At 36.7% G+C, this 142,541-nt stretch overlaps 1 protein-coding gene and 1 long non-coding RNA gene across 6 annotated transcripts in view; one reads left to right on the top strand and one right to left on the bottom strand.

Annotated features, from left to right (window-relative positions):
- The window catches only part of LOC118257401 (uncharacterized), a 20,224-nt gene extending 5,938 nt beyond the window's left edge, over positions 1–14,286 (bottom strand). The window contains exons 1-2 of one of the 2 annotated variants that reach the window (XR_007707851.1): positions 14,164–14,286; positions 6,992–7,115 (exon numbers count right to left, since the gene is read on the bottom strand). This is a non-coding gene — a long non-coding RNA (uncharacterized LOC118257401). Of the gene's footprint in view, positions 1–6,991; positions 7,116–9,462; positions 9,566–14,163 lie in introns of those variants that run through there. The other variant, XR_004781548.2, reaches the window with a different exon arrangement.
- Positions 14,287–26,415: 12,129 nt separating this feature from the next.
- Positions 26,416–117,160, top strand: LOC118257413 (cadherin-7). 4 transcript variants are annotated; one of them, XM_050709351.1, is made up of 12 exons: positions 26,416–26,524; positions 37,030–37,413; positions 69,485–69,779; positions 77,108–77,227; positions 80,822–80,989; positions 82,632–82,819; positions 93,986–94,239; positions 98,790–98,926; positions 104,501–104,622; positions 106,237–106,354; positions 108,366–108,617; positions 116,138–117,160. In XM_050709351.1, the coding sequence occupies exons 2-12, from the start codon at positions 37,204–37,206 to the stop codon at positions 116,629–116,631; spliced, it is 2,358 nt and encodes a 785-aa protein (XP_050565308.1). In that variant the 5' UTR covers positions 26,416–26,524; positions 37,030–37,203; the 3' UTR covers positions 116,632–117,160. The 4 variants fall into 4 exon arrangements, with proteins under 4 accessions (XP_050565308.1, XP_035421269.1, XP_035421270.1 ...); XM_035565376.2 differs by lacking the exon at positions 26,416–26,524 and adding an exon at positions 27,274–27,862; XM_035565377.2 differs by lacking the exon at positions 26,416–26,524 and adding an exon at positions 27,310–27,862 and having other exon boundaries at positions 37,034–37,413.
- The last annotated feature ends 25,381 nt before the right edge of the window (positions 117,161–142,541 follow it).

Raw genomic sequence — 142,541 nt, 5'->3', positions numbered from 1 at the left:
AAATAATCTTTCTCTACTTCTGCGAAAATGATGATCAATTTTGATCTTAACGATTTTTTTTAATTATTTTTTTAAATGAAGTAAATGAAACAGTGCAAAAAATGTTACTAATATATAAATGTGATGTATATAGTTGCATGAGGGGGTATGCGTTTTACATATTTCAGGAGCTGGATTTTTCCTGCAGACATGCACTCCACTTCTTGATGATACTGAGTAAATTCCTGAGACCATGCATGCAGAAAAGGAGAAAAAGAGTGAGGAAGAAATGACACCAAAATGTAGACCTGCAGCAACTCATGTTAGAGGACTTCCAGAGAAAGTACTGAAGTAGCTTTTGCAGAGACATTTTATTAATAGTTCTCTCTTTTGTTGTGTGAATACAGAATACATGATACTGAAGCCCTGGTTTTGGCTGAGGCGCATAGCTAGTGTTACAGTAGACATATAATATAATGAACATATTCTGTAGACATCTACTTTATAACAAGAACAGAACTGCATCCTTTGCATGTAGGTCTTGCAGGTCAAGAAATCAGGAGATCAAAAATAAATAAATGAATAAATAATATATTGGCCAGAATGTCTTTGCTTCCTGAAAAGATTTATATATCTTTATTTCACATTTGCACCTTCGCATGTGACAATGAGGTCCAGGAAGAGAGTTCTGTTTCCTTGAGATCTTAATAACAGAGAAATTGGTTAAAGGAAAGCAAAATAAAGTTCAATATAAAAGTCCTCTGATCTACAGGGATCAAAATCTTTTCTCTGTCTCTATTTCCTGTCTTTTGTGTGCAAGTGTTTCATTTTCTATTCCAAATGAGTGAAGGCAGGAATTTTGAGAAAAACAACTTCTATTTATTACTTTAATTTGGAACCAATTTTTGTAAGGTACTGGTGAAAAAAAAGGGAAGATATAAAAGTCCATAAAAAGTTATAGACTCTCAGATTTCCTAGTGAAAGAAAATGAGTCTCTTTTTTATACCCGTTATTCCTTTAGATTGAGTAATGCATCCGACCTAGCCTGTGCTTCCTTGTTTCCATCCTTGTTGACGAGACACATGAACAGCATTTATTTTCTGGCTGCCCTCTTCTTCTCTCCTCTCCGTCTCTTCTCAAGTACTTGGATGCATATTTCATCTTCATGCATCTCCTTGCATGATGAAGCATCTGCTGGTGGTGCTGAAGCTACTGGCAGTGCCTGTGTTTGCCCCAGAGCACATTACAGATGGTAGTGTCATTGCAGATAATGATAGCCTAATATACTCGTGGTAGCAACAGGGGACAGCTTTTATTCAGTTTTCAGTGGCAGATCCACTGCAGAATGGGGCGAAGAGGGGAAAACTCAAAATAAGCAGACCTGGCAATTTAGGTAATGGCCACTGGGTGGGGCAAAAGTGCACATCATTAAAAAAAAAAATAACGCACCTGATGATTTGTCAGAAACAACATAACAGGGGAATCAGAAGCACGACTCTTTAGGGTGGCCAGGAGATTCTCAAATATGTGAAAATTCATTTTCTACATATGAAATAATTCTTCATTACTTTTATTACTTCCACAACAATTACAACAGATTACATCCCACATTGGAGTATTTCAAGGCACTTTGTCTCTCAGGATATGAATGTGAGTAAATCACACCCTATAATCTTCCATCATTCTCGGTGCTTTTTCCAGAGGGGATTTATACTTACACATAAAATAAGCACTTAAAAGCCAACTGAAAAATGGTTAAGGACCTTTCCTCCAGAGACTGTAAGCATCTAAAGTACATGATTTTGCATTTGTGCAGCATAGTCTACAAAGAAAAGCCTGACCAGACCATTATATTAAGTAGAAATTTAACTTTATCACTATTTTTATTGAATTATTTTTATTTTAACAGATTACATCTGTCCTATTTCTCAATGTAATAGCTTGAGATCCTAAAAGAAAATGTATGTTTTTAATGATTAACATGATTTTAGTGCAATTCAGCATTTTGTCATCTTAAAGTTAGCAAAAACAGTAAGAGCATGGGCTTCAGGTTATCCCTCATCCATGTTCAGCCAATGTATCAGAAACATAGGAGTGAAGATAGTAGCTGAGCAAAAAATCTCCCTGTGCATGACCTTAATTTCTTGTAGATCATCTTACCCATACTCAGATCTGAAGTCTGTTTTCAGCACTAATATGACTATTCTGCATGAGGTTCTTGAAAAGACTTATTTCCAAAGAAGTACTTTTCTTTTGGTGTTTTTCAGTGTGAAGGAGAATTATTAGCCTGAATTCAGCAAGTCCTTAAGAAAGAAGCCATGGTGAAGAAGGGAAGAGGTAATTTTGACATTTTAATAATATCTCCCAGACTCATCCCTGAAGTGTTATCAGAAAATAAATAAATAAAAGAATCCCCACTGTGTTTCTAATGTAATTTCTGTTTTCTAAATTAGTCAACGGAGTTAATCCACATGCAGTTGTCCAAGCAGTGAATTAGAGTATTGTCCTTTCTCTTCAGAGAAGTTCTTAAAAATACACACACACACACATACACACACGCACACACATAAATATTTTTTCCTCATTATCTACTTCCTGGCTACACCCACCTCTAAGTCTAAGTCTCCATATTTATGAACTCTGTAACTATTTTCACATATATAATAAGGTCAGTGAACAGGACAGCCTATACAATACAGTAACATTTTCTAGAGGGAGAAAACACCTCTGTATCTTATTTTCAGCAAAAATACTAATGCAAGGTGATAAAAGCCATTATATTTCCTCAGCCATTTAACTCCATGGCACCATTTTTTCAAAACTAGTTCTTTTTTTAACAGACATCTTGATTAGATCTACTTCCTATGACTAAAGTAACCATCTGCCAACATTGCCAGTCCTTCTGCTCCTAGAGAGGACTATTTCATCTAACTCTTTTTAGAGGAACTGACCACCTGGACATATTTTCTACTTGCCGTGTTTGGCCTACAAAATGAGGGGCTGATTTCAGTCTGTTTCCTGCTAGTGAGGCATAACAATCAGCAAAAATCATTAGAACAGATGTTGCTATCTGTTAGTGACTTTAAAAGAGGAGACGCTGGAGAGCTGAACTACTTTGCAGAAGTTTCCAGATGTCAAATGGTCTAATGCACATCACTTTTCTTAATGGTCCTAGCCTGTGGATAAATGAAATTCATTTTTCACTGTTTCCAGCTTTGCATTTTTCAAAATATTAAGAACTAAAATAAAGAAAAGCAAACACAGTCACAGATAACAGTGAACTTATCCACAGAGCTTTGACTGCAAGGAGTATTTCAAAAGGAGTGCCTTTTAATTGTCCTGCTGTGACAGTAATAAAAAAAGAAATTGGAAAAAAAATAATATCAATAATATACGTAGTTTTACAAGAAGGGGAATGACTCAAATATAGAGACACTACCCTAGGCTCTCCAAGAAAGTGTATAATAAAGTATATTATTATATTATGTATGTGATATTGGATATAGAACTCACAACTTCTGTCCTGTAATGACAAGATCATCTTCCCACTCCAACAAATTCAGTCTTGCACTGCAAAGCTAAGCTAATAGTGCTTCTTAATAAATGCCATTACTGATAATACTTATTACTTAAAAGATTACACACTGTTGTAGCACAACTGCCAGTCAAACTGTATCTACTTATACCAGGGCTGAATCTGCTTTGTAAAGCATTATAAACTCTGAAGTACTTCATACATGTAGGTAACTATGATCCTATGAATGAAGATACTGAAACATAAGTTTGGGACGTTGGGTAACTTTCTCTTCTATCACTTGTACACTAAAAAGCTGTCTTTCAAATTTATTCAGTTTTGGGGCCCAGTGTTGGCTTGAGCATACTATAACTAGGTTTTCCAAGATATCTTCTTCCAAACATTAGTAGTCTGTAGGTTGCTCATCTTCAAAAAAATTAGTCATGATCCCAGTCTAAAATAGCTAAGACCTTCCCTACCTACACAGTGAGTGCAGTGAAGATTTCCATTTAGATTTATATCTCCTAACTTACCACCCTTGGCTTAGACCATTGAAAAACTCTGCTTTGTAGCTCCTTTTTCATAATTGTGTTGGGAATTAAATGTTGCAATACATTCAACCTGGATTTGATATTCAATAAACTATTGTCAATAGCAACTTGAAATATTCATTTAAGGCCCAAAGTAAATTTAATAAAAATTGCATATGAGTTAATTAACATAAAACAGCCAAATGCAAAATGAATTAAATAAACTAAAATAAAGTTCATGTTTTAATCAGCAAAGCCTTGTTGCTTACCAGCTCCTTCAGGCTTAATGTTCAGCTTAGTTTCTGGATCACACTCTTTCAAATTGCTCCACAGAGACATAAATCTGACTGTAGCTACTGCATACTCTTGTGAGAGTGAGTACGTGTATATTTCTGAGTGGGAATGTAAAATATAGTGTGCTAGTATATTGCATATGAATTAATCTTTTCTGTAGTAGGAAAAAATACATTGTAATATTTTTCTCTTACAGAACACTGTCAAAAGTCTTCAATTTTCTTTTGTTTGGGGTGGCACCACTGAAATTCAAGATTGGTAGACTCAATGAGTCTGTATAAAAACAGAATAAGGTCATTGACTTCACTGGAGTTTTTCAGAATAGATGTCAACAGGTTTGAAATCCAGAATAGTCCAAAATTTCCTCCATTGGAGTACCTTCACTGCTATATTTTTATTTTCTGAGACTAAACAAACATTCTTTTCATAATCTCTTAATTCATCATTTCACGACACACAAATTTGAAAATTATGTCCAAATTTATATCTAAAACCAGTCAACTAGATAAATTATCCAGATTATGCCACATGCATTAACCTGCTCTGACTGATCTGCTGTGCTTCATCATGCATTCCTCTGATGACCTTGATCACAATGAGTAAAAATGCAACTTGAGATGTCTATTTTTTTCCTTCAGTTTCTTGCTCAAGTTAAGAAAAAAATTGACCACCACATGCTCAGTGCAACACAGAGGCCATCCTGAAGCTTCAGTAGAGAAACACAATATAGTTAGGAATGTTGTTGATTGACAAGATAGAGAAACTAAGTGATCAGTACATTAGCTGGCCACTTCTTGGATCTAAAGTGAGTAGGCTGAACTCCCAGCAGATGTCCACTGCACCCCCATTACTCTGCCCTGGCTGTTGTGTCCCTGTCTGGGAAGACAGAGAGAGAAATGTTTTCCAACACTATTTGCAGCACAGGGTCCATCTATGGTCCATGTATCAGACAGGTATTTTTGGTGGTGGTGGCTGGCTCTTTTTTTTTTTTTTTTTGGGGGGGGGGAGGGTATACTCAAAGGTATGCCTGAGCATTCCAGACAAATGCAGGGGAAAAAAAAATCTGCTAAGGACTGATGATGTAAATTGTCTGAGTTTTCCTTTCTACTTTTCCCTATCTGTACAATCATAATGGTACTAGCCTGTACCACAAAGATTGTGAAATTTAATAGAAGGGTTAGGAAGAGCTTTTTGAGCCTCAGGTGGAAAGTTTCACACAAGCGCAAAGTGTCTTTTTATTTTCTGAAGGTTATAAAAGAATCTGCAGCTCAGAACAACCTTGTGAAAAGCAATTCTCAGAGGCAAAATAGGTCACATGATTCTATCTAAGCGAAGCAGGTAGCTGCTGTTGTGGAAGTTGTGTAATTCATGAACAACTAATTGAATTCTAGAAACTTTTATGTGGCAGCAATCACTGAATGAAAAAACGCTAATATTCAAAACGAGTATCTGTTTTTGTTTGTTTTGTTGTCTGTTTCTAAGCAGTACAGATTTCAAGCATTTTGATTGGTGATTGCTGTTAAAGAAGGTCCCGCCTGTTAAGTGCATACTATATTTTGCAAGAAACATTTGTGAAGAAAAGTCCAGTAATTCTTTCACTATTTATTTGACTTAAAGAGTCACTACATGGAAATTTCTGGAGTTAATCACATATTGAATGGAAAATATTTTTAAGACAACCTATCTGACAGCTGGAAAACAAGAAACCCTCATGTACATGTTTTATTTTAAGCTAAGTTACTAAAATACAAGCTTTTGATAACTCACATTTAAAATTGGAAATGCTTTCTCAGGAACCAACAACTCTGCATTAACATCCCACCGTTAGACCCACCCTGTAAATCAGGATATGGAGGAAAGCACTCAGGCTTCTTTAGATATGATTTCCACTACTTTTTCTTTGAAGAAACTTTCCAAAAGAAAGAGGCCTAATGGACTCCCAAACCAGTTTAAAGACATCACAAGTCACAAGAACATCACAAACTGTGAAAATAACTGTTGAAATGAAACTATGAAATAAGTATTGGCAAGGGCTTTCCTTGTGTTGTACCCAAGGCTGTAATTTCACTTGTTCCAATGGAATCTTCTTTGGAGACACAGAGGCAAATAATACTCTTCCTAAGATAATATTTCTTGGAAAATTTTTGTTGCCTGACCACTGATATTTCCCATAAGCAAGGATGATCCTGATTAAGACATCCAAGAAAGTATGGTAAGAGATTTATATCTGTTTCAAAGCAGATCACATGAACTGAAACAGAGTAAGGATATCAGCCCTAGAGCTATAACTTCTGCAGTCTCTCCATCAGGTTCAGGTACAGCACATGCTGTTGCAAAAAAGAGTCACAGTGAGATTGTCAGTAAAATGCCCCCAAATCAAATCAAAACTAGAGGTCAAAACGAAAGTGGAGGAAAAAATCAGTTCCTGAGCAATCTCCAAAGAACTGCAAGGCCAGGTTAAGTGCAGTTTATGCAATTCTTTCTAAAGAGGCGATTCAATACATTTATAGAGCTGCAATCCTGATGCTCAGGCTCAAGCAAATGAAAGCTGAGTGGAGAATACATTTTCTTCATATCAATCTTAGCTGTTGTGCCACATACAACTAACCCTGTAGATGGCTTGCATTACAAGTTCTATCAGTCATTGGATCTTTCAGTTGCTGTGTTTCCTTACCTGGGATCTGTGCCCAGCAGCATATTTTGTGTTCTGATTGTTCATCAGTTGTAAGGAGAACCGTTCAGAGTGAAGCAGAGAATCTCTCCAGACAAGGAAGAGAGGCTTATGTGCCAAAATATAACTAAAAATAAAACATTCAATATCTAAGTTAATATGCCTTACAATTAAAAATAGCATAGTTTTTAAGAACTTGCTTATTTGTAGAGTTGTTTCTACATACAACTTACATACAATTCAAAACATTTTGAGAAACTACATATACAGACTACAGAATCCACTTTACTGTATAAAATGTATTTCAATTTAATCTTTTAACACTCATATTAATAGAGCTTGTGTTAATTCATCATTTACAGTCATTCTAAATAGTAAGGTTTTATTGATTTGACTTATAATGTCCCAGCAGATCAGTTTCATGCACTTTTTCCTCAAAACCAAGCAAATTGACTTGAAAAGTGAATTTACATTTTAGTTTCTGATCATGTCTCAGAACTACTGCTCAATATTAGATGAACCAAAAAACAAATTGAATTTGTCATATTCTTGCAGTTCTTGTTTTCAGAGCATATTTACTTTTTAGGATTTGATAGTAACATCCATCAATATATCTCCCAGATACACAGAATTGACTTTGAGAACTAAAGGTAGAATGATCAAAGTGTGAAGAATTGACACCTTCACAACACTGACAATCTTACAGTATTGGGATTCTTGTTGTCAGCTTGCTCATCTGAGCATGGATGGCTTTGCTAGGGACAGAGGTTTAAGTTTAGCAAATCAACCTAGCTTACCACATACTTAAAATTAGTTTCCATAATGATCATCACTGACTTTGATTTCATGTGCATGCTGTAAATTTTACTTTTTTTTCCCCATTCGATAAGGCTGTGAGGTATAGCATCTTGCTGATTTACACTGATTATTTCTTAATTACCATAGAAATTTATATATAATAAATAACGAAACATACCCTCATATTTTTTTTCTCTCTCTCTGTTTTTCTTCTTGTAAAAACAGATTTCTGTTGACTATTTGTATTCTGCTTTAAGATATTCTTTTTATTTCCAAAATTCATTGCTTTGAATTTTTACTCATGATTTCTTCATTTCACATTACAGGAAAATAGATGAGTGAATTGAATTGCTTTTTATAGATTTCAGAGTCTAATGACTACAATTTTCAAAAGTATAGAGGGCATTTGATATCCAGTTCAGTTCCTTCATGTCTCTAGGAAAGTAGTAACCTCACCAGACACCAGTTTTGTAGGCCGATTCTTCTTTTCATTTGAGAAGAAATGTTCTTTTAAAATGCATTTTCTTTTGAAAGGTCTTGTAGGAAGCAGTGGTGGAATGACCTTTGCCATAATCTCAGTAATTAGAGATCAGGCCTGGGACAAAGTGACCCTATGTATTCATGATACTTCTGAAGAAGAAATTTAGTTTGTGTGCTATTTGGGAACTTTTCTGTGTTAACATTGTTGTATTTACTGAATGTAAAATATCTTATACTAGAAAAAGTTCTGTTTAGGTTCTTCAAGATGATTTTTCTACTGGCAGAAAATAAGCACTGAATTAAAAAACAAAAACAAAAACAAAACAAAAAAAAACTTCCTCTGATTCATGCAAAGAAATCTTAATCTCTGTCCACATAAAAGGATGCTAATAAATATCTCTTCTAAAGTCTAAACTATGGCTTATTCCTGTCTGGTTTTGATAAGTTTCTCCTGCTACCTTATGATGTACTCTCCACTTAAGTTCTGTACCAAAGGATAAGAACTGCTTTTAGGAAACAAACAAACAAACAAACAAAAAAGTCTGTTTGGAAGTCTGTTTGGAACAAATAATTGGTCTAACTGTCTAACTGGACCAAGTAATTTTGGGTGTAAATCTATAGCAGAGTTCTTCTGAAGAAATTGTGTGAGTGTTCTTAGTGTTTCTGATTGTAAGTTGAGATAACCTGTATATACCCCAGGTATCCTACAAACACAAAAACTTTATCAAAAGTATCATGTTACATCAGAGTATCTGATACATTAAATAACATTATATACCTCATTATACCACTGTAGCTATTTGTGAGAACTGTCTATGAAAGTGGAATTTATCTATTTAAATCTCTGAGTTTAAACAATATTCAAATACATTTTAATGTTCTAAGCAAGGGCGTAACATAGACTGGAGGTTTCCAAGTCAGGTAGGTAGTTAAAACACCTTTATAACTGTCTCCTAATGGAAAAGCATCACAGTTATACTTGAAGCCTAGCCAAACTGAGAACAGTGTTTATTCTGAACTGGAAGTATCAAAAGTAGTGTAAAATTGCACTTCAAATATTTTATGAAGTATGTGTTATCAGTATGGCTTAGTCTCAAATTATCCCACAGGTTGTGTTCCCTCCCCACCCCCTTATTTATTCTTAACTTAAATAGCATCCAAAGAAGTACCAGAAAATGTATGGAGGGAGAACATACTGCATTAAAATGAAGATATTAATGAAAGCCTCTGGTCTGGAAGGGAGCTTGTTCTTCTTCTTCATGATATGGTACCTAGTGGCATTTCTTCAGGCTTAAGTAGCCTGAAAGAGTCAGGGAATATTACTTTATGGAACACTTTATCTTGGAGAGACATCTGTATCCTGAATCTTCACTTTATGGCTAATACAATTTTCCTTGTCTTCAGTGAGAGTTTTATCTAAATAAATAGTGAAGGACCTATAGATATATATATACACACATAGATGCATCGACATACATATATAAATATGGAATAGGCAAATTTCAAAATAGGATAAATGAAAAAGAATAAGAAGAATAACAGTAAAAAATGAGTGTCAGGTTTTAGAAATGGTGAAAGTACCGTTTTAACTGCCAAGTACATTTAAATTTAAACGTAAAGTGTTTCTATTTCAAAAAGAAAGCTGATGACATTAAATTCTGTGTTATAAGGAATTTTTAGCATTGATTTTTCTTGTCTGTTACTTTTTCTAAGTTAAAATTGTTAAGGGTGATTCATATAGGAAAATTAGTGTTAATATATGCTCTTTGGAACAAGTACTTCATGTTTATAAAGTGCTTTGAGGAAGCACTGTACATAGGAGGAGATATATTGCACAACTCCTCTGGTTATTTCCCATTCACACATTATAACATTATATAATTTCTAACTGCTCAGTAATTGATACAGCATTCCTTTCTGGACAAAAGCTGAGTGAAAGAGCTCATCATTGGGTTGGTTCTAGTAAGGTAAAAAGGTGACACAACATATACTTAGACATGTTCCTGCAAAGTTATTACTAGTTCTGTGACTGCATTATTCAATTATTATGTAGGATTTGCAGTACTCATTCAGATCTGTATTGGGCTCATGTGGCAAGGTTTTGTTAGAGGGGAGGCTGCAGAGGTGGCTTCTGTGAGAAGGTTCCAGAAACTGCCCCAAGTTAGTTATGAGACAGTCCCAGCTAGCTCCAAAAGGGATCCACCACTGTCCAGAGGCAAACCAATTAGTGACACAGGTTGTGCCTTTGTTACAGAAGATTTGAGAAAGGAAAAAACTGCTGTGCAGCTAGGAAAGAGGAGTGAGAAAATGATAAGAGAACCAGCTCTGCGGTGAGTGCAGAAGGAGGGCAGGAGGTGCTCCAGGCACCAGAGCAGAAGTTCCCCTGCGGCCTGTGGAGAGGCCCCTGGTGGAGCAGGCTGTCCCCCTGCAGCCCATGGGTCCCACATGGAGCAGATCTCCATGCTGCAGCCCGTGGAGGAGCCCCCAGTGGAGCAGGTGGATGTGGCCTGGAGGAGGCTGCGGCCCATGGAGAGGAGCCCACGCAGGTTTGGGGGCAGCTGCTGCCCATGGGAGACCTGTGCTGGAGCAGTCCTCCCCTGAAGAACTGCACCCCTTGGTATGGGCCTGTAGCTTCATGAAGAGCTGCAGTTTGTGGGAAACCTGTTATTTTAAAACCTGTCCTGATCATTTCAGGAAGGATGGCATCCTATGGGAGAGACCCCACGTTGGAGCTGGGGAAGGTCGTTAACATGAAGGAATGGCGTAGAAGAAGTGTTATGGACTGACCGAAGTCCCCATTCCCCTGCACCACTCAAGGGAAGGGTGTCGAAGAGGGTGGATGGGATGATGTGAGGAGAAGGGGGAGGGGAGGAGGAAAGGGAGGATGGGGAAGGCATTTTCAGTTTTCTTTTAGTTTGTCATTGCTCTAATCTTCTAATGATAGACAATAAATGATATTAATCTCCCTGCTCTGAGTCTATTTTGCCTGTGATGGTAAGTGGTTCTTCAAGTCTTGAGCCCTTTTTCATTGTGTTTTCTCCCGTAGTTGCTTTAAGGTGGGGGAGTGAGAGGGCAGTGCTGGTGGAGTTTAGCTAGACAACAATGTGAAATCAGCACAAGATCCATAGTCTATCCTGAGCAGAGCCCCCTCTCTGAGAGAGTGTTTGGGATCGGATTCTTTAAAGACCTGGAGCCCTTTCCCCGGTCACTCCATATCATATAGTCTGCCCTGAGTTTTGAAATTTTTTTGGTTGCAAGCAATGATTCATTGGAACCCCAAGCACAAAATATTTCAATACGTTTCAATATACAAATATCTAATTCTTGCTATTTCCTTTGGGAAGAAAAAAAAAAGTTTTTGGCTGTACACAGACTGAACCAGTGGGCTACCATAGCTCTCATAATTATAATCATCGCGAGGGATACTCAAGGAATAATGGTGTGCACAAACTCCAACTCTTATCTGATTTTCATTCCCTAAAAGCATCTTTACCTCCATCATATCATTTTCAGTCAACTAAATTGGATCCATGTTCTGATTTTATTTCTCTGAGGTATTATTGTACTGCCTGGAGATGAAAGTGCAGTGTAAATTTCTGTATATGCTAATCCTCTCATTTATAATCTTTTCCTTATTCTGGGTTTAAAACTAAGTCAAGATCAAAAACCTTCATAATCGTTCAGTTCGTGTTTGGTTCAGATTATTTTGTTGATAAATCTTACTGTCCAGAGAGTAAAAGGATACTGCACAAGTGGGAAAGAGTGAAGCTCCTTTACCGTGAAAACATGACTGGAATTTATACTAAAGCCTGAATTACATTTTTAATTTATTGGCGTTTCAGTCCATATTCATTGTACCTCCTATGAGCCTCTATTCGATTTAAACAAGAGAAGAGAGTAGATGGCTTTTTGCAATAGAAGACTTTTTACTTTGTAGAGAAGTAAGTTGCTCACCATAGGCTCCTAATTTCAATAGGAAAAGAATAACTGCAGTTGGTAGCCTCAAGGGTCTGACAGAGTAAGACTTGTGAACTAAACTGAGATAATGAGTTCTCACAGGGCTATGCTGTATAGTCACCATAGTGTTATGAGTATCACCTGTCCTATCAGCATGGCCATATGCAAATGGATGCCAGAGGTTCTCGTTACTGGGTAATCATAACTGAAGGGAGATCTATGAACGTCCATGAATGGATAGAATGAGCACAGTTTGACCTGAAGGGTTCCCGTGGATCCATTGCGGACTAAATATCTGAACTGCTGTCCAGTCTTCTTGAAGGTCCTTGATTGCCCTGAGATTGCCAGCCAACTAAATGTAGGCATGTAATATAAGCACTAAATTAACCAGGTGATCAACCTGTGTGCTAACTACAGACAACAAAAACCATGGCCTCTATAGAGAATGAAGCCACTTCAGAGCTGAATACTCCCTTTCAGTTTCCATCAGCTTGTTTCAGGTAGAAGAAGAAAGACCATGTGGATCTTTTCGTTTCTTTATAAATTCTTTCCTCCAGGTAAATACTCAAGAACAACTATAACACACTGTATCCTTCAGACTAACTAGCACATCTCTGTGGTATACGCAGTCCTAGTGTAATACAAAAAAGGAAAGATTTGAAATTGTTTTTGTTTTTCCTTTGATTTGTAAGGATAGTAGAGAATAATGAGTGTGGTTTGGTGCAGATAAGGCTAGCTCTGGCACTGCTGTGGAAAGAAACTCACTTCTAGGTTGTGAGCAGGAATACATTCTTACTCCGTTTTCTGTCTCCTACTTAGTTTTTAATCCATAACATGACTGTGCATCATCCCCTCTCATCACTTAATATCCTCAAAAGAAGGAATTTTTCAAGACTCTTGAAATTCTAAATCAGTTATGTTGTCTGCTTCTTTATGTATTTTGTTAATTATCCCAAGTAGTAATAGCCCTTTAATAATGTAAAACTCTCTGTAATAATAAGCTTAGTAGTTTTTTTTTTCCTTTTCATGTTGTAGTCATCAGAGATTCTTATGAACCCTGAGTGAGTGATACCAATTAAAACCATAGACATTCAGAAGATCAGACTTAGTTACGTAGTGGTCTTTCCTGTTCGTATCAGTACTGAAATTGCCTGGAATATAATACATGTGATATGGATAACGCATCGACTAAAATATGTCATAACAATAGCCATCCATTAATTCCCTGTAACAGTGAGGGTTTCTTTTCTCTAGTAGCTTCTCTGCTTAAATTATAAGGGTTAGAGTATTTGGGTTTCAGCCTATGGTCTGCTGAGGCCTAATTATGTAAGACCAGATATCACCAAATAATTTAGATATCATCAAATAATATTGTACACCTGAATATTAATATTTGAACCATCAAAATGAACTGATGTTATTATTATTTATTTCAATATGATTTTCTACCCAGAAGGGGGTGGCACAAGCTTTTGCACACTCAATTGTGGCATGTTTTTTTGTTTGCTAGTAGAATCCCAGATGAGAACTTGTTTCCTTCAAAGCATTAATCAAGTCCCTTTCTGTTCCCTCGTGCCTATCTTATTAAAGTGCATATCACCTTGGAGTGACAACTGGCAAATACCCGTACCCTTCCTGCCTGTCTCCTCAGCAGTATTTGACACTGTCAGTCATACATTGCTGTTTACATGCTGTACAAATCTGGCAAGTGTAGACAGAAGCATGCAAGTGACTGATCTTTTCTGTCAGATTAATCCCAGAAGTCCCCATTTCTATCTCCAGAACTTACCATTGAAGAACTTAGTAAGATTCAATTCCTTCCTCTTTCTCATTCAACATCTATACTTGCGGAAATTAGGACTGCAAAGGCTTGGAAAAAGACCAACAAGAAGAACATATAACCCACCAATAGAATGAGATTAAAAAAAAAGATAATATACCAGCAGATGTGCCCAAAGACTCTTTATGTTGAGGTTCCCCAGGTTATGTGGTTTCTGAAGGAAATTTACAGTGAAGATTTCCTTATTGCTTACTCTTGCTCTCTGATCCCCGTTATTTGTTCCACCCAATTGTGCTGATACAGACTTCTGCTTAAAAGTTGATCCTGGAATGTTGTGGTTTAGCCCGGCTGGCAGCCAAACACCACACAGCCGTTTGCTCACCCTCCCCCCTCCCTCTCCGGGATGGGGGAGAGAAACGGGAAAGTGAAGTCTGTGAGTTGAGATAAAAACAGTTTATTAAGACAGGGAAAATAATAACAATAATAATAATAATAATAATAATAGTATTAATAGTAATAATGTGTACGAAATAAGTGATGCACAATGCAATTGCTCACCACCCGTTGACCGATGCCCAGCCTATCCCCGAGCAGCTGGCCCCCCCTCCACCCCGGCTAGCCACCCCTATATATTGTTCAGCATGACATCAGATGGTATGGAATACCCCTTTGGCCAGTTTGGGTCAGCTGTCCTGGGTCTGTCCCCTCCCAGCTCCTGCTGCATCCCTAGCCTGCTCGCTAGCAGGACAGAGCGAGAAGCTGAAAAGTCCTTGGCTTGGTGTAAGCACTGCTCTACAACAATTAAAACATCAGCATGTTATCAGCGCTCTTCTCATTCTAATCCAAAACATAGCACCCTGCCAGCTACTAGGAGGAAGATTAACTCTGTCCTACCTGAAACCAGGACAGATATCCACCCCTTATTCCATACCATTTATGTCATGCTCAGGTTACACTCTTTCCAATACCTTCTAATTAATCACCATTTTCATCTATGATATGTAGCAACCATGGTAGTGATGACATACAGTGTTATATGATAATTAACATACTACAATTCAACTCATGGGCTATTCTCACCCAGTATTAGGTCCCCTTGAGGTACACACCGAACCTCCCCATTCTTTTGCATTACCCACCAAGTGCATCGAGGTCCCTGGGCAAAAGCAATCCCATGAATGGGCTTGCCTTTTCCTGAGGCAGGAGTAGCCCAGACTGTCTTACCCAGCATGTTTCTTATGTGCACTACAGGAACTTTATCCCCTTCTACAGTGCGTAACAGGTTTGATTGGGCAGGTCCAGCTCGGTTGGCAGATCCTCTAGTATTGACTAACCAGGTGGCCTTTGCCAAATGTGTTTCCCAATTTTTGAATGTCCCAGCACCCATCGCTTTCAGTGTAGTCTTTAACATTCCATTGTATCGTTCAACTTTCCCGGAGGCTGGTGCATGATAGGGGATGTGGTACACCCACTCAATACCATGTTCTTTGGCCCAAGTGTCTATAAGGTTGTTTCGGAAATGAGTCCCATTGTCTGGCTCAATTCTTTCTGGGGTGCCATGTCGCCATAGGACTTGCTTTTCAAGGCCCAGGATAGTGTTCCGGGCGGTGGCATGGGGCACAGGATATGTTTCCAGCCATCCGGTGGTTGCTTCCACCATTGTAAGTACGTGGCGTTTGCCGTTGCGGGTTTGGGGGAGTGTGATGTAATCAATCTGCCAGGCCTCTCCATATTTGTATTTCAGCCATCGTCCTCCATACCAAAGAGGCTTTGACCGTTTGGCTTGCTTAATTGCAGCACATGTTTCACAATCATGAATAACCTGTGCTATAGTGTCCATGGTCAGGTCCACCCCTCGGTCATGAGCCCATCTGTATGTTGCATCTCTACCTTGATGGCCTGAGGTGTCATGGGCCCATCGGGCTATAAATAATTCACCTTTATGTTGCCAGTCCAGGTCCACCTGAGCCACTTCAATCTTAGCAGCCTTATCCACCTGCTGGTTGTTTTGATGTTCTTCAGTAGCTCGATTCTTGGGCACATGAGCATCTACATGGCGTACCTTTACAACCAGGTTCTCTACCCGGGCAGCAATATCTTGCCACAATGCAGCAGCCCAGATGGGTTTGCCCCGGCGTTCCCAGTTGTTCTGCTTCCATTGCTGTAACCACCCCCACACGGCATTTGCTACCATCCATGAATCAGTGTAGAGATAGAGAACTGGCCACTTTTCTCGTTCAGCAATATCTAAGGCCAGCTGAATGGCTTTCACTTCTGCAAACTGACTCGATTCACCTTCTCCCTCAGCAGCTTCTGCAACTCGTCGTGTAGGACTCCATACGGCAGCTTTCCATCTCCGATGCTTTCCCACAATACGACAGGACCCATCAGTGAACAGGGCGTATTTCTTCTCATTTTCTGGTAGCTTGTTGTACAGTGGGGCTTCTTCAGCACGGACCACCTCCTCCTCTGATGATATCCCAAAGTACTTGCCTTCTGGCCAGTCCATAATCACTTCCAGGATTCCTGGGCGACTGGGGTTTCCTATTCGAGCCCGCTGAGTAATCAGTGCAACCCACTTGCTCCATGTAGCATCAGTTGCATGATGTGTAGAGGGGACCCTTCCTTTGAACATCCAACCCAGTACCGGCAGTCGGGGTGCCAGGAGGAGCTGCGCTTCAGTACCGACCACTTCCAAAGCAGATCGAACTCCCTCATATGCTGCCAATATCTCCTTTTCGGTTGGAGTATAGCGGGCCTCAGATCCTCTGTATCCCCGACGCCAAAACCCCAGGGGTCGACCTCGAGTTTCCCCAGGTTCTTTCTGCCAGAGGCTCCAGGTGAGACCATTCTCCCCGGCTGCAGTGTAGAGCACATTCTTTACATCTGGTCCTGTTCGGACTGGCCAGGTTCAGACAGCCAGGCTGTCTGAAACCAGGACATGGAAGAAGAAAACAAATGGGAAAGATCACTTTTTTTCATTGTCTATTTCAATTTGAATCATCGAGCAATGTGTTTTACAATGTAGCCTCACACACGTGATGTCAGCCCAGCTGACAGGATATGGTGAGCAGTAGCACAGGAGTAGGAAGGAGAGAGGAATGTTTCAGCTGTCTTTGTTTCCAGCGTCACCAATTCCACAATTCCACACTTCACATAGCTGAAAACCATCCCTTATTTAATAGGCATTGGCCACTGTTTATTTTGTCTTGTATATTATCTTACAAATAGAAGTGAGTTTTCAGATGCAGCTCTTCAAAATTCATACACATATTATTTCCTGTGCCTTAGAGAAAACAAAGGTTTAACAAGTTCTATGACGAAAATTTCATGATACAAACTTTGTATTTACTTACTGTTTTTAACCAGGAAAATAACTGAACTTTTATCTTGAAGATATAGATTTATTTTAGTCTTTTATTTTAAAACTCTTATTTCAATATACAGCTTTTATTTTTTTTTTCCTAATATCTGTGTAACAAGCAATTGGATGAAATAATAAAGAGAGATTGAGATATACCTCAAATTTTTATCTGTTATTCAATGAGTTAAAACCTGTTTTGTTTTGTTTTGTTTTGTTTTCTGGTTAAGTCAAGTAGCAGAGACTCTAGCATACCACTTGGCACTTTCTTTTCTACAACTCAACATTTTTGAGTCAACAGGAGGGTTTTTACATATGTTTTCCCCCAGCTTCCATTTCTATGCCTGTTAACTGTGCACATATAAAGATCTTTTTCCTTTCTTCTTCAGCATATTAAACTACCTCATGAATGAGTGTACTTCAAAGGTCATGTGTTAGACCCAGACATTCCATCTGAATGCACACCCAGAGTAATTGCTAATTTCCCCGATCTTAAATCCATGGTGTTATGAATTAACATAAACTTTTTTTTTTTTTTTTTTGGCAGGGGAGGGGTTCAGTCTGGTGGAATTACCCATATACACATAGAGATTTTGCTTTCCTGTCAGAGGAATCAAATAATGAATCCTTTTGAAGTGGTAAGTGCTTGGTGCTATGGCTTAATGCAGTACTGTATTGTTTTGTTTGACCTCAGCCTCAGAGAGCTGTTGGTCTGATCCTTCGCACAGTAGAAAATACTGTGATCTGATATCTGGGACTGAACCAAGTAATTACAGGAGGTTGGCTGTGCTAGGGAAAGGGGAGGGTTATGCCTTCATCTTTCCCTGCTAATGCCTGTTGTATGCTCTTATCTCATTTGGTAGGTTAGAAAGAATTTAAAGAGAGGTAAATACCAAATCTTCATCATTTTTATTTTTTTTTCTTCTCCCCTGACCCCTTAGGTTAACAGCTGTGTGGCAGTTTCCAGCTACTGAAATGGATGATAAGATGGTAGGAAATGATGATTATTCTTCTCTAGAAACTGACAGCAGGAATAGTTTAGAGAACTTGTAGGCAATGGTTCTAACAATATTATAGTGGGGGAGAAACTGATCTGTAATCACACTTACATCAATAATATTCCGTCAAGGGTTAAAACAGCAAGTTGTTCCCCAGCCTGAACTGTCAGTGTTACTGTTTTAAATGTTTGCCAATTAAATAATTAGGTGTAACTTAATAAATGTTTGAACATCATTTTCTCTCCCCTTCTCTCAGTCCAACTGTCTTGTAGTTTATGTCACTATGGCCTACTTTTCAGCAGGAGCATGTCTTAATATTGAGTGTATCAAATCTAATCCTACGGTTTATTGTGGGCAACCCCAGTTGGTCCTGTTCTAAGGCTTTCCCTCCCTTTCTGGTGAAAAGCACTTGTACCGTGGCCCTGCTGGTGGCCTGAATCACCTCAATTTGTTCTAGCAATCAGAGGCAGCTGCTCCATGTGAAAGGAGTGTGGACCACTGAACAGAGCAGTAAGACTGACCTCAGGCTGAATGCAAAAGGCTGAGCTCTTTCTGCGAGGCCAGTCGAGCATGTGCAAACAGATTTGCTGAAGTACAAAATGGTCCAGTGATTTAAAGTAAGTTTTCTTCTCTCTTTATCTCTTTTCCCTTTCAGAAATGAAACAGGATAGAGGATAGCCTGGGTACAATCTTAGCAACATCTGTTGCCTTTCACTAGGGTCTTGGCCAAGGACAATATCTATTCAAAGAGGTACTGACATTTTATTGAAAGAGAAAAAAGCCTTAAATAGAGAAGCATTTGGACATGTTTCCCAACACACACAGTTGGGTCTTTTTATGGGTCAGAATGCTTTTGGTGAAACACTTTTTTTCCTCTCTTCTCTCTCCCTTTTCTGGTGAAAGTGTCAGAAAACAAATCTTCAGAAAATTATAGAGCTCAGTGGGCTTTCAATGCTGAAGAACAGTTAAATTTTCCCTTGTTTGCTTTCATTCTCTGAACTAAAGAACATTTGACAATTGAAATCTTAACCATGCTTAATAAGAAGAGTGAAGGAATTTATGCTTAAGATTGTTTCACATCTGTTACTTTCTAATTTCTTTTATCTTTTAAAACAGCTACTAATAGAGCTGGAGCAACTGCAGCACTTTGATGTTATTTGTTATGTTTGTTTTCCTGTATACTCTTCTCTCTTCCCCATCACCTCACTCTCCCCAAAAACTAATTTTATCCAGCACTTAGGAAGAGGCAGTTACCTGTTTCTGTCTCCTTTTTTTTCCTCACATAGCTTTTCACAGGCAATTTTGCTCTGTCCAACCATGACATGCCTTCATAAAAATGACAGATGAAGCAGCTGAGTAGCTGGTGGGTGTATTATCCTCCGGAAGGCATCTGCTGCTGAAAAGGTACCTATTCTTTTGTTGGCCTTGGGACTGAGAATGTATATTGCATCTCATACATGAAGCCATTCTTATCAGCTTTCCACTATTTTGAAGGTAATCACAGTAAATTAAATAAAAGCTATTCAAAAGAAGTCAAGTAGAGTTATTCAATTACATAGTTTAGCAACAAAGCTTTGTGTAAGTACAAAATTTTAGACAAAGAAGATAGTGCTTAAGACGAAATTCTGCAGTACCTCCAGTTTTACTGAATTTTGTTTGGGTTGTCTGGCCATGGTCATTAAGTAACATGAATATGTATGGATGAACACTAACTCCATGACATGAGATGACTTAAAGTGGCTTGCGTAAATGTGTATTGTCTGGATGTGTGTAGTAAATTATTAATATTTATGTGTATAGTGGTAGTTCCCACTAGGAGATCAGGGTGCTTGTGTTCTGTCTGTCCTGTGATTTGTAGAAATATATGTCCTAAAAAAGTCTTGTCTTGGAAAGTTCACAACAGAAATATGACACAAACTTTAGTGACTAAAAGAAGAACAAAAGCAGTGCTTCTGTTGAAAAACCAAGGCATGTAGGACTGGTAACACTAAGGTCAATGTTGCTGAATGATCAGACACAGCATCCTAGTGACCAGCATCTAATGTTTCTAAAGGCCAGACTGTAGAGGAAATACACTGAAAGCGTGAAGGGCATTGAATTGTTCTTAATTCTGGTGCCAGGGCACTACACCATTAACCTCCTAAATGTGGGAAGAAGCACGTTCCAGAGGACTGTTATGTTCTTTCAACTGCCCTCAGCCTTTTTCTTTCTCCTTACAACTACAGGCACAAGAAGTAAGAGGAGGAGATAGGAACCGATAAGCCTCGATTTTGATTCTTGCAACACAATCATGTATATACTGTCTTGGGACATGCATCTTCAGAGCAATGAGAAGAGATTTCCAACACATTCATTAGGACTTGAGCAAAGTGCTGTGCTCCATACCCTGAGTTAATTTTCAAACTGACAAGGACTTAGATCTTTCATAAAACATATTCTTTTCTTATCAAATCAAGTGGGTTTTTTGTTTGTTTTTTCCCCCCACTGGTTTTAATGAACACAGAATCCATCCCAAGAACAGGTAGAACTTAGATAGGATTAAGAGATTTGTAATGCTTTTAACATTTTTAACATAAAAGTAATGTTTCAGTTGACATTCCTAAGGGGGGTGGGGGATTGGAAGCTGAATTTATTAACTTGGTGGAAAATTGATATATATAATGATGTCTCCTTTGGCCCTCACAACAAATAATTGTTAGAGTGAGCAGTTCAATATGATGGAGATAGTCACATTTTTTTCTATAGTTCACTTAGAAAATATTTCTATCTGCTTCCCATACAACTGCTTACGTGTCAATTTAGAATTCTCTCCCCATAAATATTCAGGTATAGGAGTTCAGCATTTAGCTTAACATTCAGACATGAAAAGTTTGATTGCCTGAAGGTGAAAAAGTAGAGTCACCAGCAAGCTCCTTGCTTATACTGTTTCTAGTGCTTATAATGCTTAGACTGTACATTTTGTAAATGTTAGTGTTGTTGCATTTTATTTTTATATTTTGAAGGAGAGAGAGAGCTTGTCCAATTATTAATGTGGTCAGGGGAAAAATATACAAATAAAATCTATTTACTTAGCTAATGTGTTCACACAGGGAAGGTTATGAGATCTTGAATATCAGCCATGATGCAATAATTTACATAGTTTTAGCTAATTATTCAGAAAATCTTTCTAGAACTGCAGCTGTAATCTCTGATTTTGTTTATGAAAATATTTGAGTTTGTATTGACAAGCTACACTGGAACACAAAAATCTGGTATAGGCTTAGAGGTCAATGAAGGAGTTATTCACATTAGTTTCATATAGAAGATGCAGAATACAGGCTGTAACTTGAAGTGATACATCTTGCTGTGTATGAGCATTTACTGTTGTTTTTTCTTTTTTCTTTTTTTTTTATATATATAAATAGGATTTTTTCACATGTAACTTAGCTGCAGATTTTCAGAAGGCTGTTACACAGTAGTAGCCCCCTGAAGCATGCAAAAATCCCTGAAGTCAATTGGACTTCCTATGCATAACTTTTCATAGGATCAGACAAATGCTCTCAGTCTGCAGCGCAATTCCTCTGAAAAATTGACCTTAGTTTTGCCACAGTGTGAATGCCCTGAAGAACTGAGCTTAATACCCAGCAGAAACTTATCTAACCTAATTTTTTTCTGCATACATCAGAAAAGAGAGAAGTGTTGATTATAAAAATGGTGATGCCTCTCCTCCACCAGCAGGATCTTGCTGGTATGAAGCATTAATCTGAGACCCAAGTGTTTGTGGATGTATTAGTTTGCAATTTGAGCTATTATGTTCAACAGTATTGTAGAGATGGTCATAAATGTCACTATGTGAGAGGTCTGTTGGAGAGCTACCTTTTGACATACTCAGTATTACTGTGATGTGAGTGACACATCATGAGGTCCAAGGATACACAAGTAGTTAGCACTTTGTTTACACTTCTCAGGAACTAGGTTTTCTTCTGTTGCTTCTATCCTGATTGTGCCTTTCCTAGCATTGTTATTTGAATGATCTCATCAAATGAAAGAGAAAAAATGTCTGCTTTGAAGCATTCTTCCTCTCTTTTAATTTTCTTATCACAATATCTTATTTCCTATCCCTTAGTCCTAGCTCCTATTTTATAAATTCTAACGTTTTAAAAACTATTTTCATGTTTTTATTCTCAGTATCTTTCTTTGCCTGATGATTCTTTTTTTCCTTATTGGTAATCCATGCTTCTTGCAGAGCGCTTAGAGCACAACACTGCCAGCTTTGTCCTGCCATATTCTATCTCAACGCTGGGCAGCTTGGTACATCCACTTGTAATGTGATGAATAGTATCTGGAGCCTGGCCACACATCCTACATTCTAGTCTTAGAGCTTTTTAAGACATCTATCCTTGCTTGTACAAATTGCTCATTCCTGTGTGGCCATAATGAAATTCTTCATTTCTCTTTTCAGTCTTCTGACAGCCTGCTTAACATTTGCCACAACCTTCTTGCGAGATTTTTGAAATTCTTGGTGTTTTTTTTTTTTTTCAGTTGATTTCTGCTTGTGCTATTCTTACTACTATGTGAATGATAAGTTACTCTAATTGGTAGAATCTTTTTCTTTTAATTTTGGACCCTTCTTAGGATTAAACAACCCAGTTTTCTATCTACACATTCTTAAAATTACACTTCCTGACAATATGAACTCCATTTTTCTCTGCATTCACATTTATTACCTTAGGCAATAATAACTTTTTATTACTTTTACAGTTACATTTCCTTATATTAATCAGATTTATTTCTGAAGAAGAATAACATTCTTGAGAATATATCACCACATGTGCCAGCATATGTGGGCCCACCATGTCATCAAAAGATTGTGGAAACTCAAGAGAAGATATAGAGAAATGAGAAAAGGACAGGTAGTGCCATGATGCTAATGCTGAATTGATAAAGTACCAATTCCAAAGTGGAATGGGTGGTTGTGGAGGCTTAATAATTGGACCAATTGAATCACCTTTACTTTTATTTTCTACAATTTAGTTCGTATTATTATCTCAGTTGGGTTGCCAAGTCTTTAAAGGGTATTCTGCATAAAGTCTTCTATAAAGCAGGTTGCTGAACTTTTGGGGACCATTAAGTATGTCCCCGTAGTTACTGTGGCTTGATGGGAGGTTCCTGGAATATGGGAAACTCCTGGAACCTAGGCAACAATGTAATTGACTAAAAAACTCAGTTTAAGTATGGAATTAAGTCATAACAGGGTGGACAAAGAAAGGCTGAGACATTCCTGTGTTGAGTATCTTGTTAAAGGCAATAAGTGTCTTAAATTACAATAGGATTTTTGTTTTTCCTTCTGCAATTTACAGAAATTAGAATAAAAGAAGACTAAAAATCAGACAAGCAATACTTCGTTTTAGATCTGAATCTGAACTAATGTAACCACAGAAATGGACAGTGATATGAGAGGTGAGAAATATACATCAGAATTATAGCCACCTGTAAATAATATATCTGGACAGCAGAAGCCCTAATCTAAAAGTCATTTATAATTGCATTAGTACTCATACAGCCATGTGCTAATGTTGATTAGTAATGTTTTCCTTTAAAAATGATCTCAAACTGCAAGCTCTCTTATTTGCCTCATGAAAACCTAATATCTGTATAAGATTTCAGGATTTCAGGAAACGTAATGAAAAGTTAGTGTTTGCCTCTAGGCATATCAAAGGAACTCTGCAAGCTATTGCTGAGTGCATGATAGAAGTTATTTCTGCTTACATAGTCAATGATTTACCAGCATCCAGGTAGCAGTTACCAGATGTTGTTTGTTTGTTTGTTTGTTTCTGAATGCACACTTTGTAAAGATAGAAATATTAATATTGAGAGACTCTCAGTGGATCAGGGAACTGAAGAGAACTGTAAAAGTTTTCTGTTTTCTGCCTTAGGTCAAAATGCTCTCTAAGCAGTGGCCACCAAAGCCCTCACTGTGTAAGAAGTATTTGAGAGTGTGTGAGAGCATGTTTTCTGGTCCTAGATCTGCCTATGGTTCTGCTGTGTAGTATGGGATCACAACTCATATTGTTCATTGGCATACATGACACTTTGAGAAGTCAAAGGAAAGGTGCCAGAACCAACAGGCTCTTTGGTGCCTGCAGCTGTCCTTACAGGGCCTAAGATTCAGGTCTAATGTTTGTTTTGACAAACGGTAGACTGTCCCATGGAAGTGGTACATACGTACCTCTCAGGATGAGTAAATACACTACAAACCACATTAGAAAGAAATACAACAGCATTGCAAGTATGGATTACAGCCAAAATCTTCCAGTCAATGTACTGGAATGGACTGACTCACTGGCAAAAACACACCAAGAAGACAGTCAAGAACAAATTGTATTAAAAAAAATATACATTTGCTTGTGTTACTAAAAATGGTGGATTGCCAAAACTGACTAAGAATAATTGCTTCTTTATATTTTCTTCTGCCAGGGCAATGAAATTAAATTGGTCTGCTTAGTCATACTTTTTGCTTGGAGTCACTGGGCTGGTTTGCTCCTGTGAAAGTCAAAGGGTACAATACATTTTATTTTGATGTGACTGTGTGAGCAGTCGGAAAAAAAATAATCAGACAAAAATATCTATCCTATTTTCAACACAGTAAAAATAAGTTCAAACGTTTTCACAGACATACAGTTTAATTAAAGGTTTTGCTTGAGAGAATATAGATTTTTGGAGCATAAACCACATCCTTGAGAGTGGTCTGTTAAGTTAGTAGGAATGTCATGAAATATGCTGTAAAAGTCTACACATGAAAGCTTTTTAACTGGGTGATATTTGGCTGTGCCAATTCTTGATTAGGAATATCAGGATCAGAATCAAAATTAAGGAGAAATAATCCTTCTATTCTAAAGATTTAAAATGATGGTAAAATTATTTAGTCCATATTTTGATTCTGAGGAGCAAAGAAAGTGCTTGAAGGTGGTAAGAACAATTTATAAAGATCACTACCCTCTGTAGATTCTTCTTCCATTTTATCCCATTCCCAAACAATAAAATATTCTTAAATAAATAAATAAACCTTCATTTTTCATCATTGAATTTACAGCTTTTGAATTAAGTATGAAAAAATAATTTTCCCAAGTACTAGTTTCATTACAGAATGAGTTTGAAAGAAGATAAAGCAAAGGTGTTTGTGATATTTTGTGAGCGAAAAGACAAATTGTCCTTGAACTTTGCCCTTTAAGGATCAGTGCAAAGAGTCTTATTTCAATTAATTTGTGAAAGATGCATTAGGGATTGGGGAAAGGAGGACAAAGGAAAGAAGAATCCTTAATTGCAATCTTAAGCAATTGCATGCAATCATGTTTCAGGATTTTCTTGCCTGAATACATCCTGTTGCATTGTAACCACACACTCAGATGCTGCTGAACATCCAGAACAAAGATTGCTTCTAGTTGCCCTCTTTAAACCACTTCTCCTGTCCTCAAATGCCATGTTACTGAATTGCCGCTCTCTGGTTAGAAGGGTGACACATCAGAAATTACATATCTGAAAATGAAGCTACAAGACAAGAAACACATAGAGATTACCTATTACATTTATAAAAAATATGTATACTTGTTTGCACTCTTGAATTCAAAGGCTACAACCACATCCAGAAACTAAAATTATATTAAAAAAAAAAAAAAGGAAAAAAGAAAAATCCTCTGTGATATAAATCAATTATTTTATTTTTTAAGAAGTGACTTTGTCTTCACATTACTTCATTATTGTTGACACCACATTTTACTGTATATATATGAGGAATTAAAATTAATTACAAACACAGATTATTAGTTTGTTCATAGTAGGTTGAGAACGCTTTCCTCATAAAGCAATAAATCAAAAGACATTGGCCAAGGCTCATTTCTTGCTATTGCCCTTGGTTTGATCCATTGTTCTAAAAACAGTAAGTGTTAAAAATATTTTTGTCCGTGGAAAATGTCAGTTCAGCAGCTCCGCCAGCACTTGGAACCTCTGCCTTTTTTTTTTTTTTTTTTTTTTTGTTTAACGGGAGGCGTCCTGAGTCCCGGGTGATCGTATTTCATTGGCGGACCTGGTGGACGCTGCAGACCCAAAAGGCTTCAGCGGTGCTGAAACGAGGCAGAAAGTTTGTGCTGCCGCTTTCCCAGCCGAACCAAGTCCAAACAAAGCAGGTATTCACTGCCCAGAGCGGCTTCCCCGGGCAGCTCTGGGGATGTGGGGCTGTGCGTGGCTGCTGCCAGGCTCCATCCCCAGCGTGACACTGCGCCTCCTCCTCGTCCTCCTCCTCCTACCGGTGCGCAGAGCTCCAGCACGGGCACACCGCCCCTGGCACAGGCGCCTCTCTCACCGTTTATTCTACGAGAGCACCTGGTTTATTTATTCCAGCTATTTACACACACTTTATTTTATTGTTATTATTATTCCCCCTGCCCCCTTTTAAACAGAGCCGGGGAGAGAGGAGGGACAGCGGCACTGGGGAGGCTGAGGGCAGCAGGGGTGAGGGGGTTGCAGTCGCTTGGTTGGTGACAGCTCCGTGCCCAGCGGCCCCGCGATCCCCGGCTCCCCCAGCGCCTCCCAGGCCAATTTGGGGGTAGGGGGCTGCAGGCTGGAAACAGGGCAGGCTGGAGGGGCTGGAAGGGCAGAATTATAAAGGAGGGACCCCGGACACTTCGCGTTAGTTTTGCGACTTTGCCTTAACGCCTCGGGTGCTGAGTTGATCACGGCTCCTAGGACAAGCTTGTGTATGACGGGGGGAGAGGGCGGGAAGCGGGGGGAGGGAAGGAGGGGAGCAGGGAGTATTAAAAAAATATCTTAAACTCTTTCCTTCAGCTCCGTGTTTTCAAATGCAAATGGAGAGATAGATTGGCTCGCGCCCCACCCCCTAGCCCTGCTCCTGATTTTTATCCAGAGGACTCCATCTGTATATCCTGTCGAGGAGGAGGAGGAGAGGCAGGGGGCGCGGGGCCGGCAGGCTGCTTGCTCTCCGGGTCCCTGCTCAATAGGCACCGCTGGAGGTACAAAAAGTCGCCCTGCCTCCTCCGCGCCCGCGGACCGAGCTGGCAGCCGGCACCGGCCACTGAGCGGTGACATCCCCTGCCCAGAGCAGCATCCCCACCTCCTTCGTCTCCTTCCCTCCCTCCCCCCTCCTTCCATCCCTCCCTCCCTCCTCTTTCCCCTCTTCCTCCTCCTCCCGCAGCCAGGATCCGCACCCAGTCGGAGCTGGGCTTGGCACCGGCGCCCACTTCTCCCTCCGTGCGCCCAGCTGCTGGCCGCGCCGCGCCGCGCCGCGCCGCGGAGGAAGAGGAGGAGGAAGAGGAGGAGGAGGAGGAGCGGGGCAGCAACGGCGCTCCTGCCTCCGCGGGTGCGGGCGAGTGCGCGGGCGGGCGCGCAGCCCCGATGCCAGGCGGGCTCCCGGCCGCCGCCTGGGAGCATCCCGCCAGCACTTCTCCGCCGAGGCACCGCCGGCCCTTGGGATTAAAATACTGCGCTGGGCAGCCGAGGGACGGCAGGTGAGTGAGTGCCGGCTGCAACTGCCCCCGCCGCTTTCCCATGCGGGTAGGCGGAGATGGGAGCAGCTGCGGGCAGGGGGCTGAGCGCGGCTCCTCTCCCCCGGCCCCGCACCGCTCCTGCTCGGCAGCGGCCGCGGAAGCAGCGGCAACTTTCCTCCGTGTCTCGCCGCCGTGGTCTCCTCTCCACCGTGCCGGGGGGCGGCGGGGAACGGAAGAGAAGGGAAGGGGCGGCCCGGGGCAGCGCGGCTGGCAGCGGCCGCCCAAGCGCCGGCTGTGGCCGGGGAGCGGTGAGAAGTGAGAGAGAGAGCACGGATGCTCTACGCTTGTGTGCACCTACCGCATCAAGGAAAAAAAAAAAAAGAAAAAAAAAAAAAAAAGAAAAGAGAGAGAACAATAGCAACCCTCTGACTCTTCGGAGAAGTCTCGCAGACAAGGGGGAGATGGAGTGGGGGAAGGGAGGGCTACAGACTTGTGCAAAATGTAGGCAGCAGCAAGTCCCGACTGCCTCGGTCCTTTCTGCCAAAGCAAAGCGGTCGTCTTGCTGGCTCTCTGAGTCCAGCTTTGATGCTACGGAGCAATACTGCGGAGGCCGGGAAATTTCCCGAGAGTTATTTCCCAGAGCTTTCGTCCTTTTATGTCAAAGATGTTCTGGAGTTTGCAAATGTGAAAATGATGGGAGCTTATTTCTTTGATTAGCATTCAGCTGGTAAGGCAGGCTCTGCAGTGCTTGGCTGTTTGATACTGACCCTTCCCCCCGCCCCATTCCCTCATTTATCCACATATCCACACACAGACAGGTCCTGCTTTCCTCTAATAGACTGTGTGCACTGGTAGTAAGTATTTTGTGATCTGGATCCAACTTCTAGTCGGTAAACAGAGGGAAATATTCCTTTTTGATATAGGATTTAGCCTTCATACCCCATGCTTTCCAAAGGTGAAGTAGTTCAGGTGAGCCAGGATTCTGCAAACAACGATAGCTTTCCCAGCAAACCGGAGGATTTAGGGAGGGTGGGGAGACTGAGACTAGTGAGGCACTCTGATTCTGGGAACTGAAATGCTGATACTTTAATCTTTTTCCCATTGCAAGATAAAAAAGTCTCATGTTCTGATAGATAACTTCTCAAGTCAAAGCAGAGACTTGAAAGGGCAGTGTATACTTCATAGTATCTCTAACAAGACAAAGTGCCTTGCCATTTTCTCAGCTAAAACATAGGTGATTGTAAAGCTTTGCAGAAAATAAATTGCTTTCCAGGACAAATAAGTAAATAAATAGATAAAGGAGCCAAACTCTTGTATGTCAGTTTCTGTAACAGTCTCTCTTTGACAGTGATGTGTGACTTTACTTTTCTACCTTTATCATATCTACTAATTGCTCCTCTGTTACATGTTGTGAAGTTTGTAGGGGATTGTTACTGGTAAAAGGTAGATGTTATTCTGTTTCTGGAAAAGATAGGTCTATGTAATCTCAGGTGAAGAGCTATTCAGATGAGCAAGTTAAATTAACAGCATGCAAGTTGTATAAATAAATGAAGTTTGCTTAGAATTTTGCTTTTGAATGTACAACAGGTCAGAAGATAAAGATTAGTTGGGAAATGGTGCTGGTTTGCTCTTAGCAATATCCTAACCGTTTTAAAAATGCAAAAGTGAAGTGAGAATATATAGAAATAATAAGCATGCCTCATCTGAAACTAGTTCAGTGTGACTGTGGTGTTATCATCTTTGGGGGGGGGGGGGAATAATAATAAAAGGCACCAAAGAAGTCCAAACCAACTCTCTAGGGACCAAATGTGACATCCTGTTTAAATTCCTTTTACACACTTTTCTAGCTCTCACAGCCTGCAAATACCAGGGGATCTAATCTAGACATGCTTCTTTTTGGGGGACATGAAGAAAGCCTAAGTAAGATTAAAAAATAATTACAATAAAATCTACAGTACGCAGAGCAGAGCAAAGAAGCTGGAAGCTGACTCTGGCAACTTTTTATGTTATGTGGAATATTCTGGGTTTGAGAATTTAATAGATTAAGAACTGCCTGGAAAATTAACTAAGTATCCAAGTTAATAATCTGAGCTACCACTGCATTTTAGAAATGTGAGTGAACGTGAAGAAAAAAACAGTCATTGGTAATGTAGAGTATTTTCTTGAAACAAACAGACAAAAAAGTCATTAAAGACTGGAGCTTTAATCAGAGGGCATTTCACCCTTATAATGGAAGACTTTATTGTAATTAAAGGCTGCTGTAGGTCATTAGAAATGTGTTTGTTAATAATGTACCACATGACAGCTTCAGAGCTCTTTTAAGTCTACTTTTATTGATATAATTGCAAAGCACTCCTGATTATTTGCTGTTGATTTAATAGCAAGGAAATCTTACCATAGAAATCTTACCATAGTATAGTTTGGGTTGGAAGGGACCTTAAAGATCGTCTAGTTCCAACTCCGCTGCCATGGGCAGGGACACCTTCCATTAGACCTCACATATAAAGAGGTAATTGTAAATCATTTGTTTAACTGCGGATTACCCATGAACTATCTGATGAGCAGAATGGATCTTTCTCATGGATCCTCAGTGTGTTCTGTCCATGTTTTTCTGTGTTTCTTCAGCTGTCAGATGCTTGGCTCAAGAAAATCATTATTAATGCAAAACCTTGGTTGCTTTACTCTAAATTAAAGTCCTACTTTGCTGTAAACCTGGCTAAGCCTTTTCTCAAAGGTACTCAACACACAAACTGACTCCAATGTGCAATGAAATTAGAAGGTATTTCCAACTAAAAATGCTTTGCATATGAATATACTACTTAGAAGGCAGTTTTAGTGGCAGATTGACTAGTAACTTTTTTTTTTCTTTTTCTTTTTTTTTTTTTTTGGCTATTGACTTAATATCTGATCTGCTCAGTGATTCTTCAATGAATGCTTTTTCTGAGCCATCCAATTTTTTTTTTTAATTTTTTTTTCCATGTATGCTTTCATGCTACTACTGGGTATTGTTTTCTTGGAGGAATAAAAATCATTGAATTCTAGCTGAGGAAGGGTGCGTAAAATATATGACGGTTACTTCAGTCCTGCCTGTCAAACTTTAACTCTAGTTTAACTCTAAGCAGTAATGCAGGAGTGCCTCCTCTGGGAATTCAGTGGTTCTGCAAGCAAATGCCACGAAGTCATTTCTTCCCTTAGGTATTATGTGAAATTCCTCAATTTATATGAGGCTGCAGAAATTGAGCTTGTGGAATTTTAAATATTTGACTTGATTCGTCTCGCACATACAAATACTGCTAGCGTTTCTTTTCAATAACTGATCAAATTAGCATTTTCCTTTCCAGCAACTCTAGATCTATAAAATGTACCATAGCAAGGTGAAAAACCAACAAAGCACTTTCATATGGAGAAAATTATATACAATTTCTTTCTTTTGTCAATTTTTCTAGGGGGAGGGAAAAAAATAAAGTAAAATATGAGCTCTCCAGACACATAAAGTCTTATGATCAACTGCAGAATATTGTGAAACACCAAAGACAGTTGCTTGGTTTTCTTTCTGCATTTTGTGAAGCCATATCATTTATTGAAGTGTGCCTAGTGTTTTTCTGTTGTGTCGTCAAGTCCTTTCACCTGAGTCAGAGGGTATTGGAGCCAGCTTAGTGTAACAGTGCCATATGTTTGGAGCAGTGATAGTTTCTTGCTTGATAACCAGATGCAGACTGCAGGATGTGCACTCCATTTACAGATCTCCCATGTGAATATTTAGGCCAGTTAGCTGCAGGAGGTTGTGGTCTGTAGATGTAATGTCATCTGGCACAGGGAGTTAACAGGTTTGATCGTACTGCCTTGACTCACAGACCTTCATTTCATGGAAGGGTCCCCACCTCACTTGCTCTAAGGCACCCTCCTTTTTACTTTATTTATTTATTTATTTCAATGAAAAAATGTTGCAACCAGACGTTGCAATCTGCACCATAATTAGACATGTTCTCTTCTCTAATTCTTTTGTCTCAAGGATCACAGAGTTACTGTGCCTGCAAAAAGAGTCCCTGTGATATTTAGGATGTGTGACATTGTTGTGAGCCTACAGCTCCTCGAAGGGGAATATTCTCTTCTACAGAAAGTGATACCTTTTCCAATGAGCATTGTAAAACTGAATGTCAAAACATAAATATTTCAGCAAGATTAGTTCAGCTGTCAGGGGGCTCACCTGCTGATTCTACTGTGCTTATGGGATCCTGGTTCAAGATCCAGTGGCAATAGTCACCCTCAGAATTATCTCAACACAGAGGGTCTTGTTTTATTGAAAGGCTAAATTGTGTATGGGGAAGGGGTGAGAGGGGAAGAAGGAGAGGTGGGTAGGGGAGTGAGACGGGGACTGGGCAGGAAGGATAACTGTGTGCTATTGATCAAGCTAAAATAAAATTTACTCACAGGTATTTTCAGGGCTGCAATTCCGGAGACAGTGAGATCTGAGTTTAAACAGTAAATTTTTGCTATAGTATCAAAAATTGAAGCAATCTTAGGAGAGAAGAATAAGGGGTGGGGGAGGCAATAGGAATGAAAAGCTCTTCAGTTAAACCTTAAATGGATGCTCTGAACTGACATTGAGTTTTCAAAACAGAGAAATGTAATCAAGTCAGGTGGAGTCTAGTAATGGAAAAGGTATTGGATTTCCACCTCTTCTTCCTGAAGTATTTTATATGTTGCAAAGTCTTTAGGACAATATATGCTGATGGACAAAATTCTATGTTAGGCTGACAAGGTTGATAGGGAAATAATATGATTCATATATTAAGCTGGCACTGTGATACCAGCAGCAATGTGTGAGTGGAAATCTGTAGAAATTTGGGCTTTGGCTGCAAAGGTTAGGTGGCACCAAAAAGACATTAAGGGCTTTTGCCAAAGGCCCCACAAGACTGGGGAAAATTCAGATGTGGGGAAGGAGGGCTTTCATGAGGACTTCTAGGGGACCGAAGACATGTTTTGTCCATATCTAGTGGGGCTCAGGGGTACATGAGTATAGCCAGGACTACTCTTGATGTGTTGTTTTAGAAATTATGGAGTGAAGCAAAATATTCAGAGAGATTTTTAGTGGGTGTAAATTACCCTTAATTGCTTGCAGTGAAAGGAACTATTCCTTAAAGCTGAGGATCTTATTCATGATCTGAATGTTTTCATCAAATCAAGATTGCCCCTTGGAGACAGTGCATAATGGTGTCTTTTTGACACTAGCAGATTGTTTTGGTGAAGTAGAGTAGTAACATTTTTTCAGATTAGCAGTGTTCATGAGAACATTTCTGCTACTAGGCTATGGCTTAAATATAGCCCAACTTCTCTACAGCAGATGGGAGAAAATGTAAATGTTATGGTATATATTGAATAAGGAGGTTATTATTTTTTGAGATGTGTATTCTTCATTCTGATGTTTTATAGATGAACCAAGTATTTAAGAACATAACATGAGAGAGTTGATATTCAGTGTGTGTATATATATGTATATATATATATATACATGAATTTTTGGGGGGGAGGATGGGATTTCTTGCAGTTGTTCACTTAGACAGCACGTTACTGGTATGGTAAGACACACTACAAGCACAGTCCAAATCACGTAACATACTCTTTGAATTACACACTGGTTGTTTGGGTTTATATTTTTTTTATATTTGTGAATTTTGGTACTATATGTAAAGTAAATAAGGAATACAAGCTTAGATGTAGAAGGTAGAGCCTCTTGCTTAAAATACATGAGCAGTCAAATTCATTTTATTTTTAAAACCTAAATTACTTTTCATGAAGAAAAAGCTTGAGGAGACATTATTGCACCCGAGACCCTCTTTGAGGAGGGAAGTAGCATTTCATGGATTTAGAAACATTATATGAAGATGTACTAATGTCCTAGGGTAATTAAAGACATTAATTACAAATACAAATATTTCTCTGTTCTGCATAGTCTGTTTGTACAGAACGGGTTACCATTTCATAAAAGAGAATGCTTAAACGCAAAACAGTGCAGGTCAATTTTGCCTTCATTTTGCATTCAAGCACATAAATGCAGATGATAGAGAAGGCACCTAAATCAGAGCGTTTCATTCCATCTATTGCTGTCATTGTTCGTCATATCTGTAGCTGCAAGCACTCTCAGAACATTAAGTTTATGCCTTGATGAGGGGAAAAAAAGCAACCTTTTAGTTTACTTTTCAGTTTTCCGAATGCTGTGATGTTGCTTGTGTTTTACATATCAACTTCATACCTAGGCATTTCACAGAGCAGATGATGTTGAAGTGCTAGTTGCGCTTGGACAGAAACATAATATATATATATATTTTACACATAACCATAAAAATTTCATATAAATATGTATGTCTATATCAGAACAAAAGATACAATTTAATACAATTTAATAAGTAATTATTCCCAAAACAGAAAAGATTTTAATCACCAGACCCTTTTACTTCTGCTTTGGGAGGTATCACACTCAAAAAGCAATGTGCTGAAAGAACTATAAATAAAAACCTTAAAAAAAAAGGGGGGGGGGGGTGGGACAGGAAGGGAAGGGGAGGTATTCTAAGAGGAATAGGAAGATTTATCCTGAACGGGAGGAAGGGATGGAAGAGTGTTTCAGAGCAAACTGGTGCCACACAGCTGAACAAAAATAATTGGAATTCTGGAGACTGTGTGGTGAAAAGATTTGAGAATGAGTAAACGACAATATTTTTTTTTTCCAGGGGGTGTGAGTATTCTGTTTTTCATCAGATTGTGCTGTCTAGCATATGGACTGTTTTTCAGTTGGTATTTTGGGTGCGTTTTTCAGTTCTGTGCTGTGGTGTGTGGCTGGGGACCATGGCGCTCCATATGGTGGCTTTCATACTTCCCTGCAGGTGTAAAAGAAAGGATATAAGAGAACACTGTTCGAGATAAAGGTTAGAGCAATTCTAGGTTTGAAATGTCTGTTCAGAGCAAGAACAAGACATTTGAAACTGCTTAGTGGAAAGACTCTAACATATTGTAAATGTTTTACTGACATTTCTTAAGAAAATCCATTTCATATTTTTATCTCTGTTAAGTAACAATCTGCTGCTTCTTTGAAATAAACTGACAGTTTATCAATATCAGATGTATTTAACCTAATGTAACTTAGATACAGAGAGGGAAACTAAAGGGTGTGCAAACAGCCTCTAATACAGACAATATTTATCACGCTTGAAAGGAGTGGTAGGAAGTGAATGTGCCACTTGGGAAGCCCAACTACTCTCCTTAACACCTGTGGTAGCCCTTTTGGTTATTACAATATCACCTGGTCATGATTTACCCAATGGCCCACATCAAAACCTAGCTGGTTGGGATTAATCATTTTAAATTACGCTCTGCTAGTGACGATGACACCTGCATGTTAATCCTGCTGAAAAAAAAAAAAAAAGTAATAATAATAATAATAAAATGTTGGTGCAGGTTGGAGGGATATGTTTTGTAACTGTGCATCACATTTTGAAAATTAGGATGTTTAGGTAAGACAACACCTATTCCCATTGTTTTGCATGTAGGGAGACACTAAATTTTCACATATGGAAGCTTTCAAATAGCTGCTGCTTAGCATACATGCTCAGTGGGTTTGTGGTTTATCCCACCATTCTCTAAGCAAAGCCTTTCTGGTGCAGGGCAGTACCACAGAAGGGATTACTATAAAAAGGCTTTAAATATTGTCTATAATCAGAAGAGCTTTTTATTTGTTTCATGTTTGTGCCCTCTAGGTACCTTTGGCAGCATGGTACATAGTTCTGTAGCTAAAAGAGCCTGACATAGTGAAAACAGATATCAGAGATCACATTCCAATCACTTTTAATAGTAGTGGGTAGGAATATAAGAGTTTATCTAGAGCATTTAATGCATACGTGATTTAATGTCTACTGCATAATGTGATTTAATACAATGTATAAAGGATGCAATCTTCTTTCTTCCATGGCTTCCTAAGTAGCAACAGCTCACTCTAATTGAAAGCCTTGTTATCCGTTTTAATTTCATCCTCATTTTCACCTTGTATTTTGCACTTCTTAAATACTTCTTGTCTGCCGTATTGCTCACTCAGACAAGGAGGATACCTATTTCAGAGAGAGCATTGCTTACTTGGGCTTAATGGAGATGATTCCCTTGAAATACAAAGCTGCATTTGGTTTTGGCTAACAGATCTTGTACTTGTATAATCATTACATTATGTATATGTTTTTATTTGGCCAGAGAAGGTTTGTAACTGTAAGAGGCACTTAAAAAAAAAAGACTGATTTAAATGCTGTTCAAGGTTTTTGTTGTTTTTGTAAATGATTCTTTTTTCTTAGCAAGTTCCATCAATTACTAAATGATCAAGGTTTTGAAAAGGAAACAGACAAGATGCACAGAAAGATAAAACTTCTGTGTGTATCTGCTGAAAAATCATTCATCATTAAAGTAAGGTTCCATTGAAAACACAAAATCAAATTATTTTCTGATCTTGCTGAACATACATGTGTATAAGTAAGTACATAAGCTAGTCTAACATGCTTCTTATCATGCCTGACATTTGCTTTAGAAACGTAGAAAAAATGAGTGGGGACACTCAGAGGGCTTTTTAGCCGGTCAGATTCAGATAAGAACAAATCATAACATCTGGTCTACTGTGACTAAGAATCAATCAAATTGTTCTGATTCATCTTATACTCTGTTATTTTACTCTTCAGTTATATGGAAAAGAGAAGGTAACATATGTCCTTTCCATTAATATAGCTTCCCGCCTGTAACTGTTTTATAATTATGTCATGGTAATGTCAAGTAAAACTGACTATAGCAGGCAGAGGAGGAAAAATCAAAAGTAATAACTGTAAAATGAATACACTTGTTTTGCTTATTTTAAAGAGAAAAGAATTCAGCCTCTGTACTGGAGAAACGGGTGTATTAAGAGAACAGTCACAAGAAAACTTTATAAATATAAATACGTATCGATCAGTAGTAGCAAAATCCAAGGAATAAAGTCTAAACTCACAGACTAATTAGTAAACTCAATGGTGTTGATGATTAGAAAAATCATAAACAAACATTTCTGCATTATGCAAATGTTGCAAAGAATTTGCATTAGTTAAAAAAAAATAAAAACAAATAAAGTTCCGACAACAGTTCTTGTCTTTTTTTTTTTTTTTTTTTTTTTTTTTTTTTCGCAGACAGGTACCTGTTATGCCATTTCTTTGGTGAAGGCTACTCAGCAGTGGTGACCTCTCCCAATCGACCACTCCACAAGTTATTATCTCTGGACTCCCAGCTGGCACCCTGCTGGAAGCTAGAGCTGCAGAGACGACTGGAATTGTGCCTGCTCTCATCAAAAGGAGAAAAAAAAGATGAAGTTGGGCAAAGTGGAGTTCTGCCATTTGTTGCAGATAATAGCTCTTTTCCTGTGTCTTTCTGGGATGAATCAAGCAGAGCCCTCAAGGTCCAGGTCAAAGCCCTACTTTCAATCAGGGAGGACAAGAACCAAACGCAGCTGGGTGTGGAATCAATTCTTTGTGCTGGAAGAATACATGGGCACAGACCCACTCTATGTAGGAAAGGTAGGGGATTTAACCAAACTTTGGAAAGTACAGATGCCTGCTTTTTGATGTGTTTATCTGGTGTAACCTGAAAATTGCAACTCTGTCAGTGTGTCTGAAATAAACCAGGACGGAACAAAGTTATGCAGTTTGAAAAAGAAAAACCTTTAGCACTTCAGAACAGCAATGCATCGCGTTTCTGATTGCTCTCACAATTTTCTTTAAGAGCTTAATCTATTGTCTATGCTTATTTACGGGAGTACAATGATGAAAGTGTTTTACCATTACTGATACAAAGACAATATTTTATTACTAGTAGTTGTGTTTTGTTACATGGGAATACAGAAGTATAATAATGCATATTCTTTCCTAAGAACAAAAAACTAGTCCCAGAAAACAGCATTTCTATATTATACTGTTTGCTCCCTAAAGACTGGCACTATTGTGGTCAAGAGAGAAAGATTCAGGCATCTAGGGGTGTGACAAGTGGAAAGGAGGGCACATCTGCATTGCTGCTATGCTTTGATGTTGCTTGGCTGGCAGAGCGGTACCTTGGGGGCCTCACTGCCCTCTGAGCACAGCACAGCCTTGTGGCTTTACCCACCCTCTGATGGGCACCAGGCCAGCACAGAACAAGCCCTTGCATCAGGGCATCCCAAATGGCTCGTTGTCAGCGCCCGTAGCTGCACGTGGAGCACACTGAGCACAGCTGTGAATCTGTGCCTTAGTTATGTGCTGCGTTGTGCTGGTGAGTAATACACTTCAGCAATTATCAAGCAAAAAAAAAAAAAAGACAACACCCAGCCTTCTTGTACTTCTATGTAACATTTATGTGTAATCATCTTATTGAAAGAAAAACTCATTTCTCTATGTAATATGAGAATCAATAAATACAGTTTCTCGTTAAAATATAGCAAATGCATAGAAAAAAAGGGAGTGACATTATGGCAAAATGGCATAAATGGCATGCTTACAGAAAAAAAAAAAAGAGAGAAATAATCTGAAATCCACCACTTCAAATATACGAGTGCAGGGAATTTCGGCTTACTTGATTTGCCCTACTGAGACAAAAACCTTAATGTTTGCATTAACGCAGCTAAGTACTTAGAATTTAATCATGCCATCAAATAATCAAGATGAATGGCGATCTGCTGTTGTGACTAAAGCTATGGTTGTGTTTATGTGTTTTTCTGAACTGGGGCTAGTACTATGCACAACTGAGCACTAAAGAAAGAAGAACTAGAATAAACATATATATATTTCATTGCAAGCATCATGAAAGTTTTTGTTAAGTTGGAGGTTATGTAGCAGTTTCAACTTGGAAACTACTTGGCTTTGTAAGTTTTTGTTTGTTTGTTTGTTTTTGGGGGGCTAGAGGGGAGTGAAGAGGAAAGGGAGCTCCAAAACATTCTCAGTTTGGAGCCTCTCCTGGGCTTCTGGAAAATAGTATATTTGGCATTCTTACCTGGTGATATAAAAGGGTGGGTGGCTTACAATTTAGAATTTCTCTCTTGGAAAAGAAATGTCTTTAAATACTTGGCAGAAGTCTGGTTTTGATCTGTAGCAATGGTGGTAACACTGGAGTACATGACATGATTATTTTTAACTTCAAAGTCTGCTCTTTCCAGTCCTTTACAGGAGTCCTAGCATTCATACATATATTCTGAAAAGCAACCCCACCACCACTTTTTTTTTTTCCTAGTAACAGTCTGTGCCCAGCCTGCTTTTGTGTCAGCAGTATGAATTGTTGGCTCAAGAATTCACATTTGTACCAGCAATTCATTTTGTAGGAAAAGCAGACATAAATTTGCACTTGCAAAAGGAAGCACATTTTCCTGGAAACAGAGCCCTTGCTGAGCATCTTATAAGATAAGATGTGCCCAGTTCCTAACCTTCACTCTGGAGAGGCTTTTTACTGTGTGGTTCCTGAGGTGCAATCATGACCGAAGCTGCATTCCCATGCAGGGGAGAAAGGAGGTGAAGAAGTGATTTTCTTTCTGTGTGTTAACATATTATGTGTAGTACTACTCTGAAGTGAGCAGCAGCCACCTTCCTCCCCCTTCCTCTCCCACCCCCCCCCCCCCCCCCAAAAAAAAAAAATATTGCTGTGCCTGTTTCAAAGCCTCTGTAGGCAGGTAGGGACTGAGGAGATTGAGATTTGGATAGAAGGGTGTTTTTTTTTCCTTCCCCTTGGTGAGGAAAGTGAAGAGCTGGCATAACTCACTTCTCTCATCAAGTGAAGTGGAAACAGCAACCAGACTCTGCCTCATATTCTGCAGAGCATTCTGCTCCTGGGGAGGTCAGTCCTGTGCTACCTGAACAGAAGTTCAGGATGCTTTGCAGGGTGCCAGTCTGACTGTGGACACCCAGGAGGGAGGAACCTGCCTTCAGATTTTAAGGGCTGTGAGAGAAAAATGCTTCAGAAACACGCAGGCAAATGGAGCTGTACTAGGGAATATTTTCTCTCTGCCACTATCCAATTTTAAAAAGCCCTAAGCAGCTCTGTTTGGATGAGGCAGTATTTGGAGAATGTTAGGGTTACATGGCAAATTAGTTAAAAGTCATGAAATACCAATGTTAATTCCATGTTTGGCATTAATTCTGTCCTCCTGGGTGCGTGCAATTTGACATTTTAATTATATGATCATGCAAGGTAAAATCCAATTCCTTGGAAATTACATAATAGGATTCCTATTCACTTCATTAAGATGAGCCTTTCAGTTAAAATATTTTTTCAATGTTTTCATATTCAGATTTCAGATCCATACCTTAAGTGTATTGAATCCGTAAAATGCCATTTATTTTCGGTGGTGTTTTTCTGTTTGTTTGTTTTTAAATGTATTTATTTTCTTGAGGCAGCAGGGTCCTGTTTCTCCCATCACTCTGGAGAAACCTCTGGAGAAGCACCGATAGTTTTACACTAATAGGAATCAGAGGTGATTGAAGTTTGTTGCTGTTACTGGTTGTTTTTGTTTTTTTGTTTGCTTTTATATGTAGGTCTTTCCTCTTTGTGGTATGAATTTTAATCATCTTGGATTCAATCCTGAGTAATTCTGAGTGCCTCTTGGGAGGTGCTTAACATATAGCCAGATTGTGGACTGAACCATATACAATTTCTTTCTGTCCATCAGCACAGCATGTTTTTTTTTCACTAAAAGAGTTGAAGCAATTAACTATTTAGCCCATTTACCCATCCAGATAGGCCCCATTATCTTCCAGACATTCTATGTAGGAATTGAAGCAGTTAACTATGATACTAATTTAGCTGGAAGCATAGGTGGTTTCTGTTTTCCAGAAACTATTTACTATTGCTCTGTAAAATGCCTTACTCTGTATTTTCCGTAAAAATGAATTTAATTGATTCTACTTGGGCATAAAAATAATAATATAGAACAGTTTAAAATGATTCGATATATAAATACCTAAAATTAGAAAATATATGATATAATACTGAATATTTGAAAATCTGTTTACAGTCACGTAGTTAAAGTCTGTATAGGTATGCACAGGCAAAAAAAAAAAAGATGCAGTTGAAGTCTAATTTTATGTCTGATATACTTTTGTTGTTGTTTTCCCATGATTTTTGTTACATAATTATGCAAACATCCTGTGTGTGTGTGTGTGTGCTTTTTGTTTGTTTGTAGGATTTGTGTTTGTTTTCTTTCTTTTTTTTTTTTTTTCATGCATGTGTATGATTTTTTTTTGTTTGTTTCTGGTTTTCTTGTATTTAGTTTCACCAGTGTTTGCCTACAAGAATGCTGGCCTCCTCAAAAACATTGGAATGACACAAAGTCAAAGACAGTAATTCTTTTATTTGTCTTTTATAAGTAAACAAACAAAAAACAACAAACGAATCAAAAGCAGCCCACAAATAAACTTGAAGTGAAACAAAGCTGTGAACTCCATGTGAGTGAGTGTGAAAATTGGTGGTTGACTTTATTATTTTCTTTTGAACCCAGACCAAAGCTCCTTTTCCAATGGCTCTAGATTTAGGCATAGTTAGAGACAGAGACAGTTTCAAGCACACAAACACAATGGCTACTGAGTTAAACTTTTAAATTATTATTATTTTTATTTTTATTTATTTTTATTTGTATTTTTATTTTTATTTTCTTGAAACCTTTCTAAGATGTGAAGGGCTGAAAACAAAGGGGAACAAAGAAAATCAGTGATATATCAAGCAGAATTTGCAGTTATGCACTGAGGCAGGGTGGAGAAAGGGCTTTTTAAGCAGCAAAATAACCAGAAATGTATATTATTTGTTGGTATAGACTGTAGAATGCTTCTTCCAGGCTCATCAGTTTGGAAGGAGGAAGGCTGTTTTTTTGTTTGTTTGTTTTTTGGTGTGAAAGAATTCACATTTGATACTTACCTATTGCAATATATTTACCCTATAACAAGTCATACAGACACAGTGAGAAATGCAGCTCTTTTCCTAACTCATAGCCTGCCATTTTCAAATGTGCCTGTTAACTTTTGGACTGTGTTGGATAATAAGTGTTCTTGCTAAAATACTTTAAAAATACTTTAAATCAGTAAGTACTGTGAAAGCATTGGCCACACTCTGTCAAACTCATAACAATGTACCGAATACCAGTCACTGAGAAACAGAGGGAACTTCATCTGTGAATGAGAAAGCTGAGAACCTCTGAATAGAAATAAGCCCAGTAGCTTTTCATCTCTCTAGAAACCCACTACAACAACTTTACTGTCACTTTGGGAAATGGAAAGGAGAAGGAGGGAAGTTATAAGCACTAAATTTAGGCAAAAGGGGCTAGGCTGCCACATTTATAGATAAGGGAGCAGGAGGCAGGTTGGGTGTGATTCTTTTTCCTCTTGTTTTCTGTGGAGGTAACCCATGGAGACCCGAGCCCAGTCTCAGCCTTGGGCTTTTGCCTCTCCAAATAGCCTGCATAAGATAAATGTTCAAGTCTACTCTGAAAAACTGCAAGTGAGCACCCAGCTGAGAGAAGCTACAGCTCTGCACAGAAATAATTTATATATTTTTTTGCCCAAGTACTTTTAAGAGGAAAAAAAAAAGTTCCTTATCTTTGTTTCTATACACTATGTGGAAAACAAAGATAGCATAATGAATCAGAGAAACTTCCTTCCTCATTGTTACATATACTTTTCTTCCTTTTCTATTTGCTCTCTTCATTTTAACATAATCTTTGAATCACTGTTTTATATACTCACAAAAGTTAACTTCTGAAACTGAAAATGTAAATCTGCTCTGTTTCTGATATTTATCCATTGCAGGGACTCTTTGTTCTGTGCTGTGAAAATTGATAACAGTTGACCTTTTAAGTAAAATCGGACACGCCTCTCTTGTCAATATTATTATACCACAAGTGCTGCAAATGAAACAAATGAATAAACAAAATATTCAAGTACTGCATATCTGCTTTGCAGAAGGAATAGGTCTTGGCAAAGGGGTGCCCCAGCCATACAGAAGAGGTATGAATTTACCAGCTCAAGTTGTTATTTATAAGTTGCTAGCAGCGCAGGTTTTTCATCACTGGGGAGTCACTATGGGCTTTGTGTTATCCCATGCTTTATTTTATTTGGATTACCCCAAATAACAGAGTTAACAGAAAATCTGAATGTTTCCTACTTAGCATGCAGGGCTAAAGTATCTCTGGGGAGAACAGTGAGATTAAGGCACACAGGAAGAATTATCTGAAGGGATAACCCAAAATCTACTGCTTTTTTCTTGGTTTATTTCATTAGCCTGCACAGCTATAGTGTAATTTCCTCTATCCCTCTTTATAGGAAGTCATTGTCTTACTCACATAGCTGAATGGATACAGAAATGGGTTTTATGCAGGGGATTTAAAGTGATGACAATTTCACATGCTCAAGCTCTAAAAGACAATTTATATGTAATTTCATTATTAAAAGTGATAACAGAGTTGGGAGACTTATGGTTGGATACTGAACCAGGACATGAAGCTTTATGATCTTTTAGTATAATATAGAATATAGATCCTTAACATGTGGCATTACAGAAGAGGAAGGTTAGTGAAGGTGATGACAACATTTGTAAATTAAGTAGCCCTCGTCACAGTTTTTTATTCACTGGCACAGCTATGCTATTTGTATAATCCTGTAATACCAGCTCTGTATTTCAGTAGACTAATAGGCTCTACCTGCAGTGCTCTGCTCTAAATTTCTTCAGGACGTTATTTAAAACTATATTTTATGGACCTCTCTGACAAATCAGAAAAGCAAGAGTAAAAGCTAATTTTGATACCATATGTAGATGTAAGTCTCCTGTATGCTTGGCTGGTTATCAGGAAATGCTTTATTTTCATGAGAGCTTGAGGAGATTTACAGTTTTGATGTGAGTGAAGGTCTTGTTGCCTCAGCTGGCTTTTTTTTTTTCTTTTATCTTCTAACATTTATTCTAACATTTGTATATATTTATATGCTAAAGTTGTTTTCTGTCCTCTAGCCCTTGTTATTGGCTCTTACTTGTTATCCAGTTTTACTTCTGTCCTCTAGTCTTACTGATGATGTTGGAAATGCAGGGCTGTAAGACTGAGGCTACCAAGAAGTGTCAGTATTCACATTATTATGTGAATTCCATTATTGCTAAGGAAGTCCAGTCAGGAATCAAATCCCCACTATGAGCTAGGTGCAGTGCAGGCAAAGACAACCCTCTGCTCTGAGACAGAGGTCTTGTAAAACAAGAGGCAGTAACAGATTAAGAAGTAAGAATACAATCCAGTGAAATATGGAGACATCAATCAACATCCCGAAAATAGCTTGAGAACAATAACTCACTCACATCCTTTTCCAGTAAGATAGAATATTGCTTATTCTAAACATGAGAATCAAAACTACATTTTAAACAACATGAATAGATAACAGAGTGTCTTTTCCTGCCTTTATGTTCTAACCTTTATAGGTGACAATTTGGGTGAAATTCCTAAGGGCAGATCTATTTGATATCTATGTTAGTACGAGGCTACATGTCTAAAAATCTTGTTTCAGGACAGTGAAGATAAGGGAAATTTTTCCATTGCTTTCAAAAGTTCAAACTGCATATGCTTCAAAGTTTTACATCTTGTAACCTGCTATCACTCTATATTTTCCATGTTGTCTTTTTCCTTATACCTGTACTGTTCAGCACAAGTGTCTGTCTACAGGTCCACTGGGTGTTCATTCCATGTATTTAGTATTTTTCACCTCACAGTCTAATAGTCCAGCACTATTGCTGCTCTGTCACATTTTTTTTTTTCTGCCAAATTTCTTCTTTGTTCCATTGCATCTATGTTGTTGTTGTTTTTCAATCTCACACTGCACAACTTAAGTTCCTTTTGTGTGTGTGTGTGTTTTGTTTTTTTTAGTACTCAATAAAATTATACCATGTATGTATGTCAGATTTTGATGTTAACTTTTACCAGTTAAGGTGAGTATCTGGGACAATATACTTAGAGATCCTGAAAAGTCAGGGGATGGTGCTTTTGTGTCCAGTACGTCATCTTTAACATAAATATAATGGTAATAAATGCTGGAAAATCTATGCATTATAGATCTTTGTCACAACATCATGAATTTCCCTGGAAGAAGTGGATGAACTGTGTGTTGAGCTTGGAATGGCTGAAAGAAGAAAGCTGTGAATACACTAGGTCATCCACTTCTGTCAGACTACCTGTTAGCTACCTTATACTACCAACATATATCCTCTTATATATATATATATATCTTCTCAGTGCTTTTTATGCTAGAAGAGACAGTTTTGTCACATAAATTAGAGACAAGTTACTCTTAGAAAAATCAGTGTAAGTTATGCTGCTAGGTGAATCCTAACTCTGCTCAAATTATATGTCCAAATTATATGATTACCAGCACACACTGTGAGCAGAAGTTTGAGGAGGTCCTAATGCTTACTGTCGTAGAGCTTTAAGGCTCTAAGAATGAATATCTTTTATTTATTTATTTTTTTTTTTAAAGGGGGGTTGTGTGTTTACATGGTATAAAAATAAAAAAAAATAAAAAAGTAATGTCAACACCTAATTATAGACCATATGGCCTTCCCAAAACCCAGGAATAAGTGAATATATCAACACATGTTATCTCAGCTCCAAAGCCTTAACTAACTTTGTTCCAGGATCATTATGGTAGAATTTTGTCAGTCCAAGAGAGAGACTATATTTCTCTTTTGGTATTTTAAATATTGACTTAAATAGATTTCACTTTCAGAGCATTCTAATATTTTTTGACTGATATGTATTAAATGCAGTGCAGCATAACATTTATTTTTGTTTCATTCAGTATTTCAGGAGAAAAAGATAGTTGAAGAGAAAAGGAACACCTTTACAAATTCTTGGTACAAGAGGAAGTCATGTTTGAGTTCAGGAAAATCAGTGGTTTATATCCCTCAAGATACTACAAATGCAATCTTTGCTACATATTATGTTTGGTGGATAGTTCATTATAGTGTTGCATTTGGATTACCAGCAATTGAAAATCTACTTAAACTTTCTCAAACTTAAAAGATAAGATTTTATTTTAATAGCTTATTACTGTATTTTTAATATTTTACAGTGAAAGAAAATTACATTTGAAAGAAAAAATCATACAGATAAATTAACAATGATATTTTTCCTGAATATTTCATTTTGAACAAAAATATACTACATAAATATGTTGTTGCTAAGTTATATTCTGAGAGAGCTGGGAGGATATTATAGAAGTAAGCTCACATTTCATTTTACCCAAGACTTTGATAAATGTAAGAGAAATTAAACCAATGAAATTATTTATTATTTAAAAAAATATATATTTGAATACTGTTGGAAATATAGAAATTAACCATTTCACCCGCATCCTAATTATAATACTGAAATCCAAATTTAAATATTTTCATGGTATTAACTGCATTTTCTTAATCATTACATTCAATACATTCAACTTTATAATTTCAATGGTATAGAAAATATTTATCTTGTTTATTAATGTGTTCTATTTGCATAAAAAGAAAACAACAACAACAACAACAAAAGAAAAACACAAGTTATACTACTGTGTGTTTCTCCTATTTATTACTGAGAGAAACTCAGTTTGGTTAAGTAAAAGAGAACAGGGATATATCTGCATTAGCATTTTTACTTGGATCAGCTGTGCATTTCTGAAGTTAACGTCTGTTGTTTCCATTTACTATACTCCAGTTTGTATTGTGGAGTAGGATTTGAGTGGGCAACTAGATTCCAGCTAGTCAAGACTAAATTAGAAAAGTGAGATCCATAAATGCACGTATTGAACTCCTAATGGGATCAGACTGGTCTCTTTGCAAAGGAAAAGACTCCTTTCCAAAGGAAAACCCCAGAACACATAGTGTGGACACTGGTCCCTAAGCACCAACTGTTTCTCCCTGAGTATCCCAACCCATTGTATTTTAGTACTTGCTGATATAGATCTAGCCAATGAAGGAGCTCTGTTAATGACAGAAGAGCCATCATAAAAAGGTGTTGATCATCAAAATCAGTAAATATGCTCATAAAATTATACTATATATATTTAGGATTCATTATTGCAAATGTTTGTGACTCGGCTTTAAAATTGCTACCATTAATAGTGCTTTTCATATAGTACAGTATTTGCTGGTGTTACATGCCTGTGCTGTTGCAAAAGGAATTCTGTCCTTTACAATGGTTTAAAACACACAGTACTGTAGTAGCACTATACAAATCACAAATAATATAAAAAAGAATAAACATTATTTTATCTTTCAGATAAATAGAAATGCCAAGACAAATATAGCTCTTTTGCACATGAAAATATGAGAAAATACAAAATATGCCTTACTGTCTCAGGCTATGTTTTTCAGAATGCTCCCCTGGGACAAGGTAGTTCTAAACAACTGAGAAAAAGGGAATTTTATTTTATTCTTTTTTCTTTTTCTTTTTTTTTTTTTTTTTATTGTATGGCTTATTAAGTTGTGTATTTCATGGAATAAGTGAAGATTTAAACCAGAATCTTGAGAAGAACACTTTTATTAACCCTAGGAAGTCATCTGAGAATATTATTTTTGGAATAAAACTATTTGTCCATTTTTAATTGATTTTTTAACTGATATTTTGTCACTGTTTATTAAAAGAAGAATATTGAGGATTGATTGACAAGAGGTAGCAACATATTTCACATTTTTGACAATGAAATAATTACCTTCCTTTTGTACAGTCACATAGTGTTCTTTGAGCTCTGAAGGTCTGCTTTACGGTGTTTCATATGGGTGAATAAGATATATGTTGCAAACAGCTAAAAGTAGTCCAACATAATGTTCTACCTACATCACAAGGGATTCTTTGGCCCTTTCTAAGTAGAAAGAAATAAACCTAATGGTATTTTCCAGGTAGTACAAGAAGATTTTCCTGCATGAATTCCATGAACTGTTGCCATAGTCATACTGTCCCATTTACTCTTCTTATTTCAGTAAATCACGAGAAATTGCATTCAGGACCAGAGAGACATGAAATTTTGTTGCTGTGGAGTGCATGTGAGAAAAATTAAGCCCATAATGTTATTTTCCATTTGAAATGTTTCCAAAATACACAAAAACCTGGTACTTGGATACATGTGTAAGGATGATAAGCTGCTTAAAGGTTTCATACCGAGGTATCAAATTGTAACAATCTTGACTAGGCAATCAAACAATTCACTTTTTTTTTTTTTTCTCACAAGGTAGACACGTGCTGCATTAGGAAAGGTTTAGCTTGTTATTCCATAACAATTGAAAGTTTTCAGACACAGCTGTGAAAAGCAGATGGTCATTTCTTAAGTTTCTATAATCAGGGTATAATAACAATACTATAAATTAGCCGAATACCTAACTCATCTTTCTTACACAATTTACATATATCATATGGATAGAGTAAGCATTTGGGAAAGTGCTTTGCATATTTTTATGTTTAAAAACAAACAACAACAAACCTTTTATTGCTGAATGTTACATCATATGGTATGGAATATCCCTTTGGTCAGTTTAGGTCAGCTGCCCTGGTGATGTCCCCTCCCCATCTCTTGCCCACCCCCAGCCTGCTGGCTCTTGGGGGGTTGCAGAGAGTCCTGATGCAGTGCCAGTATTGCACAGCAATAGACAAAGCACTGATGTGATACTAGTGCTGTTCTGGCTACAAGTGCAGAGCACAGCACATTATGGGCTGCTGCAGGGAAAGTTTACTCCATCCCAACCAGACCCAGCACAGCAGCCCAGGATGCAGGCTTTCTGGGCAGCAAGTGCACACTGCTGCCTCATGATGAGCCTTTCATCTGCCAGAACCTCCAAGTCCTTCTCCACAGGGCTGCTCTCAATGAGTTCTTCCCCTGGTCTGTAATCCTGTCTGGGATTGCCCCAATCCAGCTACAAAACGTTGCACTTGGACTTGTTGAAGTTCATGCAGTTCACATGGGCCCACTTCTCCAGCCTGTCCAGGTCCCTTTGGATGGCGTCTCTTCCTTCTTTGGTATCAAACGCCCCACTCATCTTGGTGTCATCTTCAAATTTGTTGAGGGTGCATTCAATCCCATCATCTATGTTATTGATGAAGATATTGAAAAACACTGGTCCCAAGACAGACCCCTGAGTGACAACGCTCATCACCAGTCTCCACCTGAACATAGAACCATTGACCATTCTCTCTGGGTGTGGCCATCAAGCCAATTCCTCATCCACCATGTGGTCAACCCATCAAATCCATCTTTCCAATTTAGAGATTATGATGTCATGTGGGACTGTGTCAAAGGCCTTACAGAAGTCCAAGTAGATGACATCTGTAGGTCTTCCCTAGTTGACTAATGCAGTTACTCCGTCATGGAAGGCTACCAGATGGGTCAGGCACGATTTACCCGTGGTGAAGCCATGCTGGATGTCTTGGATCACATCCTTGTCCTGCATGTGCCCTAACATTGCCTCCAGGAGGATTCATTCCATGATCTTGGCAGGCACAGAGGTGAGGCTCACCAGTCTGTAGTTCCCCAGGTCTTCCTTTCTACCCTTTTTAAAAATGGGAGTGATGTTTCCTTTTTTCCAGTCACCAGGGACTTTGCCTGACTGCCATGATTTTTCAAATATGATGGAGAGTGGCTTGGTGACTACATCAGCCAATTCCCTCACAACCTTGGGATGCCTGTCATCAGGTCCCTTAGACTTGTAGTTGTTAAGTTGCATCAGGAGGTCCTGAACTTGCTCCTTGCTTACAGTGAATAGGACTCTGCTCCCCCAGCCCCCACCTAGAGGTTTGGGGAGATGACAGATGTGTGAAGCCTGATCACCAGTGAAGACCAAGGCAAAGAAGTTTTTAAGTACCTCTGTCTTTTCCTCATCTGTCGTTACCTGTTTTCTGTCTTCATTTGTCAGAGGCGGTATGCTCTCCTTAGTCTTTATTTTGCAGTCAATGTACCTACCAGTAGAACCCCTTCGTGTTATTCTTTGCATCCCTTGCCAAGTTTAGTTCTTTCAATGCCTTGGCTTTCCTGATCCCATCCCTGCACATCTAGACAACATTTCTGTACTCTTCCCAGGGCACATGGCCCTATTTCCACCATCTGTGCATTTCCTTCTTTTGCCTAAATTTGACCAGCAGGTACTTGTTCAACCATGCTGGTTTCCTACCTTCCCTTCTTGATTTATTACACATGGGAATAGAGAGCTCTTGCGCTCCAAGGAAAATATCCTTAAAGAGTTGCCAGTTTTTATCAGATCCTTTATCCCCAAGGACCATGTCCCATGGGATCTCATATACTAATTCTTTGAACAGCTGGAAGTTGGCTCTTCTGAAGTTCATTGTCCTGCCTTTGCTCTTAACCAGGCCCATATCCCTCAAGATCACAAACTCAACCAGAGCGTGGTCACTGCAACATAGGCTTCCTCCAATCTTAATCTCTTTAATGAGCTCTTCTGCATTGCCGAGTACCATGTCCCATGCCATACTCAGCAACAGAAGCTGGGAAAGGGGAAGGAGAAGGGGGGGTTCTTGTTATGAACAGGTCTGTTGTCCTGAAGAACTGCTATACGTATCGAGGCATCCTGCTTCCCAGGATGTGGCCGAACATTGAACATTGCTCATTGATAGGGAGCAGAGAATAATTTTGCTGTTTTGTTTATTTATTTATTTATTTGTAACTGATAATGTTAGCTGTCTTAAGTATTGTTTGTTCAGATGGGGAAAAAAGGGGAGCTAGCTATAGATCCAGATACATTCTGGTCTGAGAATTATGCAGATAACTAGGTCAGCTAAATAGAAGGCTAAAAGGGACAAAAAGGTAAGGAAAGCTCATTTGTAATGGAAGGAGAAAGATGCTATGTACGACAAGGTAATCTGTGATACTTGGCAGCAGCAAAAACAAATACAATCAAGATAAGAAATAACGGAAAGGTGATTTTATGTTTCTTTTCTAGTAACAGGGAAGCAGAGGATATAAAAGGAAAAATGTAAATATTTCTTATAAAACATTTCTGCAGTAAGCCAGAGAACTCAGCATTTGACCTGAAGAAGCCTTAAACATGAGTAACATCATGCCAAACAACATAGGACAAGACAGAAAAGCCTTCTATCAGTATGATTTCCAGGAATAGCTGAGTCAAGCAAGATAGAGTGTGGATTAATGAAGGAGAGGCAGATCTCGAGAAGTTCAAGCAAGACTAAGCTATTAGCAGATGTGAAGAAGGATGCAAGTATGTGTAGCCATCAGGGCAGCATCTGGTCCTTGTCCAACCTGTTTCCAAATTAAAAGCTAAAAATGAAAGGGATTAATATTGTGGTTCACCACTAAGGAAAGCTGCCTGCACATTATGAAGTAAACTTCTTGTTGGAGTCAAGAGGATGAAATAATGATACCCCTGTGTTTTCAAGGGCTTTCAGTTTCTCAGTAGATACCTTTCCTTCTAGGCTGATATTTTAACATTCATGATTTCATGTCACTGTATTTCCTTCAACCTGTTTGCAGGCTACACAAGAACATTTCCTTCAGACTAATTTTAATGTCTTGTCAAGATTAGATTTTGTTTCATGTTACGTAAGCCATAGTGCCACACTCAGAACTTTTGTTTTATCCGTTAATTTATAAGTGCAAGGAGGGTAGAAGATGAAAGTCCATTCTGCTGGATTGATGGCAAAATCATCTTTTTCAGACAGTTTTTGCAAATTTTACTTCTAGAAGCACAAAGTGAAATCAATGAATGCTTTTCATAAGGGATGGTGCAGACTGAGAGCCCAGGTGCTTTGTCTTGCTTCCAAAATTACTGCCAAGCAGGCAATGAGACTGTGAGGAAGACAGAACGATAAGAGGTGCATCCTGATGACAGATCCTTCTGAGACCTTTAAAGATATAAGGGTCTATCTGCAGACTACACTAAAAATATAAGATATTTACCTTTGAATCAGGAATAATTTTACCTTCTGTGTATTAGACACAGGAGCTCACCGTCCACCTCTGACTATTTCATGCTTTCTTTTTTTACAGTCCTTAGGCTGCAAAGAACAATTTGGAATACAGTTTGGACTGTAGCAGGGAGAGCTAAGAGGTTGTGGATCAGATTCAATTCACCAGAAAATTACTTTGTAAGGTAATCAACAAGATACAGGAGAAACATGCTGCAGCTTAACTATCAAGGTCAGAAGAGTTAAGTTTATTATAGTGAAGAAATTTGTCAGCAATATTACAGAGTTTTCTGGAGTCCAGCATTCTTGCATATGTAAATAACCTTTTCTACCAGAACTCTGACAGAACTGATACAAACTCAGAAGTGCCATCATAGAGAGTACTGGGATGAAACCAGAACTTTTTCCCTGATAACTAATTTGATTTGTTGGAAATAAAAATACTGTAATTATGAATGGCATGACACTTTCTTATTATTTTCTTGGTATCAAAGTGCACCTTTGGTTTTGTTGGTGGCAACAGAAATAACGCAATGAAATAAGCTTATTTATTTATTTATTTATTTTAACTCTAAAGCATTAAGATTCTATTTAATAGTGTTTAGTAGAGGACAGCTTTATTTTCTGTGTGATGAACTGAAAGGCAAAGAGTTTTTCATACTTCTAAAGTTGTTTGTACCATTATCCTTCCTGAAGTTTTGCTGTAATTTTAAATACTTTAAAAAAAAAAAAAAACTTTTTTTTTTTTTAATTATTATTATTTTTACTTCAAATGAAGGTTTGAATACCTTCATGGTGGAGTGTGAGACTGTCAGAAGCAGCAGCATGGAAAATGCAGCTCAGAAACATGAATCTCCACACCTTGGGTGTCTTCACTAAGTACAATACAACAGTCAAATATGTGTCTGATTGTTTGCAGAGTAGCAGAAAATTTGCTCTTAAAAGTGACTGGATAAAATTGTACTTAGTTTCTCAGTAGATGACTTCCATGTGTGAGTCACACCTGCCCATTCTGGAGATAATTTTTCCTACTTATTATTGCTATTAGTCCTGCTGAGCTAACACAGCTGAGAGACAGCAAACTGCATTCTATTATTTCTTGAGTGCCATCCATGGACTTGTTTGTTATGTTCTACTAAGTTACACCTGCACAATCCCATTGTAAGCTAAGGGACCATATATTTTCACAATGAGAACAGAGTCTCAAGATAGCAGGGGTTTTACTTATGTAACCAGAGGCATAATTCATCTTGTGGAATGAGAGTTTGTCTTTACAAGACTCTACCAAGGTTGCAACACAGGAAGCCGATGTATGACTTACCCACTTAGTCTATTTGCAATGTGAATTGCAGAAAGGCATTGCTGTTTTTGTACTACCACTTTTCAGCAAGTAGAACATTAAAAGAAAGCCTGTTTACTGTCTTAATGCCATTTTATGATAAAATTGGTTTACTTTGTTAATTCGGTTTGTTCTTTGCCTCTTAACATTTAACTCACTAGATTCAATATTGAACAACCATTCTCCTTCCACTCCTATCACTATTACCACAATTTTTGATTATATATGAACAGAACATGGCTCTCTTACTCAACTGGCATGCTTTCTCCTCGAGAAAAAATAGAGCAATAAATAGAGCATTCTAGTTCCTATTATACAGTCATTGTTTTTGTCTTCTAGTCTTCCACCTGTTCTAAAAGTAGCTGCAGAGCAAACAAGGATATTCCATATCCAGTGCTGTCATAAGCACTGACCACCAATGTTTGATCACTTTTGTAGACAACACACTTTAAAGTTTATCATGTATCCTTATTTGAAAACAAAAAAATCTTTTTGCTTCCTCTCATTTTATTTATAAAATATGAATAGAGATTAATGGAGAAACAAAATAGGAAGAAGCAATAAAAACATATATAGGAAAAAACAAAGAAACAAAAGAGCTCATCAGGCAACTAGCCAACCACAAACTCCCAGAAGACTATGGGATCTGTGGAACCATTAAGAGGACAAACAGTTTGCCAGTTAGCAATGTGAGGAATAGAGTAAGGCTGAGGAAACACAATTGCATTTGAAAATGTATATAAATTAGAGAAAGGAGAGGAATATAAATTCCAGCTGTGAACTACAAGTTCACAGATCAAGCAGACGTTTGTTTACTTTAGAATGCTTCATTTTAAGTATATTTGAAGCTTATATGTCCTTGATCTTCATCAGTTCAGCTGATCTCCTTGTGATTTTTTTTTTTGTACGTGTGGAAACTTTTATTTATTTGTGTTATTTTCAAAAGCTAGATCTCCTTCATTCATAAATAACTTCTCACTAAACTGCTTTTGTATTTAACCTACAGTCTGCACATCTTTGAAGGGAAAAAGTATGCAAAACCCCACCATAAATAAGAGATTTTTTTTTCATGTGCAGAAAGTTATTATTTGGAAAATGATTATTGAATTAAAAAAATAATATTTTCTTTCTGAAAGTTATTAAATTTTATCAGTATCTATTAATGTACAAAGCTCAAAATTTTATGAATAAGGTTATAATTTTTTTTCCTTAAAAATATAGGAGCAGCTCCTCAATGATTGGAAATTGCTCTCTCCTTGCAGACCACAAAGCTGTGTTGATTTACACCAAGTGAAGCACCTCACAGAACTTCCCTGAGGGGGGTTATTTGGCACAGCTTGTTAAACTGAGCATTTCTTTTAATGGCCTACACAGGAGGTGTAAGACAAAAGTTGAAAATGCTTTGAGTATGAAGTTCTGAACATTACAATTGGTGACAGAAGGCCAATCAATGAGACAATAATCCTATAAAAATACAGAAAGATCAGATTGCTTGTAGAATTAGAATAGCTTTAATATGGATGTATGCAAAGGGATAGCAAAAGAGTTGGAAAGTTTCCATCTGCTTTGTATACAAAGTGATTAGATTGTGATCACTTAGTCCAAGAGGATAGAAATGATGCACAATTCTGCCAGGATAAGACATGCAAATTGGATCAATTAAGCTTTGAGAGTGCTCAGACAATCTGGTAGAGAAGTTTACATGCTGTGTCAAGTGAAACTTAGCAAAGATCAGTCTTGAATGCTGGGGGCAAGCGTTACAGTGATTTAAACTCTAATCTCCAAAGGTAATCCACTGTTTTAAGATTTCTTTATAAAAGAAAATGATCAGATAGCTTAATAAAAGACCCCTTAGGATGTTCTTGATGGTATATATATACAAGAAGTACGACAGAAAAATTAGTAACAGTCAGCTAATGTTAACAATTTAAGATAGATGAGAATAGATTCAGATGGCTGATCTTGTTTGCAGTTAATGGAATATATAATACTAACATCTTATATACCTTCATGATACCTTACAACCCCATGCAATGCAACAGGGTTGGGGCAGAGTGGCTGGAAAGCTCTGCAGAGGAAAAGGAACCGGAGTTGCTGATTGATGCTCACCTGAACATGAGCCTGCAGTTTGCCCAGGTGGCCAAGAAGGCCAACAGCATCCTGGCTTGTATAAGGAATACTGTAGCCAGCAGGACCAGGGAGGTGATTGTACCCCTTTACTCAGCTCTGGTGAGGCCTCATCTCAAGTTCTGTGTTCAGTTCTGGGCCCTTAACTTCAGGAAAGGCATCGAGGCCCTGGAACATGTCCAGAGAAGGGCTACGAAGCTGGTGAAGGGCCTGGAACACAAGTCCTATGAGGAGCAGCTGAGGGAACTGGGGTTGTTTAGTCTGGAGAAGACGAGGCTCAGGGGAGACCTTATTGCTCTCTACAACTACCTGAAAGCAAGTGGTGGGGAGCTGGGAGTCAGCCTCTTCTCACAGGTAACTAGTGACAGGACTGGAGGGAATGGCCTGAAGTTGCAGCAGGGGAGTTTAGGTTGGAAATAGGAGACATTTCTTCTCAGAAACAGTAGTCAGGCATTGGAACGGGTTGCCTAGGGAGGTGGTGCCATCACCCTCCCTGGGGGTGTTTAAGGAAAGGTTGGACTTGATGCTTACAGACATGGTGTAGTGGGTGACAATGGTAGTAAGATGATGATTGTACCAGATGATCTTGGAGGTCTTTTCCAACCTTAATGATTCTATAATGACCACAGTGCTTCAGAAGCAGGGAGTGTTCTTGTAAGAAAATCATTGCCTGTTCCATTTTCATTGAACCAGACTATACTCAGAATGGAAACAAAGTTGAAATGGTCATTAGACAGAGGTGTTCTAATTTTATCAGGGACTAGTTAAGAATTTGAATTATGTACCCTATGCAAAATCTTGTATACTGCTAAAAGAACATATAGTATTAGATAATCAGAGGGGTCTTTATGTAAATGAGAAACTCTCAATATATGTGAAGTACTGGAGCCTTCATAAATGTTTTTTTGAAGGAATACTTTGAAGATTTTCAGTAGAATCCAGATGGTTTTCAGAATTAGAAACAGGTCTGCAACATTTGAATTTTAATGTAGATTCAACAGGTACACATGACCAACATAAAATAATATCTGCCTCATAATCATCATTTGTTCATCAATGGCAAATACACTGATTGTGTTGCCAGCATTTAATGGTAGTGACTAAGAAACATAGCAAGAATGTCTTATGGTGAAAACACAAAGAACACATTAAAAAATCCTGGGTTGGCTTTTTTTTTTTTTTTTTTTTTTTTCTGAAAAACGAGTGAAATTCAGTTTTAATCCATAACTACCTTCTCTCATAATTTTAAATGTCAAAATATGATTTAAGGAATCAAGGTGTAATGACTGCATAAGAATTTGCTGAGATTGTCTTTATTAAGCACTCCTCATACTCACCAAAATAGAAAAAGGCATCAGGAGATCATTGTCCTTTTTGTACAGCTGTTAAAATCCCTCTAAGCTGGAAGGCTTTATATACAATTAACCTAGCATTGTTCGTGTTAAGGCAGTTCATTATGATTTTGAAATACCAATGCATTATCCTCCCCCTCAAATGTTTTTTTTTTAAAACAGCATAAAATACAGGCATTAAAAGCATTTTTTTTCCCCAGCCCTTAATCCTATGGAGTGAAAATGTCCATCAAAATATGAATTACTATCTTGAGATCAGCCCTGGTAGACCTGTAAATTTTAATAGTTAAAAAAAAAAAAAATAAGAAGAAATCAAACCTTTTAAAGTATTTATTCACAAGGGATCAACTTAAATGATCAGAACAATTTAAAACAGACTTTCAAACATCCATATTTATTGTGCATATCCTACTTCTTGTTCTGAATACTGAACAACTACATTGTGAACTTAGGTAATGGAATCACTTAAGCTTTCAATGGTGCTTCTTACAATTAGTCAATGTGATGCACATTGCCGTTTATTAAAGCACCCTTTCTTTGCTCAGGGATTAAGGCTCAGGTTCAGAACGGTGCTTATGCGTATGCTCAGCACAAGATTCCATAAGTGTTAAGCAAGTCCTGAAATGTTTGAGGATGACACAAATGAGGATGCTTTTTTAACCCAGAGAATTATAAAATACAGATTTACTTTGATGTAACATAGTGTTAAATTTCCTTACTCTTCTGAGTAAACTTTGAACAACAAGCTGTTAATTAACTAGTCAACATGGATGGATGGATGGATACGGATATTACACACAAACACTTTGGGGTAAAAATGAATGTGATAAACCACCTTAAGTGAAATATATAAGTGTAAGGAAAAGATAAAAATTAAAGGAACTAGTCCTATAAGCTTCTGAGAAAATAATAACTTATTTGTTATTCAGTGTTTCACCTTAAAAAGTCTGAACTTCATTGTTATTAATCAGTCATAACAGTTAATAGAAAGCACTACAGAAATGTTACAGAACTTAATCAAGCCAGATTGAAAAGAGATTCTAAATGAAATGCAAACACACTGCTAACAGTAATGTGTTTTGAGATAATAAGTTAACCAAGGGGTTCTTCTGCTCTTTTTAAGTGAACTTCTAGTTTTAAGTCACTACACGAGGGTCTAGAGGAAGGTATCTAAAACTGTGTTTTGTTTGGCCATTCATTGCTTTCTCATATTATACTTTCATACTAACAATGAAATTATAATGCTTTACTATATATTTTCATTGCTATCCTTTTCAAATAAAATAGTTTACACATATTAAAATATTATAGTACAATTTATATTCAAAATTGTCTGTTCTTGCTTTATTTCCTTGACCCACTGTCAGCTCTGAGCAGATATTACTGTTTCCCCTGCATACCTCTCCAGGGACTATAGTTATGTGTGATATGAGCATTATGTCAAATTCTTAATCTCGCATTTTAAATCTGGGAGTGGTCCCATTGATCTCAATGGGAATACTCATGGGATTAGGTTGCAGCTAATGCTTTGAGAAATATCTGGGTGGTGTGAAATATTTTATAACATATAATCAACATAATTATATGAAGAATTGTTCTATATCATTTGAAATTGACTATAAGTCTGTCAGGAAAGAGAGCACTAAGGATTGCATTTGTCCAAACTTATAAAATTTTATGACTGTTTTCACAAAAGTCAATATTAATTTAATATTTACAAAGCAAAATACAATAAAAATGCCAATGTTTTGACATGTATATTATCATTTCTGTAAGAAAATAAAAAATATAATCTAGATGTCAACCAACATATTAATTCTGCTTTGTTTTAATAGTTTCATAAATTTTATTTAGTAAGTCCTTAACTGTTTGCAGAGAATTAAAGGTTAGTGTGTCTGTAGATGTTGTTAATTATTTTTTTTATGATTTTTTTTTTTTTTGTAATTAAAATGATCAGATTGTGCTGTCTGCCATAGTCCAGTACTCTATAAGCTTCTATAGTCACAATTTTTCACAGTTTACAGTTAAACATTTTACAGTTGTCTTCTAGACTGTTAGAAGTTAGGGTTTCAGCACTTCCTATTAGCACACAAGGTAAGATTACAAGTGGAGTTTTAGTAGCATTAACTTTCAAGAGCAAATGAAATTTCAGGAGTGGATACAACATAAAAATAAACATACACACACACACAAAGAAAAAGGAAATGGAAAAGGAAATGGAAAAGGAAAAGGAACATAAAAGAAAAAGAAAAAAAAAAAGAAAACAAATAAAAGAAAAAGGAAAAAAGACAAAGAAAAAACCTCTACACCCTCCAGGAATCTGTTTCCTAGTACTTGGTACTAATGTTCTTTGGAATCAGGCTCCTATGAGAAAATCATTATCAACCAAGCAGTGCTGCAAGCCATTTTGGATAGTTGAAGCAGAAAAAGGATAATCACACTAAACTATAGATCAGTAGTTTGATAAAGAAGACACTGTATGAAGGTATAATTTCTACTCGAAAATGAAGTCATTCAGTATAAGTACATACCTATCTCATAAAATACTTTAATGCCAAATGAGTTTTTGTTTGTAAATTTGGTATTATTGATATGAATAGTTCAACAAAAAAGTGTGTGATTATTTTCCCACTCAGTGCTATTACAGCTAATTGTTTAGATTACAGAGTTAGAGATGAAAAAAAAAATCTTTAATATGCTCTCATCTTCTTTGGTTGAAATGCCAGACCTGAATTATGGATAAGTAGAAAAAGTGATAGGGGAGAAAAAACTTGATATTCTTTTTTTATTTCTGTTTCCAAGAACTGGAAAAAACAGAAGTATTAATTTTGCATTATGTCAGGTGCATAGATTCTGCAATCAACATCGTTTTCCCTCCTGACTCCCCTTCTTTCGTGTACTACAAGGTAAAGTGCATTTATGCATTTTCTGGACTTTCAAAAACAAATAAATAAATAAAATCCAAAACTTTAATATCATAAATAATTAATAAAAATATTAATATGTTAATATATAATGCTATAAGAACTGAAAAAAACATGCATATATACATGTATAAATATTTATCTTTCATTTAAGGAAATTATGTATATTAGAAATAGTTCCTTAAGTATATTAAATTTACGTCCGTAGGGATTGTTAGATACATAGTGGGGAAGTAATCTGAGAAGAATAGTAAGTGAAGTTTCTTGAAAACTGTTTCTGTAAGATGCTACACGTGCATAAACCTTTTCAAGTCTATGGACATCTGCAAGCCCAGAGATATTCTTCTATGGGGTGTGCTAGGGCCTTTGGTATGTTGCATTTTATTTGCCATGTTGCATTTTTTAAACCTGTTCACTTTCATAAATGCTACATGTTGGGAATGCAGGAAGAGAGCATCCTTTATTATACTGCTGAAATAAAGAGCAGTGACTTTAGGAGAATTTTCTCTTATAGCTTCAGTGATTCTTGGCAACAAAATAAATCAAATCGCTGCTCTATACTAAAACAATGCATTTCCTGGTCCAGTAAGTATTTGTATCATGAAAATACTAGTGGTATGTATAAAAGAGAACTTAGTCTCTCTCTTCTAATTATAAATAGATGCAGAGACCCCTATACAGCTAATAAGAACAATTACTCAGGAATTCATAAATAGAATTTCACTCCAGTGGTATTTTCATGTGATTTAATCAAAAAATAAATCTATTTAGATTGAAGCAGAAATAGTTTTTGTTTTGTAATTCAGAGAGCAAATCCACTACTCTATGGCTTGGTTTGTCAGTGATACAATTTCATTGAAAAACTCAGAATAAGAACTCCAAGGAATAAATACTGGTGTACTGAGAGTGTTTTGAAAAAAATGTGATATGCATATTATTTACATAGGAAAAAATTTGGAACACTGAAAAAACTTGAAGTGTGTATGTGGGGGAAAATCAGGCCTGTTTTCCACTCCAACCATGTTATGTTGCATGCAGGCTCTTGGTGGTGCTACAATACAGTATTGTTGGCCCTCTCCCCCTAGTAGATATTATGCAATTAGTACATGGTGATGCAGAGTATACAGATGGCTTTTACCTCCCAAAGCTGCCAAACTGTCCTTTAAGAGTGTGAATGACAAATAGTTTTGGAGAGTGACATGCCATGATGATGGCCCATTAAAACTCTTCAAGAATACTCAGCCAGATACATATGCCCACTCAGCTCCATCTACAGCAGCTGCTTCTGAGTTCCTCCTGTAGCTGCACTATCTTAATGGGCTGGCTGCACGAGTCCCTGTTGCCACAGGGCGTTTCATTCTCTTATTAAAACTGGGGGGGGAGAGGCACAGATTTATGTGTACATCATCTGCAGAAGTAGGAAAAGAAGACACAGTAAGGAAATACATGTATATGAGTGCGTGCATATGTATGTATATATGCATACACACACATACACAGGCATTGTGTTTCTATATGTACATGATCGCTATCGGCCTATATAAAGAATTGTTATACATGTATACACAAATAGAAAACACTATAGAAATAACTGAGTATTATTAAAATAAAAAAGTCAAAAATGTGATATGGTTGCTCTTATCACATCCAGTTTTCTGTATTTCTTATTAATTATTCAGCTCACTAGCCTTTAGATGACAGTTTCTTTTATTCCTAGGGGATCCTTTCATCTGAACTTTGTCATTCACTTAGAAGCCTTGGGGGCTTAATGAGATACTAATTGGAATGTTATGAAGTATAAGTCTTAGACTTTTGGTACTTCTATTTTGAATTTTGTTTGAATAATAATCATCAAGGAGTTAAAAAGTTTCATTGTTCTCTTTTCTGCTTCACCCTCCTTTTTAAAAAAGTTGGCAAAATCAAACATTCACTTTGCTTCCTGTCATTGAGTTGTTAAGGTTATTATCCTCTTGGAGCATTGATCAGTCACTAGAGAGTGTAACGGCTATATACTTTTTTCTGAACTCTTCCACAGACATATCTGAACTTTTGACTGGGGAACCAGCATGGGGGAAGAAGGAGACAGTGAAGCCTAACTGCTTATTCCAAATTTGATGATGGGAGACATGTCTGAGGAAATTAATAAAATTCTTATTATTTTAATTTCTTAGGCATAGAAGCATGCATTCTGTAGCAGCAAGAAACGGTTCAGAATGTAAATTAATAGGGCAAATAATTATTTTTTCAAGAATGATACCTAGTTCATTTAGAACAGGCTGATACTTAAGCTACCCTCCCTGCCCCTCAGCCAGTTTTCTTTATTTGCTCCCCTGATTCCAGAATTTTAATTCCGTTGACAATTTAAATCTCACCCTCTATTTTCTTTTTACTTCAGAGTAAAAAAAAAAAAAAAAAAAAAAAAAAAGACACCTGATCAGATTTAGGTTATCAGCCTTTTTTTTTTTTTTTTTTTTTTTTAATCATTTTTGCATTACACACAACATGAAAAGACGTTGAAAGATGTTGGTAGCACTATACAACATTACTGTGACTGCCTAACACCATTCAGTCACTGACAAAAACAGCTCAATTACTATTTTTTGATTTTGTTTCATTAGTACTTTTTTTTCAAATTTTTTTCATAATGTTTCCTCTTATTTCAACTTGTTGTTTTTCCTTTTCTCTGTGTCCTTTTGTCCTCCTCTTCACGTTCCATCTCCTCTACCCCATCACATCCCTTTGAGGTCTTTCATCAGTCTGTTTCCCATTCAGCTTCTCTGCTTGTCCCTCAGAACTAGCTATGTTCTCATACGTGTTTTTGTTGTTGTTGTTTGCTTGTTTGTTTTTAATCTCTAGTTCCTCTCTCCTCTCTTTAACCTATTTATATATTTATTCATTTATTTTATTTATTATCATGCATCTACATGAATACTTTGACTTTAGATAGAGCGTTATTCTTACTGGCTATATATACACTGTTGAATATGAAGACCTCTAAGCCCAAGATACACAAACAACATATAATTTGCCTGCAGGAGGTCTATTAAAGACAAGCTGTGGGGTGACACAGCTGGTACTCCCAAAGGGATGTTCTCTGATTTTACCTCGAAGGTGAAATGCACTCGTGATATGTAACCTCTCATTATGCATGTGACTTTGGGATGTTCTCGGATAGATATATTAGTTTGTGGTCATTTGTAGGACAGCAGTGTTACCAGATGCAATATAACAGAGGATTTGGAGACTGCCTGAGTTCAGACAGACTATAAGGATGATGCTGGGAATGAAGAGATCTCAGGAATGTCTTGGACCTCAGTCATTACAGCAGCTCTTAGGTCTTCTGTCAGCTCTGGGCGCTGTAGGTGCAATTTTCAGGGGTTTAGTTCAGAACAGAGTAGAAATTTTGTCTAGGTTGACTGGGTTTTGAACAAGGCTGTCACAAGCTCCTTGTATTAGATAAATATAATGTGGTTATGCTGTGATCTGCAGCATGGGACCCCGCTGCATTCCCATGTGTCTTTGCTCTTTCCTGACAAGGAGAAAGTCCAGAGGCAACAAAACAGTACATGAAATTGCTAGTATTTCAAAGTGGCAAATTTTGCCACTGTGGCACTGTTGTCTGTACTGGTTCCCTATCATATTGATAACATTCCTGAGATGAGGAAACAGGCAGCATAAGTATGTACTCTCAAATTTCTTCTATTCAATCTCCCTTTTATTAAAAATACTAGGGATTTGGGGTATAACCATTTATGTTTACTTGATCTCTTGTCCTTGATAATCATCTGTTATGCTGGAAGCACAGAACTTAGAACAGAGTATTCCATTCTGAGACCAAGCTTGTACTATAGTTTTATATAAGTTAATAAAACCAAAAGCAAACAAAAGCCCTCCATTTTTATTTTATTTTATTTTATTTTATTTTATTTTATTTTATTTATTTTATTTTATCATTTCCTCAATGTTTCTTGGAGGAAGGAAGGAAGGAAGGAAGGAAGGAAGGAAGGAAGGAAGGAAGGGAGGGAAAAACTCATCACCTGCTGAATAATGTTTTCACTGCCTAGGTATGAAATGAATCATGTGAATCACAAGGCTTTGCTGACATCAACAAAATGTTGAAAAATCTGTTTCTGTCCCACATTACTTTTGTAATGAGACCAAAAAAAAAGAAATTCAAAAAGATGTCTCAAGCTGTTGATAATGAAATACAGTTACAGTTTACAAAAGTGAGACTTTCATAGCTTTCTCTGAAAACAGAAACAATATCAATAACTAATGTTTGTAAGGCTCTTACGCATGGTGATATGTGCACAAACTGGATTTAAATGCTGACTCCGTTGCCTATGCTCCACTTTAAATATTAGTTATTGACATAAAATTGTTCCAAATCATCAGTACTGAACCCTTAGTTATCCTGAGTTAATAAATATAACATCATTTATAAAAAAATACTGAAAATACAAATGTCTATTAATTTATGAGTTATCACAATTCAAAACACTTATTGACAGTCATAATCTGAGTGGAAAAGGCATTTTAAAACCTCAGAACAGAAGTTTTAAGATCTTTGCTGTTGTGATGAGAACAATTTAAAAGAAACAATCAAGTTAAGTCTTTGCTTGTAATAGCCTACTTTCCTTCATTTAGCAATTACATGTTTAATATGTATACAGCTGACAAGCTCCCTTGCTATATCTTCCCTAAAAGCAGTTGGGGCATACTGTATCTGAAGACAAGAGTGCTTTTCTCCCACAGTCAATTCTGTGGAGTTTTGTGCTAGAAAGTTTTGGTTATAAAATAGACAAGAAGATTACTCATAGCTTGGTGTTCTTTCTTTTTTTCTTTTTTTTTTTTTTCCCTTCCTTGTTCCTCCGTGCTTTTAGAGACAAGGCAGAAATAAAACTACCGTTTAGCCACTTCCACATCACCAAGAAGTACAGATGTCTGCACAATCATGAGTCATATTTTTATTTCTTTCCTCCCTTTCTAGCTGCTTGCACATCAAGAAAGGAAAGAGTGCAAGCAGGCAGGCTCTCCTTCTTGAGAAAACTTCAGTTGTTTTGCAAATAAATGACTTTTTCTTCTGGCATCAGGGAGATATGGAGCTGGGTTTCACTGAAGTATCTCGTTTGCTATGTCTGTCCCTTTGCCATCATTACTGTGTGATCCTGCTGCTGCTGCAAACCTCCTCATGTTCTCTCTCTGCTTTTCTTCTTCATCCAGATTCAGCCCTGAATCTGTAGAGTCTGCAGTGAAACATCATCCATGCTACCACAGTGAGGAACTTCTATAAAGTGAGATCTTTGAAGGAGAAAAAAGGAGAAGAGCATATGAATGTTGTATCTACTTTAAGGGAGCCTGAACAGAAAATCAGAGCAATAGAAAACCTCTAATTCAGAACTCAGACAGATCAGTGGTGGCCAGATAAATTGTTTTTAATGCATTGCAGTACCTCTGCTTACTGATAAAAATAAATGTCCTTCTCTACTGAAAACACTGCATTAGCATACTTTAATGGCAAGTGATGCAAACTACAGATCTGCACCTACAAATGCATTAAACCCAAAAAGCTATTGAGTATTCAGGATCTTGAAGGAAACATAATATTTAGGTTTGAGTATTCCCTAGAATATTCATGATTCTAAGAGTCCAAATAAGCATAAATCTTTGGGTGAGACAGTATACTAAGCATTTACTGCTGCAGAATGAGAAATGTATGTGAAGACAAAATTTTATTCATCACGGGAGTTAGGGTAGACATGCCTTTGCTACTGAGTCAAACTGACTGCTCTCTTCTATCACGCATATCTAAACAAGCATTTTCTAAATCTGAGGGGAGATTTAGAGCTTGGTTTAGAAGATTTAAGTGCTCTCTTTTTAGTTTGATTTCATAGACAGTAGAAGATACTCAGTAAGTTCTCTTCTAAAATAAATAAATAAATAAATAAGCTCGCTTCTAATAAGCACTCACACTCTCTGCCTCCACAAAGCTTGTGTAGCTTTCCTTATTATATCTGTTTGCTCTCTGTTAACCTTTGCAGAACTTCAGAAGTTGTTCTCCTGTCTAAAAAGCATCCTCTCTTTCTGCAAAAGCTTGCTGCTTTCTTTCTCTGTTTTCTGTGCAGTTTATTGCAGAGAACACCCAACACCAAAACACCTAACATCTTCATGTTGTATGTATGTGGAATCTACCAAGGAAGCAATAGGATGTGGACCATGATGGATATTTCATGGAGGTGGCAATGGGTGGAATGAATTGGAAGCATGAAAACAATCTATAGCATTCCCCTTTCAGAATGCAGCAGCAGGAGAAATGAAGATGCCTTACACCATGGCTTAGATTTCCATCTTTTCAAAAGAGCTGTACAAGGACGAGAAATTATTTTATTTGAAATATATTTTTTTTTGCAAACTGCTTCTGAAAGAAAATCTTTCTGTGATATTCCAAAATGAGATCAGATGAAATTTACCCAGTGAATCTTTAAATCTTCCATGTCTCTTGAAACAAGAATTTGAAGTTGAGTTTGTCTTGCTCCTCTGATATTAATGTCATTGTGTTCAGCTGAGCTGCAGTTCTGACTGCTATATGGATCTCTCTGTAGAAAGTATCAGGAGCAACAGACAATCTAGTAGATGGCACAGATATATTTCTGAAGCCTACAGATTTTTCTGGAATCTTCCTGTAAAGTACAACTGTTCTGTGGACTAATAGTATTTTGGACAAATACCGTCAAATCAATTACAGGAAAAAATAACAATATGTACTTAATCAGAGATCTCATACTTAAGTGTGCTTCTTCATTAACAAATAAATAAATAAATAAAAGGAAATAATGCATTTTCTAAAGACAACTTTATAAGGAAAATATCAATTCTCACTTCATAGACTCTTAATATAAATAGCTGGACAAATAGAGGTGATCTCAAAACTGCACCAAACATATATCTGGATTCTGTAAGAATAGCTTATTTTTGTATTGTTTTCTTGTGTTGTAGTTTAAGTGACCTCACACTGACTCTAAAATACACACAGAAATGTTGAGACAAATCTTTGAGAGTGTTTTACATAGAATTGATTATACCATAGTACAAGAAATGAACTAATTCTTTATCTACATCACCTTCCCTGGGGTTAAGTAGGTAGAGAATGGTGCTTTAGTAACTTGAACACGGGCCAGTGTTATTTTATAAAGGCTAAGTAGAAAAAAAAAAAAATAGAAAATAACAAAAGATTCAAAGAAGTTTTATTACTCAGAACTTCAACCTTGGAGTAAAAAAGGCCATTGCTAATCACTTTACTAATCCGTTTGCAGTTTTCTACCAAGGCATAGTTCCAAAAAGTAGCTTCTGTTCAGTATTTCACTCCAGGGCACCAATCACTGTAGTGCAATCCATGTGGAGATTTATGGACCTCAGAGTGGAACACCTTGAAAACAATGTGTTAATCAGAAATCTACTGTGTGAGCAAATGGGAAATGCTGAAGCTACAGATTTCCTTTTTTCTCTGGGATGTGAAAGCCTTAGTCAGTGCATCTTTGAGGATTTACACTTCTGTTCTCTCCCCTGAAGGTATCTTTTCTTTTGAAACACTGCTAGAAAGTTACTTAGGATTGGTCTTGATATAAATCCAATGTGAAAAGGAGGTTGTGCAGCCCTGCAGTGTGAGACCCAGGCGTGAGTGTTACAGTATGACGGACTGACAGGTGAGGCTTCATTACTATGAGGTAGAGCGAAGTTGTTCTCGGCAATTTCAGGTGTGGACTCAGTTCCCTTACCTGCCTGAAGAGATCTACTTTCACAGCTCTAACCTTCAGACAACTGCTCTACCTGATAAACAGCACTTCCTTAAGTATGCCACAGAAAGTGGAGTAATTCTTACAGAGATAATGGGAGCATTAAAGCCACCACAGGAAGACCAGTTCTCTACTAGAACATGATATATGGAAAAAACTGAATTTCTTCAGGCAGAAAAATGCATTGAATCTTTGTACCCCATAGTTTCAGTTCTTAGCTAATGTGATGCTCAATATTTCAGTCTATACTGCAGTAATCTGGGTATGTAGGGGAAACTACACAAAGCCTCTGCAGCACACAAGAGAACCCAGAAAATGTGCCTTAGGAAAACAAACAAGCAAACAAACAAAAGCCACACAACCAAACAAACGAATAACAAATCAACAACAACAAACAACAAGCCAAAGAGATTCTTACTTGCATACACCACCGTTCCTTTTTAAGAAGGATGAGTATTCCTTCCTGTCAAGTTTGAAAAAACAGCAAGAGCCACAGCTACCAGATTTGTGAGGAGAACAGCTGTATAGTTTAGTGAGTGAACTCATTATGGCTGAGGAATAGGCAGTTCTGTGGATATTCAAAGAGACTTGGTGTGAAATACATTTTCCCTTGATCTGCTCACAGTGTCAGCATTGACTACACCTTAGTGTGCTAAGAAGCAGGACTTTAAAGGATTGGGAAGCTCCACCAAAGAAATCTCAGAATTGTTTAGGTATCTCAGGAGTTAGGAAGCAGTCGAATGACTGCTATATTTTGAAAGCTATATTTTGAAATAATGTACCTAATCTTCTTTAGATACCCCACTTTTGTTTTTTGATCCACTCTGAAGCTCAGATTTCATTCTTGTCTTAAAAGAGAGAGGAAGTGCACTGTAATTGCATGAGATACCCTGACTGTGTAAGACAGTGTAAATGAACTAATGTGTAAGAAATAGGCAGGTTTTTACCCATCTGAAAAATTCAAAACTGATCACCAGTTCTTCCCTGCTGAAATAGAAGAAGGTTTTGCAGCTGTACGAAGTTGTGCCTGAGACAGCAATTTACTGCAAGTGCATTCTGGAAGTAATTACTATATCAAAGATAATCCCAACAGAGGAGGGAAAAAAAAGACCTTCTCAGTGGAGGACATTGTAATGATGATGACAGTAGAGTTACCTCCAAAACCAGTGTGATATGGAGTTAAGAGCAGTTACAAAGTAGACAAGAGAGAAAGAATCTTATCATCTTTAATATTCTCCTCAGCTATTTAAAAATATTGAACAGTTATTGTGTGTGTGTTACTTTGACATGACATCTAGATCAATTATATTGTTGATACAAGTTTGAAAAGTATATCAGAGGTGTTTGAGCCTGCATTCTGTAACAGGAACATGGGACTCAGTAGACATAAAAGAGCTACAAAAACTATGGAACCTTGTTCCATGACTTAAAAGAGCCTTCATGATGAGGAAGAAAGCTCCTTTCTGTAAAGATGTCTTGCAGTTTCAATGGGAGATACATTTTGACCCAGGGAAACTACACTTGTCATTTGATATTCAGTCAGCGTTAGGACATTTCTTCGTCTTTCTCAAACTTTGTATTATTCTGAAGTAAGATGACAGAAAGCAAGATATGGAAGTGAAGCTACAGGTCCATTGCATAGTATTGAGAAACCTATTGGCCAGTTCATTCTATTCATTTGATATATTTTAGTGAACTACACAGTAAACAGTGTGGAAAACAGTATGTGGTTTCCCATACATGCATAGGAGTAAACAAACACTGACATTTAGTTTATAATAACATTTATTTGAAGTCACACCCTTCAGTAGAACAATAAGCAGAAACCAAAAGTCAGTTACATTTAGGGGGGAGTAAAGTAATGGTTATAATAATAATGTGTGTGTGTGCGTGGCTATGTAAAACTTCAGAAGGAGAAGACTATAAGTCGATATAAAATGTATTTGAAAATGAGATGTTTGCAGAAAGGAATGAAATTGTCTTGCTCAGAAGAGTAAGCTGACAGATTCTAATACTCCCTCATGTGCTGTGCCTGATAAACATTCAGCTTATCTTTCCAAGAACAATAAAATTTCATGTACTACTGCTCGACATAAGAATTATTTTTACATATCTCCATGCCACTGACTCTCTTGTAAGTTAATCTCATCTCTCATCAATTTTTCACCAGCTTCACTCTGATGTTGATAAAGGAGATGGTTCCATCAAATACATCTTGTCAGGCGAAGGGGCAAGTTCCATTTTCATTATTGATGAGAACACAGGGGATATTCATGCTACAAAGAGGCTGGATCGAGAAGAGCAGGCCTACTACACACTCCGAGCACAAGCACTAGATAGGCTGACTAATAAACCGGTGGAACCAGAATCTGAGTTCGTCATTAAGATTCAGGACATCAATGACAATGAGCCAAAATTTCTGGATGGTCCTTACACTGCTGGAGTTCCTGAGATGTCTCCTGTGGGTAAGTGCAAAATACACTGTCGATGTTGTGGGAAATTTTTTCCTATTGCCTTTTTTAAAATTTCATTATTTTTTACTGTATCACAGTAAGTTACTTAATTATCTATGAGCCACCTGCAACAGTTATATATTTCAAGGCTGAACTGAAAAAAGCATACTAGATTAAGTATTTACCCCTCGATAATGTTGTGAAACTCAAATTGCTATTCAGGGACTCAGATAAGCATTTTATGACGTATTTCTCATTCCAGTGCCCAGAGGCTTTGTCTTGTAATTCTCATTAACAATAATAAGTTTCACACCTATGCTATGGTACTCAGAAGTGATAATATATCATTTTGTTCAGATAAAGTCTGTTCTTAACAAATTCTTCACATTCCTGTTAATGCATAACATTTTTGGTAAGTGCTGCATATATTGGTAACAGTTTATTGTGTATCTTTTCTAATACTCAAATCCAGCTCTCTGGAAAATATATGCAAGTAGCAGATATTGGGGTACAGCTGGGGGTAGTTGGTAAAATTCCAGTGGAATCAGAGAAGAATAGCTGTTAGAGGCTTCAGACCCTCTCTTAGAAAAGGAGTGAAGCTTCTGTTCCTGAGTTTGAATTATAAAAGAATTTCAACATCAAATACACCATCTCTTCATTTTAAAGAGAACAAATGTTTATCTGTTGTCAGGTGCTTGTGTTCCTTCAAAACCTGTCTGATTCAAGCCAGATAAGAATTTTGCCCAGAGACATTTTGTTGAATTTTAGTTTATCTTGAAGTTCTAAATACAAGCATGACATTAAAAAGCATAAGAACTTCATCTATGTCAGTGGAAATACATGTATGGGAATTCTTACCTCTGGTTAAGAAAGTTTTATGGTGATCGAAAGTAGGAATGTCTTTGTTTGACTGATTTTAGACCATAGCAAAATTTGACACTCCTAGGTAAGCTGCCAATATAGAATTTGCTGTAGTGTTCTCAAGACATTTTTTATATTTTTATTTTTATTTTTATTTTTATTTTTGGACACTGAACAATGCCTCTAAATTAGAGCTAGAGAGAGAAGAAAGAAAGAAAGAAAGAAAGGAAGGAAGGAAGGAAGGAAGGAAGAGAGTATTCCCTGCCTGTTTGCCCTTCAGCAATCATCAGTCAACACTGCTTTTACATTTGAATCTCAATTTAGGAGCCAATAGAATATTAGTAAAACAATGCTAATGAGTTTTCTATTTATTTATTTTACTAACCAGTGAGCTATCTCTTATTTGATACTTGGCACTTATTCATTATCACTCAAACACTATGTGAATAACTGAAGAAGCAGTAGCATCCTTGGAAAGAAGGATGGACACCATAGCTTTTGAGCAGCATTAGGGTGGATATGATATCGTGATACATTGCCGAGAACTTTTTCCTACTGAACTTGGCAAAAATAATCAGATAATATAAGACTATAAAACCTATATTTAGCACTGTAAAAACATGCTCTGTAAATATATATATATATATATATATATATATATCAATTGATGTTTTGTTTTAGGATTTGTTATCTGTAGAATGCTACAATAATTAGATTTTTACACCTTTGTCCTTCTCCTTTAAGAATAGTATCTCTTAATTTCCCTCTTGGATGAGTTACCACTTTCCTGTCCTGCACTGATATATTGACATATGAACAACTCCTGTAAATATCTGAGGTTTGCCTATACACACAGATCCTTGCCCCAACCTCCCACAGATGTTCCATTTGTTCCAAAAACACATTGGGAATCAACTCTTGGGAAGTGCACGTTAAACAGTGGGTGATATAAGGACTATTTTTCAAAATGAGATGGTTTTGCATATTTTGATGAATCTTTACCACATGAATGTTTGAAAGAAATTCTATCCTGTATGGACAGCAGCACCAAATATATGTTCAACTTCGGTAGAATATTGTACAAAGTTATCATTAACTGTACCTTGTGCAGTCTCTAAGATCTATGTTGAGGCAGGGCAGTTTCATCTTCATGAACTTCCTGAAACTGTACATTTAAAATATCTTCACTGTTTGTATCACACATCTACTGAATACTGAAATATTACTAAATTAAGGATTACCATGAAGTGCTTATGTGACACTTGTCTTCCATAGTTACATAGATCCATAGTTTATTCACATAACACAACTTTTAATTAACCACTCAGAGCATTTGTGAAATATTCAAGAGAAACAAAGTATATTTTTCTTCTATTTTGCATAAAATTATATCAATGACAATGATTTTTAATTGGATATTTAACAAAATGAAAGAGATCACAGGATTATAAACCTGAATTAACTATAAAGCTAGAACTATCACCTTTAACCTTAAGGATGGTTACGCAAGTGTAATGATTCTGTATTATATTTGGCAAATATTTTAGGGCATTATCTAAGGCTAATTGAAGTCAATCTTTTCTGTTATTTGAAATGACTTCGGGTGAGGTTCAAATTATATTTGGGTCTGGTCCAATTATACTGATTAAGTTGAATAAGGTAAATATCTTGATGGCTTATAAATCTATTCATAGCAAACCCTCAAAGATATGGCTTATCTGAAAATCATATATATTTAAGTATTCATTTTACTTAAAAACATCTGGCAGTTTTATATTTCAAACAAAAAATTGTAAATCATACTTAAAAGAGTATTAAAAGAGCATTACTGCGATGTGTGATGTTGTACACAAAAATAGCTGATGTGAGACAAACCCATTTGGCTTATAACCAAGAGAATTGGCAATAAAAAATCCAATGAACAACACAGTTTTGGCTTTGTTTCATTTTCTAGACTCTCCACACATATGAACAGCCTTACTTATTACCTAATACAAGTAATGCCTTCCTTTCTTGTTACATTTATTATTTCTGATTGAGGTGGATGGAGACACTTCATATTTATCAAAAAAAGAAAAAAAAAAAAAAAAAAAAGGCACTTCATCTGACCTTGATGCTGGGCTGAGACCAGTCTTGGGATTTTTCTCTGAGTGAAGGCAGACTAAAGAGGAAGGGATGAGTGTAGAACCTGCTTCCAGCTACTGTGCCTCCTGCTTTATGCTCCTGGAGGGGAAAGGCTGTCAAGGCATTATGGCAGCAGATCTAGCCCAAAGGCAGAAGCACAGAAATACCAGAAGCTGTGGAGCAAAACCAGTCTAGGTAATTGCATGTAGGGATTAAGCAGGTACTATGGATACCTTGGTAGTAATGGTGTTTAGTATTTCTGGTAGAAGCTGCTATCCCTTAGAAATGTGAAGCCATCATAGAATCGTTTTGCATATTACACATCATTAATTTATAATAGTCCATGTCTTTAGTAACTGTCTGCCTAGATTTAATTTTTTAATGTGGCTAAAATTCTATTTTAAGGATTTGCGTAGTTTCAAAAATCTGCATTTGTTAAATTCATCTCATTTTGGAAACCAATTTTCCCTTAAGTGATTTCACCAGTGTTAAAAACTGAAGTAACACACATTTCTCATACAAATCTATTTTAAAACTTTGATCAAGTACTACGCACTGTAATAACAATTAAAAAAAAAAAAACACTCTGTGGAGAGGTTCCTAAAACAATAAACCTAGAGATTTAAAAATGATCCCTGTGAAGTATCTCCATCCCAAAATAACATCAACAACTTGCTCAACCAGCTCAGCTCACCTTTATTTGACCCTATCTCAGAAAAGTCTGATCTCTGCAACATCCGACACATCTGTGAATCTTGACCGGTAAATTAAAGTACAAATATAATTCTAAATTCTGGATCCCTTCAACAAGAGAACCTCTTTCCTTCTTTTTGGCCTAATATCAGAACTTAAATATGTCAAGTTCTTGGATGACTGTTATATTGTGATATCTACTAGTATCTGTTAAAGGTTAGGTTAAAAATGACAGCTTAACCATTCTGGATAAATAAAACAAGCAAACAAATACCATCAACAATAACAGCAACAAAACAGAAGTCTGTGCCATCCACCCAGAAGCCAGCGTGTTATTAACTATATCATCAATAACAAAATGTGTGGAACGTCTCCATATAGCAGCACAGACTTTCCCTCAATATTTGCTGCAATTGCTTAAAAATTTTATGAAGTGGCTTTATGTCAAATTCATTTAGATGAACTGACATCCTAGCTTTGCTACAAAGCCCTAGACAATTGTATAGAAAGATAATTATAGATAAATCCATATTCAAGAGGAAAATACATGATTTTTCAGTAAATGTCTGTTGTCTTTTCAGCCTGTATCAGATATACAAACTAGAAGAAATATTTTTGTTGAAGTTGAAGTCGTGAAGCTACAGGCTATAACTGCATGTTAATGGGTTTGAGGTAGGGTTAGTGTCCTGTTTCTACCTCAGTCTAGGGCTCTGAACAATGCTGCGGTAAAGATTTACAGCACCAACCAGTTCATTAAATGAAAAGAAGGTGTAGTTCTGTTTGTAGACTGTCCCATGTTACCTTTGATTCCAACATTACTTGGACACTTACATGATAATTGCCTCTGTTGTGAGGTCAGGGAAAGTGTTCAGGAAGGAAGACAATTTCAGTAAAGGAACACATCTCTGTGTTGCAATGTGGATCCTTTTAAGGAATCCTTATTCTTCAAGAGAAATTTTCCTCTGGGAAAATATCTCTGGAAATCTCTACTGATCTTTCTGTGTATTATGTTTCCTTGCAACAGATCTCCTACAAGTAGGTCTATTCACATCGTTAAAACACCTTATGTTAGACTGCATATATTTTTTAAAAAAAATTATATTGCGCAAAAATCTCCCTCTGGACATAGAATTTCTGGAAATTTTTTGAGTGCAAATCTCAAAGAAATAATGATAATAGTAGCTGTTTTAAAATATCTTTCTCTCCCATGAGCTTTGAGGAAAAAAAATAAATATGATAAGCACAAAGGGACTAGGAAAGTATCATCATTTTCTAGTTGTTGATTACAGTCAAGTAGGATGAGTGCAGAAATATTTGGTGTTAGAATTTCTGCCTAATTTTGTTTGTTTGCTAGTTTGTTTGGTTTTGTTTCTAGTAGATATATGTGTTTGAATGGGAAAATCTTCAGTTTAGGAGGAAGCCAATTAGATTCAGATACTGGCTTTATTTATCTCACAAAATGTAGAAGTCTTGCTTGCCACATCAGTAGATTTTTTACAGCAAACAAGTCCTTCTAAGCTTTCAGGATTTCCAAAATTTCTGTGATGAAATTGCAGAGCTTGTAATTTCTTTGATCTTTTATTGGTCTGGAGTCCTTGAAAGCAGCAAGAACAAGGAGCAAAGGCACAGCTCCTTGAGGTTTATAAGAACTTTTACCAGTATTTGCAGACATTGTACGCTTCACTGTCAGGGCTTAGAGACTGTGTAAATGTGGTAAGCCTGGCTCTCACAAAAAACACAGGATGTCAAATAGTGATTAGGATACCCTTGTACTCAAAAGCTTAAGAGACTCTGGAAAATTTAAAATAGGTCTCCATATGGGTAACATTATAGAGTAATCTGTAAAATCAGTTTGACATACTGAATCAAAGCTCTTAGTGGTGAACAGAAAACTGATGTATTTTAAGTCCTGTAACTGATAAATGACTTGATGGATTAACTATCAATTTTCTTTTTAAACTTCCCATCTACTTAATAGTTGCCCGTGAAATTTCAGGTTAAGAGGGACCTTCTCTCTGTACAAAAATATTAGACAGTCCACGAGAGAGAAAAAATGCATTTGAAATAAAATTGCAATCATAATGCTTTGCCATTGATACTTTAGGAAGATAGGTCAGGAATGTGGGTTAGTTAGGTCATATATGAGTAAAATTATCCTATGAAAGATGACTTCTGGTCAGAATTCATTCAAGATCTCATCCTTTGTTATCTGTACCATTTTATAAATGGCATCATTTAATCCTCTCTTTCTCCAAACCTTCAACCTGATCCCAAGACCCATTTACGATCTTCTACTTACCTGAGAATAGAAAAGCTGAAGAGAGTGGTGCGCATACTACACTAAACATGAAGAATTTCAGAACTTTCTCTCATCCTTTCCTGAATAAGTCAAAATAAAACTAAGCAGAGTACAATTTATATTGAATTCATCGTGGTCACTTGTTACGGCAGTTTGTTCCTAAAGAATGATTTCTGGATTTGCTGCTTTCATTTTCACATAACAAAAAATATGTTCAGTTGGAAAACGAACACTCTTTTTAACAAATGTTTCTCTCTAATCTTGTTCCTAAATCCAGTTTAATAGGTAATCTGATCCTCAGCTGAAGATCTGCACTGGGCATCTGCCAAATTGCTACAGTATTAATTTGCAACCTAACCTCCAAATGAGTCCTTGGGCTGTTGAGTGGAAGGTCTCAATGTTGCTGACAATCTGCCAGTGAGAAATAATAATCCTTTCTGCCTATCAAAGGTGGTGACCACAGCCAAGACCCTGGCTCCCATGTGTTGTCTTATTCTGCTCTCAGCAGACATCATAGATCATATACAGTACAAAAACAAATGGCAACTTACATGGAGAACATAATAAATAGGAGAGGGATGTTGAATGAGATTCTCACAAATTACACCCTTCTTGCTAGCCAGTTAAATATGTTGCTTTCTTATTCCTGTTAACATACAGACATTTATCCTAAAGAAATATTTATGTAGCAGATTATGACCTCAAGTGTTACTGAAACATTGTAGGTGCAGAGGGAAATGAGTGCTTTTTAAAGGAGTTTAGAGGTATCTCTCACGTTTGTTGTCTGAGCTGAAACAGAAACTCTTCAGTCTTCTCTTGTATGAAAGGGCAAGTATTTATATATATATGTGTGTGTGTTTATAAATATCAAAATATATAATTTATGTGAATATGTTTATATTTGAATCTGTATTACTCATCATTTATAATTTTAATATGTGAACTTCTCTTCAAAGGGCAATTGTTACTATATTTCATACTTGATATTTCATAACATATTTCAGGCATCATCCTCAACCATACTTCAGGCTTCATCATCATTTAAAACACTGTTCATTGGAAGTTTGTTCTTATATATACCCTCCACCAACCAAATTTATAAATAGAGAGGGGAACTACTGAGTGATGTGGTTTCTGTTACTGTGAGTTAAACTCTGAGACTATTTAGGAAGAATAAATTCTATAATAATCAATATTATTGGTTTACAAAAAGGACCTTATATTCTAGGCTGAATCATGGAAGTGATGAACAGCTGTGAAAAAGCCACCTCACACTGTTCCAGTTATATATTGGAACTGCATGTTGCATGTAGTTTAGATCCATGGATCTTTTATGTACAATAGTTCCTTAAACATTTTGCAGGTACCTCTGTGGTTCAAGTAACAGCCACTGATGCAGATGATCCTACTTACGGCAACAGTGCCCGAGTGGTTTACAGCATATTGCAAGGACAACCTTACTTTTCTGTGGAGCCAAAGACAGGTAACTTTCCACAAACTGTCTCTACAGTAATGCTGAGAAAAAAGAGCATATGCATTAAAATTTGCTAGCAACTTATTAATATGATCTCTTGGTTAATTGAATACCTTATGATTTTGTTGATCTTTTACTCTCTTATTCTTCTGAATATACCACAAATATACCACAATATACCACAAAAATAACACATCTGAGTGATTTGATAAGCTTACATTGTTGGAACTGAAATTTTTACCTCTTTGTCAATCTACCAACTCCCTGGTCTACTGCCTGTTCCAATATTTCTGAACAATGAAAATTTCAACATTTGCTTTGTTTGTTTGTTTTGATTTGTTTTGTTTTCAGATTTTTGTTATGGAAATGTCCAAATGTCACTATTCACCAGATTTCCTAAAGTGTAGATTTATGGCATGACCACCTCTCTCCTTCACTTTTCAAACTGTATTCTTTTGTGGGAAATGTATTTTTTATTCATTAGTTTGAACCAGAAATCATTGTACTTCCCATCCTCATCTGATACACTATCTTTCTGCCACTTTCAAAACAAATTATGATGGGATTTTTTTAATTTTTTTTTTTACGATTTCCTTGAAATTTTGTGAAAAATTATTGTGTATTTTCAGCCACAGCAAAACACAATCTTTAATCCTCTTATTTTTTTTTTTTAAATAAAAATTGTCCATTTAACTGTATATTTTGTTCAGATTTGGGTCCCCCACAACAAGAAGGATATTGAGTTGGTCTTGTGTGTGCAAAGAAGAGCAACAAAGCTGGTGGAGGAACTAGACAACAAGACTTATGAAAAGCAACTTGGGGAATTTTAACCTCATGAAGTTCAACAAAGGCAAACAGCAAGGTCCATCTGTGCCGGAGCAATCCTAAGCACAAATACAGGCTGGGTGGACAATGGATTGACAGCAGACCTGAGGAGAAGGACCTGGGGGTATTGGTTGACGAGAAATTCAGAAAGGAGCTGGAAAGGTGCACTTGCAGTCCAGAAAGCCAACCACATCCTGGGCTGCATCAAAAGCTGTGTGGCCAGCAGGTCAAGGGAAGTGATTCTTCCCCTCTGCTCTGTTCTCGTGAGACCCCACCTGGAGTACTGCATTGAGCTCTGGGGCCCCTAGCACAAGAAGGACATGGATGTATCAGAACGAGTTCAGAGGAGGTCCATGAAGATGATCAAAGGACTGGAACACCTCTCTTATGAAGACAGGTTGAGAGAGCTGGGGTTCTTCAGCCTGGAGAAGACAGGGCTCCAGGGTGACCTTATAGTGGCCTTCCAGTACCTAAAGGGGGCCTACAGGAAACCAGAAGGACTCTTTGTCAGGGAGTGTAGTGATACGAGAAGGGGTAATTTTTAATTAAAACAGGGTAGATTTAGATTAGGAATTAGGAAGATATTCTTTACTGTGAGGGTGATGAGGCACTGGGACATGTTGCCCATAGAAGTTGTAGATGCCCAGTCCTTGAAAGTATTTAAGGTCAGGTGCGATGGATCTTTGAGCAACCTGATTTAGTGGAAGGTGTCTCTGTCCATGGCAGAGAGCTTGGAATATTTAAGGTTCTTTCCAACCCAAACCACTCTATGACTCTGTGATTCTATGAATTAAGGCTGCTAAGTCTGGAGAAGAGGAGGTTGAGGGGAAACCTCACACTTTCTATAACTACCTGAAAGGAGGTTGCAGCAAGGAGGGTGTTGGCCTCTTTTCTCAGGTGACAGGTGATAGGATGTGAGGAAATGGTATCAGCTGGCACCAGGGGAAGTTTAGATTGGACATTAGGAAGAATTTCTTCAGAGTGAGGTTGGTCAAAGCATTGGAAGGGGCTGTGCAGGGAGTGGTGGAGTGTCTGTCCACCCTTGGAGGTTTGGCTTTGTGTTGGGACTCAGTAGGTTGGGCTGATGGTTGGACTTGGTGATCTTGAAGATCTTTTCCAAATTAAATGATTTTACTATTCTCTAATTCTATGATTCTGTGTATCATTTCACATAGTGGGAAAATACATTTTTAATCTGCTTAATTCAGTTTGGTATTTTAGCGTATGTGGAGAGGAATTATAATCTCCATTTCAGAGATGGACATGCTGGGACAAAAGAGAAACAAACTGTTTACTCTATTTCTCATTTAAAAAAATGTGTTGGGAAACAGACCAGAATCCTATTGTTGTGACCAAAAAGTTACACTCCATTTAACAGCATCTAAACTTGCAGAAATAAGCAGTATAAACATATTCATATTACAATAAATCTGTCCTCAATATAGTACTTTTTTCCCAAAAAAGATATGATATATAGTATTTTATTTTTGGCTTTCTATGTATATGTGCAATGTGTATTGTCACAATGACTGCAAACAGTCCCTGACCAATAATATGGTATTTTTCTGCTAAATCAAAACCTTTAAAGATTGAGACTGGAATGTTTGCATTCTATTTGATATTGATGTGATACTGAAATTTCCTGTGTGCCTGATAATTAGCTTCCAAATCACCGTTTAACACTGCTTGACAATTTAAATATGATAGAAAAATAAGCAGTCCAGGAAAAGTATTTTAGAGACAATAAAGTTATGAAATTGTATGTTAACTGTATTTTTAATATCTTGTAAAAATAGTGCCAGGCAGTCTGTTTGTGAAGTAAATGTTTCAGCCCTGAGTTTATTAATGGCAAGTCCTGAATTCAGAAGGGAAGAAAGAAATAAAACTGTAACTAAACATTCGGCAAATATCCCATGAAGAGATATGTGCCCCAATGTGCCTCTCCTTTATTTAGATTGTTTATGTTTCCTTTACTGCTGACACTAAGTGCTGCTGGAGTAAGCGGCTGCCTCTCTGGAAATCAGTTAGCAGCTGTACTGTGTGCTGAACATGAAATATTCGTAAAGTCATCAGGTTTTGAGAAAGAGTATTTATTTTCTGATCTATATCAACAGAACTGAAAGGAGGAAGCATGGAGCTTTCTTTTGGTTTTTATTTCAAATCAAATAATTACAAATTGTATGCAGATATTCAAATGGGTATAACAAAAACTTTATTTCAGATATAACAGTATTTTCTTTAACAAATCAAGGTATCTTAATTACGTTAATGCTTTAGAAGTAGTTATTTTTAAAGCAAATATTTGGTGAAATAAGATAATTGCATATATATGCAGAGTGTGTCATGATATCAATATTTGTAAGAGTTAATGTGCTGAATGACTGTTGGGCATTGTGAAATGAATCTTGAACTTGGAATCTTGAAAGTGAGTACAGAATATGCTATTCTTACTAGCTGTAAGAGAGTGGGAAATCAAACACAGGAGATGATATCTTCAAAGGAAGTGAATGTTACCTGAGTAACTTTGCAGTTCAGGGAGAAGATATTCTGAAAACATGGTCATGGATGGCATTACCCAAACAACGTAGCACAAACTGGAAAAAAATACATATATAATGTGGTTTTCAGTGACTACTTAAATTAAGCTTGTAGTATGCCAGTTCAGTTCCTAGTAAAATATTGTTATCATTTATTTGCTGCTACCTTTTAAAGACAAACTCAGCTTTCACGGCAATATATTTACTTCTGCAACCACTGACATATCTTGTCTTACTGCAGGTGTTATCAAGACTGCCCTTCCAAATATGGATAGAGAAGCGAAGGACCAGTATCTACTAGTTATTCAAGCAAAGGACATGGTTGGGCAAAATGGTGGATTATCAGGAACAACATCTGTAACTGTCACACTGACTGATGTAAATGACAACCCACCCCGCTTTTCACGACGTAAGTTACTTGAATTTTGGAATTATTTCTAAACATTGTTATTTTCTTTATTTATTTCATTATTTCGAAACAAAAAATAAAATTAGTCAGCTTCCATGTTAAATACTTTGAGGACCACTGACAGCAACATATATTATTATCATTATTGTTATTATTGCTACTACTACTAAATTGGAATAATCCTTTTTTGTTGTTGTTGTTTGTTTGTTTGTTTGTTTTGTTTACCTAATATATCTTAAATCATCTGAACTGAAGTAATATACAGCAGGTGCATTTATTAAAATATTTTACTTCACTACCAATAAAAAGACAAAAAGATACACCTTAACAGATCTTTATCTCTTGCCAGTTGGACTTCAGGATACTTAATTTCTTAACTTGACTGTTAATCTTTCATATTCCTTTGGCACTTCAGCAGGATTTCTCTTGTGCATACAGTGTTTCCTAAGAAGTTAATCACAGAGGAGCTGGAAATTCATCTTGCCTCAGTTTACTTTCTTTGACCAAGGTGGCTCTCATCCCAACCAAATAAAGGGATACACAGTTGTTCTCTCAGACCAGTTTTTAATAACATTCTGTCTGGGATAATTTTACAAAAGTCACATGATCTTATAAAGTCTTTGCAAAGTAACACAAAAATAATGTGACAAATATATTCACTCCAGCTTCACCTCCAACAATATAAAACAGGCTTCCTACCATTAACTGTTTCAAATAATCATAGAATAACAAGTTATTTTTGAAGGTGAAGATATTATTGGCTACTGACTGCATTCAGATATCCTTTTGACAGCATATATATAATTTTCTACTTGAATGAAAAAGCTGGAATTTTCAAGAGTGCAGATGATGCATTTATTGTCAAAGAAATGAATATATCTCAGTTTCTAGTCATATTCAGATTCTAAACTGCCTTACCAAGATATATGAAGGGATGAAAGACACGGACTCCCGATGGCTCTTGAATAGGAAACCTTTATTGCCATTTTTCTCCACTAATATACTTTCCCCGTAGCTCCATGCGCTGTCCACACGCCCAAATCTGTCATACAATTGGTTAGAGACCCTCGGACACATGCCTCAAGCCAGCCAGCAATTGGCCACTGCGCAAAGCTCATCTTTAACACTGCAGCCAAGTTATTTATCTCAAACCTTCTCAAGTTTTTGTTTCCGCTGCTTACTTCCTCATTATCTCTAGTTCAGGGATGTGTGAAACCGTGCAAGGCCACCTGCGAATTCCTTCCTCTCAGATATAGATTTATAAAGTAATGTCTTTATATTAATTTCATTTGACATATTAACTTTTTTTCCTCTTTCATAGAAAACAAATAAGGAAAACATCTTTTTCATTGGAAAGTTGCGGACATTTGCCTCATGACTTACACTTAAGTGTGGAAAGATGTTCATGCATCTTTGTCTTGTAATTCTTGTAGAAAAAAAAAAAAAAGAATACCCATGGTATTCAGAGTCCATCTGTACAAGGTTCAAACCTTCTATTTAAACTGAAGAATATTTTCTGGTAGTTTGAGCAAGTACTCAGATGCATGAATACAGAAGAATACATATATAATAAAATATATATGTATATATTAGCTTACAGTCTCAGAAAACTATGAATTTATTAAATTTCTAAATTTCACAGGATCATATCAATATAATGTCCCAGAGTCTTTACCTGTGTCTTCTGTGGTGGCCAGAATAAAAGCTGCAGATGCAGATGTGGGACCCAATGCTGAAATGGAGTATAAGATTGTAGATGGTGATGGTTTGGGAGTATTCAAAATTTCTGTGGACAAAGACACTCAGGAAGGAATCATCACCATTCAGAAGGTAAGTCTAATTTTTCTTACTGCTTCCACTTGGGCCTGGGCAAGATAAGGGCAGGAACTGTGAAGGTGATTTTTTTGTTTGTTTGTTTCTAAAACCCTGTTCTGATGTAAGAGTTTCCACTGGTGAATTTCACCATGCATGTGTGTGTACCTGGTTCTGAGCTTTCTAATGCCTTACAGAGAAAATTATTGTGTTTTTTTTTTTTTTTTTTTTTTTTCCCAAGGGTTATTTTGTTTTATTGTTTTGCTTGTTAGTTTGTTTTTAAAGACACAGAACATACAAGCTTGAATGAGAATGTCAATTTTACTCTCATTTGTCTTTCAATTAAATAAAAAATGTGAAAAATATATCAGACATTAAAAATGTAAGCTCCAAATCCAAAATATATCCCAAGCCTAACAAATAAATAAATAAATAAAGATCAAATTATCTTAGACAATCTTGTTCTATCCAGAAAGTACAGAATATTAATATTAAAATTATGTATCAGTAAGACTGGCTGTTTTACAAGATAATTTACTATCAAAATATTATTTCAAAAAATAGAGATATTTTTAGAAATATTTTTATTTAAGCTTTCCATATATGCAGTCAAATAACTAGCATTTTAAAACAGAAAAATCGAGTTTATATAAAATATTAAAACTGAGCATTCTTGCCTTGATGCAACACATTTTAAAGAGTATTTTTATTTCCAAAATAACAGTGGGCTGAAATATTTTGGCAGAAATTTTCAATTTTGAGTAGAACAGGAAAACTAACAAACAAAACCTTAGACAGAAGAACATGATGTCATAAAATTTCATACTCTTAATATGAGAATGTTTGACATTGACTACACTGAAGCTATGGTCCTAACTGTTCTAAGCTATTAATTATCCCCTAAAATGTGGGACTTAGTATTTTAAGTGTAGCTATGTTCCTGAATTCTGACATATTGTTACAATTAAATTGATCCTCTAAGTGATTTCACTTGCCTAGGTACTCTTTAATCTCTGCAAATTTCATGTACCAATTTTCATTATGTTTTCTTCTGGTGCACCAATTTCTTTATAAAGCAATATAAATTTCAGTATCACTTCTCTTTTGAAAGAAGTTAATACTGCATGATGTTGCAAAGTAATGGGCTAATTCTCTGATGCCCTGAACACCTGCTGAGAGCTGGTAAGCATCCATAGATGTCAGAGCAAATGTAGGATGTTCAGCATCCTTGAAAGATCAGGCTCTAATACATGTAAAGTAAATCATTTTTTTCAAGGCAAAAGCATTTGTCTGAGACTTCTTGCATACTGTGCTAATTTCTGCTTAGCATGTTTGAAATACAAGTGATGAAAAGCCAGTTGACTCTGTTCAACAGCCAAATTAAATGTGGCTCCTTCAGCTCATTCATTTAAGGCTTTTGAGGAAAGATCTGGAAGAATATATGCCCATTCTAGAGAAAGAGAGTGTTTATCAAGTGCCACAGTGAGCAACACTGAATCAGTTGGGGGATTCAACAGTCTTATTTGGGAGCTTATGAGAATGTTTTAAATTTTATGTTTTTGTAGTCACAGTGTTTGTTCTGGGACTCTCCTGATTCCAGTGAGCCAAATAATTGGCATTTATTATTTCTATCATCATTTCCATTAGGGAGCTGAACTGGATTTTCCAGTAAAGAACATTTGTTCTGAGAAATGCTCTATGAAATGGCTATTGGACTGAACTAAAGAAGTTAACAAATTTTGACCCAATGAAATAACCATTTGCTAATCATTTTTAAACCTAGTGGACACTGCTGTGGACACAAGAATTCAGGTTTTTGTTTGTTTGTTTTTTTATTTTTTTCCTCTGCAGCATTACAATGTTTCTCTCTTTTTCCTAAGATTACTAACTACCTTTCCCCTGTTTTACCTAAAAGTGAGTCCCCACACTGAGGGGCACCTCCCAAACCTCTTTGTCCTCTTAGGTCTCCATTGAATTCCAGGGAAATTGATGTCTTGCTCAAGGCTGAAATATTTTCCCTACTAAATCTGCAAATAAAATGGCAGAGACCATTGACTTGGAGGGAAGAAATAAAATGAAGATCTCATGCACAGTAGCTATGAGACAGCTTGTTCTTCTCTGGAGGGCATGCACATGGAAGGCCATTAACAAGTGTACACAGGTTAAATGAGTTTCAACTACAGAGCCTAACCTTATAGGTCACTATGGAGTCAGGCAGAGGTTATCCTTGTATGATGATGTGTGCTTTTCAGTAAGGAATGAGGGAAGAAATTATAGCATGGAAACTGCCTAAACATTTTACTACCTGGCACATGATGTTCTGTACACCTCTGAGTGCAATTAGCTCTTTTCTTTTCACGCCCCTAAAGTCAGCCGAGACACTGAGAAACAGCTCAGCCCCCAAATGTATGCCTATCATTTAAACTCGTGCATACTTATATGTTCAGATAACACTTCTGCATCCAAATCAAGCAGTAAAATGCCATTGCAAAGACTTGTGAAAAGATGTGCTTCAGTTCTAAGTGCATATACATACACTTAGTTTTGTGTACTTCTGCTGTAATAGTACATACAAATCAACAGGCCAAACATCCAAATCACTGTCAGTATATCTGGGCAGCTGGAGGCACTACTCCATCCACTTTTGTGCTAGGTTTTGTGGAGAAAGTTGGCACTTGCTTAACAGAGTTCCACACACAAGCTGGGGATATGTTCTGTTCCTAGATAACCTTTCTGAAACAATTTGAAATGCTGACTCCCAAACTAGTTAACTTATGTTAAAAATTATGTTTTAACTCATAACAAGAAAAAAAAGTTTTCTTAAAAAAAAAAAACAGGAGAGAGAGAGAGAGAGATAGAAGAAGAAAGAAACAAGATTTAAGCATTTGGTGAGAAAAGCATAATTTTTGTATTTTCCAAGTGGATGGAATATGAAAGAAAATGCCCAAGGATTGGCAAAATAAAAATTCAAACAATGCATTTATATATATAAATAGAGAAAACTGAACAAGTTCGAAAAAGAGATGTAACAAGGATAGTGACAGCAGGATTAATAAAAGGTTATACAAACATAATGTTGTATGTATTTCCCAAGCTTACTTGTCTATAATGTCCTTGACTAATGCATGTTATTGGCATGAAAGTCTGATGAATGAGATGTGAATTGGCTTATTTTTTTATTTATTCATGCACGTTTTAACACATTTCTTCTCTGTACTGTAAGAACACAGAGACTTCAAAATACCAGAAGTCAGAAAAATAAAGAAACAAACATGATTTTATCCTAACAGTGATGTTCAGTGATATTCATTGATATACGAATTGTATGCTGTTTCATTTATCTATTTTGCATTGTTAAATTCAGATATCAGCTTGGCTTTTGTGGTTTATTCTGGATGGATTTTTCTCTAAACAGATTGAAAGTTGCTCATAATTTTTATAGCCATGGCAAGACTAGAATATGTGTTCTTGAGCACGCTGATGCTGTTGCTGCATATTGCCTAATGTCAGTATATACAAGCTGCTGGGCTAAATCTTAGTTCAAGGTAATGTTTTTACAATAGGCTGATATTCTTATAATAATTTCCTTGAGAATATGAAATCAAACAAAGAATGAATACTTTTTTTTTTCTGTATTTTCTTCCACTTGGTCTTTGCCCCTCCAAAAAGTAAAGAGAAGAATTGTGCTACCTTATTCATTACAACTAAATAACATGCATGCTGTAGCACTTCATAAAATTTGCTACTCTATGACTCTTCTTACGCTTGAGACACCTTATTTTCCTATGTCCTGGTCAGCATGCTTGAATATGAATTAAATGAATGAGATGTGAAGCTAATGTGTTGCAGTGAGTTTCTTAAGTTCATTCTAGGAAAATTAAAATAAAATAAAATAAAATAAAATAAAATAAAATAAAAGGGATAAGTGTTACCTTTTTTTCATGGTCTTATGGCTTAAATAATAACAAAAGTTTTGACCTGGACAGAATAGATTTTTCCTGAGACCAGTGAAGTTAGAATTTCATCTTATGAGAGGAGCTAGTAAAAACAGTATTGAACCATTTACTTGGTTGATGGCACTAAAAAATAAAGTCTAACTTCTACCACAATACATTAACTGAATTCATTAACTGAAAGTGCATGCAAACAAAATATCCAGTATGCATCTAGGAAGGCATATAGAAATATGCAAGCTGTATTTAAGATGTCATGCTCTGTTTCCAACCCAAAATATGCCAGGAAAAAAACTTTGTTTTTCATAAGCTAGAATAAACAAGAAGTAAACGGGACCCATAAGCAAAGTTCAGTACAGTATTCTCAGCTTCCAGAAAGAGTGGGAAATGGTGGGAAAACTAGTAGGGGTCTTTCCCTGTAATCTACTATGTTCATACTACTTGTTCCCTAGCAGTTTGAAGTCACTGTGGAAACTTTCCTGTTTCTTTTTTTCTACTTTCTCTTTTATTAAATAATAATAATATATAAATAAAAAGTTCTGGTTTGTCAAGTGAAATAAAAGAATGCTCTCCCTTTACTTTTCTCCTGTACAGATCTGAGATATCACTTACTCATAGTCAATGGTAGAGTTCTGATGTTGAAAATAGTCGGAGAATTTGGCTATTCTCTAGCCCCGGATTATTTCTTTCTTTTTATGCCTCCACCGCATAGGCACAAACTCTCTTTGGTAAATTCCCAAGCAAAGCTCAGTTAGATGTCTAAGTTACATTTAAGGAGGACTAGTAAAACATCCACCTTAGGTGATATTTTTGGAAAATTTTTCTTGTATAGCTTTTGAAATGGAATCAGGCATTTATATTCTCTAGAAGTATTTGAAAATGTTATCCTCATTCACACTGTGACTCAGTTTTCCATCTGTAGAGTAGGATCAATTCCTTCCTATGGTTTCATTTGTAATTAACATACTGTTGTCAATGCTCTGTTAAAAAAGACACAAACTATTTGCCTATGAGCAGTATCTAATTTGACAGTGGTGAGGGTGTTTAGAAAAAATGTGTAATTCTTCTGCAGATATTGGAGTTAAAAAAAAAAAAAGTGTTGGATTGGTCTCTCTGCAGCAGCAGACTTAGAATTGAAGTAACATTTATGAAAGTGAACGATTAATCAATTAATAGAACAAATTTTGTAGTTTGCAAATCTACGTGTGCACAATTTCAAAGTGAATTCAGGATTACTGTTCACAGAATTCTGATCGTAATACACATGAATGGAATTTTGGATTTAATTACTAAGGAAAAGAATACAGTGACCCCATTGTTTGGATTTTCCAAAACACTATTCCTAAAAACATTGCACTGAGAAAAACATCATATAAGTATGGCTTCCACTTTCTTCATAAAGTTGCAGGCTACAGTGAGGCCTCAGTAATAATAATAGCTGAGTGGCAAAAAAATGTAGGATAAAACCTGATAGATAACATGCATCCTCCTAGTTACTTGGTGTTTGAAGTTGTAGTGGTAATTTAAAAAATAACAAAAAGTGTGCAAGGTATATTTTTATTATATGCATTATATGTAACTTCTTGAAAGGCTGTGAGATTTGATTCAAGTTTTTGAAGCCTAGGGAAAAATTTTAGTGGAGTCAATTTAAAAAATAAATATAAATATAATGTCTGAAGACTCTGTAGATGGTTGTCATATCTTACAGTATCAAGTGACCAGCATCAAGATTTTCCACTATACAATTATTGCTCACTTTGTCTTAATTTTCCCCCCCAATACACAGCCCTACCACCAATATCATCAAACAATTTGAATGTTATATGGAGAAATGTGAAAATAAGTGTTGCATACTACTTTCTCATAAAAAAAAAAAAGGCCACTAAGATATTATTCTAAAACCTGATCTCATTCTAAAAGTAATACTTGCAATTATAAATATGGAGATTTTATGTGTAAGCCATTGAGTGAAAAGCTATCTTTCTGTTAGTGTTAACATTTTTTTTCTTTTCAGCTGGAAAATTTCCTTTCCATTCTATATCAGAGTTTACAATGTAACAACTTGAGCCTTCCATCGTTCCTTTGAGAGATAATGTTCATTTGTACTGCAGTTTTCAATAAAAAAAACTCAACTGGGCTTAAAAATGGGATTTTCACCTCTGTAAGGCACATTATTACAAAGTTACCGTACAGTAAAAAATGAACATTACAAAAATAGGCTTCCTGTGAAAGATAACTTCATATCCAGTCTCTGTGATATAGGTGACTTGTTTTGTAATTTCATTCAGACAGGACAAAATTCCCACCCTTAAAAAAAAAAAAAAAAAAAAAAAAAGAAAGAAAAGAAAGTAAACATGAGAGCTCCAAAAGGAGAGAATGATGAATAATCCTGCACAAGATCTAATCAGATAACACTAATACACAGATATTAATGAAGCTGTCAAGCTCTATTCACTGTACTGAAGAACTGAGGTATATATTGTCCTTTTAACCTTCAACGCTGATGCAGTGATTTGTAAGCTGTTGACTTGGTATTCTGTTATTGGAATCTGTGCTTTTGTTATGGCAGGAAATAATGAAGATATGATTCACAGGCCAGTTAAAAAATGCTCACTATATAACAGGCATCAGTGATAATTAGATAAGGAGAGAAAACAAGGAGATATTTTCAATTCACTTTTTCAGTCTTCTGTTAGTGTCTGTAGTATGTAATACCTTCATTATGTCTTATATCGAATGTCTAAGCATTTCCTGCAGGTCAAGAACATTTGCATGCTAACCATATTTTAGAGATTTTGTTTATTTTCCCAGATTATATTCTGCATCAAAACTTGATACTTGTTTACTCACCATAGAATCTAAGGATGTGTATCTTATAGGAAGAGATTGAGGTTGATGACTTTAGCTTTTGTAGTCATTGTCACAGCCCACAGGAAACAGACTCTGCTGCAAAGAACTAAGAAACAAGCTATAGTACTGCCCCTTTATAACTCTATACCGTTTGATGACGCAACCCCTGCCTTGCTGTCCTGGTTTCAGGTAGGACAGAGTTAATTTTCCTCCTAGTAGCTGGCAGGGTGCTATGTTTTGGATTAGAATGAGAAGAGCGCTGATAACATGCTGATGTTTTAATTGTCACAGAGCAGTGCTTACACCAAGCCAAGGACTTTTCAGCTTCTCGCTCTGTCCTGCTAGCGAGCAGGCTAGGGATGCAGCAGGAGCTGGGAGGGGACAGACCCAGGACAGCTGACCCAAACTGGCCAAAGGGGTATTCCATACCATCTGATGTCATGCTGAACAATATATAGGGGTGGCTAGCCGGGGTGGAGGGGGGGCCAGCTGCTCGGGGATAGGCTGGGCATCGGTCAACAGGTGGTGAGCAATTGCATTGTGCATCACTTATTTCGTACACATTATTACTATTATTATTATTATTATTATTATTATTATTATTGTTATTCTTTTCCCTGTCTTAATAAACTCTCTTTATCTCAACTCACAGGCTTCACTTTCCCGTTTCTCTCCCCCATCCCGGAGAGGGAGGGGGGAGGGTGAGCGAACGGCTGTGTGGTGTTTGGCTGCCAGCCGGGCTAAACCACAACACTTGCCCATCCATTCTCTCCCTCTTCTAAACACCAACTGTTCCCCACCATATATATACATACATTAGATTTGTGTGGGTTTTGTTTGTTTGTGTTCTATGAACAGAGAACCTTATAGCTTTTGTAAACTACTAGCAGCTTTGGGTACCAGAGGATATCTGAGGGGATCCTAGGGCAGGATTCATATTACTGAAAGCAGGTGTTTACATCTTCCATTTATTGAGACACGCTTTCTACTACCTGGTGAAAAACAAACATTAATAAGTAGGCCAGCTGACTCCTTCCCTAAAAGAATCTCTCTCCACTCACAAGAAGCAGCATATAGTGATCTTCTCAGATGTATGTGGCTAAGTTAGAGAAGGTGAAACCTGTCCTTAGTAAACAAACCTGTTAAAAATATGCGTCTCCACCATTATTAGTTTTCCACCCTTCTCTATGAAGAAAAACCTTTCTACTGAATGTGTTGTGTATTCCCTACCTAACACTCCTGTACTCTAGTCAAATAAAAGATGATCTCTTTTTAAAGAATGAAATATGATGATCTAAAAGTATGTAAGCTTTGTGGTAAGAATTCATGTGGAAAACAAATGGGTTTATGACTTTTAATTAAAAACAAAGGTTCTAATTTAGTATTTTAAAAATCAATATGGAAATATGAGAAGGTCTGCAAAATTTTCATTTAAATAATTACTTCACTATTGGTCTTAGACTATAAAAATAAATTTCATATAATTTGCTCTATGCACATTTTCTGTTAATTCAAAATTTTCACAAACTTTTTTTTTTTTTCCTTAGGATGACTTTGGTGTTGACATTCACATGTCATTAGAAAGTATCTTGTCTGCATCTGCCTTGACTTTCATGTTTGATTAAAAATTGCTGTATCATCCAATTTCAACAGATATTACTGATTAATGAAAACAAAGTGGCCTTCCCTTCTACACCCTATGCAATTTTACAGTTAGAAGGGTAATGTGAAAATAAAATTAAAAAAAAAAAAAAAGAAAGAAAAGAAACACAGTCTAGTTATATGGTACTATACTGTTGTCTTGGAGTCACAAGACATGATATATGTAGTAAAAATTAAGTGGAAACATCACTATTTGATGCATACTTATTTTGCCTCATAATTTACCATGTATTGGGTACTCCTTAGTTCTGTGTTAACAGAAATTAACACTAATAGTTTATCCTTTTATTCAATAGAAAACATACCCAAGTTTAGAATATTCATGTGGTGGACCACAGCTTCAACTTTTCTATAGTGTAATTCAGTTATACAATGTTACTCTAAGCATCTAGGGCAGATTAAAAATAAATGGCATTTGATAGCACATATCAATTTCAATTGAATAATAAAATAAGCAGAATCAGGAGTACTGTATAATAGAGTACTATTCTATTTCTTTTGAAAACACTAGTTTCTAATGAAAATTAAGTCAGCATAGATTTTTTTTTGTCTGCCATGTCAGAGAGGTACAGAAGTCAGCCATATATTTTTGTTCATTGTAACAGAAAATATATAGTTTGATTAAGGCTTTATTATTATTATTATTATTCATCAAATCTCAGTCTTTTTTCTGTGAAGTTCTTAAGGTTTTATTTGTCTTCATTTGTTTTCATTTGTCTTCATTTGTCTTCATATCTTCATTTGTTTAGTTCATATGATGATTCTACTTGAAAGTGAGAAGAGTATTAACATATTTGCATTTGGTTTTCCTCTCTTTAACCTTGCCACTTATCTGGTTATATCTGTTGCTTCATTGTTATTACCATATAGTATAATTTCTGAGAAATTTTTCATCATTCTAATATCACAGTACATTTGCATTATGCTTTTAAGGTGTGTTCCATAGCACATATTTTGTACTTTAAATGTAAAACAAAGATAAAGATTCAAAACAATATCAACATTCTTTAGTAATAAACACTGACCAGTTGTATGCAGGGTATTGACCAGTATCCAGACAACCCTTCTTTTACGGCATAACCCTTTTTGGAGAACTATGGATACTTCCTCTCTGATTCAATGCAGGAAGTAAGTGCTTACATATCTTGAGGATCATAATCATAATTCCTGTTCAGAAAAGCTTTTTGCTGCCACATAGATATTACAAAAGTTCAGTACCTTTCCATATGTGATATGTTGCAAATCATTTTTCATTTTAAAATCCAAGCTATTTACAGATGTATTGTAATGTCGGCTTTATCACTGACTTTAAGATGCTCATTTGGGATTTATTTTACTGTAACTTGATGGACAACTTAGACTCTCGCATTTGTAGGTCAACAGATGAGTGTTTCACCCTGCTGCTCCTCTGAGTGAGTACAGGAATGTTTTGTGGATGCTCTCAGATTATTTTGCAGGCCCATTTTGGATACTTATGATTTGCTCAGGATCAAGACTGTTGAAACCCTTTTAAAATCAGTTTTGTACACTTGGAAATATAGTTTGAAAAGACAGTTGAGTAATCAGACTGCAGTTTTAGAAATAGTTGGGTCTGTTGTTCTTGATGATTAAACTTGGAATTGCAAAGAAATAATTAGCCAGGCATTTGGTGCAAGCTGATGGTCTAAGACTATAGAAGTAGGGTAGATGGTTCTAATATTAATATGGTGCTTTCCTTCAATAATTACCTGTGAGGTAAAAAGACTTTTTTCTTCCAAAACATTTTTTTAATGTTACTGTTATCCAGATCACAGATAGACCATGAGTTCTGGGGGCTATTTTTTTTTTAATTCTAAAGCAGTATTAATTCTAACGGGAATTCTAATTTAATCAAAGAAAATTAAAGTGGAAAGAAGATGGAAAAAAATTGTTTAATGGATAAAACAAATAAATCTCCAGGCTGTATCTAAATACAAAATATTGTCATATAAGCAATGTCATTGGATTGACTGCCATATTTTCCTCCACAAACTTATAAAGAACTTGGGAGTAATAGTTTATAGTGCCAATGTTGTGCAAAAACAAAACAAAGCAAAACAAAACCATAGTTTCCTGAAAGAGGTGTTTTCACTAATGAATATTGTATTGATTTCTCATGTCTGGGTAGTATGGTGCATTGCATCTGATATTACCTTAGAAAAATACAAATAAATCAAAAAGAATTCATTCGCAGAAATGAAATAATGAAAGAGAATTTGGTTCCCAAAGATGTCACGCAAAGTTTTGATATTAACTCAAAGAATTCTTATTTATTTCACAGGGCAGAATTTTCAGAACTATCCTTCCCATTAAATTATTGGGAAATACTCGCTACGAATAATTATAGTGGAATTAAGAGTATTCTTGAAAATCCCACTCACAATATTTCTACAAAATCAAACATGTTTAGGCAATTATAGATTTTCTTAACAATACTAATACACTGATGAAAAATAACTTTATTATCTTATCACCTTACAGTAGTCATTTGAGCTATCTCAGATAAGACTGAGCAAGACACTACAAAGCCAGTGTTTTGAGAAAGCTGAAAAAACAGACATCAACTATGCTTTGCCAATCAAAAGTATTGCTTGAATACAAATGGGAAATCTCATTTTATATTCACTGAGTGTTGTAAGTGAAAGAGTTTTGCTGCAATATTATTGGGTAATAAAATTTCCAAATAATTTTACCTGTATAGGAGCTGGATTTTGAAGCTAAAACAAGCTATACCCTGAGGATAGAAGCAGCCAATATGCATGTTGACCCTCGCTTCCTGAGTCTTGGACCCTTCAATGACATGACAACAGTGAAGATAATTGTAGAAGATGTTGATGAGCCGCCTGTGTTTACTTCACATTTGTACTCCATGGTGGTGTCTGAAGCAGCAAAGGTTGGCACTATCATTGGAACTGTAGCAGCCCATGATCCAGATGCCTCAAATAGTCCTGTCAGGTAATTAGAGTCATAGAATCCTCTAGGTTGGAATAGACCTTCAAGATCTCCAAGTCCAACCATCAACCTGACCTACTGAATCCCATCACTAAATCATATCCCTTAGGGCCATGTCCACGTGTCTTTTAAATACCTCCAGGGATAGGGACTTCACCACTTCCCTGGGCAGCCCCTTCCAATGCTTGATCACCCTCTCCATGAAGGAATTCTTCCTAATATCCAATCCAAACCTGCCGTGACACAATTTGTAAGACTTCTTAATTGTTTATTTATTTATTTTTTTAAGCTGTTTGTTTTGTGATGGGAGATTGTTTGCACTGAAAGCAACTAGTTTTTGGTTTGTTTGTTTTTGTTTTTTCCCTTACAGCAGGAGAAGGAAATGTTCTAAGAGTTTGCATATTTTAACTTTTATACTCATAAACTGCAAAACCTTTGAAAAAATAATATATTTACATCTCTGTAAAATAAGTAAATAAATAAATAAATTAGCAAAGTTAAAATTTCAGGATTACAAAGCAAAAATAATCCTCATTTTATTATACATATTAATTTATTTGTAAATTTAGAAAGAATCCATATCTATAACAAATCTATACTATATCCATATCTATAACAATCTGTAACAAATTATGTTCTACTTAATCAATAAGGATGAAAATCTTTTTCTCTCTCCCTCTCTTCATTTTCTGTGTGCAGTATGTGCAAGCAAGTAATAGGACTCTTTTACATGGTAAACCAGAACTGATGTCCCACAGAAAAAATGTATTGCTACAAACTCTTTATGTGAAAGAAATGGATAGAACAAGACGTCCTGTATTTGCCAGGATGGTTGAAGGCAAAACTTTTTTGGCTTTTGTAAGTTCTGCTGCAGCCAAATATCTTCCTTTCGAAAGGGAAGAGATATGAACACTAGAGAAACAAAAATTCTCAAGGGCTTCTTCCTTTGTCTTGTGTGAAAAAAAAAAAGAAAAAAGAAAAAAAGAAAACAGTAATTCTTCCATAATATATTGTGGAAGAACATAAGGAACCTGTAGAAAGCAGCAACAAAAGAATATATATTGATATTGTGTTTGTCTGTATTCAGGGAGAAAAAGTTCAGAGAAAAAGACTCATCACCTAAATTAAAACACTAATTAAAACACTGAGTTACTTGTTAGTTTTGTTATGCAGAATAGTAATATTAATTGCCAAAAAACAACAACAACAATAACAACAACAACAACAACAAAAACATGCAAAGGGTCTGAAGCCCATGACTTCTGACTCAGGGGAATTCTGAGAACTTAAACATCTTCAGGAGTAGGACAATAATAGAGTTAAAAGTTAGTACTAAGTTTCATTTGTTGTTATTGTTCGTCTAGAGCATACACAGAAAAAAACTTCACAGATACAGAACTCATTTAGATGTCACCTTTTCTGAGATGCTAAATTTTTACATTCATGCATTGAATATGAACTTGTGACTCTACTGTAGCTCTGTAATTTCTGAAGCACCAATTTCAGTTGTAAAAATAAAGCATATGTTTCACTCCTAGAGGTGATACAAGTGTTCTCTCCCTTTTTTTTTTTTCATTATATATTTGCAGCAGATTCAAAATAGCTGCTTCCTATCATGTATAAACAAGTCCTAGATGGATTGGTTGGCAGGGATTCACTTGTGAAATTTATCTTTGCTGAGCTCTTTCTTTACAGTGGCAGTGTTTTCTGGCACTGATGTTAGCATCTGGTGTATAATATCTGGTTTAGCAGAACCATTTAGAGTAGGATTAAATCCAGTTCCATAAATTAAGTCTATGCTCTGTATGCTTTTTGACTCCTGTGTAAATGTAAGGATGAATTTATTGGCCTTGTTCTGGTTATTTTTTAGAATTTCAGCATCAAAAAATACTATATCACAAGCTTAACAGACATCTAGATTTCTTCGGCTTCAAAGTTGTTTGGAATTTGAGGGAGATGAAAATAAGACATAGTGAGGGTTTATCTCTATGCTTGTGAACCTGCTATATAAGTTGTCAGGGGTACTGACAAACTTTATAATGTAAAGATGTCCTGCATCTGCTGTGATGTACATTGGAGACCAGACACATAAAAATGGAATGTGTTAAGGAAGATGAAAGCATAATACTTTTCATGATCTATTTAAGAAGTTTAAATTATTAATCTATAAATAAGTACTCCATATTCAAAACATTAGATTATATTGATAGATTAAAATTTTTGGTTTGTTACAATTCAGACAATGTTGCAATTGCAAGTTCAGACACTCTTAAAGCCATGCCTTGACAATCCTACATTAAAATAAATAAACAAACAAATAAATAAATAAATAAAAAGAAAATGAGGTTATTTTATATGGACTTGAGAACTATTGGTGTTAACTTAATCCTTAAATAAAGGATTTAAAACTTCTGCAGCTCAAAGATTTTCAAGTATTAATGGCCACAAGGAGTTAAAGGATTAAGAGTGTTCAAAATATTTTTTCAGAATTTCAACATGGATACAATAGTTGTAAATAAAAGTTAAGGAAAACTGCTTGTTTCCTATGCATAAAAACTACTTTTTCTTCTTTCATTACAATCTGTTGTCTAATTTACATAACTTGTTCTCTTGCTTTCTCACCACTTCCTTCCTTTCCTCCTTCCCTCCTTCCTTCCTTCCTTCCTTCCTTCCTTCCTTCCTTCCTCCCTCCCTCCCTCCCTCCCTCCCTCCCTTCCTCCCTCCCTTCCTCCCTCCCTCCCTTCCTTCCTTTCTTCCTTCCTTCCTTCCTTCCTTCCTCCCTCCCTCCCTCCCTCCCTCCCTTCCTCCCTCCCTTCCTTCCTTTCTTCCTTCCTTCCTTCCTTCCTTCCTTCCTTCCTTCCTCCCTCCCTCCCTCCCTTCCTCCCTCCCTTCCTCCCTCCCTCCCTTCCTCCCTTCCTCCCTTTCTCCTTTCCTCCCTTCCTCCCTTCCCCCCTTCCCCCCTTCCCCCCTTCCTCCCTTCCTTTTTATTGATTTCTTTTATTGTTTTTGTGCATTCTTTTTCTTTGTCAGCCTCTTTCTCACTTCTCTCTCCCTCTCTGTTATTTTTCTTTCCCTTTTTCTCTCTTTCTTACTATGTTTTTAAGAAAGGCCTTTGAATTTTCAAGTTATGTAGTAACAGTGTTAATAATTAGGAAATGTAAAGGCTGGCCTGAGATTGAATCAAAACTACTGAACCTGACATGATTGACTACATAGCAGAGGTGACAGGAATAGTCCCCAGGGGAAGCTTATCAAAACTAAACAAAACAAGGGAGGGGAAAAAAAAAAAAAAAAAAAAGAAACTACAGTTGACTTGAAAAGAAGAAGAAGAAGAAAAGTGAAAGAGGAAGAGTTTCAATCCATGAAAACTCTTACTGTTGTTTTTATGACTCTTTATGCCTTTCTCTTACAGTGAGATAATGCAGTAAAGCAACTCTAAATGCATAACAAGTCTGTGCTCTAGAAATTTTGCAGCCAGGAGGGTTAGATATAATCATTATACAGCAGAGTAGAAGCTAGTATATTACAACACAGAACAAGCAAATAGTGTTGTCATATCATTATGTCTGGGAAGTCCTGTCTTTGCACTATCTTCCATTATTCTTTCCTTCCACATTGTTCAAAGGTTTTGATTAATGCTATATCAATAATCTAATATATCATCAGTGTGACAGTAATTGTAATGATCAAACTTGGCCTGACTCAGACATTTTAATTCATTTTGAGTGTAGGGAAGTGCTCTGAAGTACTTGATCTAAATGACACTGCAAGAATCTGACCCAATATTAAGGTGAATGTCAAGAATACTGTAGTTGTAAATCTAACACTGCCTAATCAACTATCCCTTTCTCTCAAAAGGGATATAAACAAAATACCCACAGGAAGTCTGACCTTTTCACTTAAGCTATTTTCTATTTGCTAAGGAGCTAGTTTCCCTTCCCTAAAACAAGTTTGGAGGCAAAAGATATGCAAGACAAAGAGTCTAGGGCATAAGCCTGTGTTTGTCAAATGACAGTTAAGCACTGGGAGCTGACGGTGATGACATGCAATCCCTTCACATACTCTGCATTATCTTTCTTTTCTTTTCCCTGCCCTGGCAGCTCTGGGTGACTCAGGGGCTCTTTTGCTTGTGACAGAGAACTGTGCTCAGGCTGCCAGCCCCCATGGGAGCCATGCCTTACTGGTACAGCCATGCAGCAAACTTCCAACTCTTCTTCTCTTTAGCTTGGGCTCAGTAGGATACTATTCCTTAAGTAAATGAATGGCTGCATTACAATGGAGAGGGAGATAGAAAAGAGAGGGGAATGCCTATAATCTTGCTTAACAGGTCACTGTGGTAATGGAGCCTGCCACTGTCAGCATATGTCACTGCCTGTGTGGTCTTGCCTTTGCTTACAGCTTTCCTTCTTTTAACACCCTAGAGAAACTGGACAAAACCAAGTCCAAAATGGGGAAACAATGGAAACACTTTCTTTCTAATGAGAAATCAATGAAACATTTTTACAAGCTTTAATTGAACATAAATCAAAAGTTTTCATTCGTTCTTCACCTAGGTACTCAATAGATCGAAACACAGACCTTGAGAGGTATTTCAATATTGATGCCAACAGTGGAGTCATTACAACTGCCAAGTCTTTGGACAGGGAAACAAATGCGGTTCATAATATCACAGTCTTGGCTATGGAGAGTCGTAAGTAACAATTTAAAGATTTTATTAGTTGTTTATGTATAAAACTTCAGGTTTAGTTGGGATAAGCTGCACCAAGTGAAAATATGACAATGTTTCAAAACATGGCAGATAAAAACAATTCTTCTTACTCAATGTAAAAGACACCTATGTGATAAAAATGCAGAAATACAACAGATTAAGCATTTACACTTTCTTTTGCCTCACACTTCATGTATTTTTTTGACTTTAGAAAAGCAAGCACAAAAGAAGCTGAAAATGTCAGGAGTCTCAGACTAAATATAATTTAGAGCAAAGATGATATGGAATAGAGGAGAGCAGTTAACTCCTCTTAGTGATGACACTCAGGTTGATTGCTGTTGGTCAATCACAACACTCTTAAAAAGGATGAAGTAAAGGACATGTGAATACCTATGTTGTTTTACTTTCCTGAATCTCAAGTAAGATGGTAGAGGATATTTTGTACACAGTATCCTTTTCTGTGTAAGTTGAAAAATGGTGAAGAATCAAACTCTTCAAGTACGTACAAGAATTCTGTATGAAAATTTAAACCTAAACTTGTTCATCTCTGAATACATTCTGTGAAATGTGGTTCTTCAAGAACTGCTCCAACATGGGTTCATACCATGGAGTTCAGGCCATCAGGAGCAGATTGCTTCACCACAGGTCCCCCAAGGGCCACAGTTCCTGCCAGAAAACTGCTCCTGTGTTAGTTCCTCTCCACAGGTTACAGCTTCCACCAGGGCATCTGCTGCAGTGTGGAGTCCTCCATGGGCTGCAGGGGGACATCATGCTTCATCATGGTCTTCTCCATGGCCTGCAGGGGAATCTCTGCTCCAGAGCCTGGAGAATCTCCTCCTCCTCCTTCTTCACTGACCTTGGTGTCTGCAGGGGTTGTTTCTCTCACATCTTCTCACACCTCTTCCAGATGCTCCTGCAAAGAATTTTTACCTTTTCTTAAACACATTAACACAGAGATGCAAAAAGTGTCACTTATTGGCTCTTTTTTTTTTTTTTTTTTTTTTTTTTCTGGGAGTGTGGGTGGGGGCGGTTTAGGTCAATAGAGGAGAAAGTTAGTGTCAAATTCCTTGCTATTTCACATATGGAATTAAAAAAAAAAACTGTGAACTACATTTGAATGCATTTCACAGAATCACAGAATGACTCAGGTTGGAAGGAACCTTAAAGATAATCTAGTTCCAACACCCCCCCCCCCCCGCCATAGGCAGGGATGCCACTCACTAAACCAGGTTGCCCAGGGCCCCATCCAACCTGGTCTTGAAAACCTCCAGGGACGGGGCATCCACAACCTCTCTGGCCAACTTGTTCCAGTGCTTTGCCACCCTCTGAGTCTACATCTCTAATCTAAATCTCCACTCTTTTAGTTTAAAACCATTCCCCCTTGCCCTATCGTTATCTGATTGAGCAGAATCGCTCTCCATTTTTTTTGTAAGACCCCTTTAACTTCTGAAAAGCTGCAATGAAGTCACCCCAGAGCCTTCTCTTCTGTAGGCAGAACAGCCCCAACTCTCTCAGCCTTTCTTCACAGGAGAGGTGGTCCAGCCCTCTGATCATCCTCATGGCCCTCCTCTGGACCTGTTCTAACAGATCAACATCCTCCTTGTGCTGGGCGCTCCAGACTCCAAGTGGGTCTTCACGAGGGCAGAATAGAGGGGAACAATCAACTCCCTCGACCTGCTGGCTACTCCTCCTCTGTTGATGCAGCCCAGGATGCAGTTGGCCTTCTGGGCTGCAAGCACACACTGGTGGCCCATGATGAGCATGATGAGCATCTACCTGCACCCCCAAGTCCTTCTTTGCAGGGCTGCTCTCAGTGAGTTCTATACTCATGTCCAGGATTGTCCAGACCCAGAACAGCACCTTGCACTTTGACTTGTTGAACCTCATTAGGTTCACGTGGGCCTAATTCTCAAGCTTGTCCAGGTCCCTTTGGATGGCATCCCTTCCTTCTGTTGTATCAACTGCACCACTCAGTTTGGGGTCATCTGCAAACTTGCTGAGGGTGCACTCGATCCCACTGTCTATGTCATTGATAAAGATATTAAACAGTACCGGTCCCAGGTCAGACCCCTGTGCTACACAACTCATCTCTGGCCTCCACTTGGACATAGAGCCATTGACCACCACTCTCTGGGAGCAGCCTTCAAACCAACTCCTTATCTACTGAATGGTCCACCCATTCAGTATTCAGATATTCAGATAAGATATCAAATCCATATCTTTCCAATTTGGAGACAAGGATATCATGTGGGACGGTGTCAAAGGCCTTACAGAAGTCCAGGTAGATGACATCAGTAGCTCTTCCTTGTCAACTGATGCAGTCATTCCATCATAGAAGGCCACCAGATTGGTCAGGCACAACTTACCTGTGGTGAAGCCATGCTGGCTGTCTCGGATCACCTCTTTGTCCTGCATGTGCTTTGACATTGCTACCAGGAGGATCTTTTCCACGATCTTGCCAGGCACAGAGGTGAAGCTCACTGGTATGTAGTTCCCCAGGTATTCTGTTCTACCCTTTTAAAAATGGGAGTGATGTTTCTCTTTTTTGAGGGGACTTTGCTTGACTGCCAGGACTTTTCAAATATGATGGAGAGAGTCTTGGCAACTACACCATCCAGTTCCCTCAGGACCCTGGAATGCATGTCATCAGGCCCCATAGACTTGTAGGTGTTCAGTTTCATCAGATGGTCTCAACCTTGCTGTTCACTTACAGTGGGTGGGACTTTGCTCCTGCAGCCTCCATCTACGGGTGCAAGGAACCAAAATACTTGGCAAGCCTGACTGGCATTGAAGACTGAGGCAAAGAAGTTGTTGAGTACCTCTGCCTTCTCCATGTCTGTTGTTACAAGTTCACCCTTCTCATTCATCAGAGGGGGTACACATTCCTTGGCCTTTCTTTTCTCAGCAATGTCACTTCAGAATTCCTTACTTTTATTCTTTGCATCCCTTGCCAAGCTCAGTTCCATCTATGCCTTGGCTTTCCTTATCCCATCTCTGCATATCCAGACTGCATCCCTGTACTATTCACAGGCCATGTGTCCCTGCTTCCACTGTGCGTGCATTTCCTTCTTAGACCTCAGTTTGACCAACAGGTCCTTGTTTAGCCATCCCGGTTGTCTGCCCTTCCTGCCTGCTCTTTTATGCAGAGGGATGGAGAGTTTCACTTTAAGGAAAACATCCTTAAAGAGCTGCCAGCTCTGCTTAGCTCTTTTTGTCCCTAAGGATGGTGTTCCATAGGATCACAGCTACTAGGTCTTTAAATAGCTTGAAATTTGCTCATTCAGAAGTTCAGGGTCCTGACTTTGCTCTTTGCCAGGCCTGTACTCCTCGAGATCACAAACTCAACTAGGGCGTTGTCAGTGCATCCCAGACTGCCTCCAGTCTTGACCTCTTTAATCATAGAATCATAGAATATTCTGAGTTGGAAGGGACCCACAAGGATCATCGAGTACAACTCCTGGCACAACACAGGTCTACCCAAAATTTTAGACCATGTGACTAAGTGCACAGTCCAAATGCTTCTTAAACTCCAACAGGCTTCGTGCAGTGACCACTTCCCTGGGGAGCCTGTTCCAGTGCACGACAACCTTCTCAGTGAAGAACCTCTTCCTGATGTCTAGCCTAACCTCCCCTGCCTCAGCTTGACACCATTCCTGTGGGTCCTGTCACTGGTGACTAAAGAGAATAGATTGGTGCCTTCTCCTCCACTCCCCCTTGTGAGGAAGCTGTATACCGTGACGAGGTCTCCCCTCAGCCTCCTCTTTTCCAGGCTGAACAGGCCAAGTGACCTCAGCTGCTCCTCATATGTCGTCCCCTCTAGGCCCTTCACTATCTTCGTAGCCCTTCTCTGGACACTCTCCAGCAGTTTTACATCCTTTTTGTACTGTGGTGCCCAGAACTGCGCACAGTACTTGAGGTGAGGTCGCACCTGCACAGAGTCCAGCAGGACAAACACTTCCCTTGACCGACTAGCAATGTGACTTGATGCACCCCAGGATACGGTTGGCCTTCCTGGCTGCCAGAGCACACTGCTGCCTCATATTCAACTTGCTATCAACCACAACCCCCAGATCCCTCTCTGCAGGGCTGCTCTGCAGCGTCTCGTCTCCCAGTCTGTACTTATAGCCAGGGTTGCCCCGTCCCAGGTGCAGGACCTGGCTTTTCTGCGTTGGTGAGCACCAGGTCCAGTAACACTTCTCCTCTGGTTGGTTTGTCTAATACCAGGAAGTTATCCTCAACATACTCTAGGAATCTCTTGGATTGCTTACAGCCTGCTGTGTAGTTTTCTCAGTAGACATCTGGGTGGTCCAAGTCCCCCATCAGGATGAGAGTACACGAGCGTGACGTTTCTTATAGTTGAAGCAAGAATGCCTCATCCACAGGCTTCCCTTGATCGTGCGGCCTGTAGTAGACCCCAAACACAAGCTGTCCTTTATTGGCATGGTCCTTAACTCTCACCCACAAGATCTCAACCTGTCCGTGGCTGTTTCTCAGAGGCATCTCTTCACAATCAATCCCTTCCCTAATGTAGAGGGCAACACCCCCTCCCTTCCTTCCCTATTTATCTCTTCTGAAGAGTTTGTAGCCCTCCATTCAAGTTTTCCAGTTAGGTGATCCATCCCACCACACTTCCATGACAGCAATCAGGTAATATTTGCCTAATTAAGCCATGGTTTCCAATTCCTCTTGTTTGTTTTCCATGTTGTGTGCGTTGGTGTAGAGGCACTTCAGCTGGGCATTTCTTTAAAAACTGCTAATATTTAATAAAATATAAAATATTTAATAAAATTTGGTTGCTATACCATATAAAGAAATAGATACATCTTTTAATGTTTGCGCAGTTTTACCTTCTGCCCTGCAATCTCACTCATGTCACCACCTACAATCTCTCTTTTCCTTGCTCCAAACCAGAAGTGTTATTTTGCAAAATAGGTGTAGTAGACACCGATGTCCATTATGGTTAGTTCACCAAATATCTACTCTTTGAGATTAAATTACGACATTAGGTCTTTCACAGACTTGTATTTTAGCTAGAAATGTACATCAGTTTGAGAATGTGATTCCACTTCAGGTTTGCTTGGAAATACATCTCTTTTTTTTTTTTTTTTTTTTTTTTTACATAGCTGAAGGAATTCTGTTTTTAAGTTCTTACTAGCCTGATCAGTTAGAGTTGCAACATATTATTTCACCCATGATATCTGGGCTATTCCTAGTTTGAATAGGGTTGTTTTGGTTCGCTGTGCACCCTGGGTGATGGTTCTACATCACTGTGCTTTTATCTTTCCATATGATGTAAATTAATGTTTTGATTAGTGAGTTAGATTTTCAGCTTATTCCTGAAAGTAAAACCTCAATTGCATTTATGCTGTTGGAAAACACAAACATTGTTTTCATTTTGTCCAAAAGATCAAGCCAAGAACTTCTTTTGTCTTTCTAGAAGGGATTGTAATTGATTTGACAAGCATATGTAAAAGAAAATTACAAATGAGAAACATACTGACCCAAAGTGTAACTCTGAAGGAGCTCTACTTGATTGTATTGTTGGCTTCTTCTCAGAGAATCCAGCACAGATTGGGAGAGGATATGTAGCCATCACTATCCTTGACATCAATGACAATGCCCCTGAGTTTGCCATGGAGTATGAGACAACTGTCTGTGAAAATGCTCAACCTGGCCAGGTATGGCTTTATACTTTTTTAATGTTTACTTTTATCAGATAGGTGGTCATTCAATTCAGAAGCCTGACAGCTTTAAGATAAAATATAATCTGTTTATGAGAGTAAAAACAATGTTTTGATGTGCAGCACAAGCAAATATTACTCAAGTCCTAACATATCCATCCTACTTTTGAAGAAAAAGATGCAGATGTAAAAATAATGTGTTCAAGGTAGGGTTAAAAGGCTCCAAATTTTCTCAAATTTACTTACAGCCTACACAAGTAGGTTTCCTTACAACATAACTGACACATTTTTAAGCTCACCAAAATTTTAATAATACTAAGAATATATACTTCCTCCTCATTTTACTGGGAAGTGGGAAATCTTAACATGGAGTTTATTCCGAAACTAAAGGCCTACCATTCCTAAAATGAGCACATACTTTTATTTCCCTTAGGAGGTATGGTCCCTAAGGTCAGAATTTCACAAAACTTATTCCTACCAAACTGTTTTTAACTCCCAACATGACTTACAAACAGTCCTAGACTTAACTAACAGTATCTGGTATTGTTTATCTTTGGTGTCTGTCATATTTTAGCTTTTCGACTTTGATATTTAAGACCTAAGGAAATATATGTTTTCTAATTCTCTCTTCTCTCTCTCAGAAAAGTAGTAGATGTCTCATACATATAGATCCCACGTAGTCCCTGGGATGCTTTGCACTTTCGGGCCTTCTCCCAGAATATTTTCCTTTCTGTGGCAGATGTTGTCTATTACACATTTCAAAAGTACAGCAGAATTGAAGTCTTCAACAGAAAACACTATCATTAGCTTGCATTCATGAGAAGCACAGGAATAGAATAAGAGTGTTCTTATTGGAATACTTGTTTCTTGTCCCTGTGATCCAGTCAGAACTGTTACCTCTACTATTCATTCCACTATGAATTGTAAGCAATTTTGAAATCTTTCCTTTAGAGACAAGTTTTGACAGAATTTTACACAATAAATTTGAAAAAAAAAAAAAAAAAGAATGTACTAATATACTTGGGACTTGGCTTTTTCCTTTTCATACTATTTCTATTTCTTTCTCTTTTTCTTTCTTTCTTTCTTTCTTTCTTTCTTTCTTTCTTTCTTTCTTTCTTTCTTTCTTTCTCTTTCTTTCTTTCTTTCTTTCTTTCTTTCTTTCTTTTTTTCATAAAAAAGTAACTGAGTGCTCATAAGCATAATCTCTCCTTTGCAAAAGATAACAGTTCAACACTGATCACAGCAACAGGTAACTAACAATAAGAGGGCCATATTATAGCCATCTGGAAGATATGATTCTTCCACTGCTGTGCAGTTTATACTTCAAGCGCTGGTGCATGACAGGACCTAACTCTCTCACAGGCACTGCAGAGGATTGCTTTTGGTAAATAAAGTTCAGATACAGGGAAAGTAAGGAAAAGAGTCACATTTTACATGTAATAGTATCTCTACATGCTTGGGAGTTCAGAAAATTTAAAAAAAATAATAATATATGAGCAGGACCCATGAGAGGATTGATACTTTGATATGTAACAGAGGAGTTATGCAACGTGTATGTATTTGTGCTTCTTCACATTTCATATAATGAAACCTCAATGTATTTCAAAACAGGTCATACAGAAAATCAGTGCAATTGATAAAGATGACCCACCGAACGGCCATCAGTTCTACTTCAGTTTAACAGCAGAGGCAGCAAATAACCACAATTTTACACTTCAGGACAACAAAGGTAGATAATCTTTTTTTTGGGGGGGTAAATATTCACAACCAACACCTTTCATTTTGAATATATCATGCTGATTATGACCTACATAAACAGTGGTAAGGACATAAATTAAAGTGCAATCAGCTTCAAAAGTAATTTTATCTGTAGATGGTCTGTCAAGGGAGTAAAGCTGGTGTCTGAATCATTTAAAGTCTTGAGCCAAACACTAGCTTCTTTTTTATTTTTATTTTTTTTTCCAGAAGGCAGTCTTCTCACATTTTTCCCTTATATTTATTGATTTGTTTTTTAGTTTTGGTTTGGTTTGGTTTAATCCAAAATAGATTATACTTTGGAGCAATAACTGAAAAATGTCCATGAATCAACATTTTATTAATTCACCTCAGGGCATAAAAAATAAGTGCACATTTTTTTTGTTTGTTTGTTTTTGTTTGTTTGTTCATTTTTTGATATTTTTGTTTTGTTTTGTTTTATGCACCTTTTCAATAAGTATACTACCTACTGAGGAATGATTTTGAAAACAGAAGCATTTACACTGACTTCTTACTATTATTTCCCCAAACACTTATGAAAAGACTCCTGTTAACATCATGTTTTTATTAGTTAAATATCAGAGAACATGCTTCTAATTAGTGTTCTTATAGCATCTGAGCATGTATCAGTCAGTTTAGCTGTTAGCTGAGGCAAGTAGAACTAAATAGACACCATCTTATCCTTGCATTGCTCTTTTATGTATCAGTATTATCCAGAGTTACAAAGCAATCATTATTTATAAGAAGAAAGAAGCACGTGGTGGACTAAGGTGTACTGTTTGTACAGAAAGACCTTGAACAACACTCACTACGTACATGAGACCTAATAAAGACCTCTCACACAGGCATACAATTTGAAACTAAAAATTGTAAATAGTGATCAAAATAATAAAAATGCATTAGAATAAGACTGTTTAGAAATCTGATGCTGTTACAAGTACTGCAAAGTACTCAATAAAAAGACAGTCCATCTTCCAAAGAACTTAGTTTGCAAACGGTAATAACAGACCATTGCAATGCCAGTAAAATCGATGGAGTTACGAGACAGAACCAGTTGCCTCTTCTGATGTTATTTAGCTTTAGACATATTTCACATGGTGCTATATGAGGAAATGTTTGTATTTTTTTGCTAGATAGGTCATATTAGATGACACAGTAAGATACCTATACTGGATTATCAATGAATCTGACTATAGTTAGACATAGATGATAGCTAGATGATAGCTAGACAGACCGACCGACCAACCTTTTCTATACATTTCTAGGAGATGTATCTCCCTACTTCTCAGGAGCGGTCAACCTGTATTGAACACAGTGAGTTTTGCACATATTTTCTGGAACACATGGACATTTTAGTCACACAAATCAGAGCAACGTTGAAGCACATGTTTTAGATTGATTATATTAGCCAACTTGCTGACTCTCAGCTGAGACTGAAAACAAACACATCTTTGTTATACATGCAATTACAGGTATTTGTGCTCCAAGGGGTTATTTTTACATTTCAAAAACAATTATTAATTGGTGTTCAGAACCTACTCACCTATGAATATATTCTCTTATTCCATGCTCTCTGTATCTGTGAATAATTGAAATAGATCCTTGGAAATTAGACCTGAAACATGAATATAAATACTTAAACTGATTACTGAAGTGTTCTTTTCTTTTTTTTTTTCTTCTCCTTTAAAATAATCTCATCTTCAGCTATATATTGAGACTGTGGAACTGTGAGCATACTAAAAACAAATAGACCTCTGCAATTTTGAAATAGTTTTTCATGGACAACAGGAATATTTTTGTTTAGTTGAACGTGAATTCTCAGCCAATCCTACTTCTGCAGATTAAGGAATATATGACCAATATAAGCTCATTGAAATAATACAATGTGTTTCTAAAGTCTTCTGAGAGAAAGGCTGTATTTCTTATAGATTTATATTCTTGAAAGGCCAAGTATTTTACATTTATCTTTTTATTCCTTTATCTAGATAACACTGCAACAGTATTAACCAGAAGAAATGGTTTCCGAAGACAGGAACAATCTGTTTTTTATTTGCCAATATTCATTGTGGACAGTGGGTCACCTTCACTGAGTAGCACTAATACACTCACCATCAGAGTCTGTGACTGTGATGCAGATGGTATTGCTCAGACATGCAATGCAGAGGCATACATATTGCCTGCAGGACTTAGCACTGGAGCTCTGATAGCAATATTGGCTTGTGTCTTAACGCTGCTGGGTAAGTCTTCTTCCTGTTACAATTATTTTCAGTGCAATGCATTGTAATTAGCAAAAGAAAAAATAAAAAATATGTATAGATATACGCACACTCTTTTATTTATTCATTTTTAATCACTAAATTAATCACATTCCAGGCAGAACAGCATTTTGTATCATGAGCCACACAAAACCTTCATTCTGTGATTTTCAAGATCAGATACTTTCTAATTTAAGCTGCCTCCAGAGGTACATATAAAATAATGTTAGAAGAAAAAAGATTATTTACAACAAATGTAATATTTAAAAGATAAACAATGCAGTTTATGGGAGTATTTCTCTAGTTTAGTATAAAAGCCAATTATTTCCAGATTACTTACTTTTTAATCATTGTGTGTTCTTTTCAGAGATGTAACTTTTTTTAAAAATTGATTTGTAGAGAACAAAAGATACTCAGGAAATACAACAGATATAATTTACTGATTAGAATCATCTTATTTAATTGAACATCTTCTACAGAATGATCTTTTGTTACTCCTGCAACTGGTGTCTCTCTTGGATTTTATGTTGTGCAGTGAAACCACAGCTAGATAGAAGACAAGGGGAGCAACCAGCTTGTGAACAGCAGAACAGTGTCAAGAGCTTAGTTTGGTTAGCATTTTTCATTCCATGACAAGTCCTGAAACAAAATGCCTAGATGACACTACACAGGGCCAAATCAGGGAATAAAGATGAAGGATCATCCTTGCATCTGTGGGATGCAGATAAGCAGAGGTGCAATTTTACTTATTGTCAGAGAGATCTACTATAAAAAGGTCCCGATTCAGCACACAAGAATTCTCACGGGTGTTATCACTGGAGAGATTCGTCTATTCCTTGGCTGCACATATCAGCCTAAGGGGAAGGAGAAGACTGAAGTCTCCTCAAATTTGTATAATCCCAGTGGTGATTTATCTGTCACTGCTATTCAAGTAATTTGCATAAATCAAATCAAAAGATTTTTGTCTGCATTTTTGTTCATGCCAGTATTTTAACCACGTATAGGAAACTTCTCATTGACTGATTCACCTCACTGTAAGCCATTAGTAGGAAATGTTTCTTCTGCTACAAACAATTCCAAAGGACTCAGAAAAAGGAATCCTCTTGTACTGCTGTTAGAGAATAAGAAAAATCCCTGCTTCTGCAATGAACCCAAACAATTTACTCAATGTCTGTGTATAGGAGAAGACATTTCCCAAGTTTTTCAGCTTTTTGACCAAAAAAAAAAAAAAAAAAGCTAAAAACATAGGTTGTTTAATCTCATTCAACATTTGTAAAGACCAAGGCTTAAGGAGAAATACAAGTGAATGATCATCAACAATTCTAATCAACATTTTTAATACATTTTCTTCTAGCAATATTTCTAGTCCATATCTATTCCCAAATGAACTTTATTTGCACATGCAGGTAAATAGTTCAAAGAAACATATAATGTTAGGCTTTTCTCTTGTAGCAACTGGCATTGACATTAATGGAAAATCACCTGTTGAAAGCATTGGTTCAATGTATTTAAGAATTCTGTAACGATAGCAATTAACTTAAACCCAAACTGAAATGTCACCATTTCTGTTATATATAAACAAGGGAATTTCTGAATAATGCATAAGAAACTACTGTAGCTAAAAGTCAGGTTGGCCTGGGCATGAGCTTTTGAGAAATATGAACCATATGTGTTGAAGAAGAGTGTTCAGTGGAGACACAGCATTGTGCCAGAGAGTATCTTGCTTATTCCACTCAGTGTAGCACAGCTCAAACACAACCAATAAATCAGGTAACCTGAGGTTTTATCCCAGTCACTTCTAGATTGTGCTGAACAAGCATTTGGTAAAGAACTGAGGATAAACTATGTGAACATAGTGTTTAAATAACGGGTTGTGCACTCAAAATGAATCTGGCAGACAACCACCTCACCATTGATTTTAGTTGTGAAAGAACTGGACTTCAAATTTAGCTATCTGAATGTGTTACTCTTGTTTATCCAAGTAGATATTTCTATGTGATCTCATCACTTCCTTCCTAAACTTTTCCTTTTGGATACTGTTCAGAGTTGAAGGCACAGTTTAGTCTGTGTTTCTGTGCTAAACTTGGCTTTGAGTCCTGCACTAAGGTGCTGGATCCTGCAGCTGTTTTATTCCTGGTCAGGTGTCAGTCTTCATAAAGAAGAGGTATCAAAGCATCACTGATGACCAGTGAAACGCTAATCAAGTGTTGCTTGTCTTGTTCCAGAGCCTTTCTTCTTCTCTTATTTCTTCCCTGAAGGCAGTTGCTGGATCAGCTGAATGGCAATAATGCTAGGAATTTTCTTTTTACATTAATTCCCAAGGAAAGCAATGAAACAAACAAACAACAACAACAAAAAACAAGCAAACAAAAAACACCAAACAAACAAATAAAAGAATGAAGATCAACTAGTGCTGCATAAAAAATAAGTTTAAACTGTGAGCAAGTGGTTCCAGGGCTGGGACCAAGCAATGTACATTTTCATGTAAGGGTTTATCAGAGGAAACAGGTTACTGGATCAAAACTTTTTTTTTTTTTTTTTCTGATTAAATTTTAAAATACACTGCAAATCTAGTCACATTCATCAATGTCATCTCAACATAAGTTTCAATTGCAAAGCAGAGGTGAGATGAGATTTGCATAATTATCATGAATGAATACATTCTGGTTGTAATATCTTGAAATTGCAACAAACTCTTACCTGCTTAAAGTTAGTATGATATGCTTTGATATTCATTCCTCCCTACACATCCCTTTGCCTAATAAATAACCATTTGTCTCAAAGAAGACTCGGATTGTCTCAGTGGGATTTCTTAGTGTTATTATTTTTACTTAAACAACTGATCAATTTTAGACAAGCACAATGTTTTCAGTGATGGTAAGAAGGAAAAAAATTACTACATTATACCAATTTATTATAATCACATATAACGTGGCATAGCTAATTTTTTTTTTCAAAGTTAAATAATTTTAAAAGTTATAAACATTTTACCATTTTTTTCTCCTTCTTAGATTGAATGATGGAGATTAAATTCTAAATTTTATTCCACTTTCAAGCTCCAGTACTTTGTTAATACCCCAAAACCTTTATAATTATTCACTCTGCAGTGAGGCTGTGTTTTAAAGAAAAAAAAAAAAGTGCTTGCAATTTATTCTATAAAAAGCATATGAAAAGCTAGTTTGTATTCATTTTAGACTGCACATAATTTTTAGAGAAGTAAAAAGGAACTTTTACCTCCTTTTAAAATTATATGGTAATTTAATTCAAGGTAATTTGTTTTTAAGTTAGCATCTTCCAGACAAAATAACTGCTTTTATAACAAGTGTTTAGCATAAAATGTATACATAAAATCATACATACAAAAAGAATATTCACCTGTAAATAACCCAATCATATTTGAGAGGTCAAAGATTTTCTTTGTATTGAAACAATAGAAAGCTAGATTGACATATTCTCTTTCATTATTTTTATCTTCCATATTTCTGAATATAATTTATTAGCCCCACCATTTTTCTCACTAACAATGTAGCAAACCTCCTCTTAATCTGGCTTTAGATTTTACAAGTTAATGATAGGTTGATTACCTTTCAAAATACAGATTTAAATCATTACTTGTTTTCAATTAAGGGACAAGTAAGTTATTATTAACATATTACTTACAAAAGCCTAATAAAATCAGCACATGTAATTTTGTGACTCTTAAACAGGAAGAAACAATACTAGTCATAAGGGTCTTATTCTCTAAATGGGTAAAATGGATACGGGATGGGACAATGTAGTATGTCTGGACTGGGTCTTACAGTTGAAAAATGATAAATCAATAATTGTTTCAATTTGGAGGTAATTCAAATTGAGTCATTTAAAAGGTGGCTGACTACGCAATGCAGAACCTGTTTTCTGAAAATTATAGAGCCTACTAATGTTACTCAGTCTGGGCATTCAAAGGTCACAATCACTTTGCAAATAGCAATGTAAACTGATTAAGCAACAGTTATACATGAAACTTGTTAACTGGAAATTAAATACACGTTTCCTGAGTCTTGGCCTCTGTATTCTCAAATCTCTTCTGACTGTACTAGCAACTGCAATGTGTAACTAAACAGGTTAGTGTGCTTCTCGGATGGCTAAGGGTCTCCAATCTTCAGCTTTATAACTCATGACACACCTAAGGCATAAAGCAATGGTACGTTCATTTGTAGCTGACATGGCTTATTGCTATAGTAAATGCCAGGCTTAGGAGTGAAGTATGTACAGGGTATGATAACAATTGTGATTTAGCTCTGTCCCTTTACAGCTCTTCCTGTTTCTGAGTGTAGGCTTCTCCTTCAATTTTTTTGAGAGCTATTATGGCTTCTTTACTTTGACACTGTAGTTGCCCTGAGTACAAACAGAAATTTTAATGCTAAAACAGAAAAGCACAGGTAACCTAAACCTGACTTTTTGCCAGATCACACTAAAGTGGAAATTTGATAATAATTCCACAAAGCACACTGCAATGTAACAAACAAAAAACTTTTCTTGCATTCAAGGGCATTAGTTTAAAAACTGATTTAAGTGAACTGAAACTACTGATACTATGATTGTAGTTATACCAACACAAAGATAAAATTACATTTTATCACAGATAATATAAATGCAAATGCCAAGGTCCTGTCAGCTGTTGTACCTGTTAAACAAAATCAACTGTTCCAACAATTCTGGTAAACCAGAACAAAAGGTTAGTTTAGATGTTTCTCTATTAGTTTTAGTTATTCACTCATAATTATTAGTTTTAAAATCATTTATTTATTTATTTGTTTGTTTGTTAAATCACATACAAAATCAGTATTGGCATTTCATCAGCTTGGCATCAGTTCAGTGTACTGGTATAGAGCCGATGGCCAAAATGTACAATACATGTCTTCCTAAAGCTTTTTCACTGTGTTTTATTTCTCCTCTACGATATTGCATTCTCTAGGTGTTCAGCCAGTCACTGACTTGACCTCTGCTTTTGTGATAAATGTAGGGGGAAAAATGACAATGAGAAATGGATAAGCTTTATAAATCATTTTCACTTGATTTAGTTACCAGTGTAATTTGGTTTGCACTTGTATTCATCTCTGCAGTTGCTGAAATACAGCTAAAGCTTTGTTCATTTAGAGGTTAAACATTATTGTTCATAGCTGTTGGAATGGATAGGAATTAATAATCTCATAAAGCCATCTACATACTAAAAGGTTTAACCTTTAGAAAGACTCCATATTTTTCTTGACTTCAAGCAGGGATGTGATGTACAAGGAATACTACATAAAACACTCATTGCATCTTGACTTTATTGCACCTTCAGGCAGACCTACCTACTGAGCTTCATATTTTTCACTTATTAAAGGTATTTAACTTTGAAAATGAAGTCTGTTAAGAGTGACAGTGGTGTGAAAACACATGTGCACTTGATTAAAGAAAATGATTATCCGCTTGCTTACTTGGCAATAAAAAATGTGTAAGTAAATTTTAAAAATGCTCAAAAAAGAGAAATCAATAGCAATATTGACTTAAATGTATTTTAGTACTGTCAGCAACCTAACTTGCCTTTCACTTAAAAATACCTTTTATAATAAGGAAAAGCAGTAAGAGTGGAATGCAACTGTTGTCTATACGATGATAATTTTACGTTATCTGTTGTATAATTTACAACTTAATTTGTATTATACAATCATCAAAATGTTTTGAAATTTCATAAAAGCCACTTAAAAGTTCAAAATCCTACATTGTCAAACTACTTAAGTAAATGTTTATGAAAGCAAAGTGCCCAAAACCAGTGGCTCCTGAATTCAGTACACACGACATGATTCAGTGAGATGCCAGGGGGAAAAAAAAAAGTGGAATAGTGATGATGATACTGAAATGGTATAAAGTCATAAGACATCTGTTAATAGATGGATCATTGGACCTGTGCCTCATAGTTACTATAAATATATTTATATATAAATTAATTAATTAAAAATATTTTCCTAATATATTAATATATTTTAAAAAGGGAAAAAATGAACTTGTTCCAGTTTTACTTTTAAACAAACATTACTCCAAAGGAAATTATGACAATATCTGTGGAAATATGACACAGTTTTCTACATGTATAGTCTCTGAAAGACTGGTTTAATTCTAACCAAGTGATCCCCATAATAAGTCATGTCTCACGATAACTAGATTGATAATGATTTTAAAAATTCCTCCCTGAAAAGAAAGGCTTTCAACAATATTCTATATTATTCAATTTATGGAGGACTTTTCTGAGACAGCCTAGAGAGCCTAATCAATCTTAATTTTATCTGAACCAGGTTTTCCTTTTCAGAAATTTATATGGAATTTAGTAGGCATATCAAAGTACTGTGAGTAACGATGGCAAACCTTAGATATTTGAATATAAAAAATAATATATTCTTAACATTAAAAATATACATAATGTTATATGGAATGTTCAATTGAATATGGAATGATACTTACTTTTCAATGTACCATTATTTTTACAGTCAGAGATGCCTGCTCTTTTCTAGGATTATCATTAACTCAGCAAATGTTATCCAGATGTTACAGGATAATATTAATCACTTTGTAGGGGTATGACTCACATTTCATCATGTCCCACATATGGGTGCAATATTCATATTACTGGTTCCATAATTTGTGTATCAGTAATGGTGTTTCTCTACCAAATCTGTATTTGAAAAAAATGAGTCTTGAGTTTGTTTCTCTCAGTTCTTTTGGCTGTCACTGACATTTAATTTTAGCTTTCAACCTGATGGAAAATTTAAGGATTATAATTCTAAAATGATTACATTTTCTAGCACTGGCTGATCCAGCAAATTTCAGTCCTAGAATTTCTCACTAGAAGTAATTCGTAAGTCTGAAGTACAGTTCTTTGCACTTAAAAGGAAAGTGCATTCTTATACATTCTTTTAATCCATGAGCTGAAACAGTTTTATGTTACACATTGCTTAATAATTCAGTCTTCCCCGATCTAGGAAGATTTTTTGTTTGTTTGTTTGTTTGTTTTTGTTTATTTGTTTCCCAGCAGAGATTGGCCATATACTTTAGTTCAGTGACTTCCCAAACTGTGGTCATTAAATTCTATTCAGTTACTTTGCAAATGTGCTTTTACCGCTTGGGCGATTAAGAGTTCAGGAAAAGGTCTTTTTTAAAAAATAAATTATTATTATATCATAGCTATGAGATTGTAACACTCAGACTGAAACAGTCCTAAAATTTACATTTAACAGATAGCATAAGATATAGAATTAGAGATGAAAACATTAATTCACAATGGCTTTGGAAATAGATTCTTTAACATCTAAAAAGCTCATGTTTTAAAAGCCATTTTATAACCTGCCAGATTTGAAATCTAACTCTATAAATTACCTGCTACTCCTTGTGTCTGTACCATATAAATTAATGAGTGTTTCAACCACTACAAAAATATGATCAAATTTTAGCATTGCTAAAACTTCAGTCTTTTTGCATTCCAGTTCTTGTCTTGCTGATTGTCACCATGAGGCGACGGAAAAAAGAACCCCTCATTTTTGATGAAGAGAGAGATATCAGAGAGAACATTGTCAGGTATGATGATGAGGGTGGTGGAGAAGAAGACACTGAGGCTTTTGACATGGCTGCCTTGAGAAACCTCAACATCATCCGGGACACCAAGACCAGGAGGGATGTGACACCTGAGATTCAGTTCTTGAGCAGACCAACTTTTAAAAGCATCCCAGATAATGTAATTTTTAGGGAATTTATCTGGGAGAGACTAAAAGAAGCTGATGTGGACCCCTGCGCACCACCCTATGACTCCCTGCAGACATATGCCTTTGAGGGGAATGGCTCAGTTGCAGAGTCACTCAGCTCCTTAGATTCGATCAGCTCAAACTCTGACCAGAACTACGATTACCTCAGTGACTGGGGCCCTCGCTTTAAAAGGCTTGCAGATATGTATGGGACTGGACCAGACTGCTTATACTCATAGCCTTGGAACCTTTCTCTGAAAATGCACTGAAGAATACTAAAATAAAAAACTTAACCTTACAGACAGAAGAAAGTTGTAAATAGTTCTCCATTTTTAATCTTTTTTTTTTTTTTTTCTTTTTGCCTTGTTGGAACATGTCTTCATTAAACTTGTCCTAGGGATTGCACTGACCCCATAGCATAGGATCATCTGAGGCATTTTTAATAAAATGAAATGCTCAGACACGTTCAAATAGATAGCAACCATAAGATACCTTCAGAGGCAACTCACTTTCGAGAGTATGTTATGCACTGTGACCTCAATGAGTCAATTACACTCTGTAGATGCCTTTACAGTATTGCTATATCTAGAACACAGTCTTTGATATAAGTGTAAGAAGAAGCAAATTAACAAATATAATTCAGTACAGTATTTGCAATATATAGTATTTGCAAATGTAGGCCTTTTAGCAAATTTTCTTTACAATGCTGCATGCAGCTTGCTAAGCCAAAACCAGAAGTACAGAAAATAAAACAAACAAAAACCCAGATCATTTTTTGTTTGTCCCTGTTTGTTTTCAAATTAATTTAATTGAAAGTCTCTGTAAATTCCTGGGTAGCATTATGAATATATATTTATATAAAGAGATATATATTACAATTTGTTCTAAGAAACTCCATGTTTGTCGTCAACTTACTGATGTAGTTTACAGACCACATAAAATGAGAAATACAGAGTAGTATCCTCAAGGTTGAAAAGTTTTGTGATGCCCATGTAGGTATAGAAAAGATGTTGCTATCTATTTGTTATTTTTTATTATCTCTTCTGATTTGTACAGGAGAATTTATCCTTTTTTATTATTATTTTACATAAAGCATTATATTTATTTTGGAGCTCTAATCTCCACTAAATTCAGGTCCATTTTACTGCCTCATGGTATTAGACTTGTCAGAACATGCTGATTTTTCTCCAGTCTCAGATAAATGAAGCGTGGAAATAGAGAAATTACAGTAAAGCAATTGAGCCCACCATTCATCTCTCAGAAATGAGAGCAGCCGCAAGGACACACAGTTGTTCTTCTGAGCCACTACAATGTCTGAGACATTTAAATAAAATATTTGTACATTGCAGTTCTGGAAAGAAGACTACAGAGTAGCTGGGAGTGTCTTTAATGCAAGATATAATTTTCAAGGTCAAATATCCTATATGCTTCAAAGACTTTAAACACCCTGCTTTTCCCCCTCCCGTTATCTTTTGCTGATGATGAATCACAGTAAAAGACTCTTAAATTTCTTTCTTATGTTAAGCAAAGTAATGCTATTAATTCCAGAAACCATCTTTAGATCTTTCTGCACCCCAAAGGTGTTAACTCAGTACACATAATTTCTACGCTGGTTCAGGAGTGCCAAAACAGAAAGACAACTGCTGTTGCTTAAAATACTGTATGATTTTGAAGTAGGATTTCTTAGAATAAGAGAACTTTTTTATTATTCTGACTATTTATACTTCATCTTTCATGATTTATTATTAGATAATAAGGCATATAACCAAGTAAAGTAGTGTTTTTAAGTATTATTTCAGATACTTTTGTTCTAGATAATCTGTAGATGAGTTCCTAAGTTAGACTATGCTCCTACAAACTCTTTTGCTTGTACCTAACTTACAATGATTTGACTTGCCAGCAATTACTGAGAGTCATTCAGAATTGTTTGTAGCATTTTATCTGTGAATAGAAGGTACTACATAGAGAATGATGTTCACTCCAGAAGTACTTATTTCTGAAAGAAAGATCCTTGTACTGAAATTTATGGGTGACACAAGGCTGGGAGAAGGGAAATTACCATTAAGGCTTTGTAATTTTTGCAGCCCAGCATTACCAATTAACTATGTGAAAGTGGCCTTCAGCTTTATCAGAGAAAAGCAAAATAATTTTAATCATCTGCAACATGGATGTTTAATTTTGAGTTACACTTTGGTAGACAATCATTGATTCATAATTCAGTAGATTTGCTTCTAGTTGTACTAAATATATATATAAATGTATATATATATGACAGATTTTGTAATGGAACTGAAAGATATTGCCCATGACTTTTAGTCATACCTGCAAGATTTTCAATAAAAAAATAATTAAAAAAAAAAAAGAGAGAGAGAGAGAGAATGATCCACATTTGTAGTTCAATGAGAGTGAAAAATACTGCGGGAGTTAATGGGGTGTTAGATCAGCAAGGTGTCAGGAGAACAGTTTTTGATTAATCTACGTTTTGTTTGTGGGAAGACTAAGATTAAGGTGTCAAAAGATGCTGATTTTAGCACATAACACTCAAAGGAGATTTAAATGTGGTTTAGAGTAAACACAATTTTCTTGCTTTCCTATGGTATATTTCTGTGAAAAACAAACAAAACCAAAAACAAGCAAACAAACAAAGAAACCCCCCTCCCCATAACTCAACTGCATTAGTTTTATGTAGGTGTGTGTTTTCTGTGGAAAGAAATATGTTTCATTCTAATGCCATAAAAAATCCTGCATATATTTGTTTGCTGTTGCACAGTTCTAATATAATCTAGTAAATTTTTATTACACTACATATGCTTACGTATTAACAATTATTTCAGCAAAAGAGAAAGAGGGAAATCCCTTACATACAGTGACAGATGTTACTATAGTATATGCATTTGGTGTGCATAATATAATGCTCTCCGTAAATTACCATGTGTCTATAGGTTTTCGTGGTTAATGTTCTGATTCAAATTCTTTCTTTTAGTGTTATTTATTTTGTATAGTATAGGAAATATAAGAAATATTTCCTCTATCCTTGAAAAATTATGGAAGTGTTGATCAGATTAATTAGAAAGGCTTTTAAAAAAAGAATCCTTATTTTATTTATTCACTAAACTTTCTGGAGAGCTGTGGTATCCACCTACAGGCCTCAAGTCCTCCTTAAAGAGTATGTCAACCGTTGCAGTAACGTCCATCGTTAAACGTCCAACGTAAAATACCAACACCTCTTTCCTTTCATCATATGACAACTGAATAGATTTTTTAAAATTGAGATTTCCAAGCCCCTTGAAAAGTCTGCTTTAAGAGTGCTACTAAAAATACCTAGGTAAAATTATACCATCTGAAGGTAAAATTATACCATCTGAAGATTTAAGGCAAGACTCAGCATTGATCAGGGTAAAATCTACTGAATTCAGAAGAGTTACATTATTGTAAACAGTGGATGCCTTTTTTTTTTTTTTAACAACAGTAAAAACATTTTTTTTTAAAGACTAAATTTATATGTACATATTTCATGTACATATTTCTCCTCTGAATCCAAAAGGTGAAAAACCATACATATATTTAAAAATTCCACCCACCTACTGTTTATTTTAAAATGCCTTATTAAACCAGAGAATATCCCAACAAATTAACCCTACCCTCAAATTTATCCCCATTAATTCACAGAATATTTGATTGACGTTATCACAGAATGAATCATAGAATAGCTTGGGTTGGAAGGGACCTTAAAGATCATGTAGTTCCAGCCCCCATGCCATAGGCAGGCATGCGACTAAATCAGGTTGCCCAGGGCCTCGTCTAACCTGGTCTTGAACACCTCCCGGAATGGGGCATCCACAACCTCTCTGGGCAACCTGTTTCAGTGCCTCACCAGCCTCTGAGTGAAGAATTTCCTCCTAATCTCTAATCTAAATCCCCACTCTTTTAGTTTAAAACCATTCCCCCTTTTCCTGTCATTATCTGATTGAGCATAGTAGAAAATTATTTCTGGACTCAGGCAAAACTTTTAAGACTGCCCACACAATAAAACTTTATTTTTTACTGTTTTTTTTTCTTCATATCGTTTCCAAAAATAGTTTAATATCTCTTAGAAGTTTGGCAATAACTACTATTTCTACAATGCTGTAAAGCCATGGGTTATTTTACTATAGAATCAGATTGAAATTCTTATTCCTAGAAGCGATGTAAAGATTAATAGAGTTTAATGGCTGCTTGATTAATTAAGGTCATAAAGCAATTGTGCATCATAACAATGAGCTTAAAGTTGAGCCAAGACTGGAAAAAAAGTTAAAAGTCTTGTTTTCTCCTTCTACTCCCCAACGTCTCTGCGAAATCCAGAATTTGTTTTCATTGTATATGAAGCTAGACAGAGCAGGCAATTGGATTTTGGTCTCCTCCTCACAAAGGCTAATAGACTCTTTGCTAGGTCATTCAATTCAATTAGTCCTGTGTGATGATGTCTTGACTCACAGGTCATACTAACTTGGACCTGCAAAGTTTTTTGTTTGTTTGTTTGTTTGTTTCTGTTAAATCTGGTATTCTTGGTGAAAGGCTTATGCTTGGATGAGTTAATTTTTTTTCATTCTTTTTTTTTTGTTGTTTTTCTTTTAGTCAAAACCATACCAGCCAAAATATATCTTGACTTTTTTGCAGTCTTGACTAGAAACCCATCTTTTTGTCTTCTGTTAATGAGACAGAAGAAAGTCCTGAGATGTTCAAGAAGTTGTGAAGAAAAAGCTAAAGACAGTATCAGCAGACTGCAGTGAAACAAATGCATCATTTTCTCTAAACATGAGCTCACAAAAACAAAGCTGTCATTAGCACCATTCAAACCATGATACGGGTCTAATCTTACAACTTAAAACATGATGCCATTTTCTAGCACTAATGTCAGTAATATTTACATGCTTATCAAAGAATTTAGAATAGTTGAGGTTCTTCACTCGGCAGTTTCACCATTACTACTTATATCATATTCTTGATGCATGGAAAAAGACGGGAAAGTTACAAAAAGTAAAACAGTACAAGTACAAAATGGCCCTATGTGCACTGACTTTTAATACAGTACTTTACTCATCATTCTCCCTTAGTGCTCCCCGCTCCATTGATTTCTTTTCCTTTCATTGAGACTAGCTACTCATCTATTAGACGTATGATATCTAGTCAGGTATTTAAGCCACTTTAGACCATTCAAGTCTGAAAAGAATGGTCAGGCAGAATTTTTATGTCTTAATGACATTATGTTTTAATCTCTTATTTACTTATTGATCAAAATATCCTTTATTATTATCACACTGTTGAAATGATATGAGAAAGCGTTTACCGATGCACCTATAAGAGGCTAGGTGAAATCCTGATCATGTTGAAGTACCTGGACAGTGACTTTCAAGAGGCACCAAATTTATGCTTTGTTAGGGGAGTCTGATAAATGACCAGTGATAGCATTAAGGTGACGGAGTGTCAGTTTGAACTGGATACTCTTTCTTTTTGCACAATCTCTTATTTTCAATAAGCCACAATTCTCATCTTTTGATGGTAAAACAAATATATTACTAGGAAATTCTTAATAGCATAAGCTATTTGCTATCAGCACAGTACATATAACATTGTTGTGACAAACAGTACCCTTGTTGCCAAAGTTCATTTCTGATATCTATAGACAGTATAGACAAATATAGACAGTACATAAAGATCTTCCTCCCTATAATTAAGAACATATAGAATTTTCATGTTATCAAAATCAAATTATGACACTTCAATTTTAATAGGACTTTGTGACAATCTGTAGCTTTATCATGTCCATGACTGTAGATACAACCTAAATAGATTATAATCTTCCTGTTTTGGAGCCTGTTTTCTTGCTCTTGCTTGAGATTTTACTAACATAGAAAGGGGTAGCAGCAACAAAACGAAAAAGAGATTAAGAACTCCTGATATTTTTTATTGCTTTATACCTGACCTAATGATGTGAAAAATAACATTTTAACAGATGCCACTGGAATACAATTTCCTCTGAACTAGCAATGTTTCCATACTGTGGAATGATATCTTCCAACAATCCACAGTATTTGGTCTAGTCTCATCTTATTGAAATATATATATTTAAAAAACAAAAACAAAAACAAAAGACTATTAAGGAGGAAGATTAAATATCTCAGTGGCAAGCTTAATAAGAAACTTGCTATTCCTCAAAACATTAAGTTTTCCTAGTTTGTGTGTAATGAACCTGTGGACGAGCTCTCATAGGATGTATAATCTGTTGATGTGGTTACCATTTCTATGTAGGAATGGCTGGATATTTGTTCACTTTCTTCTTCCCCTCAATTTCTAGTAGAGTTTGACTGTGACATATAGAAAATAACTACAGGGATAAAAAAGTACTGTGTAATTATGACCAAGGACATTGGGACATTGTGAAGATTCAAGCATTAAAAATAAATAAATAAATAAATAAAATTACTTCTTTAAAGAGGTTAGTAAAAAGAAAAACATTTGGTCTCCCCCTTCCTCTTTTGTCCTCAGTCCCTTCAAAGATAACATATGACTCTAAATCTTTCTCTAATGTATCATTTTGTTGTTTTGGGTACACATTCATTATGTTTTGTAGTACTCACATGTAGAAGGTGAATGGAGAACAAGCTAGCATCAAAGTCAAAGCCTGAGAATTAGGAAAAAGATTTAATAGTTTCCTACACTTTACTGCTATATGACCTTGACAAACTTGATTCAAGGTAGAACTATTCTTAATCTTTCAGTGTAACTTATATGATAGCACAATAAAATAATATGAAAAAAATGATACCTAGGAACAACTGATCATGAGAAATTGGTTAATATATTATGCATGAAATCAATATCTCTTTTTCACTGTGGCTTAACACAGGTCAATATACTTTATTAGGACTCCAAGATTAATATAGACTTCTTGCCTTGTGTACAAAGAACATCCAAGAAGGAATTTTCAAACATCTCCAGCAAAAATCTGAGGTTATTTCAATATTCAAAAGACAAGGGTTCTTGGAAATAAACAGACATGACCAAAAATCCAAATTTCTTGTCTTTACAGGTAGATATATAAAGAGATGATAGGAAGGGAAATCTGTTAGCACTTAAGATCTTTAGTGAATGTGAATTTGAATCTAAATGACTACAATTGAAAGCAAGACAGAAGCAGAGGAGGCATCTTTCAATGACATGCATTTTAATCAGCCTCACTTGGCCATTTATTGTTATTTATATTAAAAGTTGCCTTGCTCTAGTTTGGCCTTTGTATATTCTACAAAACCCACAACTTCAGAAACTGAAAAGACTTCTGTTGTCTTCTGGTAAGTTTGCATTCATGAAGAGGTAAGGCAAATATGTAACAAAGCTGTGGCTGACTGTTAGTCTGGTCTCACCTGCAATATAGTTAAGATTGGTGATACAGAGACCACACCAAATGACAATGTCTTACTGTCTCATTTTTCATCCTTTCCTGTATACACTCATTTCTTATCTCTTTCTCTAGCTGTTATTTCCATGAGGAAAGTGGGCTTTTGTTTGTTTGTTTGTTTTTGAATTCTTTTAGTATTGTACTTCATACAATTAGTCCCAGACTCTGATCAAACCTTCTAAGAAGAAAAGCAATGCTACGGTTACTTTAACTACTACTATTAATGATGCTGGGTAAATGTGACATTGTTAGCCTTGGAGTCAATATCAAGTTATCTGCTCAGCTTTATCACAGATCTGTTTTGTTTGGTTGATTCATCCATCTTTTGTATCTGTTGATATAGAGGCCTGAAGAGAAACAGCATATTTCTGATATATTTGAGAACGAAAATGGTATTGCAACATGTATATAATAAATGTGGTCGGTTTTGTTTGTTTGTTTGCCTGTTTGTTTGTTTTGTTTAATAGAAACTATGAGATATACTTATGGATAAAATTCAGTCCTGGTTCTAAGTCTGGAGTAAACATCCTGAGCCAAAGTCAGCAGCAATGTAATATCAGTTTTGTATATGGGATGACAAGGTAACATCAAGAGACAACAAGCATTCCTAAAAATGATTTGGCATTTCTAAAGCATATGAATGCAATGTGATAAACATGCCAGCAGAAAGGAATGTTGTAGGAAATAAAACAAAACAAAAACAAAAACAAAAGGCTGCTTTTATTTTACAAGCTCATCTCATACAACTTTTGTTCCATGGAGTTTCAGACAAAGAAAGAGTGACCTGATTTGTTTATTCATTCTGTTTTTGAAGTAAGTGTACTCTCAAATCCATAATGAAACAGTGGCATTGAAGAAAGCTTTCTTTTACAAAGAAAGTTGTGTATGCAGGTAGATAATACAAGGACTTCATTGGTGTTTTACTGTGGAAGGAGCCATCTTTGCAAGTAATCAAGAAATGATTTGAGAATATAGATTGTCTTCAGTTAATTTATTTCAACAACTGAAACTTGCTAAAATCCATTCCTAATACAAAATGCATCTTTGTAAGCCTAAGGTTTAACTAATGAGATTAATAAATATAAATTTTATCGACAGGAAAGCTTCATCAGAGGAGGGAAAGTTCATTCATCCTGTTTGCCATTTATCTAAAAACAAGCAAACAAACAAACAAAAATCAAACAAACAAAAAAACCACAAAACTATAGTTTAGTAAATTTTAAAATCTGACCTGCCTTTGGAAATGTGAAATTAAAGTCACCCAAGTCATGTTGGCAAAGCAATGTATGGGAAAAGCCTATGGTCTTGAACAGACTACTTCATTGTATAATATCTCTGAAGTTTATCTACCATGTGCAACAGGAATCACTGCTCTGTTGTAAATTCAAATGAGGCAGCTTAGGTAAGCCATCATCAGCTCCAGTAACAAAATTTGCTCTGTCACTTTATCTCTGTGATTTGATGGTGGATGGAAATTATATAAGAAAGTTGATACAGACAAATTTGATACATTGGTAATTTAAAGTTGATGATACTCTCTGAAAATGTTTTGTGTGAAATAATTTATCAAGTTTCAGGCCCCTCAAGTTGGACCATTCAATTTTTGCTAAAAGTGAATTGAAAAGGATGCCCATGATATGATACTGAAACACTTTTCTAATCTAAATAGGACCACACAGAACACGTGTTTCACTGTTTGCTTTCAACATGTTTAAATGACAAAAGTCAGAAGAAACAGAGGACGTAGAATATAAGTTCAAAGAACTCAAATATGACTTTTTATAACTACAGCAGCTATTACTAGAATATTTTGTCATCCAATCACTCATATTTGGTGTAATATGTTGGCAATAACTTTGTAGAGCCATAGATTGACCAAGAGAATGGGATGAATCAGGCCATGGTTCAGCTCTTCAAAGGTGTTTAGGCAATGTGATCAATGGTGTATGGCAGCTAAAGACCTCTAAAAGCCAGGACCAGAGCTGTTCCCTCATCTTCTAAGTTCCCTGGAAACCAGACATCTGAACACAACTCTCTTTAAACAATGAACTATGTCAAGACTCTCTACCTGAGGAAATCTAGTTACAAGAGAAAAAAAGGTCATATGTATCTTCCATTTTTTAAATACTTTGTTATTATAGAAAAAGAGATCATACCAGCCTTTCACCTACAAATGTCCAAAGTATTGCACGAAACTTCAGCTGAACAATTCTCATTAAAACTGTATAAGTTAAATTCTTTAGAAAGCCTCCCTGACCTTTCTTGGGAATCTTTGGTAGTTCATAATGAATTCTTCTATCATTTCTAATTATTTTTCTGTTGCTATGCCTCCTTTCTTTACCTGCTGCATGAAGAACTATACAGTAGGTCAATAATAAAGCTTCTGTAAAAAAAAAAAAAAAAAAAAGAAAGTAAAAACTGCTTGTTTGTTTGGTTTTTAATAATTTTGTCTTTTGATAGTGAATATGAACTGAGATGTAGAATCAGACATGGTTTAGAATAGCAAGATATCTGGGCTTAGAATACAGCTGTAATGGCTCATGAAGCATCCTTTTCTTTTTCTTATTGATATTTTTCCTGTTTCCTATACATTATAAGACAGACAGAAAATTATATAGTTTTTATACATATTATCCAAGGAGCTAGTAACACATCTTATTTACAGACAACAGGCAGAAAATTGAGCATATGCAAGATGACATGATGCTAGACTAAAAGAATATGACTTTAACCAGCTCAGAAACTTGTTTACCATGGAGAGCTAATCAGAGAACTGTTAAGTACAAATTATTAAACCTGGTGCACTTCAAATAATGTAATTGAGTATGGGAGACAAAAAATAAAAATTATAGTTTGCAAACAAATAAATAAATTAAACCTTCTCCTAAACCTAAAATGGATTTAAAGTATAATGTAAGAAGAGGATTTAGAGGTAATCATATTGGTAGTTCATCAGTATTTTATAGGTTAGCCATGTTGGCAGCTTGAAAAATAAATGATGTTTCACATGATTCTATAGACTTCTGTTAAGCCTGTATTCCTTCACTCATCTGTCTTTTCCCTCTTCTAATTCCCCTCCACTTCTCTGCTTTATAAATTTATTATATTATACGACCTCTCAGTCTCTTAAAGGTTAGGATATACCAGGTGCTCTCGCTATATAGAAACAAAATCTTTGTACTTTTTAAAACAGTGCTGCTGGTAGTGCTGCCTTCTAGATCTGTTTAGAACAAAATTCTCCAGCAGTTTATACATGTGTTCAGTATTTTCCTTGTTTCTCATGAAAGACATAAAACAAACACATTACCTGATGTCTTCCTCTTCTGCCATGTAGTCTATGAATTCTAAAATAAAAACTTTTCAAGATAACATTGTACTGTGTAGAGAAAATAATAGAGTAAGAAAAGGGACTTGATGTCTCCAGAAGTTAATAATGAATTAGGAAGAACCACTGCATATATAAACTGAGTTGTGAGTGGAAAGGAGATGATAGTCAACAATATCTGAAAGACATTACATCATACTTGGTTGGCTATCAGGGAGCCTACATCAAATGATTTGTGGTTTGAAACTAGTTCATAGAGGGTAAGTGTTCACATAACTGCTGACCGTTAAAGTAACATCTTTGTTGGCAGACTCATTAAAGAACAAAAAGTACTGAACTAACACAGACGCTAAACTACCCACTGTCTTTCCATCTTATTTCAAAATTTCTCTTCAGGTCATTTTTCTTTTAGTCACACCTGTGGAGAAAACCTGCATTAGCTATTACAGAACAAGATCAAGAAAGCCTCAGATGTTAACGGACTCCTCATTCAGCACTTTTATAAGAGCATTAGAAATGAAAATAGTAAACTAAGCAAATACAATTCAAGTTAAGATCAGTCGTAAAACCTTACTGATGTTTAATCAGATGCCATACTCAACTTTCAAAACTTCGAGCAGTTATGTTCAAATCAGGTCAAAAGTACTCATCAAGCTATGGATGCATTTGATTACTTTAAACAAAACTTTGATTCAATTTCAGACAAAATTCTGATGTCTTCCTTTTCTCTTACATCTTTTTTCCTTTAAACTATATGAAATTGTAGATGTTCAGTATGTAAAAACCTCAGTAGATATCTGGAAGAAATAAGTAGCAGACCCAGTGCATTGGGCTGGTAGCTATCTCTACCAAATCTGAAATGAGAAAGTGAAATAAGTTGTTTTAGATCAGCAAGCAGAAAGTATTTTATAACAGAATTTGCCACATAAAGTAATCTGTGACTGATGCATTGAAGTTCAAGACAAAAATAAGCCTCTGAATTTTTAGTTTCTTTCTTCTAATTGGTGATGTTGACTAGATTGAAGGAGGGGTGAAAGTCTCTGAATGTGGAAAAAGGATTATTTTCTCTAAAAAGAGCAACTTTGAACTGGAGCTTGTATTCAAAGCAGGAGGGCAAAATAATGGATATAGAAAAAAGTATGAGATTTATTGCATGAATGAACATTTCCAAAATAATATTAATAAGACAAGCACAAAGAATTGAGAAAGAATCTGTGAGAAGAGTGGCTATGAATCAATTTCAAAGAAGTACAGGAATATAGTGAAAATAGTTACAATCTAGTTAAGCTAAACAACAGCTGTCAGAAAAAGGTGAGCAAAGATAGGAAACAGAAGAAAAGTGAAACTAGAATGTACTAAAAAAGGATTAAAGATCAAGGTTAATCTATTCCAGTTCCAAAGGGATATTTTGCCTCAGATTTTTTAAAATGTGACTGCTACAGAGAAAAATACTGGTAACCTGTCATAAAAAAACAATAGATGCTGCAACAGAAATAAGGATATCTGAAATGGAAACAAAGCTTAGACTGCATACTCTAACAAAGTCAGGATACTCCGTTGTATTGGGTTTACATGGCAAGGTTTTGGAATAGGTTTTGGTAGCGGGGGACTGCAGGGGTGGCCTCTGTGAGAAGAGTCCAGCAGCTGCCCCATGTTAGAAAAGGGCCAGTTTCAGCCCTTTCCAAAGAGACCTGCTGCTGGCCAGAGCTGAGCCAATAAGCAATGTTGTTTGGGCCTCTGTGACAGCATATTTAAGAAAGGGAAATAAAAACTGTTGTTCAGCAGCAGCTGGGAGATCAAGGAGTGAGAACCAGCCCTGCAGACACCAAGGTCGGTGCAGAAGGAGGGCAGGAGGTGCTCCAGGCATGGACCACAAGTTCCCCTGCAGCCTGTGGAGAGGCCCCTGGTGGAGCAGGCTGTCCCCCTGCAGCCCATGGGTCCCACATGGAGCAGATCTCCATGCTGCAGCCCGTGGAGGAGCCCCCAGTGGAGCAGGTGGATGTGGCCTGGAGGAGGCTGCGGCCCATGGAGAGCCCCCACAGAAGCAGGCCCCGGACCAGAGCTGCAGCCTGTGGAGAAGAGCCCCTGCAGGAGCAGGGGGTCTCGGAGGAGCTGCTGCCCGTGGGGGACCCGTGCTGGAGCAGTTTGCTCCTGGGGGATGGACCCCGTGGTATGGACCCATGTTGGAGCAGTTCTTGAAGAGCTGCTGCCTGTGGGCAGCCCCCCCAGGATCAGTTTCGGAAGGACGGCATCCCGTGGGAGCGACCCTGCGTGGAGCAGGGGCAGAGAGTGACTGTGAAGGAGACGAAATGTTAGTGAGTGACCGCAGCCCCCATTCCTCGTTCCCCTGTGCTGCTCAGGGGGAAGATGTGGAAGAGGGTGGATGGGTGGAAGGCATTTCAGGTTTGTTTTTTAGTCTCTTACTGTGCTAGTCTTCTAGTGATAGGCAATAAGTTTGATTAATCTCCCTATGCTGAGTCTGTGACAATAATTGTTGAGTGATCTCCCTGTCCTTATCTCAACCCTTGAGCTCTTTTCATCGTATTTTCTCCCCCTTTCCCTTTGAGGAGGGGGAATAAGAGAGCGGCTGTGGTGGAGTTCAGCTTTCCATCTGGGTAAAACCACCACATCCATTAATCTCTGTCTCTAAAGAATCTATCCTTGGAAGACTCATCACTTGAGGTTAGAAGTCCAGTACTACAAATTAATGGTGGCAATGCTCTCAGAATGGAGGGGAGCAAATAAAAACATTCTACAAAGAGCAAATGTCTAATAGGCCTCAATGTTGCAAAACACATTAGAACATATTTTGGAGAAAAAATTACCAAATCCACGGAAATCTGCAGACCCTTGAGCAAGTAACAAAATTCTTTTAAAGAGATATCACATCTGATTTACTTCTGTCTTGGTTTCATCTGGGATAGAGTTAATTTTCTTCCTCATAGTTGGTGTGGTGCTGTTTTGTATTTAGGATGAGAACAATGCTGATAACACACCAATGGTTTAGTTTTTGCTGAGCAGTGCTTACACTTAGACAAGGACTTTTCAGCTTTTCATTCTGCCCAGCCAGCAAGGAGGCTGTGGGTGCACAAAAATCTGGGAGGAGACAGAACCAGGACAACTGACCCAGACTGGCCAAAGGCACATTCTATACATATGACATCATGCTGAACAATAAAACTGAGGGGGGGTTGACTTGAGGGGAGAGGGCACTGTTTGGGGTCTGGCTGGTCATCAGTCGGTGGTGAGCAATTGCATTGTGTATCACTTGTTTTTTATATTCTTTTATCATTATTACTATTGTTATTATCATTCTGTCTTCCTTTTTCTGTCCTATTAAACTGTCTTCATCCCAACCCATGAGTTCTTACCCTTTTTTTTTTTTTTATTATTATTATTTTCTGACTCTTTACACCATCCCACTGGGTTTGGGGGGGGGGTCAAACAGTGAACAAATGTCTGTATGGTGCTTAGCTGCCTTCTGGTTTAAACCAGAACAGCTTCATATATGTTCGTAAATACATATATATTTGCATATTTGAAGATCTCTGATGATTAGATCATCATAGTCAAGTCAGTACTACCTATCTAGTCTTAAGAAAGCACTTGATACATCTGCTATAGAAAGTGATATTTCAAATACCCTTATATTCATCAATAATGGCCAAACATCACTTGTTGATAGGAAGATTATTTTTTCTCTCTCTCTGTGCTTCCACGTGGCCTTTGCTAGTTTTTTGTTTGTTTGTTTGTTAGTTTTTGTTTTTCTCTCTTCCTTTTCCTTTTAAATTATCCTCATCTTAACCCGTGAGCCTTTTTTTTTTTCCTTTTTTTTTTTTTTCCTTTTTTTTTTTTTTCTTTCCAGCATACTTTCTTCTCCCCCTTTCTTCTCTGGAGGGTGAGTGTGAGAGTAGTTGTAGTTGAGTTTGGCTTCCCAGCTGGGTAAAACCACTACAGGGAACTAAATGCAGGAACTAAATGTGTGCTCTGATATGTGCAGGTGGCACAAAATTGAAAGTATTATGAATAATCAGGAAGATCAGATCAATAAGTGGAAGATTCAAATGAACTTGTGGACTAAAATTATGAAAATAAAATTAAATGAAATAATGCAAAGTACAACGATATACACTTTAGTTTTAAATAGAATTTGAGCCTACAAATAGAAACCACATCAATTACAGGTGACAAAGGGAGAAATCTGAATACACTGGTGTGTCATTGGAAGACAGGGTAACATGTCTGTGAAAAAGCTAATGAGATTCTGGGATGCATCAAAGTATTCTTAGCAGAGACAGAAAAACGTTCTTCCCATTGTGTAACACGTTTGCAGGTTCTTACTCAAAATATTCTATGCAGTCTTAATCATCTGATAATTATGAAATTAACCTGTATTAAGTGCAGGGAAAGCCTATGCATGACCATGAGAATGGAAAGCTCCCTACGAAATGATGTTAGAAGAGTTAGTAAAATCAATATTGAGAGACCATGACTTTCTTTGTAAATATACAAATATAAGAAGGACAGGAAGGATTTGTCTTAGAAGATAATGCTGTGCATAACCATATGGATGTAAGATGGTAATAATTCTGTCATCACTATTAGAAGGATGTTTACCAAATTTCTGCCATAGCCTTTCTAATGCTTTGGCTTTAACACAAAGATTGATAAGATTATAGAAGAAGGGAATACATATGAGAAAAATACACCAATCCTAACTTTCATGATGAAAGGCTACGTGTATTCAACTAATTTAAATATTCAAAGGCTGTTTAAATATAGACCCCATTTATTTGGTACTACATAGAAGTAACATGTCTCTGAGATTGCCTCCTAGATGAACATATATATATATATATAATATATACATATATATATATAATTTTTTTTTTCCATCCTGTAAAGCATTTGGAGCAATCCTGAAAATCTTTCATGTGTCCTCTTGGCATTTCTTGCTCAGACACTCAGGCAATCATCACATATCATTAAATTAGTGGTCAAGAAGTCCTTTTGAAGGCTGAGTGGCAGAAAATGTCGGAAAGCTGGTTTAATTTGCTTTTCAGTGGCCTTAGTTAGATGGTGTCATCCAATATATGCTCACATTCTTCCAGGAATCTAAGACAATATCAATTCCTATGATGTCCTCAGTTATATTTCCCATACATTTAGCTTTTTTTATTGTGTAGAATTAGTGAAGTATTTGGTTTGTTGAAAGTTCGTAGTATTATGACTTATAATACATTCTGATAAGGATTTTTTTGTGCCTATTCAATTAAATGTTGCTTAAATAGTAATCTATATCAATCTATATCTGGTGAGCACTGGACTCCATAGCTACATTTTTTTGTTTCTTTGTTTTCTTATCAGTTCTATTTCCTTATTTATTTGTGTTAATTTCTGAGTGTAAACTATATTCTTGACTCTTTTCCCAACTTGATAACAGAGGTAATACCACACTTCCTGTTTTTTGAGACATTAAAAAACATTCTGGGTTCACATTACTAAAAGAATATAAATCTGATTTAGGATTAGATGAAATACATGTAATATTATAAAATTTAGGGTTGATATTGGAAAGAACAATATTCTAGTTTTTAGAGGTTCTTAAACACTACATGTGTACATACCTACCAAATTACTGATTTTAGTGAGGTGCTTTTAAGTTTTCTTTTTTTTCCCTTTACTGATGCTCATCTCACCTTTCCCAATTTCTGTCATTTCTGGCTGAATAACTGAAACTACAATTATAATTCCTCTACTGTATTTCACTCAAGACCACTTTAATTAGGAAAAAACATCTCACCCTTGGAGATTCTCACCTCATAATATTTGTGCACAGGAGTCTTTATCACTCAGTTATCGTGACTGGTGCTGCTCCACATTTCCTGGTATAGGAGAAAGCAAGAAATTCAGAAGGTATCTTCATTATTTTTGGTACAGCATTTAAGGAAAGAATAATGGAAAAATATTCTAAGGTTCAGAGAGAGAAAGAGAGAAGATTAATTGAGATTTAGTAAAGGGAAATTCATATTTTGAATACTGAAGAGGAAACACATTTCCATGTTTTCAATTAACATTTTTTCTATTTTTAACATACAAAAATAAGCAAGTGTAGGTCATTATGAAAACAGGCTTGCATGACAATAAATTTTTCATCTTATTTCTTAATCTTTTTTTTTTCACCTGTTTCCTCTGACTGATTCTTTAACAGGAAATTGTAGATCATATTTTCTCAATTCTTTTGTTGTCTGTTCTGAAGCAGCATTTAGTAATTTATGCATAGTAACTTGATACAGTACATATTTTTGAAATAAATATCTCACCTTAGAAAGCAGAATGTCTTCTAATATGAGGTTCATTTTTCTGACAGCTGAATCATGCTACTTTTAAATCAGTAATGTGATTATTTCCCTTAATTAGGGAAAGGTCAGTGTAGAATGAGAATAATAATCAGTGATGAAAGTACACTTTTATTATGCGTTCTGTGTGAAGAATTCAAAGTATTTTTTCAAGCTTAATAGCATCTAGATAAGTATTAGTGGTTTATTTACAGAGAAGGTAAAAAACAAGGCACAGACAGTTTAAGTAACTTACCCAAGGCCACACAGCAATTCAATTCCAGCAACAAAAATAAGACCCCATAATTTCAGTATCCTTTTTTTCCTGGCTAGACCTCATTCCTGCTAAGCACCTGTCTTATAGACAAATATCCTTGGTCTCAAATGTGAAGTGAAATAGAAGGAAATGAAGTCACCTTGTGCGATTTTATTAGCTGACATGTCTTGATGAAATATTGCATCCCTTAAAGATAGTGCATAGAATTTTTCTTTCTGCTGCTAAATATGTTAATAATATTCTTTTTATCTTGCTCTTGGAGAACTTTTGGATATAACAGAAATAGGGTTGTGTCACCAAACATGCATCCTTACAGCACCATCTTCTGCAGCTGGCTAGACTCAAGAGTATAAGAGAGCAGATGTGATAGCAAAGAACTAACTGCATTAACAGCTTAAAGAAAAAGCAAATGGCATATCAGACAGAAATTTGAAGGAAGTGAAATACCTTCTACCTAAATATACACATGCAGTCGCAGCTGTTTCCGAGGTAACACAATGCGCCTTTCTCAACAGTAATTCCCAAAAGCAGGTGTAACTTTCAAGGGATGAGTCAGCGCAGAGAGACATTTAGACCCATAACATTTCTAACATCAGCAGTTAGTTATTTTAGTTGATTTTTAGCTTGTCATGTACTTTTATATAAACACTAAATAAAAGTTTGCCAGGAAAATAGCTGCACTCTGCTGGCAATTTCTGTCTCTGCTTCCTGAAGAATGATCTGTGCATGTTGGTAAAAACAAGAACAAAAATAAGTTGATAAAAATGTCAGGAGGAGCATTTGATTAAGGTTTCACTGCCTGATAGAACAGCTACCAATGCATCTTTTATGCATCTTTTACTTTTGCAAAATTGGGCCCTAGTCTGAAATGTACAATGTAGGGAATCCAATTCTCTACTGCTGAAAGCCTGAGTACATTCTCACAGCTTTTTAGAGTGCCTATAAAATACCACTATTTTGATCATATTCATACTTAAGGCACGAGATAAGGGCAGTGTGATATCAGACCAAGAAAGAAAGAAAAATATCATATTTTTTCCTCATGATAGATATTGAAGCAAGAAAATATGTAACAATAACAAGCACATGCATTTGCATGAGGTTTCACCTTTTTATCCAGAGTTTGCAATAGTATTAATCAAATTCTAATTATGAATTCAGGCAAGAGTTAAAATATTCCAAAAGTATAAAATTTTCCAATGGTTTCCCAATGCATTCAAACCTGTTTTAAATTACATTTTTTAGCATACCTATAAAAAACTTAATCATCTCTGCAGAAAATATATTTTAAATTTATGCAGAGATTTAGAAAACTAGAGACTTTCTGTATTACTTTTGGGTGCTATAATGTACTTATTAGTACATTGTTGAAAGTGCTAGTAGTCTAAATTATACAACAATGCACAGAATGAATGTGAAACATCTATTTGTTAATCTTTTATAGTCTCTGATTATATCTTGCTGAACCATAGTTAATTTGTCACATACCTTAAGGGTGGTTTACAGTACAGGACTACAGGTTTGAAATGTTAACAGCTTTTGTAGGATTCTTGTTGTATGATGTCCTACAAAAGCTTTTACAAGATGTGATTAACCATTTGTTTCACATTCGTATTACATTTTTATTATCATTCATACTTATATTTTTCATTCACATGTTGAACGTAGAGCACTTCAGTCAAGGGAGATATGACTGACTGCCTTTCAGCACTATAACCAAGAGTAATTGTCTATCATTTATGTTCTCCTTACCCTTCACACAGTTTTGCTCTAATGTTTTTGTAGTCAAATATGTGTCAAATATTGTAGTCTAGATAAAACTGCAGAGAATAGAAAATACCCATATTCTGCTGTATTTTTGAGAATTGAAAATATTTTATGTGAATAATTTTTAATATTGCATTAGCATTTTATTTATCAAAAAATATGATGGCATTAAAAGAAGCCTTGAGTATTTTGAAAGATATATCAGGATATGGACCAGATCAAGATGCTAATACCAATAAGAATATAAGAATGACCACAGTTCAGACTAAAGGACCCTGTAATCAGAAGTGAAAAATTAATGCAGAAGAAACTTAGCAAGGAGAGAATGTGCTGAAATGTTGTCAAAAGACTTTCCTAGCCTTGAAATAGGAACTGTCGTTCCAGGACCCAAAGCAGCTGATTTGTCCTTGTCTGTACTAGCCAGACAAAAGTTGGGGATGAAAAGTGTTTTCACATCTCTAGGCAGATATGTTCTTCTTGCCTTTAACCCAGCCATACTTTTATTTATTTATTTATTTATTTATTTTCCTTGAAGCTGCTGATTTGGATCAATCTGCCTGTCAATATTCTGCATATCAGACACTTTTTATTCTTTGGTATTGATGAGTATATTAGTCCGAGAACTGTGAACCATTACAAGGTCACTCATATTCCTCGGCTGTCAGATCTGACCAGACATAATGATTACTGATTTGCATGGTTTGCTTACAAAATATGTAAAAAACATAAAAACCACTGCATTTAATGAAATAATTTTAATCCATTTTAAGAGTTGCCTTAATGGCTTTTTGATAAAGCAGAAACAATCACAAACAAAGGAAACTGGCTCTCCAAAATTCAGTTTTTGGGAAATGCAGTAAAATCATTAAGATTGGTATGAGTGGAGAATCAATAGGACTTTTCAGCTATAGAAACTAAAGAAGGAAAATGAGAAGAAAGAGAGGCTTGTAAGAATAGCATGTGTTGATAGTACCTAGATTATCAGGTCATCAAGACCCCTCCCACACCCACACTTATATGCTGATTCTCAGACCATCCATATCAACAGACAAATAAGTGAGTAAATTTTGAGTAATCATAAAGGTTGGAGACGATGGAAAAATTAACCTCTGAAGAGTAAAACAGACACGTGCAAAACTAGTCCATAGTCACCAACCTAAGAAAAACTGAGGAGACTGATGAGTACCTGGTGTTCCTTCTACTCTGTATCATCCTGAATCAACTGCCATTATACGAACACCTTGGTAATTGCATATTGGAGAGACTGCTAACACACACAGATCCTGGTGACTACTATGTGTCATGGTTTTGGCTTGAATAGAGTTAATTTTCTTCATAGAGGCTCACAGAATGCTGTGTTTTGGATTTTTGATGAAAATACTGGTGATAACACAACGTTTTAGTTGTTGCAGAACAGTCCTTGCACAGGGGAAGGATCTTTCTGTTCCTCATGCTGCCCTGCCAGCGAGGAGGCTGGGGGTGTACCAGGAGCTGTGAGTGGCTGCCTGCTGCTGTTAAACCACGCCACTATGATTATGTGAGTATGGGTGTGAGCATTAGTGACTGCAATTAGCTTTTTGCATTGTATGCTTATTTTAATAAAATGACCTGTCCATCCTAGAAGACCTGCACCGAGTTTTGTGAAGTTGATGCTGCTATGTTCTGACATTGCTTTATCCATTCCCTCCTTATGTTTTGTTCTTCTGTTTTATATTATATACAGTCCTTCTGCATGGGAGCTGAAAACACAACCAACCACAAACTACCACAATACTGCCTACAATAACCAGCTGAGATGTAGTCCCTAGACATTTGTTTCAGACCGCTTTCTAGCCACAGAGATTTACAAGAAATCATGAGGGACAGCCGGATTATGAATGTATTCCAAAACCATCTCCCTTAATAGCCATTAAACAAGTTGCCTTCCCTGAAGAGGTTCCTAATTAGTCTGGCTTTTGGTACCTCATAGATCTTGTAGGACTCTTGAAAATATTTGTGTAGAGTCCAGTATAGTCCAATGGTTAGTCTGCCTTGGTGATTACATGATTTTTCCACCTATGTATTTCACAGAATATTTAAAATGGATAAAAGACATAGATCTAGAGCCCATATAATTTTCTAAAAGGGAAAGAAACAAATATTTCTTGGTAATAAAAGGGGAGAAGGAAGTGGAATTAAAAAAAATGTGTAATGACTTTCACAGTGTCGTATTCAGCTGTCCCCTGTGCAGCCAGGCAGCTTGGAAGGCTAATGCAAAGGGGCAATTCTTCCAGTCAGCATTTGGAGACATCTTGTTTCTGAAGGGGAAATGCATAAATAAAGTAAATTCTGAATTTAAGGATAATTGTATCAGATCATGAAGGAGGTACTGGAAAAACAGGACTATCTGACCCTTTCAAGGATTCAAACATGCTGAAGGGAGTAGGCAAAAGACACCAGTCCTACATCAGTTCAGGGAGTCCAAAGTGACAGGAAATGACAGAAAAGAAATACCTCAGGCAATTTATTTATTTATTTATTTATTTTTAACTATACTACAATTTCTATCTAGTCAAGTAGTTCCAAGCTCTACCGGCTATAAATAAAGTCTAACCATGTATATCTCACATTTAATTTGTAGGTGACAGTTTGGAATGTTAGCCACCAGATGCTTATGTATCCAGCTAATTTCAAAGTAATTAGAGACTCCTGAATTGTAGTTCAGGTTAGCTGTTTATCACTATATAGATACAGTTCTTCCATACTATACTGCACATTGTTTTCAACAGCACTGGTATTTGATAAAAGAAAGGGAAGGAAGGAAGGAAGGAAGGAAGGAAGGAAGGAAGGAAGGAAATGAGCATGCAAGCTGTACTTAAGAGCTCTGAGATAATTCCAGGTTTTTATTATGAGAGCTAGAAAAATTAAATGTGTGTGTGTGGACAGAACATACAATTATTTTTAGTTTCAGCTTTTTACTTAGCCTTTTCAGTGATTCAGTTCTGAAAAACATCCATGGCTTTATCCCAAGGCAGAAAGACAGTTATGCTGACTCCACTAGCCTTGGAACATGTCATCAACCACCAGTTGTATGGATCAGGCACTGATTTAACTGTGATGTTCTGACATTTTAGTGTTTTTTTTTTTCTTTTCTTTTTTTTTTTTCCCTATGTAGAATAAAGAAACAGATGAGAACAAGCAAGGACCTATAAGTTTGAAGTTTAGGTTTGTAGCCAATGAAACAGCAGCAGCAGAAGCATTCCCCAGCTGTGCTTATTACTACTGCACAACAGTGATAATTACTGAATTTCTATATTTATAGAAAACTGGTGTCTCATAAATATCCAGCTGTGCTTTTATCTAAGTACAATGTGTGACCATTTTCTATTAATATGGGCATTTGGTAGAAGCATTTTTAACTGTTAAAATGCAGGATTAAGTTATAGGAATGGCCAGTAATTTGTTCATTAATTTTTAATGCAGAAAAATGCTGCCTTCCAGGAAAATCAATATGAATCATCTGTATTTTCACTGAACCCATCACAAGTCATTTAGCAGTTTTTCACCATGAGTTGTGTTTTTGTGTTTTGGTGTGTTATCTTTTATATATATATATATATATATTCAGCAATATGACATAACAATAAAAGAGCAGATTCACAAGTTTTTGATCATGATGATATGCAAATTCACTAACTATGCTGGCTATAATGCTGAAAACACTGGCACTAAGAAATCTATGAGTGGTATGGAGCTGTACCGGATGAATAAAACAGAGACATTGATTCAAATGAGATAGTTGGAACATTTCAATTATTTTTTTCTGCAAACAAACACAGCAGCAGCAAAAACCTGACATAACATTAGATGGTTAACTTTGAACTTGGAATAGATCTTCTAGTCACCAAGGTACCTCAGAGGCTGAAGGCAAGTTGTCAGTAATGAATGGCTTGTGTATTTAAGAAAAAAGCAGGGTGTCAGCATTTACGCAGTGAAGGGTAAGAGACTACCTTAGACCAATCCAGCTGACAACTGCAGGGAGTTTTGCAAATGTTTGCAAGTGGCTTCTTAAGAAATACTCATCTGAAAATGACTATACCTATAAATGGATTATGGTATCTAAAACTCCACATGCTCTTTCTTGTCAGTTCTGTCTGCTGGTTTTCTTCCATCTTGTCTAATAAGATTTACCTTATTTATTTATTTATTTATTTTGGTCCAGTTTTAACAAAAGAGCAGCAACAGCAGAGAAGAAAAACAACCAACCCCTTTTTATGGTTTTCCTTCCAATTTCTTTCCTTTTATTAGTCCAAATGGCCCTGAAGGCTTTATTTTTATTTATTATTGTACATTGCACTGAAGGCTTTTTTTGGTATATTGCACAGTGTTTATTGCAGTGGCTCTATATAGCATATATACGCAAATCTGTCAACATGGATTTCAGTGTACTGAGATGAACTGGGTCCTTTTATCACTCCTCCCTTCCCCAAATAAAGTGCTAAGCTTTCAAATGGTATCCTTACTCCATGTAGTCACTTGACTAAAATGGATTTTAAACATTTCAGATTTTAAAACTCTTCATTTCCAAACAGCACAGAGAGAACCCAAAGCAATAAAAAAAAAAAATCTGGCAGGAGTCCCGACATTATCAAGAAAGAGGGATGGGGAGAACTCAGGAAACTAAATTACCATTCAAAATGTCAACAATTAAACTTAAGTAAAAATAAGTAAGTAACTCCTATCTTCTTGTTCCTCTTTGGTGTTATTTAATTTTGATATCACTACTACAGCAAGCTAAAGCACAGAATGAAAACAGGTTAAAAGCTGTCAGGACCAGTGATCTGCTGTTTTGTTCATGATCCTTGGCAGTAGCCTGTCAGGGTGCTGTAGGGGCCAGGGACCACAGGGACTCCTCTAGTCCATCAGGGCAGGCCCTTGTAGCTAGGCCAATACCACCACTCCACCAGGAACAAGGTAGCTGGGGATAGTAAAGCAGCCCCAGCACTGGGCACAGCCCCGGGGACAGGGATGAGCCAAAGCCAGGACAGGACATTGTAGTGGGTTTACATGGCAAGGTTTTGGTAGCAGGGGGCCATAGGAGTGGTTTCTGTGAGAAGAACCTAGAAGCTGCCCCATGTTAGTTAAGGGCTCCACTGCTGACCAGAGCTGAGCCAATAAGCGATGCTGTTTGCATCTCTGTGAGAGCATATTTAAGACACGGAAAAAAACAAACAAACAAACAAACAAAAAAATGCTGCCACACAGCAGCTGGGAGAGTGAGAGGAGCGAGGAACAGCCTTGCAGGCGCCAAGGTCAGTGAAGAAGGAAGGGGAGAAGTTCTCCAGGTGCCGGAGCAGAAGTCCCCTGTGGCCTGTGGTGAGGACCATGGTGAAGCAGGCTGTCCCCCTGCAGCCCATGTTGTACCACAGTGGAGCAGGGTTCCATGCTGCAACCCGTGGAGGAGACCATGTTGGAGCAGGTGGACCTGAAATGATGGAGGCTGCGGCCTGTGGAGGACCCCCGCCGGAGCAGATTCTGGGCCGGACCTGTAGCCCATGGAGAGGAGACCACGCAGGAGCAGCTGACCTGGCAGGTGCTGCTGCCCACGGGAGACCCAGGTTGGAGAAGTTTGCTCCTGAGGGATGGACCCCATGGTACGGACCCATATCTGGAGTAGTTCTTGAAGAGCTGCTGCCTGTGAGAAGCCCATGCCAGATCAGTTCAGCAAGGACTGCATCCGGTGGGAGGGACTCCACAGCACAGGGGAGGAGAGTGACCGAGAAGGAGCCATAGAAGGAGAAGCGCCATAGACTGACCATAACCCTGATTCCCCTGTTCCCCTGCGCCGCTCGGGGGGTGGAGGTGGAAGAGGGCAGATGGGGGGGAAGGTGCTTTTGGTTTCTTTCCTTTGTTTCTCGCTTTTCTAGCTTGTTAGTAATGGGTAATAAATCTTACTATCTCGCTATGCTGAGTCTGTTTTGCCCATCACGATAATTACTGTGCGATCTCCTCATCCTTATCTCAGCCCTTGAGCCCTTTTCATCGTATTTTCTCCCCGTTCCTCTTTGAGGAGGGGGAGTGAGAGAGCGGTTGTGGTGGAGCTCGGCCGCCCACCCGAATAAAACCACCACAGACATGGGCCTGTGGGCAGGCCCAAGGCCGGGAAAGGCAGGGCTGTGGGGATTGGGATGGGACAAGGTTGGTCCAGGGTGTCCTCTTACTTTAAGAAGTCCTTAAGAGCCTTAAGAAGGGCTCTTTCAGGACCTCTTTCAGAAAGGTGTGATTTGGGGCCCCCTTTTCCCATTTCCTCTCTTCTCCCTGTTGAGGTCCTGGACTTCAAAGGCAAGGCAGTCTGTCCCAGCACTCAGGAGCTACAATGACAGCAGATTGTGGTGTTCATCTCAACACAGGGACCTCTACCTCCATTAAAAATATACATACATATATATATATACAGAAAAACAGAAGCTTTCTGGGAAATTATATTTCTGGAAATTTTGACTTGAAAGAAATTATTTTTATCTCATTAATTATCAGAATTAAAGCAAAAACAAGACTTGTCATAGCCTGCCTGATAAAACTGTCCTCCTTGCTTTGAACAATTGAACACCAATCAGCTCTGTTTTCTGGTTAGGATATTAGCAACTAAAAATCAAAATATGTATTCAGAAATTAAAATTGGAGGAGCAGAAGGTATAACCTGTCAAAAAAAAAAAAAAAAAAAGAGAAAAAAAAAGTTAGATGTGGGAGGGGATAAGAAAGGTGTTATAGACTGCCAAAACAGGGAGGGGTAATTATCACCTAGGAAATAAATAAATAAATAAATATAAATTAAATAATGATAATAAAATAAAGAAAGAGCTACACTGGAAAAAAGATGGGGGAAAATGCATATAGTGTAAAAAGAATAACCTTGTTGAATCTTTGACTTTTAATATGGGGGGGGGGAGGGGGAGGCTTCTTTTTTCACTTTATTTGCTTGTTGTTGTTGTTTTCCAGATTTCTCAGTTTTCTTCTATAGTCAATAT

This window comes from Cygnus atratus, chromosome 2, assembly GCF_013377495.2.
Source record: "Cygnus atratus isolate AKBS03 ecotype Queensland, Australia chromosome 2, CAtr_DNAZoo_HiC_assembly, whole genome shotgun sequence".
Classification (NCBI taxonomy): domain Eukaryota; kingdom Metazoa; phylum Chordata; class Aves; order Anseriformes; family Anatidae; genus Cygnus; species Cygnus atratus.
Note: the sequence above shows the minus strand (reverse complement) of the source record. Positions and strands in the feature narration are given on the sequence as shown.

What these genes read in the sequence shown, in the direction of transcription:
- LOC118257413 (XM_050709351.1), top strand. Translation starts at nt 37,204, where the DNA reads ATGAAGTTGGGCAAAGTGGAGTTCTGCCATTTGTTGCAGATAATAGCT. An exon ending in ACCCACTCTATGTAGGAAAG is followed by an intron (nt 37,414 to 69,484) that starts GTAGGGGATTTA and finishes ATTTTTCACCAG; the next exon opens with CTTCACTCTGATGTTGATAA. An exon ending in TACACTTCAGGACAACAAAG is followed by an intron (nt 106,355 to 108,365) that starts GTAGATAATCTT and finishes TCCTTTATCTAG; the next exon opens with ATAACACTGCAACAGTATTA.